Source organism: Melozone crissalis, unplaced genomic scaffold, assembly GCF_028551555.1.
Source record: "Melozone crissalis strain CALT ecotype California unplaced genomic scaffold, PUWL_Pcris_2 ptg000006l_1, whole genome shotgun sequence".
Classification (NCBI taxonomy): domain Eukaryota; kingdom Metazoa; phylum Chordata; class Aves; order Passeriformes; family Passerellidae; genus Melozone; species Melozone crissalis.
This window is the reverse complement of record NW_026535784.1, coordinates 17,337,647-17,445,346: the sequence shown is the minus strand read 5'-3', so window position 1 is coordinate 17,445,346 and position 107,700 is coordinate 17,337,647. Positions and strand designations below refer to the sequence as shown.

The following is a 107,700-nucleotide window of genomic DNA, read 5'->3' as shown; positions in this document are numbered from 1 at the left end:
GAGGAAAATGGGTTTTTAAGGAAGCTGAGAAGTGTCTGGTGGGGTCTGTCATCAGTGATTGCTGTGGAAGCTACGAGCTGCAACAGAATAGAGAAATTGCTGATTAGGAGAGGGCTTCATTGTCTACAGCAAGCAATGGACGCTTGATGGAGATGGACAGTGGAAGATTATGGAAGGATGAAAGAAAAGAGATGTGCTCTTGATGAACTGAAATGATTTTAAGTAGCCCTAAATTATAGAACTGTTGTGAAGTCACCATGAAAGGAACTAAGTGAACAAGAGTTTTGAATTTATCAACACGTGTTCATACGCAAGGTGCAAAAGAGTTTTAGGGGCAGAGCTCCTAAAATAAAATTATTTTTAAAACAAAACAAAAAAAAAAAAAAACAAACCAAAACAACGCCAAACAACGCTCAAGGTGAGAAGATTTTACTGGGAGAACTTTTCTGTAGTTTTTATAGAAGTTCATTGATTTGAAAAATTTCACTGTCACCAAATGGGCTTTAAAATATAGTTGGAAAATTACATATGAAGTTTGCCCATTACTGATGTCTGAGAATAGGACTTCATTACATTGCCATAGGCATCCTCGTCAGCTCTGTCTCCCTGCCTATGCCAGCAATAGGTAATAGGCAGGGTCTCCACTAGTTGGTGCTTGTATATCCAGTTCTGCGGGGATGGATTCCTATGCCCATTGTCTTGAGGTACCTCGCTGCCGCCTGCATGCAGCCGCCTCCCATGAGGGCACAATGCCTCAGGAGGACATTTGCTGGAGGTGTCCCACTGTGATCTCCCCAGGGAACAGAAACAGGACACTCCTGTGAAAGGAGAGAAGCATCTTCCCTCCCAATGGAGTGTCACGACCCACTTGGTAGGGTGCTTGATGCTCTTTAGAACTTCTCATCACGCTGCACAAATACACCAATCCCGGTGTCAGGGAACTTTTATGTCATATTGTATCATCATCTTAACTCCAGCAAGCCAGCTATTTAGTCTCAAAAGTGTTGATTAACAAGCCCTTAACTTTTACAACTTAAGTTCAACAAGCTCCCAACTCACACAACAAAATTCAAGTCTTAGAAGTGTTGGCTAACAAGCTCACAATTTAATATGCTCCCAATACTAGCAACGTTTCAGGTTCCCTAGTGGTCTGGATCAGGGGTAAGAGAGGAGGAAGAGACAGACCAATCCACTTTCTTTTACAGTTTATCTGGTGCACATGTGTTATATAAAACAGATTTTTGCACTCTTTTGTCCATGCATGCTATACTAAGCCCTTTAGAGCCCTCCAGGAAAAGAGGTCTGTGGGGGTCCTGGAGCCCCTTGTAGTGAGGTGCCTTGCAGTGGGGGACTCAACCCCTGCCTTGATGCAGGCACAGTGAGCATGAGTCTCAAGGCAGCAAAGAAAGTTGGCTTCATCCAGCACTGCTCCAGCTCCACAAGACCCTCTTACAGTCACAACTTTCCTGTCCCAACAGTGCTTATGCCTGGTTCTCCGTGAGGGGAGTAAGGTGTCTCCCAAGTGCAGATCGATCCTTCATGGTGTGATTCATCCCATTCAAAGGAAGTGGCATCCCTGAGCCTCATTTGTCCTTTATTTCCCTTCAAACAGGGAAACCTGGAAGATGTGGCCTTCAGAAGACTACTATAGATCTGCTTATTTAGCACCTAATCTTAGATGCTTCACAAGAAAAACCAAGAAGTCACAGCCAGCTTTGTGTCTCATCACAGGTACTCCCACTTCTGGTTCCTTAATGGCCTGCTGGAGAGCCACCTTCTGCCACCACCACCCAACTGTTTCCACTATAGATGTAACTTTTCATTTTAATGCAAATAATGAATAAGTAAGTGCAAAAGATAATATTTGGTTTTAGGGTGAACTATGTACACATGGGTAGCTCAACAAAACTGCAGAAGGCTGCTTGGAGTAATTTGTCTAAAGCTTGTAGGGATCACAATCTCAAAGTGCTGGCTATTTAGTAGCACAACAACAGAGAGGCAAATAAGGTTTTTTATGTAGTATTTCTCAATATATGTATTTCTCAATAAAAGTAATGTAAGAAAATTTGAAATTCATATTCAAAATATTTAATATTTTGGGAAATAAATTGATTTAGGCATTGCTACTTTGCCTGTGACTTTGCCATTTCAGTACTTATCTTGTAGATACATAGCGTGCAATATTTAAATAAACAAGGACAAACATTTACACTTCTAATACAATACATAAAGCCTATGTCATCCAGAGGATGTGCTTGTAAATCTCAAAAGGGCTGTCTCTTGCCATGACTCACAAAAGCAAAATAAATAATTATTCAATATGCTGCCATTGTACGTGTCAAAAAATCTGGAGGAAAATTTGCCTTGATTGGAACTTGTGTGTGTGTGTGTGATGTCAAGTGACAGTTTCATGCATGTCCTGGGAACTGTTTCCTTGCTTCATGTGTTCAGTGTCTGGACAAGTATCAGAAACAAAATCGTTTTTCTTCAAGGGCGTGATGCTGGTAATGTGTTAATCATATGTTTGGAAAAATAGGTCATGTAAATTCCAGTGTAATGACTGTGTCTTTATATTTTTAAGGTTGCCTAAAAAAGAGGGAGAGAGGTTTTCAGTATGCTCTAGTCTGATAGCCTCCATTAAACTGCACTGCTAGAGGGGTGTTGCTGCTGGCACTTGATGCATGAAACTATGTTGTTCTTTGCCAGTTGTACATATTACAGCATTTGACACCATGAAAATACCAGACTAATTTGGGCACTGGCAGATTTCTCACTGTCACAGTTAACACTGTAAATAGGAGGGATTTGATTTAAATAGGAAGGATTTTTGATTAGAAAATTATAATCACGTAATAGAGGCTCTTTCAAGTTTTGTGTCCTTCAAATTTTCACACAACTTTTTCAAACAACACCATAATCACCTATTATATATGCTGTTGGTTTGGGTTGTTTTTTTTTTTTTTTTTCCATTCCTTTGCCTCTCCTTATGTCTGCACTTGGCTTGTTTTTACTTGGAGCGGCTTGAACATACACCATGTAATCTGTGCTGCTTGGCTAAAGTGTTTAGTCTGGTCTTCACTGAATACTTTAGCAACAGATTTCCATTTTAGTTTCTTTAGTGCTGTCTTCTTAAAGTAAAAATACTTTAGTATGTTTTTGCTTTTGTTATAAATCATATTGAAGTAGTAATATTACCAGAGTGGAGCCATAGAACAAGGAAATGTCAGTCCCTTATAATGTTTCTGATTATATACAGTTTACATCTACTCAGCAAATTGTGATTTCCTTTCTTCTACATTCAAAATGTCTTTATACTCAAAAAAAAATTAGGTTTTGATTTGCAAGAACAATTTGCAGCTAAACTTTTGGTTTGAAGAGCATACTGGTGTGGCAAGAAAGACATGTTTAACTTTGCCAGTTTTAAAGACTTGTTATTACTTACAGTAACATGTTAAATATACAATAAAAAATACTGTAGGAAAAGGCCTGAGGAATAAGTGTGCATTAAAAATTAATACCAGCTGCGGTGAATCTGAAATAAGTTATCTTTTCAGGAGCTTAAGGTACAGTTTTTATCATTATTCAGAACTTTGCTTTGGACCATTAATATATCAAAGCCCTGAACTATCATAGGTTTTTCCTTCCTTCAGAAAGAAGACATGAAAAGAGACTTCATCTAGTTCCTGCAGAAACCATTTTCATAAAAGTTGATCCAGTCCCACAATGCTGTAATCCTCTTCCTAAGGAACCTTCCGCATTCCATTGCCAGCTTTAGGTTTCATTTACCATTGCAGAAACTAAAGAGTGTTAAAATTAAAGCTATCCTTTCCTGTTTTTTTAAAAATCAATTTACCTTAATGCTGATTTAAGATGCTTCACTTGGCTTCTTGGAATGTCTCTGTCTCCTGTTAATATTACTTTGTCCATGATCTTAGACTTTGTGTTCCTACAAAAGATAACTCTCCCCATTTGCCAGAGTGTGATTTCCAAAGTAGAAATTTAATTCCTTAAGGACAAAAAAAAAAAAAAAAAAGAGGGAGAAGTTTTATAAAAAGAAATGTGTGCAGAGTACCTCACATACCTGTCTCTTCTTCTCCACCCATCTCTAGATTTAAGTCAAATGCATAGTGAATGTTGCTGTTTTATCTCCATTAAGAAACTCCCTATCTGGCTTCTATACTTGCAGGATATTGATCTTCTGTTCCAAATAGCAATCGATTGCAGAGTTAACTGAAGAAACAGGGAGGTATCACTGCAGTAATGTTAGTTATTTCACACATTCATTTTTTAATTCCAAATAGTGCAGATTTATTATATCTATATTAAATAATGCCTCAATTCCCTCTATACAGGATTCTATTTCAGCATTATTTTAAACAGGAAAAAACAGTATTTAGAAGCAGCAGAAATCTAGATCATTAAGGCAGTTTTTGCCCCACTGAAGACAATAGCAAATATTCTGCTGATATCAATAGAATTGCGTTTTTAAGTAAAGAGGTCACACCTATTCCAGTATTACGACTAATGAATACTAAAGAAATCACTTAACAAATCAGTACTTTGGTTCACCTATCCATCAGTAAATTATCAAAGGAATTTATAACATTACCAGTGAAGGTTAATAATTGCAAATTTTCAAATTCTTGTTTAAACGCATGCTAAAGCAGCATATTACTAGTCTTCATTTCAAGTACCTGCACTTTAATGAGGTACTCCAGATATATTGCAGAACAGAAATAAAAGTTGCTCATTATACCTGTTATGCTAAACATCTCCAGAATATATGAACTATAAAGATGCTTGGATTTTGGGAAAGGAGGTGCAGAGAGACAATGACAATAAAAGCTATTATCCAAGAATTGAAGAATTATACTGAATTGTATCTTCTCTGCAGGCATAGAGAATGAGGTCATGCTTATATAGCTGACAAAATCCTCACTGCTACAAAGACCTTCTGAATTTGGAATAAGCTCACACTACAGATTTGATTTGTGGTGAATCTGATTCCTGTATTGGATGTTCTCTGCTCTGCTGTTTTTATCAATCTGATGTGTCAAATTCAATAGATACCAAAAATCCACCTTAATCTGCTTAAACTGCAGAAATGGAGAACAAACAATCCTTAATATGCCACCTTGGCATATGATAAAAAGTAATAAGCTGACTTTGATTGTCACTGTCATATTTTTATTTGTTGAATACCACTTTATTTTTTAAAACTGCATTGATCCTATCCTATGGTAAATTTAATATCAGATATCTTAGAGATCTGCATATTTAAATGGCTTAAGAACAAGGTAAGCAGTAAAATTGCATTTCTGTGTTATTTTTTTTAAACTGATTTCATGTGTATCACTGCAGGAATTAGACTTAACAGGAAAAAAATGAATAATCATTGATGCTTCTGCAACCTCTACCGTTCCCAAAATGTTTTGTTAAAAAAACAAAACAACAAAACCATGGGATATTCACTTAATACATCTTCATCAAACAAAATGCAGCAGTGCTTAACTATGCCATGCAATAACACAGAGTAGTTGATAGGCAGTTACTATCCATCTGAAATGGTAGGAGCTTTGTCAGCAGGGTGCTGTTATCTAAAGTGGAATTTGACCAGGATTTGAAAGTTTACTTATTGTTTTTTACAAAACAGTTGTTTTCTGCTGATTAAGATAGAGGACACTTCCACGGAACAGTATCGCTAATGGCTCTATTCATTCCTAAAGCCAGAGTTGTGAGAACAAAACTGCCCCAGGACAGGAAATCTCCAGGTTTCCAATCCACAAAGCGTCTGCCTTCAGGCAGTTGTTAAGAGGACAGGCACAGCTGCAGAAGAAATGTCACCGATTTTGAACTGGGCTAAAATATTCTATATTAAGACAGAACTAACATAATTCAAGAATTTGCAGTGACACTTCAGCATTTTATGTTCTTGGGCAGAGGAGCTTCTGGGATATCTTATAAGAGCCAAATCCCTAGCATAAGTGATAGCAACTGAATCCACGCAATTCCATGTTGGACTTTGTCTTCAGTAAGGAAAACTTAGGGTAGAGGCAGAAAGGAAAAGAAACTTGTTTCATTTAGTTAGAACAATATCTCATTATATGGTTAAAATAATCTTATGCTCCTACCTGTTTACCTTCATCAAGACAGCATGTAATAACTACAAACTACCTTGTTCGTATTAGGATTTTATCATTTTAAGGTACTCTATATCTCCTAAACTAAATATTTTCCTTAGAGCAAAAGAGATGCATTTCCTCAAATATATTAATTCCCAAGTTTACTTAATGTACACATCATCCTGAGATGCAGAAATAAACACTTGGAAACAAACAATTTAAAACGTCAAATTGAAAGAAAAGGAGAAAAAAACCCCCTATCTGTTATTATTTTCTTTCAACTATGTAATACTGTAAGTAAAATTTAGTTGATGTATTTTTGTATTTTATGGTTCAAGTTATCAGTCCATTTCAAATTTTGGGAAAAAAGTCATTAAAACTCTTCTAAATAAAAACTAGTACTTTCATTCTCCACTTTCAAAAATGGAAATTTTGAGGTGTCTTGTTTGCTCTGATTCAGAAATTCAAATGTTAACATATTGGACCTTGTTGCAGGATGGAATTTCTAAGTAGATCTAATATTCAGTACAAGCCTGAATCTTAGGCAAGTTCCAATCATTTATTAATGTTACTCTAATGAAAAAATGCTTTTACCTGTCAAGACAGACTGTATTCCATTGCCCATGCAATTCATTTACCAGAAGTTAATTGCTTGCCAATCACATGTGATTTAAGGACCTGTTTTCTTCACAGTGACTGACCTTCAATTAATGTAAAATTAAAACAATATAAAAATTTATTTTATTTCTTTCCCAAAGTAGCTTCATAGAGGCCTTATTCTCAAGTTCAGATATATACAATACATGTCCTATTGAGACATGAATATTTTACAAAATTTTCTGATACCACAACCCAGTGGCTTCAAAATTCTACAATATATAAATATCTTACAGGTATCCTGCTTAGTGTCAGTTTAGCTCACCATTTGTTACACAAAAGCTGCTAGTTAGAGCAATCCTTGTGCTTGACATCTGTTACAAACATCTGTGGATTACTCCAACTGCTTGTAAAAATGAATTAGGGAACTTGTTTTAGTCTAAAACAACTAGCACTTATTTATTAATTAGATTTCAGTAACTAGTTTCTGAACTTGAATAACTTGTATGCCAGATGTCTTATGCTGAAACAAGAAGCCAAGGAGATGGGGGAAGGGCGCAGCAAGTCAGTGATGTGCATTTAAAAACAGCTGTGTAGACTACCATTTTTAAAGAAAATTCTTTCTTTATTATGTGCCTCTTTGTAACTGTCACGTGCTAGAATCTAATTATTTAGCTAGGAAATGAACAGATAGCTATTTGGGTGCTGCTGAATGGGGAAGGCCTTCTTTTGCTTTCCTGTAAATTCTGACCCCATTGGGGTTTTTTTAGTCCCTTTAAAATCCACCTATCACTTCTATTTTTTAACATTTCATACCCTCTCTCACTGGAAACGGGGCCACATTCTTTCCCAGTGAATAACACCAGCAACAAAAGAAACTCAAATTTAGAAAGCCACAGGCCATCTTACAGTTTCAGCAACATAAAAGGACAGTTGCTCCTTCTAACAGGACAGTCTACAGTTTCCAGTTTATTTAAGGACTAGGCAAAAATTAGTTAGCTTGTACCTGTCAAAATCATGACAATTCCAAGTTGAAAGAATGAGGGAATCATATCTTAAGACAAGCTCCACTCCACCCTGCTCTAGCTTATGACATTCAGATTGGTATCTGCAACCTGATACACACAATTCAGGATGGAGCAGAAGTGGTGTCGTTTGGATCTGGGCCCATCTGTAATAGACAACTTATTAAAAACCCAGGCAAACAAACAAACCAACCCCAAACAAAAACAGTTGATACAACCGGCATGAAAACATGGTTAAGCTTTTTTCAAATAGATGATCAAACACCGAACTCTTTCAACTGCTTTATTCCTCTGATTACATTCCCCAAGATCTGGAAGAATGAACAGCTAACTTAAAAGAACATTGAAAGAGGAGTAGTTCATATTTTCTGTGTCGTGCTTCAATTTCTGAGTTGGGCATTTCTTCTTCTGTACAGTGGTGATGGTTAGGAGACAAAAATGTGTACCTTAAAACTTCAATGAGAGTTTTGTCTTTGTTGCAGTCTTTATTATGAACTTGCATATTTTCTATGTACAAAAAATAAATTAAATATACTACACAGTAGAAGAGTAGAAAAGGAAAAGGTGTACTCTATATTACACATTCAGCAGAACAAATTGTTAATTTCCCCCTCATCCATTGTGCTGGGTTTGGGTGGGGTAGAGTTAATTTTCTCTACAGTGGCTGGTATGGGGCTGTGTTCTGGATTTGTGCTGAAAGCAGGGTTGATAATACAACAGAGCTGATTTTGTTACTGCTGAGCAGCCCTTACACAGTGTCAAGATACCTTCTGTGAGGAGGCTGGAGGTGCACAAGATGTTGGGAAAGGACACAGGGGGAGCAGCTGACCCCAACTGGCCAAAGGGATTTTCCAGACCATACAGTGTCATCCTCAGTATTTAAAGCAGGGGGCACATTTTGAGTGATGGTGTTTGTACTTCCCAAATACACGTGGTGAAGCCTTGATTTCCTAGGGATGGCTGAACACCTGCGTGCCCATGGGAAGCAGTAAATGGATTCCTTTTCTTTGCTCGTGTGTGAGGCTTTTGCTTTACCTAGCAAACTGTCTTTATCCCAGCCTGTGAGTTTTCTCACTTTTACCCATCCAATTCTCTTTCCCATTAGCTGTGAGAGAATGATTGAGCAGCTGCCTGGGACTTGTTGCTGGCTGGGGTTAAACCACAACATCCATATACATGTTGGTAATTATTTTCCTCAGCAGCATTATGCAGTCTGTGACTGTCAACTCTTAAAGACACATGTTTTTGGACTTTCCTAGTTATTTCTGATTATACATGTACTTTTCAAATTCAGCAGTTATAAAAGGCACATACAAGTAAATGTATCTAAATTATCTTTAAACCCATTAATGGGATGAAATAGAAAACAAATATTTCCATAATTTAAGATTGTTTAATCTGTTTTTCAAAACTTTACACTGTCAGGTTCATTGTTTTAGTGACTACAGCCACTATCACACATATGTTCTTCCCAGGTCTCAGCAAGAAGACAAACCATGCAGCATCAGAACAGCAAGCAGGACATTTGCATATAGAAATAAAAGCTCCCAATATATTTTGATGTAGCTCTCTAATTGACCTGAAACTCCCCTTCATGTGTAAACAGGGGGCAAAAGAAATCCACAACAATCTTCATTTTAACTTTGAAATTTAATAGTATCCTCTGATTTTTAAAATCTTCTCGCAAGTTTGTTCAGCTAGTTTCCAAAGAGATTATTATAGTGGCTGTTAAATATGGAGAGCCAAAATCAAAATTGAAAGGAGCCTTTATATTAAATAAATAGAACTGTACATGTGACTTGTTTTAAGATATATAACAGAACATTTAATTATATTGTTCTTAGAATTTGGCTTCTCCAGTTCATCTTGAATTTGTCAAAATTGTATTTACAGATAAATAATGATATTTAAAAGATACTTACAATTCACTCAGCGCTACTTATTTCAGCTTCTATCTCTGCATTTTTTGTTTGCTCACATGAAACTCCTAATGCCCAGCCAGCTGCAGATTTTCTACTACATGTGTTCATCTTTGCTCATTCCATTTCTCCTGTTCATTCACACCTTTTCCTGAGTCCCCATTTCGGGCACCCAGCAGCAGGTCAATGGACAAATCTCTTAGAAAGGAACAGAGAGACAAACACCAAAATAAGGCATTGGTAAGACAGAAAAAATATTACTGCAAGTTTGCTTAAATTCGGGAAAATATAGAGGCTTTGGGGGTTTTTTTGCTCATAGATTTTGTCAGCATTTGTGCACTTCTTTTAGTGTTATTTTGTACCTGCTATATGAAGGAGTTTCCTTTAGGGGATTTAAGGATCTATTTCCTTCCTCCCTTAGAAGTAACATTATTCTGTTCTTGCTATATTCAGAATCTGATAGACTTGTCAACATGTTTTTTCATTTAAATCAAAAAATTCATGCTTAACAGTGCATTCAGGCAGCTGAATGACACTGAAAATGGATGAAAAATATGGTTCACTCCAGTTTTCTTCTGGATTAGAGGTGGCTGCTGAGCAGATCTTGAAGGTTTAAAAATTCATTAAACCCAGGTCAATGGCATTTCATAAACAAAACCTAACTACATCTCAAATAGTGACTTAAATGTTCACATGGTGGTTAAAAGTCTTTTTCTGGCTTATTAAAGGATTTCGATAAAGGAAGTTTAAAATTTTAGCAAGTGCTTCCCTGAAAATATAAATGATTAGGTATAAGTATGCAGTGTCTGGAAGATAAAAAGCACAGTACAGAGATATACTTAAGAAAGCAAGTGTTTATGTGCTTGATACAGTGTAGTTATAGGATATTACACAGAGTACACATGAGCTGCCTTGCCAAATTCAGATAGCCTATAAATAGTGGTATTAGATGCTGGTGAAATCCTAGGTGGATACATACCAGTCTACTTTACAAACAGCAATCCCTCTGCTGGCATTAATATCACCTTCATTGATCACTCCATCATCATGGACTTTTTTATATTGCATCATCAAGAATTTTTGGCTGAAAATCTCTGTTGTTAACACAGTTTTTATATTACTAAGCATTTTTGTTAAGACTATACTTTTCTCATTTCTCTATTTACTCGTCCTTTGTCTAGGTTACTTCTGGCTTTGTCTATTCAATACTTGAAATTCTGTGCTGTCTTCAGACACCAATTCAATGTCTGCTTTGTCAAGCAGCCACACAAGTACTGGCTCAAATAACCTTATTTAGCATCTCTGCTGCCACATATCATGAATTTAAGAAAATTTTCTTCCACTGATACTCAGTATTCCCTGCTGCTGGATCCCTATGTTGTCAGTGTGCTGCCACTGTCACGCTGGCTGATGATCTGGATGCAAACATCCAGTGCATTAACTGAAGTAGAATTGTATGGATAAAGTGACTGAAGCAGCACAAACCAAAGAAGTAATTCTATTTCATAAATTCAAATGCAAATTGTTCTGTATGAGGGTTTGAAATTCCAGGTTTCATATTCAGGTTCCAAAATGGCATAGTGGTGTAATGTTTTAATGATTATCCCCTTGAGCCTTTCACAGAACACATTGACTGGATCATCATTAGTTGCTCCCCTAGTGCATAAACCTATATGATCAATATATTTCCTGACTTTGTTCAAAGGCAAACTATAATGATTCTATTGCTCACACAGTCATACACACACATTTTGATGCTTCCCTGTGTTTGACAAATGCAACCCTTTTTTAAGCCTCTGAATACACCACATAACCTATCCATCAACGTGAAATGACCCCGTCATTAGAGCATAGCTCTGAGGCTGCACATCCATTCATCAAATGTCTTTCTTTGACCATAATGGTAAATTCCAAGTTCATATTCATTTGTAAAATTTCATATCATTCTTTGCTGCAAGCAGCAGACATTATCTGTTGGAAGAATTAGAAACAGCAGCTTCATGAAAACAATCAATACTTTTCACAAAAGAGCCTCTTAATCAGAACTTGTTAGTACCACACATGTTCCCTTTTTTTTTAATAGATCATAGGACAGTTCTTATTTAATGGGGCAGGGGGAGAAACTCATTGTTTTACCTCCAGAAAACAGCTGCCATGGGCTAAATATACTGCCAAACTTTCCCAATTTTCCCAGTAGTATTTCCTCTAAGCAGTCCCATTCACTCAGAATTTCCCCAAATCTGCCTTGTTATTTGAAAAATTATGAAGTGAATATAAAGAACCATGTGCTACTATTAAAATGAAGGTAACTGCAAATTTCCTTGTAGCCTGGCTGGGACACAAAAAATACCTTAGAAAGACTTCACAGAATGGAAAAGTTGAGTTTGAAATGGACTTCTTTTAAATGACCTTCAGCTGATGACATAGCACTGTCACAACCACATCTGCTGTCCAAGTATTAGAAAGACAATAAAAGGCTAATGAAAAACACAGGGTATTCTTGAGTATGCCATAAATAAAATAACCTTACTTAATAAAAATAGTGTATTAGCTGGCTTCATTATTAGTGGTCTAGCTATAAGGACTGTTCATAAATTCAGTTTACCTGGGATCAAATTTACCCAATCAGAACCTGTCCAATAGAAACTAGAAAATTTTGAAGAATAGTTGACCCATTCTTGGCTTTGCTTATAAAAGCCTGGAAAAAAATCACCATGGAAGTAGAAACATTTGACTGGTGAAATGCCTAATTTTTTGCTGTAGCAACTTATCAATGTGACTTTTGAGAAATTATTGACTGTGACAAAGAAAATTGAAGCTTTTGTGATATGGTGCAAGCAAAGACATCTTCTGGACAGAAAGGATGATAAATGCACATATTAAATGTATTATTGGAGAAAAGTAGACTTGGTTGTCAGAAATGAATAGGTGTAAATGTATGTGCTTTGGACACATCAGGAGCAGAGATGGAAATAACCTTGAGAATGTAATTATGGAGTGAATGGTGACAAGTCATCATAATTGAAAGCAGCTAGAAAGGAGGTGGATAGATGACATGCAGTAGGCTGCTGTAACTTCAGTTTCTGAATGTTCAAAACTAGCAGTAGATCATGGAGGCTTCTAAAAATTCCCCTGTGAAATCACCAATCTGCAGCTGCCAATAAATTGATTTTACTTTACTTGCAAGCAAATGAAAGAAGCGCGATCATTCTGTCAATAGAGTGGTTTGTAAATTAAAAATGTATTCATAAATATATACTTTTTCACAATGGCTCAAATGTTATATACAGTGGCAATCCTTGCCATTTCTGAATGAATATATAGTCTTGAGATATATATATATCATGTATGATATATATATCAAATATATATGTGAGTGTGTGTGTGTGTGTGTGTGTGTGTGTGTGTTTATATGCTGGGGAACAAACGAATCAAGAGCAGCCCTGTGCAAAAACCGTTTGGTGATGCTGGTGGGTGAGAGGCTGGACATGACCCAGCCATGGGCACTCACAGCCCAGAGAGCCAAAGGTGTCCTGGGCTGCATCCAGAGCCCCGTGGGCAGCAGGGGAGGGAGGGGATTCTGCCCCTCTGCTCTGCTCTGCTCTGGTGAGACCCCACCTGCAGGGCTGCAGCCAGCTCTGGGGGCCCAGCACAGGAAGGACATGGATCTCTTGGAACTGGTCCAGAGAAAGGCCATGATGATGATCAGAGGGCTGGAGCATCTTTCCTGTGAGGAAAGGCTGAGATCTGGGATTATTCAGCCTGAAAGAAGACTCCAGAGTAACCTTGTAACAGCCTTCCAGTACCTACAGGGGACTTAAAAGAATGATGGTGACAGACTTTTTAGCAGAACCTGTTGAGATAAGACAAGGGCTGATGGTTTTAAACCAAAAGAGTGTAGATTTAGTCTAGATATAGGGAAAATATTTTTTACCAGGAGGGTGCTGAAACACTGGAACAGGTTGCTCAGAAAGGTTATGAATGTCTCGTCCGTGGTAACATTCAAGGTCACCCTGGACAGGGCTTGGAGCAACTGGACAGGGCTTGGAGCAACCTGATCTAGTTGGAGTTGTCCCTGCTTACTTCAGGAGGGCTGGACTGACTAGATGACCTTTAAAGTCCCTTTCTACCCTATCTAGTCTATAATTCTATGATAACTGCCCTATTTCCAAGCATGATTCATAATAAAGACATTTTTAGGCAGCACATGGAGAAGCCTTCCTTACCAAAACCAGAGCAAAAATAACATTTAGACAAATCATGGCTAGGGATCAGTTTTAAAAGAGTTTGTCATCCATACAGTATTTGGTCCTTCCCTTTATTCAGAACTGGTACTACTCAATGAAGACTCAGTGAGCTGTGGGATTCTTCCACAGGAGCACTTTGTGTCTCCATTTGATTTGTCTTTATAATATAATACACATAAGTCCTCCTGCCCCCTTTTATAGATTTTTATCATGTGAATGTAGAAAATGGGAGATACACAAGTCCCTGATTTTCTAACAAAGCTCACTTTCTGGGCTATTCTAAGAGTAATTTCACTGTAAATACCCCCTGGAATGGAACACTTTTTGGAGCTTTTCATTACAGCAATGCACATTGTCAAGAAACTCACCTCTGACCCACCTCAATTTACAGCAGATGTAAAATATATCAATAATAAAAATAGGTAGTTATAACAATTAGGTGGTGTTTTCAAAGATATGTTATACTACAATGACAGATATTATTTATTGCAGTTCACAACACAGTGTCATGTCTTAATGTCACTGTTTACTTCTTAGTCATTTTTACTATCCGTGTTTACTTAGATTAATAAAGACATGAGGAGAATCACTAAGCAGTTCCTGGAAACATGTGAGCATAGCTTAATTTAATCAACATGAATTAAAGGATTTTCTGTGCTTGAAGTAATCACCCCGTACTCTCTTCTGTTTCACCCAAAAAGTGTTTTGTTCTGAAAACCCTGTGCTGCATTATTTTCCCTACCAGTAAAAACACATTTTTCCTTTCTTGATCCTTTCCTTGAACCTGTCCTATCACAATACAAAGAAAGAAGCAACTCACAAGGTTGCCCCACAGGTGTTTGGCACCCTTTATTTCAGTTTGTTTATGAATAACACTTGCAAACATAGTCTAAAATACAATCAAAACAAACAAGAGCAGATCGGAGCAAATACATTCCAATAAAAGTAAAGTGAGTGAAGGTAATAAAAATCTGATGCAAACAGTAAAATCTGGAAAGACTAAAGGACTCAGTCATATTATTAGACAGAGCCATTCAGTAAAACCCAAGGGATCATGTGAACCTGGCTCCAGCTGTACAAGCACAGTCCAAGTCAGATCTCAGCTGCTCGCTGAAATTAGAAGGGTGAAGGTCAAACAAGCAAAAGCAACAAACTAGACACTAGCAGCTGTAATTGTATCTGATAAGAGCAGATTTCAGGACTATTCAGATTAAGGAGTACCACAGGTCAGATTATCTGAAGCTTTTATGCTTTTACATTCTGAAAAAGTCATGCATATATTCTAGCTAATTGGCAGTTCAGTGTTCATTCATACGTCCCTTAATTGGGTGTGATACCAGAACTACATGCTCTGTTTCAGCCCTTTAGAATTTCTAACGGTGCAGAAGTACAAATCCCACTGCTTCTCTTTTGAGAAAAGATAGAACCATTGCCTAATCAGCCCATGATTACAGAATTTGCACCTACTCCTCTCAACCACTTTGCTGATATGATTTGTCCAAGACTCACTCAAAACACTACATATCTGGCTAACATACTGCTGACTAATCACTCATTACCTGTAAAAGCAAGAATCTTGTGTGAACTCCTTGATAGTCAACCTTACACTGATGCCTTTCAAGACTTTCTGTGTTATTCTAACTTCACTATTTATCTGAAATCTGCAAGAAGACAGAGAGATTTTGGTCCACAACCAAGAGTACTTCAGTGTGGGGATTCACAAAGAACTTGCATAAATTGAAACAGAATTTTAATTGAATGAGCAAACCTTGCTTGACACACTCAAATCAAATCTTTGAATTGCCTTGTCTAACTACATGCTACCTTCTGTGGAGGGATAGAATGTAAGAAAATAAAGATAGTGCAGAAGGTAATCTCACACCTGAGGAGGTGCAGCTGTACCAATCACCAAAGAGTAGGAACAGGCCTGCCCTTAACAGGCCACAGCTGTGTCCAATAAGACAACAAGTGCTACAAAAGAGTGGGGTAGCTGGGTGAGGAGAGAAATGGAGTTTGTTGGTTGTGTTGAGAAGAAGGGGTCAGTGCTGTGAGGAGCTACCGGTGAGACATCACTGAGAAGGTATGGGAGCTTTACCATGACAACAGACTTCAATGTACGTATTCCTTACAATGCAAGGCTTTATCTTATTCTTTGATGAAAAATAAAAGTGATTAGAAGTGCATCCTAGAGGCTTTGCACTGTGTTTGTCTTTAACTTAGACTAAAAGCAAGCTGTGGGAGAGTAGCCCTTGACCATTATGTTCTTAGGCCTACTTCACAACCCACTGTATAAACAATTCTAAGTAAAGATGGTGTCAGTTTGTGGAAAAAAAAAAATCTTGTGACTACAAGATTACAACAAGTTATGATATTGTAGATCACACTAATGGTATACATAAAACAGTGCTTTTCAATATCAACTAAAGGCTATTTGAAAACAAATATTAAAATCCATGAAGTTCAGAGACCTAGGTGAAATTTCTGGAATGCAAAACCTGTAGTACTTCAATTCTGCCCAAGGAGAAGTCTGCCTAACATCTTTCTAGCTCTATGTTGGGTTCATAAAAAAACCTTAGCAATGGACTCTTTAAATTTATTTCTTCCATTATTTTTACTGACTTAGATTCTGTCTTCTATATAAACTGAAACATACAGGTTTTTGATATATACTTTATTTAGTTACAGAACATTATTCTAGGATTTCTTTCTAATTTATTCTGCTAAAAGAAGTGTATTAAAAATAAGGAACCTACACCAAATGGTTTATATTAGTAATTTGATTGGAGAAGGAAGTACCTTATGTAACAAATTTAAGGATAGAAGACCCAAATATGTTCAATGTATGTAAGTTCTGTCAGTACCTCTTATTTGATTGACAACAAATTAAAGCTGATAGCTAGTCTGAGTCCTTACATGTTAAGGCAAATCTAAATGGCCCCTTTAGTTTAGATTCAGAAAAAAAATTACATGCTTTGGCTTTATTTATTTACTAAAATCAGTACAACCTTAGGATCACCTGTTTATTGTGAATGCCCAAATTCATGGATCCTTAAGCTTGGAGAGAATAATTTCATCTAAGTCTGGATTCACAGCCAGATTTAAATGCCTGGTCTGATGCATCCTTCTAAATTTCAAAATCAGTGTCTGAGATTCTCCAAGTGTTCATTGCAACTCTCAGTCACTTTCACTATAATTGTTCTAAGCTGGTTTCATAGAGGCTGTGGACATTCAATGCTTTAACTCCCCCAGGACAACACTGCAGGGAGACAAGGAACACAAATATAGGAGAACAACTTCCTACCCACATGCTATTACACCTGACGTTCCAAAAAGCTTCTCAGTCTTTGTACATTTTCCACCAGCACCTTGTAAAGCTGGAATTTGGCATACTTCACCATACTCTTACTTACTTACCCCTTTCCCATCCTCTCACCCTCCTGCATCTGTCCTTTGCCACTGCTGTGCCATGCTAGCCCACCGTGCTGTGCCTGGCTAGGCTCCTGTTGTACCTGTGCAACCCCCATGGAGAGAAACACCCCTCCGTGGAGATGGTCCTGACCTCCTACCTTCAATTTGCTCTGAAGTAAATTCATTAGAGATGTCCAAAATAAAGAAAAATAATACTTTTAGCTGGTTTGAATAAAAAAAATAACCAGCTGAAGATCTGAAATTAGTCTTGATCAGCTAGAAGTCATCTTTCAGCTGTCACATACCTTCTCTGAACAGTGCGGGCATCTAGAAAACATTTCATAGCCACCTACGCTTCAGACAGGGTACATACTGTAGATTCAAAACAGACAGATATATCCCACTTTGCTATTGACTTTCCAGACATACCCCATCCCTTGGCAATATGAATATTAAATTACAAAGACATTTTGCATGGAAGGAGTTCCTGAGTTGGCTGGCGAGGGCTCCTTTGGTCTGCATATTCAAGTTTCTCCTTAAGATTTATAACCAAAGTGTGGATACTCTCTTTCCCCTCATCTGCCTGAAGAAGGACTGCTCACTCTCGCCTGCCCCCGCACTCTCCGCGCCACCCCACACGCCGTTCCGCACACTGTCTTCTCCATCGCGATGACCAGGCCCCACACGCCTGAGGGACCGGCCAGCCATGAGCGGCCCGGGCTCCGTAAGGAAGCAGCAAAGTAACTCTCGCCTTCCCGCCCTGCAGCCAAGACCCCGCAGCCTCGCTCGCTGACACCGCCGGCAGCCGGGCATCGCCGCTCGGCGCCAGCCGTGCCCTCGCCGCCCCGGCGGAGCCTGCCCGGCCCGGCCGCTCCGGGGCTTTAGGCGCCAAGCTGAGGCAGCGCCGCGCTGCCCGCGCCCGGCACTGCCCGGCACGCTGCGCGGGGCTCCTCGCGGTGCCAGACTCACTGGGCGGCCTCGCCCTCTGCCCGGGGCGGGAGCCGGGGGCTCCTGGCGGGGCGTCGCCGCCGGCCGCGGGCGGGCAGGGGAAGGGGAAGGGGCGGGGGCGGCGCGGAGGCTCCTCCCGGGCTGCGCTTCCCTGGGCGGGCGGAGAGCGGCGCTGGGTCCCCGCGGCGCACGCTCCGCCCGAGCCTCCCCCTCTCCCGGCCGCCGCCGCCGCCGCTGCTGCCGCCACCGAGCCGCTCCCCCTCCCCCAGCCAGCGCTCCCGAGCAGGAGCTGCCGCGCCGCGGAGCAGGAGGCGGCGGGAGCGCCCAGGGCAGCGGCCGGCGGGGTGGCGGCGGAGCGGCGAGCACCACCCGGCACGGAGGCTGCTCAATGCTGCACCTTCCGGAGCTGCATGAGGTAAAGGCGGCTCCGGGTCCCGCTTCCCCCCGTGCTCGCTCCCCGCTCCCCACGGCCGCGGGGGTGTGTGCGCGGAGCCGGGGCTGCGGGGGGCTCTTTGTGGGCCCGGCCGAATGCGGGGCGGCGGGGCGGGTGGAGGGGGGGTGCGGGGCGAGGGCTGAGGGGACATGAAGTTGCGGGAACAAATGGAAAGTGGCGAGTGGCCGGGCCCCCTCCCCGGGGGGGCTCCTGGAGGCGCGGGAGGGCGGGTGGGGGGCTCTGAGGGAACGGGGGGGTCGCGGGGGGGGGTTTTGTTTGCGCTCGCCGCCGCCTCCCTCTCTTCCTCCCTCCCTCCCCCTCTCCTGTTGGCTTCTCTGCCTCCCGATAGTTTTGAGGCCTAACTGTTTAGGCCTCGTCTCCCGGCTCCGGGGCCGGTGTGCCGGCTCCGAACCACCCCCTGGGGCCGGAACGGCGTCCCCGGCCCACCCCCCGGGCAGTAAGGGGCCCTCGGCCGCGGGGTGTCCCTCGATTGGGCCCCAAATTTCATTGTAAAACCGTCGGCTGCGAACTAACAGTGTTGGGCTGGAGCAGCCTCGCAATGAAAGGAGGCGCCGGAGGGGAGCGGGCAGGCCCGAGCCGCGGGGAGCGGCGGCGGGCCGGGCCGCGCTCCCGCCGGGATGCGGCGGGGGCAGCGCTGGGGGGCGCGGCCGGCGGGGCGATAGCCGGGGCCTTCGGCGAATTGAGGGTGAGGAATGGAAAAAGAGGGTTAGAAAGTCGTTTCTATTCTGCTGAACTTTTGTTTTCTGACCGATAGAGGCCGGTAGAGGACTGTGGAGAAGGAAAGTTTATAACCAGCAGCGCCAGGATGGACTTCCCTGCTACCCAACCAAAACCTGCTGCCGACGGTAAAATCATCTACTATCCTCCTGGAGTGAAGGAGATTACGGACAAAATTACCAACGATGAGGTTGTTAAACGGTTAAAGGTGAGCAATTCTGACCACCACCCCCCTCCCTGAAACTTTTACTTGTTAAGGTAAACATTTTATCACTGGGATGGAGAACTGCCAGAGTTTTCTTGTCCTTCCTGCCTGCAGACCTTTAAGGGAATATGACTTCATTGTTTTTCCTTAAAAGTGGAGGATCCGTTTTCCCCATTTTTCGTATTTCATTACTGTTGTCTTGTGAGTTCTCTCAATGCTGGAATTGATACATAAACTGCTAATTTGTACATGAAACATATCCACAGTTCAGAGGAGAGGTCTGAAGTGGAATCACAAGTAATAATTACAGGATATGCTGTAAAATTTTTTGGCAAGCTAGGTGGTGTTTTGGGTTCCGGCATTTGAAGAAAGTATAGTTGAGTAGAGGAAGCAAGTAGGCCTATGTAAGGGTAATTTTGATTGAAAAGATCACACTGTTTGCCAAAAACAAAGCTTAATTTCTGGAGTTTATGGATGGAATTTTGAAATAGTTTCAAATGTAAAACCTGCCTCAGATTTTTTAACTTAGTGTAATGCATACTGTTTTTTTCCCATTTAGTATAATTGACAAAATTGCTAAATTTTCTTGAGCAAAAGGGATTGTTAGAAAAGCATCTTCTCTGTTTGACAGCATCCTGGGGGAGTGCAAGTCTTGCCTCTTTTTTACTTTATTAATCCCTTCTTCCACTGGGAAAAAATGCTACTGTGCTACAGTAGGATTATTTCTTAAGGCCATGCTGAAAATAGAGAATTAAGTTGAGCATTGATCAAATATTGACACAGCTCGTTTGTTAACACCATGGTCTTTGGACCAAAGGTTTTTGTAACCTAGGATTTGGTCCTATGCCAGGGTGGAGTAATAATTTTTAGAGATTGGAAATACTGTATCATCTGATGATCTGTTTCCTATGACAGCAGTGACTCCACAAAGACTGAAAAATAGAAATCATGGTCTGGGCTGGTCAGTTAGTACATTGAAAAGTTTTCTTAGCTATAAATGTGAGGTGAACATAGGCTTTGTGCTTTGTTTTTTAAGCAGCAAGGCACCTATCAGTGTTCTTTTTTCGAAAATGAGTCTTGTTGTCCATTTACAGTTTTGAAAATTATGGAATGGACAAGTTTGGCCTAGTATTTTCAGAACTGCAGTGGAATAGTGCCAGTTACAGGAGAGGATACTAGAGTTGTGACTGTTTAGGCAGATACCTCAGATTAAAGTCTGTGGAATGTAGAGGAATGCAGTTTTGAGCTGATCCCTGAAACAGGTATTTTATTTTGTCCCAGCTGGTTGACTTGGAATGGTGAACTATATCATTCCTATATAATGGGAATAATAGAACTTCAAAATCATGTATACATGTTTTACTGAATTCACGTGTGTGTGTGTGTGTATTAGACATAATTTCCAGGCTAAGGGCAGACTTTTTCTGTTGTTTTTTAATGAATTATTGTTACAGAATTCCTTAAAAAACAACAGAATTCAGACAGCCAAAAAACTTGAGAGTAACTTCAAATGGAAACAAATACTTTGCTGCTGCACCTACTGACGTTTTTTTCTGTCTGAAATGACAGAGAAAGATTTTTCTTACTGTATTGGTACTCTGTAATCTGAGTTAGAGGAATTTTTTTGTCAGGTATGGGCTTTACTGAAGCATCAAGAAAATGGGAAATACTGTACATTCTTAGACTAAACCAACAAGTATATTTTTCTTTATGCTTCTGTATAATGTGTATGTTTTTTATGAAGTCTGAGCTTCTTTATATTAACTTGATTTATAAAAGCAAATTAATTTTGGTATGTGGAATATTATGATGATGCTGTGCTTGGGATAGAAATGCTTGAAAAAGTTTTGTTAAATCTCTTCAAGTTTTCTTCAAAAGATAACTTTCCAGAACTTTAAATGTGACTTAAAGCTGGCTTTTATCATTAACAGAATGTACAAACTCAGGCATGAATCAGTTCTTGAAACTGTAGGTTTTTTGTTGTCTTGGCCATGCGTCAGCCAAAGATGCTCTTACAGAAAATGTGCAACTCAGAGTTTTGGCCACCAGGATGTGGATCAGTTCCTGCAAATTTTTGTTCTTTTAGCTTGTTGAAGTCATGGTCAACTTAACTGGTTACAAATCTGTGTCCTTATTAGCAAGTTTTCTGGTATTGTATCTGTATTTTTGTGTCCAGACCTCTTCTTCTAATGAAAGCTTTTCTTATTATTGGAACTTGAGACATTCTGGGCACCTGTCCCAGAGTGCCTGAGCAGCAGCTTTTGTGCCAAGGACTTTTAAAAAGAATGTTTTTATATCCATTCCCTCCTTCTGCTTGGGGTTGTGGGTAATAAAATGTAGGCCAGATACTTTCAAAGTGTTTTGATATGTCTGTATGATAACATTATTATTGTCCTGAAAATGAAAATATTGAGAATTTTAAAATGAACATGAATCTTTTGAGGGATGTAGAAAGGAAATGCCTCAGGATTGCATATGTATGGCAAATGAAACACAAGTTCAGGTGCTTAATGAAGTCAAAGGTAGTTTCTGGAGTGTTAGATTGCATTGATGGTTTGGTGCCCTCTTAGAGTGGGGCAGTATGTGATGTGTGGTTTCAGCTGTTGATTTTAACTGGTGTGCTGTGGCTGGGCTCAGGTGTCCATTCAATAGATCCAAGTGAGTTTAACCAAACTAGGCAGCTAGCATGCAGCAGTGTTGAGGTTTACTGTACTTTTGACACAAAATCTTTTTTTTTAGGTCAGTCTTTCTCTTTACAGGACAGATGTTCAAGTTATATAGGGATTGATTTTAGAGCTTGACAGTTTGGGTTAAGGCTTATAAAGGGGGATGGTAACTTTGCCATAACCAAGTAATAGAAGGGGAACACAAACAACTGTAAGGCACCCAAGAAGCCCTCCTTCAGTTCCAAGATCAAACCAGGACCTAAATAAAACTTGAGAGCAATTGTGTTAGCCATATTGTATTTCTTTCCATGAGATAGTTGAGGATTGAAAGAAGTTTTAGAATCTTGGCATCTGCTTTGCTGCAAATTTTCTTTATGGCTATTGAATTTTTTTCAGAATTGACTGTGTTTTAGTGCCATGTTAAACTGCAGAATTGTATATTGTTGTCAGTAAACTATTAAATCTCAGATATAACTTTGATCACAAGAGAATGATAAAATGTCATTGATATAAAGCATTTCTAGTCATTATGAATAAGATTAATAGTAGCGTACTTAATTGTCAGATACATTTCAAATAAATTCAAATACATTTCAATTCAAAATGCATGGAGACTGATTTTCTCAGTGACTGACATAAGCAGCCCTTGTAGGCAAAGCCAGAACTGCCACCAAAATATGTGGTGCTGTCATGTGCTTGTCCCAGCCTCTGTTCTGTACCTTCTTTACAAGCATTTTGTTTTGCTGCACACCAAAATGGAAGGGTTGACTGGGTTAAAACTTAGCAGGGCAAAAAACTCAAACCAACGCACAACAGAACACCTGCTCCTCTCCAACTAAGTTAATTTTAACCTGAACCCTTTCCTCATGTAATTTAGCAGGAAAACTCACAAATACTTGGGCTGGCACAGGGCAAAACCAACTTCTTTTTGTGGCAGTCCTGCCTTAGAGTGTTGAAGGAGCCTCAGAGTCAATTTGAATGTTAAAGTTAGCAAATGTTCTCTTTTGAGACAGGGATGGGGACATTTGTGTTGTTTCTGGAAAACCATCATGCCTGCTAGAGTTTTTAATGTAAAAGAAAGCATGCATGATGGTGAGTTCAGGTAAAGCTTTGTACTAGGAACTGTACAGTTTGGTAAAGTGTAAGACAAGTCTCTAGACAGAAAGAAAATACTTACAGTGCAACATTTGCTTTTACCTTGAGATATCAGTGTAAACACAAATTCATGAAATTTGTAAAATGCACTTTTAATCAGACACTAAATATACACAGGTTAAAAAAAATGTTTCTGAAACTTTTCAAAGGAAAAGAAGCAATAAATTTATTTCAGCATGGAAAATTTAAACACAGGTTTAAGGCAGCGTTTAAATATATTTCTGCGAAATTAAGTTTTATAGGTTAGAATTTAGTGAGAGAGATACAGTTCTTTATCATGGCTGGGTTAGGATTCTGGTTTTTGTTTTATGGGGGTTTGGATTTTTGGGGGGAATGATTGTCCTTTTGTTTTTCAACCAGTCCAGTAGTCTTGTTCTTTTTTCAGTGGTGGCAGTTAGGCAAGGCATTTGCTGTGGAAGTTGCATTTGATTTCAGTGCTCCCCACACCCTTTCATCCTCTTTCTCCCCCTGCCATGCCCACCCCAAGGCCTGGCTTGTGATCATCTGGGGAAGTTACTACTCCAGGTGTGCCTTGAAGTCTTGCCTATCTTGTCCCTTGGCATTTCTTAGTGATTATATTTATTTGTGTGAGAATGGAACAAACACCCACCTCTCCTTTCCATTGTCTTTCTGTGTGTTCCTCTGGTTATCAGGTATTGGCCCCTTTGTAGTTTGGCCTCTTGTGCTTCCTTACCACTAGAAATGGGTAATGCTAACAATTTGTCATATCATGCACAGAGAGTTTTAGGCATCTGTTACATCATGTTAAAATTGAGAAAGGTTGATTGATGCTACTTAAATGTTTTGGAATAGGCTGGAGTTACAGGTGAGGAAAAAAAAGTTTCTTTGAACTAAACCTGATATTTCTGCATAAGCTAATGGCTGCTCTCTGAGGTTGTGTAGTTAGATGGACCTTTGATCTGACCTGGATAGTTTTATTAAACAATACTAAAAAATACAAATTAAAATGTCATTTGGTAGAAGAAAATCTGTTGTGTCACCCATGAGAATTTGTTATATTTGAGAGGAAAAAGTATATACATAGTAAGTGGTTTGGATAGTATATTAACTAATAAATGCTCTTTGCTGGCAAGTCTTGAATGACATGGGTGACTTGCATGTATTTACATGCTTATATTTAAGAATTATAAGTAATTTTGTGGAGGTCATACAGCCAGGTTACAGAAATGATCCACAGTTAATTATTCTAATAGTTTTAAACTTCATTAATTGTATTTAACTGCAGAGTGCAGTTGCAATGTTCTTGAGCTATTGCTAGCCACATAAGCCTAAAGCCAAATTTTCAATTTGATTTTGCTCATAGTTTAATCTTTTTAATTAGTTTGAGTCTTGTAACAATCTTTCATTAACTAGGACAGGCCACTAGTTAGAGAAGAAGAAATTGTGTTCTGATTTTTTTTTTCCAAATGGAATATTAACCAATTGCTTTGTAAATGTCCCAGTTTTGTCAGTCCTTAGAGGAACAGACCATGTGGGCTTAGCAAGTTCACCCAGATGTTACTGAATTTCAAACTGATTGATGATGACACCCTTTGTTTTTGTATCTGACAATTTTCTTTTGTTACAAATGCGTCAGTAATTAATGGCAATTTCACATGTACAATATTATTCTAATGGTTTCCCAGCAACACTAAGATAAATGTATTGTGAAAAGGAAAAAAGCCTCCCATTGAAAGGGGAGGGGAACCCAAAAGGCTGCTGAATTAGAAATGATAACTTCTGATGTCTGACCACTGAAATGGACAGACTAGTTCAGAAGTCTTTATGTCCTTATTTATGCTGTTATAAACTTAAAAGATTTTTAAAATCTTATTCATATGCTGATGCTTGAGGTTTGTAAGGCATGATGTTAATCACAGTTAAAAGATGGGGAACTGAAGAATTACTGAAAAGGAAAAAACCAAACCCTAATATCAGAAAGACAAGCTGGCTTCATATGGCTGATTTGGTATTTCTAAATTGTGACTTTTGAAGTGAAGTGCATTCTGTGGCACTTTATATGTTCAGACTGAAAGTTTCTTTGATTTCAGCTACATTTCTGAGTGCCCAGGGCTTCTGTAAATCAGGCCTTATCTCTCCTAAAAAACCCAGAAAATGACTAATGCTTTCTGTGAAAACTGTTACATGCTGTTTTACAGGCATTATATAGAAACTTTGTAATAGATGGGAGGCTGGCATGCAAATCTTCAGACTTTACCATTTGAAAATCAGTATAGAATATTCATTTTCTTCAAGTATTTTCCTTCAGTTACAGTATTCCATCTATGATGAATAAGAAAGGTGGTCTTGGACCGGTACTTCTCTGCTAAATAACCTTGAGGAACTCCAGAACAAGTTTTTTAATGTGAGTGGAACCAAGTAATCGCTTCAGGATTTTGATTGTGGTATTTCCTTTTGTGTGTGTGTGTTTGTGTAATCACTTAGCAAGTACTATATTAACATTAGTATTACAAAGACTAGAAGTTTGAGAAGTACAGGATTATTTACCTTGGAGAAGAGATGATTAAGGGTTGTTGTGATAATAATAAATTACAAACTTCTGAGTTTGTCCCCCTCTTCTAAAATTGAAAGACTATTGAACGCTAAATATTACTTAGGGGCATACTGGAAGCCTGTGGCAGACCAGAGCTCTACTGATGTTGTCTTCAGTGGAAGTGACATGATTTTGTCATAGAAATCACTTCAGGAGGATATGCAAGTCAGTATGTGTTTTTATGTTACAATGTAGGAGACCTGAGGACTTTGTTTGCCTAAGTTTGCAGAACAGCAGGAGCTTTAGCAGTGGTCAAAGATTCATGAGGGAAGTGTTACTCTCTTACCAGTGATACGAAGTGAAAGAAGAACTACCCTGGGCTGGCAGACAGCTATATGGAGATGTTTGATAGAAAGGGAAATCAGGCATATATATGTGGTTACTTTTTTACCTTGTCTACTTGAATCGATTCATACTGTTTTGTCTGCTTAATGTTAATGTGCATCTTCTGCTATGATAAAGAAAAACAACAGACAAAATAATTAGCAGATAATATACTGTGAACTTTGGTTCACAGTATATACTACAGCCATTTAGCCATTTTGGTAGTTAAAGAAACCAAACTTTTCTGTAGTCCCCGGTCTATGGTAATCATTGTTTGTATCTGAGGGCTTTTTCCCAGACTGCAATATCTTGTTAACCACCATTGTTACCTAGAAATGTAAAACACATGCTTATTATTGGTGTTAGAGCAATGTGTGTTTTGCTGGCTTTGCAGCTGCACTAAACTAATGAACCATGTTCCTGCTGCTGTGCTGACATCAGAATCTGCCTGTTGTAAAGATCTCTTAAGCATGATGAAATACTGCTAAGGAGAAACAAAGATAAAATTGGCACAATGGACTTGCTGCCCAGGAATGAAGATGGAAAACTTTCTGGTACCTGGATAGCTTGGGGATATTCTAAACATACATTTTACTTGTGCGAGACTGAAGGTACATGCTTAGGTGATGGAGGTGTCAAAGCTTCAGTGTTAGGATCAGGTTTGCAGCAGGGAAAAATCCTTTCAAATTTACTGTGAAGGCTGATCAGCCTTGTTAATGCCTTACTGTCAGGTGAGTTCCTGTTCCTTCCTAGTTGTTCAGTTATATTATCTGATCTCAGTGGTACTCTATTATTGTCCATGAGTACAACCTGTCACGTTTGGCTGGAATACAGTTTGGTAGTCATTAGCATTCTAGGCCTCATGTCTTCAGTTTTTAATGCTAGAAATTATGACATCTCTCTCCATGAGATTTATCAAAATTTTCCAAACTATTGAAGCAGAGAAAAGGTTTTGTACTGGCAAAATACATTCATAAGCATTAGACACATGTCTTTTCTATTAACCAATAATATTTGAACAGATATTGAAGATGAAAGAGAAGGAAGAAGAACTTTTTTTTTTAAAAGGATTTTGGAGAAGTCTTATATTTCTGGAGTTTTCTCACACACTATTCTTTGGTGTCTACAACACCTGAAGAATGCACATGCTTAAAAATGAAATAGCTAGATTAGTAGTTAGTAGTATTAGAATTTGCTTGCAGTCATTGAAGAATTCTCCTTCCTCTGCAATTGTTGTCTCTCTTTCTTATGGCTCTCTGTGGAAATAGACTGATTGACCATGAAGAAACAGCTTAACATCTGCAGTTTTACAATATTTTTAAAGTATTACATAACTTACTGATCTTAAAACTGTTTTTATCTGTGCATCTAGTGTGAAAGCCCATCAAAAGACCAGCTCTAAACTTGGGCTTACTATGGAAATCTTATTACTGTTGTTTAAAGTACCCAAAAATCAGTCTCTCAAAAACTGAGGAAAACGTTTGTGTGTCTCAGTTTACTTCGTATATGTGATAGAACTTTGCCTGGGAAAATGTTTTTACCTCACTTTTCTAATGAAATTAGTCTAATTTCTTTGTTACTGATCTTCCCTGAAGTTGCATTAGTTCAAAACTTGCTGGCAGTTGGACAAAGCTTTCGGAGATGGAACACTTGTCTAATTGCTGCTGAGCAGAATAGAGATATCCAACTTCTGTTTACACAAAGGAACATGGACCAGCACTGTTAAACATTTCAAAAGGCAGCATCTCATGTGCTAGCTGGAATAAATTCAACTAATTATTTCATGGGTGTTTCAAATGTTTTAGGGGATCTGCTGCCCCCTCTCCAGCTTTCTGGGCAGGGCACCCAAAGGAAAGTGGGCAGGTGATGCAGGAGGGTGAGGGCAAGGCAAGGGGTGCAGCAGCTCTCTGAGAGGAGAGTGGTGGGGAAGAGATCTGTTGGAAACCAGCCAGTGGCAATTTTGCTGCCTGTGATAAAATCAGTTTCAAATAGCAGCAGTACAGGAGATAAACAAGGAAAATAAAGCACAAAAACTTTTTAATACTCTCTTAATCCACAAACTGGTAGTGGGTGGTTCATGGTATTCAAAAGTATTACTGCTTTTTAAACTTTAAAGTGGTTGTTTTTAACAACTGAATCTGAGACTTGTATTCCATGATCAGCTTGATGAAAATTGCTTATATGATATGGTATTACTGAAGGGGTAAAGTAATAATAAAAAAAGCTAATCTAAAAACCCAACAAAACCCAAATCACTCAGAGGTAGTTTAAAATCTCAAAAGACAAACAGTAAGTCCTTCAATTGATGGTTTGTATAGTGGTTTTTTATGTAATTACCTTTTCCTGGTTTTTTTGGCTGCTTAGAATCAGCGTTGTGGTACAAGTGCTGAAGAAGAATGTGTGCAATGAAAATGTAGTTACACTTAGGAAGTGCTTAGTATAAAGAGTGTTACAAATTATGCCAATAGTGATGTGGTTATGAAAAGAAATTGGTTATAATAAGTTGTTCCTTGAAAAAAAATATGCTGATTGACTTCTGTTACAAGTTCAGTGTAAGGAAGGATGGGGTTGCATATTTCACCTTGAAATTTTTACTCTGTTTTTTGGTCCATAGGGTAGTCAAAGTTTTATAAATCCTGTTATTTTAATATAATTTTGTGTTTTAACTGTACTTTTGTTCTGGTACCATTGGAAAATATATACATGTACTTAATTATCCAAATGCAGTAATGATTCTCTGTAATAAACTCATTACTGAAATTTAATTAAACTATTCATAATTTAGTAGGGAATTGTTTGAAAGTAAATTCGGCAGAATATAAAAATTGTTCTTTTCTTGTGATTTAAGAGAGTAAAACTTGATACTCACTTAACTCTGACTGCAGTGCTTTTCTCTGGGCCTTATTCCTGTCAGTCATAAAGGAAAAAAAATTCTTTTAGAAACTTTGTTTACATAAAATAGTGAAGAAAAATAATTCAGAGATTTTGCTGCTTTGTTTGCACAATAGCAGAATGTATTGTGGAGTACATGAAAGGAAGTTTCATTCTTAAGCTGTTGCACCAATAAAAATAAAGCAGGTAAACTCAGCACTTTGTTATGGTGGTTGAGAACAACTGGGTGATCTGTGAGAGGCAGAAAAGTGGCCCTGTGTGTGTGGGTTTTAACAGGTGTTTCTTTCTCATCAGTGACGTGCTGCAGAGTTAACATTCATTCACCTACAAGGCAAACAAAGAATGCAAGGCAGCTTTAAAGCATTTTTTCTTGAAAATGCATGTTTATTTAAATGCCTAATTCAGTCATCCTTTAAAAATGTAGTTGACATGTGTCATTATTCCTGAAAAATTCTAATCCATCTCAAAAGCTCCTTCCTCTGCTATTGCCAGTAGAATATCAGTGGCAAGAAGTACTGGTTTTGCTCATGTGAAGTCACTAAATGAAGGTCTAGTAGTTGCATTTGTGACCTGTTAGTAACATTTTTTTCTTAGAAAATGTACATAGAATATGAAAGTAGGCATAACTGTAGCTGAAGGGAAATTGGGAAATCTGGAAATAAGATTTCAGCTTTGTCCCTTTTGAAACTGGTAGTCTAGACTGCTGTAAAACCATGAGAATTTTGCTTAAGGAAATGGAGGGTTCACCAAGTACAAAAACTATATCTTTGTAGAATATATACACATTAATAGAACTGGAAGTAGGTCAGTAGAAAACTTAATAAGCTGTTAAAAAAATCACTTTGAAATGGGACTAAAAAGTAAGTTAGTGTCTGTGTTTCTAAATCTCAACTGGGAAAGTGGGGGTGGTGTGTAATGTTTTCCAAAGTTATGGTCTTTCAGTCCTCGCCTGTGTTTCCCTTTAAAGGTTAAATCACCTTCAGTCAGATTACAGATTAAAAAGCTGCTACTTTATTTTGTTTCACTTTGACATGTTTAGATACTGTTCTTAGTTTAGGTTCTTGTGCAAATTGGAGCATTCTGGTCCGAGTTAGATGTGCTGTGTAGATTAAAGAATACTCATCCTGGAATTGGAGCTCTGTGTGTCACTCCATGTTTGATGCTAAAACTGGTTTCTGATTCCTGTGTATGTGTGTGAGGATGGAGTTCACCATTGGATTTTTATCTAGCAGTGGAGCTGGTTTGAGAAACGCCTTGGGGGACTCTCTCTCACAGGCTCTGCCTCCTGAGACTTCACACTGTGGAGCTGTGCCCTAATTCACACTGTCTTGAGACTCCTCAGAGTTACTGACTCCAGTCTGTATGTGTCAGGGCTGTCACACATTTGTTTCTGTACAGAATCTGAACTGATGTCTCTCAGCACTTTGTTAAAAGCCTGGCATCATGCAGCATCCTCAGAAAATCAATTTTAAAACTAACCTCAAAATTTTAGAAATAAGGACAATATTAATTGTTGGTGTTTTTAGAAGATTGAGAGTTTCCCACAATTTTTCATCATCTTTATCAATATTCTGCTCAAAAACAAAGTTGTGGGGGAAAAATTTTGTCAGGAATGTAACAATGTGGAGGAGTAAGTAATGACAGGTTGGTTTTGTAGAGTGTTGCAAGTCAGTTCAGTGATCTCAGCTGACCTGCATAGTGGGTATACTAACATAGTCAGAATCAATTTAGTTTATCTTAAAAATAAATAAATAATTTTAAAAGGCTGGTTCTCTTTATGGTCTGCCAGAATTGTGTTCTAGAAGCTTTCATCCTGGCACTGTAGTATATGAATACTTCTGAGTACTTTTAATGTGATGCTGCTAGTGCAGAAACAGTTGCTCATTTTCACTGCTGCTGCCACTGCTGTTCAGGAAGAATAATGGTTCAAAGTGATTTTCCTTTATTTGAGTCACCAGCACTCCTAAAGTCATAGAAACAAATCAAGTTTGTGAAGAGTAGGAGGAGAAAAAGTAAAAAATAGAGGCACATAGGGACTGTAGGGAAAGAGGGGAAAACTGATGTTGGAAATGGTGGAGTTGCTACACCAGTAGGTGGAGGATTGCCCTGAATCAAGCCTTGGTGTATGGGAGCACAAACACCAAAGGCAGCACTTTGAGCCATACTTGTGGGCCGTACTTTTCCCCATGCCTATCCAGGTGTGGCTTGCAGGGTGCTGGATTGTAGAATTGATCCAATTCCAAAGCAGTTTTCCCAGGTAAGTTTTCATTTGGATCAGTGTGACTTGTGCAGTCACCTGCTACCCCCTCTTCTTTTGCAGAAGCTCTGTGATAATACTGGGGTAAACTAGCAATGACAGCTGAATTTGGGACACTCTGTTCATTGAGTTTAACCTTACTAAATCAACTTCTCAGTCATTAAACTGCACCCTGAGACTGGGTGAAGTAATCTCACCCTCTCCTGTCATTTTTACAGCCATGTAATCAGCTGGTTCAAGAAGCAGATATATCTGAAAAGTAACCTGGGCAGAAAATGGGATTTTTCAGAAGTGTCACTTATCAGCCACTTTCGTGCTGGCATAATGGAGGGACAGATTTGGGCTGACTCACACAGCCATGAAATTGCAGCCTAAGAAGTTCTAGAAACACCCCTCCACCCCCTCTATTTGTGAGGCAGCATCTGTAAACAAAATGAAGTGTGTCCCTTGTTTCAGGGAGCTGCAAATCTCAGTGCAGTGAGTGGTGTACTGGCCTTCCATGTCTGAGAAAAGAAGCTAAGAAACAGAGGGGAATGTTCTCTGGTTACAAACAATTGAGATCAGTGCTGTGTTTATACACAGATGTGTGGATTTTGCTGGCACCTGTAGTTTTGAACAAGCATGAATGTTGGGAAATCCTCAACAAATTTTCTAATGTTTAGCTGAGTAACTGCAGTAATAGATACCATTCGTCCTAATACATAATACATTGCTTTCAAAATTAATTGATTTTATATTTGAATTCAAAATTGATGTAGTAATAGTAAAGAGAAATATTTAGATAACACCTCTTCTTTCTCTAGGATTGTTTGTTTTTCTCTTTTGTTGTCCGTCCTATTTGTACAAAAGAAGGAATTTGAGGTTTCAGTGTTTTTTCAGGCTTCCCTAAGGATGATGGCTCTCAGTTCTGTCCCAGCATTATGATTATGAGATGCAGTCTGTGAGGTTTAGACTGGTTTTCTCCTGTCCTGTAGTCCAAACTACTGAGTCTTGTGCTGTGAGTTGAACTAGAGTAGGTACAGGCCAGTGCTTGCAAACAGGTTTGTCTTCATGCTGGCTCTGATTCTTAATGTTTTTTCCCTTCCTAATGCCTGCTGTAGTTGTTCTTTAAACAAAGACATGTGCTAACTTCCAGGATGTGTCTGTCTGTAGGGGAGTAACTGCATGCATACCTACACATAGACAGAGATGGATCTTTTATTTCCACGTAATCACACATAATGGAAAAAAAAATTGTACTATCCAGCAGATAGGCACCATAAATAGCATTCTCCTCCAAGCATGAACTGATAAAATGTAAGTAGTAGAATCTTCTTTTTGTGTGTGTGTCATATCAAAGCCAGTTATTTACACTCCACTAGGCTTATAGCAGGAATAGACTCCAAGTTTACTCTTGCACGTGAAGCACTTCCTAAATTATTCATGGAAAGTAAGAACTCTTTAACTCACTTAAATAATATTTTTTACACATCAGAGAGTTGTGCAGAACATATTAAGGACTCCTTGATAGGAGTCCCAAAAATCTAGCTGCTGTTGAAATATGTTTCAACTTAATTTTGTTTATTCTTCTTAGAGTCAGTGTTAGCAAGGAGTTTGCAATTTTTTAGTGGTTATATACATCAAAAATCTGTAGTTGCCAAACTTGAACTAGTGTTGGAGCTGAATTTTGCCTGCTTTTCTAGGAGCAATTTGTTTGTATATGGAAACTTCTGTGAAAATAGTGTGGGAATGTTGCCAGGAACTTTTGGATGAAGTTATGTAGATAATTTTGATTATACAAATCCTTACTTTGAAATAATTTGATTTGATTTTATATAGTTTGGTTTGTGGCTTGTTGGATTTAGTTGTTTCATTTTATATTATTATTGAAGTAAGCCCTTACCGGTACTCTTCAATTCAGAAAACTTCAAAATAATGTTTAAGAAATGAATGCATGGACTTGCTGTACATATATTCACATCTGAGTAGTAAATTGGGATTCCTGGAGTTCAGTATTTTTGTTTGTATATAAATTCTGGGGACCTTAAGTGACTCTTGATTCAAAAATCTGTAATTACCTGGCAAGTCTTTGGTAGTATATGAAAAAAATCTGTGAGTAACTGATACCTTTCATGACCAGTAGATTAAATGTTCAAAGGTTTGACCAGCACAAATAAATTTGGGTGCATTTATGAAAAGGTAGATGGAGGCTAATACCTATTTTACTCTAAACTTATTTTGTGCTGTCTTAATCCTGGCCAGAGTGCTTGTAAAACCATCATACTGAAAATGAGGGGAAAAGATGTTCTGAGGTTCCTGGGCTTCTCTAAGACTGCTGACTAGGAGATATGTTTTGTCACCCAAGAGAAGTGATAAACAGGTACAAAATGCTTAAGTTTATACAGCGGTGGAAAACCACTTTTCCTGCTGCTTGGGTTCCCAGTACCTGACTCACACTAGAATCAGCTGTCTTCTGACCACTGAGGGCAGCTCCTAGGCAAATTCAAAACAAATACTGTCAACAGTATGCAGGTGGCCACTGCCTTTGATTTGAGTGTTACCCCATGATTTTACCATTTTGTAACCCTATGTGTGATCAGTCAGAGCTCTGGCAAAAGAAAATGCCTAAAGTTAAAGTAAAACAAGGCAATGGTTTCAAGCAGGCAGCAGGAAGCATTTCCCTCTGTCCTTCAATTTTCTTTGGTGCATTGTTTCCCTTCGATACTTCTTTTTGGTCCTTAGTACAGGCAGTACTTACCTTCAGTGGGGAAACTGCCAATGGTGGAATCTGACAGTAACATCTTTTGGCCTCTCTCCTTGGTTAGGAATTTGAGCCCCATCTGGATTACTGTTAACTCGCTCTTCTCTCAACATCTGGAGCAGAGTTCTGTGATTAATCTCATCATGAATGTATATCACTATTTTGGGACTATGGAATAAAAATACTGAAGCGTTTTCCTTGAGATCAGTTACTTGTTCAGCATCTGCTTGTTTCCACCTCCACCATTCTTCCATAAAATTCATAATGAAATATCAGGTCTCAGCCATTTTCTTGAAGGTGCTTGGCGGCTTCAGTTTAATGTTTGAGTTTTAGGCGCTAAAGATTGTAGTTGACAGATTTTGTTTCCTGACCATAAATCTTAGCCAACAGCATTTTTAGCATGTCCAGTGAATTCTTGCAGCTGTAGAAGATTATTGCAGACCTCTACAGTTTGTAGGCCAAAGTGCATGCTGAAGTTTACTTTCCTCACTATAAAGATGAATTGCGAAATGTGGGCTACTGTTCTGACATCACTGCAGCTGAGCAAGTGAAGTGAAATCTCTGTAATTTTTGAGTCAGAGGAACAAAGATAATTTTTAAATTAGGTGTTATTTTGGTTTCAGGCCACTTCAGTCCAGTACTATTGATGAAGTGGCTGCTTTCTATGTGTTCTGGGCAATCAGAATTTTTTGTGCTGAAGCTTGGTGCAATCTTTGTAAGTTTCTCAAATTTCTCTTTGACACTGTGTCACAGATGCAGATATTTGTGAAGTGACTGAATCCTATGCCACTGGGTGCCAAATTTATGTTCATGGTTGGGGTACAGGTTGAGTTGGGGTACATTGTTTCAGCTGTCTGATCTTAGAAAGGGAATCAGATGAATTTCCCAGCTCTTTCAAATGAAGGCAAAAGTTACTGTTGCAGAGCATGCGCTGTGTTGAGTCACTGCATCTGTTGTGCTGGAATTTACTGAAGGAGTTAAAAAAAACTCAGAAACTGTAAAATTTAGTGGGTAACAAACATTCCTGATGAAGTATTGAACTAGATGTTAAGGTAATTTTAGGGGTATAAACTCAAGAACCCCTCTGAAGTCTCACCTCCTGTGTGGTTTTGTACTTTTGGCAAGGAAATTTCTCAAATTTTGTCATCGTGAGGATAGGTGATTTTTCTGGATGACCATGCCAAATTGTTTTGCAAACACAGAGCTCCTGTGCCTTAAGTTTTTTCAAGTATGCTGGACCTTCAGAAATTTTGTGTGATTCCCGTTTTATGCATTGTTTATGAGGCTGTTGCTGGCAGCTATTTGAATTGTATTTGATATATCAAAAATATTTTATATTTTTGATTCCAGCAATTTAGTTTAGTGAAATATTATTTTCAGCTAAATTCAGCATCATCAATTGTAAGACTGAACTTGAATGATGTATTTAAATACATAAATTAAGCATTAAATACATAAAGTGTATTCTTTAATAAAAAATGTCTTTATCTGAAGTCTCTTACTAGCAGAGCAAGGAAATGGCAGTGCTCTCTGATTCTCAGGACCTCAGTGAGCTTTCCATTTTTCAAAAATGAAGCTTTAGTACAAGACACTTTTTACTGGAACTTCTTAAAAAACGTCAGTCACTTTTTGAAAATGTTCTTTAAAAAAAAGTCTTGTATTAACACTTTGTATCTGATACACTGCCTGCTTCCTACAGTATAAGCAGTAAGAAACAAACTTCACAAAATCAGTAGCCATAAAACTGTGCTTTCACAGGAGGAATGTTGAGGGAGGGGTACAGCAGTTAAGGTCACGGGTACAGCAGTTAAGGTCACGTTCTAGCTATCTACAAGGAAGGAATTTGATGGAACTGATAGGCAAAATAGCTACAGAACTCTTGTGATGGAAACGAGGAGTTAGTGAAGTTCTCAAAATACTAGAGAAGAATTCCAAGTCAAGTCTTTATTAGCCTGACCTTGAAATAACTGCAGAAAATCAGAGCAAAGCCCCCACTGCTCTGAGATGTGTGGCATAATATCCTCTAAAACAATATTGCTAGTCCAGAAAGTATATTAGAGCTCTCTGAAAGCGGGAATTGGATTTTTTCTTCTTCAGTTAAGTAAGAAAAAGTCATGGTTTTATAAACAGAGTACATATTCTGGATTTGGGATAATTTTCAATCAGCTCAAGTTTACTATATTGCTTGAAAATACTAGTAAAATGTTTAACAAAGTTAGAAACAAGTGAAAACAAATAGAACTAGGTATGATACAGAGGCACAAATGGGAAAACCTTTTTTTGTAGTTAGTTTGTTTTTTGGGGCTTTTTTTTGTTGCTCTCCTGTCCTTGCCTTTTCATTTTTTACTTTTTCATTGGACATACAAATGGACATTACTCCTGTGCTCAAAAATGGAAAAGTCTACATATAGTATCATAAAATTATAGTAAATGTTTTTAGTAATGTTTTTAATAAGGTTTTTAATAAAAACATTAAAACTAAAATTTTAAACACTGTCCTATAAAGTCTAGGAAAATGCTTTCTATAAATAATATGATTTGATTTTATTTGAAATATTTCCACACTTTTAATATTATCAATTATGATGATACTATGAATTCCTTGAAGACTTTTCATAATATTCTTTGCCATCTATGTTAGAATCACATACATAGATGTATCATATTGGTTTTGCAGGCTTATTTCTCAGAAATTGAATATCCTACACGTAATCATTATGTCTTTAGCATCATCCTTTTGCTGAGCATTATGGATTTGACTTTTCTGTCCTTATATCAGCAATATCAGTGTCTTTTATTTTTCCTTTGGTCTCCAACTCCATTGTAAGACAATTTTTAAATGGAAAATTTCTTTAAAATACTATTCATTTCACATATATCAGAAGTCAGCCTGTTACTTAAAGGTACTTGATATTAGGCACAGAAAAATTATTTAGGCTTGCTAAATGAATTCTACAAATACAATACTTTCCATGCATTTATTTGAAATAGTTTTCTTCCTCCTTATTGAAAAATTAAGACTTACAGCCAGGAAAGCCATTCTGGATAACTTTTCGGTCCAATTTGTTTGCATCAGTTTTTCCCTGTGCTTTAAGAATTTTCAGAAACTTTGTTTTTGATGGGACTAGTTAAAAATAAAATGAAACCATCGGACACACTCAGAGTAAGAAAATTCTTGCATGTTGCATTCATTCCATTTTGTAATGCCTTAATTTTGAACTTGGTACCTGCCTAAAGACAAAGCTGTGGGGAGCTTTTGTGTTTCTGATACAGGTAATAATGCTCAACAGGTAACAAAATTATCTGGTAAAACAGTGCTTCATTGCAGAAAGATAATTAGTCTGATCAGAAATTCTTTGCAGCAGGGCATCTTGCTTGGTAGGCGTGGTCGCTGGCACGTCACCAGCTGCTGGCAGAGATTCTCCGTGGCAGCCACTGCCTTCTGAGGAGATGGTTTGATGTGCTGGTTTGGAAGGGGTTTGGTTTTGTTGCTACTGTTGTGTAGTATAAGTTTTGATTGTGAAAGATTAAAGATTTTTACAGTTTTACCATTCTGATTTTTGCCCAGCCTTTTGCATTGGGAATGGAAACTCTCAGTTTCTGCATTCTGTATAATTGTCTTTAATGTGACAGTGTTGTACTGTGTATGACTCCAGTAGATGACGAGACAAAATTCTTCAGTGAAGTTTTGTCACTAGATATGGGTCGTGCTAGGTTCTCTCATGATTTGCCCCCTGATTTTCAATTCTAAGGCACAATGGAATCTGGCTCCTAAACAAACCAGAAAATTCATGTCATAACTAAAGAGTATTTTCTTGTTGACCCATGGTACCATTGTTCTGATACTGTGTAAGATGGCATTATGTGCAATTGCTGACCATTCAACCAGTTGCATGAAAGAAATTCTAATTTATTTCTTCTCTTACTGTCACAGATAACAGATTTTTTTTTTCTTTTAAAAGAAATAAACTGTGTAATCAGTTAAAGTTCAACATACAAATAGTTCACATAATTTTCTGCTTTGGGAGATACTCAGCTCACCTAGTTTACAACATTGCTGAAGAAAAAACACTTTTCTTGGAAGAAACTTTTTTTTTTTGTCTCATGTATTGATTATGTTGAAGCATGTATTGGGCTTGTGTGGCCAACCTTTCATAGTGGGGATGGGCTGTAGGGGTGGCTTTGTGAGAAGCTGCCAGAAGCTTCCTCCATGTCTGGCAGAGCCAGTCCCTGGTGGCTCCAAAGATGGATGTGCTGCTGGCCGAGGCTGGGCCAAATAAAAATGGTGGTAATGCCTCTGTGGTAACAGATTTAGGAAAAAGTTATTTGTATTGATGGAAGCCAGAGAAAGAAAGGGGTGAGAATATATGAGAGGAACAACTCTCATATATTCTCAGACACCCAAGTTAGTGAGGAAGGTGGCAGAGGAGGTGCTCCAGGCATTGGAGCTGGGATTCCCCTGCAGCTTATGGTGCAGCCCATGGTGAAGCAGCTATGACTTGCAGCCCTTGGAGGACCACAGAGGTGCAGGGATTCTCCTGCAGCCTGTGTTAAAGACCATGTGAAGCAGCTGTGCCCCTGCAGCCTGCAGAGGACCATGGAGATGCTGAGCTCCACCTGCAGCCTGTGGAGGGGACCCACACTGCAGAGGGGGGATGCCTGAGAGGAGGCTGTGAGCTGTGGGAGGCCTGTCTGAGCAGGGTCCTGGCAGGGATCTGCAGACCCATGGAGAGAGGAGCCCATGCCGGATCAGGTTTGCTGGTAGGGCTTGTGAGCCCTTGGGGACCCACAGTGGAACAACCTGTCCTTGAAGGACTGCAACCCGTGGAAGAGTGATGTTTTGGAGCAGTTTGTGGAGAACTGTTGCCTGTGAGATGGACTCCTGTTGGGAGAGTTCTTGGAGAACTGTCTCCTGTGGGAGAGACCCCAGGTTGGACCAGGGGAACTCTTCCTCCCTTGAGAAGCAACATGTGACAAACTTGACCATAATTCCCATTCCCTGTCTCTCTCTGCTGCTGGGGGAGGAGGTAGAGGTGGGAAGGAGAGAGGGATAGGAAGGAACATGGTTTTAATGTTTTACTTCTCATTATCTTGTTCTGATTTTGTTAGTAATAAATGCAGTATTTCTAATTTGAGCCTGTTTTGCCTGTGGCAGTATTTGGTGAGTGATCTCTCTCTGTCCATATCTCAGCTCATGAACCCTTTGTTATATTTTCTCTCCCCTGTCCACTTGTGGAGGGGAGTAATAGAGACACTTTGGTGGGTGTCTGGCACCCAGCCAGGAACAACCTACTACAAACCACAAGCAGGAAAAAGCTCTTTATATATGTCCTGCTTCTGGTTGGCAGCCAGGAGAGTGTAGGATGTACCATGGGATGCACCTGCACCATAGTGTAGAAACAGATATAGATAGAGTCTTTACAACATCAGTATTGTTGGCAGCATAGCTCTCTATGTGTGTTTATAACACATGACTGGGTTGTAAGAATTGATCTTGAATAATCACTTCAAAGTGAATCCTTAGAGTAAATTCACAGTAGAAATGCAAATGCTGCTGTTTTGTCCAGCACCACCTTCTCTTTGGAGGAGGAAATGAATTAGCACACGGCATTGAGCTGGTTATGAAGAATCCTCTCTCTCACATCTGGAGGCTATTATCAAAGTATTTGTGAAACTTCATATGGAAATGAAACTCCTTGGCCATGGGGAATAAGGTTTGAAGAATTTTTTTGGTTTTGCCCCAGCCATGTATACTTGCCATTATAGCTAGTGGAGGAGGATTTCTTAAGGAAATGCTTCTAACTGATGATGTCCTGAATTATCATTAGGACATTTAAAAAATAGGCTCTTTTTAGTCCCTCTGCAAAATCCTTTTGTTATGTACCAATGTATGTGGAAGCAAAGTTTCTGAGAATGACGGTGACTTTGGGAATCTTCTTAGGGTATTTAAACAATTATTAGTCTTTGGCAGGAAAATTGCAAAGAATACCATTACAAATCTTTCCAGTAATAAAGATTAGGTACTGCTGAGGACTGAATCACTTTAAAAAAATAAAATTAAAATTGGTGCTGTGACGCCACACTAAAGTCATAGATGTGTAAGGGATGGGGAGTAGCGTGATTATGAAAACATAATGTGCTGATAAATATGAGCACTCTTTTCACTATTTGAGAAGAATATACATGCATGGTTAAAATATGTGATTTGACTGTGACTGTAGTTTGTGTCATAGAAAATTGTGTGTATCAGTTTAAAACCGGGATAACAAAATACCTTAGGGATTGCAATATGATACAGACAAACTAATATTTCTTAATGTTTCTTGCATTGAAATAACTTTAAAAGGTCTTGGATTGAGTAGCCAAGTATTGTCACGCATCCAAAGCCGCTTGTAAATAAAAAATACCAAGAAATAATTTTTGTTGGTGACAAACCATACCATGACCTAATGTCAGGTAGTACTTTGCACACTTGAAAACCTTTTAGCTGTTTGGGAAATGTGAAGAGGTGAGTTGGATTTGTTCATCACAGCCAAGGAGAGTGTGTATTAAGTTAGATAATTTGAGTGGAATTGATCCAGTGGGAGCTTTTAGGTTTAATGTTGATTAAAGCATGGTAAGGAATAATGAGAGAAAATAAAACTAAGACTTCATGAAGTTGTAAAGGACTAAATAAGGGAATTCTGATGCACCAGTTGAGGCTGCTCAATGAAATCTTGGACTGAACAGCTTCTGTTGAAAAACCTTATGGATTTTAGTGCTGGGTAAGGAGCCAGACAGTGAATGCTGTCTTGTGCTTCCCTTCTGTGAATCAGATGCCTGTGCTCGTTTGCATACTGTGGGAATGTACTCTGTGCAATTATATATCCAGCTCTGTATGCTGGAGCTGTAGTGAACCTTTGCCTCCAAAGGTGTGAGATGAGGATATGAGGAGAATAATAAGAACCTGGAAGGCAAAGAAAGTGATGGCCTGAAAAAGCAAATTGGAAACCTCTGCTGTCTCAGGTGATGATATAACCCTAGGAAAGAGATTATTAAATTAAAATGAAAAGGTTCATTGATACATTGGATCCAAGTTCTGAAAATTACTGTAGCAACACATTTCTGTGACCTTCAATTTCAAATGATCGGTGATCACATCTTATGTCAGTTTTTACCAGATAGAAGTAAGGGTAAATTTTCGGGGGATCTAGTAGAATTTGGCTATCTATAGCTGCCCATTTCAAGCTTCCTGAGCTTTCCAGTAGTAAGGTTAAGAATTTGTGCCTCTCTTGGGTTGTTTGTTAAGAGTTTATGCACTGGAAAGGCTTAAGTTCTTCCCTTCCTGGTCTTGGCCATTGAAGTCCAACTACCTTCTGTCTACTGGTTCTGGAATGTGAAGATGTGTCTAGAATCTAACTCTGCCTGTCAGAAAACTATCTGGGCCTTTTCCCAAGAGGCTTTTTGGACACATCAGTAAATTAAATTCAGTCATGGAGTTGTTCAGCAAGTGTGCTGGCACTGCAGGGCCAGAAGCTGGGCAGGGTGAGTAATAGGAAAGGGAGAAGGAGATGGTGGCTGCAGGTGGTTAAATGGGATCTCTGTGTCACATGGAGCCAAAACCAGACAGAAATTCAGATCTGTTTGCCAAGACTTAGCAGTACAAAGTTCAAACCTGTCTCCAGATAGCTCTGATTTTGGGTGCATGTGATCACTCAAATAGTCATAATTTCAAAAGAAATTGCAGATTATAAAGATTCCATATTGTTGCAGTAGTGTGAATGCAAATGAGCTTGCAGGTTGTTTTACACAAAGCATAGTGGTACCTGGTTAAACACACACAAAAAAACTTGGGTTTAAAGTGCGTTTACTTGGAGGAAAAAAGCACATTGCTGTTGCATGTAGTTACCTATAACAGTGGTGAAGGAACTGAGGGTCTACAAAAAATGGTTTTGAATCTTCCAAATCCTGCTTTAGTAAAAATTTAAAATCAGTGATATTTTCTAAAATACTCAGTTCTGAGCAAAATGTATTTTGCCAAGGTTGTGGAGGTAAGAAAAGGCATGTAGTATTTTGCACATCATAAATCTGTTTTTTCCAGATTTTTCCCATGGGCTTGTTCATGGCCAAAGAGTAGAGGATTTATTACGTGCAGTGGTAACACATTAGGATTATCTTCTGGGAAGGAAGGACAGAGTTGTACTTGCTTTTGCACCACTGCATTCTTGGGAAGCATACTTTCTTGGAACTTTGCCTTGCAGCAGTCCACATGAATTGCTGTAACCAAGATGTCAATCTGATTGATTATCAATACATGACTGATTTTTGCAGAGCGAAATATTGAAGCACAATTTAAAAAGCATGTTCTAATTTGTGCCATGAAAAGTGTTTTGAATTAAGGCATCTGATTTTTCTCATTTTATTTGACTTGTTTTCCCCCTTCTGTTCCACTCATGTTAATACGAGGAATCTTACAGCTTTACAACAGAACTGGAATTCTGCTGTGTGTTGATTACAGAGATATGTGGGTAATTGTACAGTCCCTCTCCCAATTTGGTTACAGTTCTTGTCCTGTTTATGTGATATTGGAATTCATTTTGTAGTTACTTAAAAATGTGTATCAAGGAAGTTACTTGAAGTAATCCATGAACTGTCTGCTCTGTACACTTTTTATTACAGGCAGTAATCAATCTTTCTGCTTTTTCACATGTCAGATCAATTTAATCGCTAGGATTTTGGAAAATAGTCTGACTTGCTTGATGTAAGTAAAATAATACAAAAGATGCTGTTTCACCAATGAGAAAATAGTGGTAAATTAGCAATTTGTGACTTCTTTGCTTGTGATTGGTCAGTTGACCAGAACTCCAAAGAAAAGCCTGGCACAGGTCAGTCCCCAGGGGAGGAACAGCCAGTTAAACTGTTTGCCCAATCAGGGGGTATCACTGTGGCTACCAGCTATTCCTGCATCAACTTTGCATCTCATATGATACATTTGTCATCACATCTGGAAACTCTGTTCATTGGTTTCTGGTTGTGAGCAGGATATATAAAGAAGAAAGCAAATAGTCTTTGCCTCTCAGAGTGTATATGCTTTATATCATCTTTTGTTGTCGTGGTTTGACCGGAAATAAATGTTAAGGTTTGACACTGGCACAATGCCAGTGCCCCCATGAAAATTCCCCCCTCCCTGGCATCTGCTGTGAGGTGGTACCCGGAAATAAGCAAAGCAGGCTCCTGCTTAAGGAAAAAGGAAAAAAAACAAAACTTTATTAACTAAACTACAAAAACTAAACTACAAAGGGAAGAGAAAAAAAAAAACCCAGGAAAATGAAAACTACACAGAACCACTTCCCCCCTCCTCCTCCTACCAGATCCCCAATACATTTACACTTCCCAGAATTATCCACACTCGGTCTGGCACCACCCTTTAGAAAATCAAATCTTCAGCTCATGAAGAGTAGACGGAGTCCTTCCTTGTACCACGGACTTCTTGTCACAATCAGCAACCGCCTGGAGTCTTGCTATCTCGTGACATCTCCTTTCCATGCCAAGGTGGTCTCACCACCAGGCATGGGATGAGGCAGAGGCCTGCTTTTCTGGTGGACCTTTTTAAGGATGCCTCGTCTCGTTCCAAGCAAGAAGAAAGCAAATAGTCTTTGCCCCTCAGAGTGTATGTGCTTTATATCATCTTTTGTCCAACTTTTCATTTTCTTTTTTCCCTTCCACAGGTTATCCAAAGCCAGTTAAATGTCTTGTCAGAGGGTATAGATTAAAGAATTTGTAGTGAAAATGGGACATTGCCCTTCTCTGGACTTGCTCCAGCACTTTAAAATCTTCCCTGAACTGAGGGGCCCAGAATTGGAAACAGGATTCAGGGTGTGGCTTCCCCAGTGCCAAATATAGCAGGACAGTCACTGCCCTGGTCCTGCTGGCCACACTGTTGCTGACACAGGCCAGGATGCCATTGGCTCCTTGGCCACCTGGGCCCTCACTGGCTCATGGTCAGCTGCCTGTGGACCAGCACTCCCAGCTCCTTTTCCACTGGGCCACATTCCAGCCACTGCCCCAGCCTGGAGCACTGCCTGGGCTTGCTGTGACCCTGCAGGACCTGGCAGGGGCCTTGTTGAACCTCATTAGCCTTGGCCCACCAGTTTGTCCTGTCCAGATCCTTCTGCAGAGCCTCTGTGTCCTCCAGAAGATCAACACTCCCAACCAACTCAGTGTCATCTGAATTTCCTGAGAGTGCACTCAATCCCTTAGTCCAGATCATTGATAAAGATATTAAACAGTACTGGCTCCAAAGAAAGGTTTTCAGCTGTTGTTTTTAATTAGCACAGTCTGGTAAATGTCTCCTTACAAGAAAAAGCATTTGAGACTCCTTTGGCAAATACATTCTGTACCTGTGTCATTTTTAATTTTTTTTTAATTAGTGAGGATAATCAGGACTAAGTAATGTGCTTCCAATCAACATTTAGTATTTTTAGCATTTCATGACTTGTATTGCTGGTTATTTTCCCTTCCTTCTTTTGTCATCCTGCAATTGCATTTGCATTGTTTTTGTGTACATGGCCTGCAGTTGGCTCATAAATTCTTATAACTACTTACTTAATATCCATCTTTCTTTTCTATGTTTACAGCAGATAAGGCAGCTGAATACAATCTTGAATTTAAGCACTAAGCATATGACAATTTACCAATGGTGATTTTTTGGTATTTCTCCTCTTCTCATGTAGTATCCTGTCCTCTGTTACCATTCTGTAACTGTGCCATCACCATCAATTCCTACTTGTCATACCACAGTTATAGTATGGTAATAGGGTCAGTTATAATACCATTCTCCACCAATCAATGCATTTGGTTCCAAAAGATTCTTTCAGTTTATCACTTTAGGAAGGGGCTAAGGAGACAATGGTAGCAAAATTTTCTTCTCTTTTAAGCTTCTCAATTTCTGTGTGTCTCAATGTGATGCTGTTTTTGACACTCAGACTAAGTCTTGTGTAAGGTGTTGATTATCTTTATTAAAGGCATGAACTGTTTGGAGATGAGGGTTATCAAAGTAATGTCTTTTTATGTGTTATCCTGTTTTTCTCAACTTCTGGGTTTATTTACCTGTTCCAGGTTTGGTTTGTATTACAAAATTCTGTTGATGTCAGCCTATTGGATGTATTGGCAAGAAGTCCTTTCTAGATGACTACGTCAATATTTGGTGCTTTCTGCTTAGTTGGTATCTCCCTTATTCCAAAGCCAACAAAACATGTGGTACTACATTTGTGATTTCATTTGTCAGGAATTTAAAGATTTTGAAATAACAATCATCTGGTCCTCCCGATTTGAGTGTTTTTCTTTTATTTTTCTTCACACTTTAGTGTCTCTTTTCTTATTTGTTTGATGCTTCTGGCTGACAGATGGAGCTGCATCTGGGGCTGATGAAGGCTTCTCATCCTAAATCTGCACTGCATAGAAGTATTTTTTTCAGAGACACATGTCTGTGAAACATTTTGCTATGTTTTACTGTGAGATCTGAGATAAAAATATAATTTACTGTTCATGGTTAATGGCAAGAATCACCTATAGTACTGGTTAAATTGTGTGAGGAAAGATGTAAAAACACTCTGATGACAGTTGCATTATTTGAGTCTGCTGTGATTTCAGCCTTTTCTTGGCATCTCTCCTTGAATTGTTCTAGCTCTTGAAGTGTCATCTGGATTCACATCCATTTGGATAAGTTTTACTTTCAAATATCTTTTGTATTTAATCCTAGTACTAAAGTTAATTTACAGTACCATCCCAGTTACAACAAATGGTATCAAATTCTCTAAATGGTTGAATTTCTTCTTTCAGTGATTGCAAAGGGATTTTTTAAATACTGAGTATTTTTCCTTGGTCTTTTTACAAGCCAAGGGTTGTTAAATGTTAGTGCTTTGGAGCCCTGTGAATAAGCTGGTGTAAAAACAGAAAAACAAATGCAACATGTACATGCCTTCCCCCTGCTGTGACTGGCCTGGAGGTTTATGCTTGTCCTGCCAACTGCAGCAAGGCTTTTCTGGATCTGCCTGCTTCTCTGCAGGTGCTGGTTTGAGGCTTTTCAGTTTCTCTACTGATTTGATTACCCTGTCCTCTCTTGGTGTTTATATACCTCTCTCCCCTGTATTGCTGGAATCATCAGTATCTGTCAGCAGTAGAAGGGCTTCCTGATCCAACAAATCATTTTCCTGAATCCTACAGATGGAACAGCAAAAGTTAATATTCCTGTCTGAGGCGTAGCTCTTGCACAAGAGCCCCAGCTGAGTCACATCAGGGCGAGCTACCATGCTGCTTTGGTCTTTGGAAGCAGGCCAGACGCAGGCTGCATGTGAGATGTGGGCAGTGTGTGAGCAGCCCCTGGGCAGCCCTGTGTGTGTTTCAGTGCAGTAGAAAGGCTGACAGTCCCACGAGAAGCTGCAGGTATTGCTCATCTGGCCTCGCTTCAGGCCTCAAGTCGCACAGAGCTGCTTTCATGGCTGCTGCAGGGTTCCAGGGCTAAACTGAGCCAGCATCTGTAGATGTCATCAGACATCTGTGCTTGAACTCAGGGTCTGTGTATTTCTCTCCAGTGGGTGAAAGGATAACCTAGGCTGGCTTGCAGACTGCATGGTTGATAGAATCAGATGAACACCTTCCTGAAAGCTTTAACTTTCCAGTATGTTCCTAACATGCTGAGAGTGACTTTGGCAGTCTTCATTTAGCTGTTCTTGCAAGTTTGAACGAAGACATTTGCATTGTTTCAGTGTTACAATCGTGTCATTTCACTTTCTGGTTTGCAGAGCCTGGAGAGTAAAATTTTGCTCTGATAATTAGAATTTCAGGGTACTGTGGTCAAAGTGGCAATAATGTCAATTTCCAGAGTAGTTCTAATACTTTATTTTTTCAAGCTAACTAAAGTACTAGTATGTGACAAATTAATGGAGATGCATTCAATCAAAAGTGATGCAGAATTAATTTAATCATAAATGTGCATAGCTGTATTCTGTTTACATTTGCTAGAATTAGTGTTTAAATTGACTGCTTAATTGTTTGGAAAGGAATGGATGATGCTACATTATTATTATTATTAAAGAATATTTTTCTGTCTCTTGCTTTTTGCACAGAATACAGTAACAGATTTTTTGTTCTGAAAGCTGCTAAGTCTGTATGCTTTTTATATAAATGAGTATTAGTGTTCAAAATAGTTTCAACTGTATAGCCAGACATCAGACAGCACTACTGTAGTCTGAAAAAGTAGTGAATTCCTGTTACAATTTGATCACATTTTTTGTCTTAGCATGTTAATGAGTGGTTTCCAGTTTGGACATTCAAAACATTAAATTATTTGGACTTTAGCCTTTTGTATCTGTAGAGTTTATTTTAGGTTTTCGGTTTCATTAGCAGATTATTTTAGCAGATCAATTTCTGACTATATCCAGGACTCCAGTGGAGGCTACCCCAGTGCAGAGCAGGACAGTCCCCCCCTTGACCAGCTGGTGATGCTGTGCCTGATGCACCCCAGGACACAGCAACAAAAGGCCCTGTAGCAGGCAGACCTGAGTTGTCAGTACAAGAATGGTTTTGTGCTTTCAGCTAGGACTTTAAAACATAGCTTAAGAATATTTGTAAGGAAACAGACCAATAAGGTAGAATTTGTGCTTTTCTGGGCTGTAGATTTAAGGTTCTCTTTTTTTCTGTTTATTGTTGTGTAGGGTTTTTCTCTTCTCCTATCTTCTCTTTTTAGTCTTTGTGGCAAATTGTGGCAAATTATACTTGTACATTTCTGGAAAGGGAGGAGGATTTTAAAGTGATGTACTGTAGGAGAGATTGCTGTCAAACATTTATTTTAATTTATAAGATCTGAATTTAAAACTGTGTTTCAGAACTCAGGAAGGAGAGAAAGCTGGAATACAGCACTTTCATGTTGGAAGCATGGATGTGCTTAATAATGGGGAAGCAACTCTAGAATCATTTGAATGACACCATAACAAAAAAATTCTGGTTAGAGTAAGGGATGTATTAGCTGTGTGAGCTCAGTCTTCTTTTGTGTTTTACTATTATTGTTTTAGAGGTGAATTTGACCCATCAAGATTTCTCATTCTTTGTTCTCCCTGGTATCTCTTCATTTTGTGCACTGTGTATAGTGTGTCTGTAGTGGGCATACCAAATCCTGTTGGTGTACAGTGTGGCTGTCCTTCAGTTTTAACTCAATGATGCTCAAGTGACATGGAGGAATGGAACACAAAGATTGATTTCACTAAGGTCATTCTTAGAGTCTCTGGCATGTCTGCCTGTTCTGTGCTAACATCCTTGAAGTCATCTTCATGTTTTAACAAATACTATTCTAAAATTAAAATCTGCAACTTTTTATTACTTCAGACTAAATTCTTCCTTTCAGTTTTGCCAAATCATTACGTTGAGAAGTTTCAATTAACCGGGGTTGTATAATAATAAAAAATAAACGAATTTGGTGGCATTTCATAGGAATTAGTAGTTCTTAGCTGTGCTAGAAGAAACAAGGAAACCATGTGGTTAATTTATTACATTATGTTAATAAGTCTAAAGATGCAGCTCTAAATATGCAGAAAGAGAGATCTGCAGTGTTAAGACTTATTTTACACGAGGGATTAAATTATCCAGTATCTAGTTTGTTTAAACTGGATAGAAAGATTGTGCATGTAAAGTATTTTGTGAAGTCTGTGCCTCAGTAGAGGCAGAGTGTTGAGAGTGGCCTCTTAGGCTGCTCTGGTCCTGGCACAGCTCTAAGGCAGCTGCAGTGTACTGTAGCCATGTGTTAGGCCAGATGGTTTACAGCCCCTCACACCATTCATACTGAGGTGAGTCCTCACTTGGAATTGCAATGGAACTGCTTGGGGAGGGGGTGCTGCCATCTCCAACCTCATCTGTGCACAGCAGTTTCTGTGCTGTACCTCAGGCCAACATCGACAAAATAAGCAGAACTGCAACATGGTTAATCTAAACATGTTTTAATCTAAATTATTGAGTTCAATAAACCTCTAAGTATCAGATTAACACTTCCCTTTTTCTGATATTTGTCCTAACAAAAAAATTCAAGTACTAATTGTGATTATTCAGCAGAAGATGTATTGATAGCACTGCATCCTTTTAAAAAGTTTTATTTAGTATAAGAAATAAAAGCAGAAAGAACTCAGTTTTTTTTTCTGGTGTTTTTCAGATGGTGGTGAAAACCTTCATGGATATGGACCAGGACTCAGAAGATGAGAAGCAGCAGTATCTCCCATTAGCCTTGCACCTTGCCTCTGAATTCTTCCTCAGGAATCCCAATAAAGATGTGCGCCTCCTTGTAGCATGTTGCTTGGCTGATATCTTTCGTATCTATGCTCCTGAAGCTCCATATACTTCCCATGACAAACTTAAGGTAAAAATCCCTCATAAGATAAAGGCTTTTCTCCTACCTTATTCTTACTGAAGAAAATATCAACTGCCCCCTTAAAAAAAACCAAACCAAACCCAAACAAACCAAACAGTCTCCCCTCCACCGCCGCCAACAAAAAACCCCAAAAATTAACAGAAAAATGTTTTTATTCCCATGTATACTGATTTTTAGTTTTATTAAAGAGAAGTTGCTTTAATCCTGTAAGTGAGTGCAATACTTAAGGGCCAGAGGTGTGTAAAGGAATGCTAGATGGCCAGTATCTGTGTTGGTGATAGCTTTCTGTCAATGCCTAAAAAAGACAATTTGATGTTCTCACATTATGAATTTGAAAATGTGGATAGATGTCACTACTAAAGGATTGTATTTTCATCTTCTGCTGAGTCAAGCTTGTAAACTTTGTTTTTTGACAGGACATATTCTTGTTTATTACAAGACAATTAAAAGGCTTGGAGGACACGAAGAGCCCTCAATTTAACAGATACTTTTACTTGTTAGAGGTAACACAATACTTATAACTTTCAGTAGATGGTATTAGATCGGTAAACCTAAGAAGTGTAATCAGTTCTCCTCATGTGCCAGTATGCCTGGCAAATTTCTTCTATTCTGTAAATCACACCAGTCTCATTAAAGTTCAGTGAATTGCATATTTTAGTGCTTTTAGTGCTGTTTGTGTTTAATAAGTTTGTTAATCTGTAGTGGAGGACCAATTGTCTAAACAATTGGTATGTATTGAAATTTAGCCTTTATATTACAATTCCACGCATTGGGGGTTTTTTATCAAGAGAGAAAAATCTCAAATGCTGATTAAAATGCCAATGTGCCTATATTGGTGATGGGAGGAGGAATGTAAGATTTTTGCTTTAAAAACATTGCAAAACATTTTACTCTTGACAAGAACAGAGTGGTGGGGTTCAATGTGCTTTTAGAAATAGTATCTCATTTGTAAACAAGATACTTGGTGTTTAAAACATGATGTTTAAAATTGTATTGTTTCATAGCATGAAGAAAAAATAAGGTCTTATTATATTAACAAGTTCTGTCAATTGTCTTTCATACTTAAGAAATCATATCATTCTGTATTTAGAGTTTTCTGGATATATCTTGCTCCCCCTGTGTTAGGAGCTCTTTATATGCAAAGCAAATATCCAGTCTCTTCCCCCAAAGTCCTTACATCTATTGTATATTATTTTTCCTTAAATAGAAAAAAAACCATAGCTAACATGATTATGTTTCTGTTACTTAATGTGAAGTTGTACTAGCCTAAATATCCTCATTTTTGTTTTAGAATTTAGCTTGGGTCAAATCTTACAACATCTGCTTTGAGTTGGAAGATTGCAATGACATTTTTATTCAGCTTTTTAGGACTCTTTTTTCAGTTATCAAGTAAGTTGAATAATTTTCATTATATTAATTGTCAAAATATCATCAGGTTTGGGAGTAGACTGAATCATGGCATAGTCTACAGATAAATATGTCTGAACAGAAGTCTTTATTTCCCTAAATGAGGAGCTACTGGGAAAGCAAATGAGTGTGAACTGCTGGCATTATGGAGGGGTGTGTGTCTGAAAGTAGATGCTTTAAAATTTGCTGTCCATGTTACAGCAGTATATTTCTTTCCTATTAGTTTATCTACATTTTTGTATTGGTTGTTATTGTTCTTTTTTTAATTTTGATTGTCTTAAAGCAGAGCTAGATTGTTCTAGATTTTTTGAACCTTTCTATAAGAGAAGAAAGGCACATGAAATAGTTTTGAGATTTGGAGAGTTTAATGGAGAGGAAACTGAACAACATTTGATGGTGTTTCTTGATCATACTGTTAGTATTTGTCCGAGTCTGCCAATTTAATATTGAAAATATTCTTTATGATCTTAGTAATAGCCACAACCAGAAGGTACAAATGCATATGCTGGATTTGATGAGTTCTATCATCATGGAAGGCGATGGAGTAACTCAGGAGCTGCTGGACTCAATTTTGATTAACCTCATTCCTGCACACAAGGTCTGCCAAGTAAAATGTTATCATAGAATTATTGTTATTATAACAGTATACTTACTGCCTTCTGCATGTTGTTTATCTCTTTTTACACTTTAGCTATTGTGACTGTTTTATTTTCTCACATTCATTTGGGGGTTACCTGGTGCTGTTGATTAGCTGTGTCTAGATTATTTGTTACAGAGAGATTGTGCCACCTCACTGAAACACAAATAAAGTGTTTTCAAGCAAATATAATCGGAAAACATTGTATCTTGAGGATTGTAGGTAGTTGGTTGTTTCACTTTTTGGATATGTTGGGTTTTTTTAATAGAGAAGATATTTAATATTTTTGAATTTAAAAGAAGGACGGCAGGGGAAAGATATTCCCAAGATTTGTGTGGTGTCTTTCTGTTCTCCCCAGAGAACAGTCAGACTTCACTGCACCTTTCTAGTTGTGCTTCCCACCCCTTCCATTGTCTTTCTTCATTTAATTCACTTATAAGGAACACTCCCCTTCCTAGAGGAATTGTATGTTCCTTGAAGAGGGGATCACTGGGACTGCACTTGAACTTTTAAAGTACCTTCACTCTAATGCCTTAATAAAGTTAAAAAGTGAATAAACACAACTCCTTTAGCTGTAAAATAAAGGAAAATGAGATGCAGGCTGATGGTGGTGATGCCTTACACTGACCAAGGAAATTCCCATCCTAAAACACTTGTAAGTACTAGTATGGAGTACTGTTTTTGATAAGTATGGAGCACTATTCCAGTTATTAATAAGAGGAGATGAACTGCGCTCAGATTATCAAGTATATGTTTCTGTTTGCTCATTTGTCGATTTAAAATAATTACAAAAATTAAGGCATGTCCATCCATGACTAGACAATTAAATCAGTATTAGTATGGCCATTGTCATTTACCTGTGAAATCCCATCAAGCTTATAAAAGTATCTATTGCCTGAGATGAGTTTGCATTCCTTCTATCGTAATCATGAGACAGGAATGCCATTCTATCAAATCATTTTTATTGACAGCAATGAGATAATGTCTTGCTGAAACTGCTAACACAGAGAGCCTCTTCTAACAAGAGTCCTTGTGAAAACACACTGTTCTTTCTAAGTTGCTTCTAATAAATTACAGGCAAGTAGATATAAGGAGTGGAAGTACAGGGTGGTGGTCTGAGGTGATGCTGTTAACAATGATGGGCATTGCTCTGAGGGTAAAGGCCCAGTAAAACCTTGTACATCTTAACATTGTGTTGTGACTACTTGATTTAGTAGTCACAATAAAGTAAAGTAAAAGTGAATATGATCCTTTAACATTAATGTTGTTATAGTTTTGCCTAATGAAGAAAGTTGTCAAGTGAGGCTCTGATAGAGAGGGAGACAAACTTGGTGTAAATATTGGGCTGTAATGCATATTTAATGTCACTTAGAGGATTGGTGCCATTCTTACTGGCTCTTGGTCATGACTGAGCAAAAAATGTCCTGTAGGCAGTGCTCAGTATTGTCATTTGGTCAGTATGTCAGTCTGTGTTACTTTCTTTGTTCCCTGTAACAACAGCACTTAAATGACTGCTTTACCATGGTAGTTCAAAAAAAAAAAAAAAGAACAACCAGAAAGTTCTTCTGTCTGAGCTGCCTATGGGAGTTTGACTATTGTAACTGTGTTCTCCTTTCATGAACAGATCTGCAAGAAAATTCTGTGATTATATTGCTTGCCTTTAGATATGTAAATCCGAAGCACTGTAGCCTTAAGAGAACAGTTGATTTTCTTGTAGAATGCATGCAATAGCAATACTTCTGGGTCTGTGCAGAGCATTCAAATTACCAGTCATTCTCTGCTATGACATAAGAAAAATATCAGTCTGGCAAGACTAGATGGAAGTTTGTCCTTGTAAAGAAGCTGAAATAATGTGGTTTGGATAATGCAGTCTGAGGTGGTGTTTTTTTAATCAGACATGATATACAGTGTACCTCTGAATCTAGATTGTATTAATTTATACATCTGTTCTTAGTAAAGTGATGGTGTGGTGTACATTGTTCTCTGTGTGTGCTAATGTGACTCATCTATTAAATTCAGGTTTTCAGTAGCAGTATCACGTCACATTTTGCTCACATTTTGACCTGTGGCCTCAAACTGCAGTTCCTTATATTAACTTTAAAAGTAGTGCTGTTCAGTGAATATTTTTCTTCCCAGTCTTACATAAGTTATTCCTTAAAAACATTTTCATGTGTTAAAAATCTATATTTTCTTCTGTATGTTCTATGGCTTGAGTTATCCAGACAGGGTTTCTTTTCTCCTAATAGTTGAAGTAGTTGATTTGTTTTATTAAGTTACATATTACTTTTCTAGGCTGTTTTGGTGTTTGGTTCTTCGTTATTGTGGTGTTCTGTGTTTGTGTGTTTATTTGGGTTGTTGGTTTGGTTATGTGGAAGAATCCGAATTGAAGTTCCATAGAAAATGTATTTTAAAGTTTGAGATTCACAGTCCTTCAGTTTTATACCTGCATACCAGTCAACAAGGTTTTAATCATGGCTGGGTTTGGGAAGAAAGTCTTGGGATATTCTTTGAGAAGAATTCATACAAATATGTCTGTCTTCTATAACGAGACATCAGTTTAGTGCTTTGGTGACTGAAGAAATATTTGTTTGAGCCTTTGGCCACCTTGTTTCTCTTTACTATCTGTTGATGAACTGTCTTTGTCATCTCATTAATTAAAAGAACACGAGGTAGTTGTTCTCAGTGTAGATTTGCCAAATACCATATTTCCAAGAATCAGTCATCCCTAGGTTTTACCTGCATTTTGTCTGCAGTGATTTGTAGTTTTCAGGGCAATCAGCTCATCCATATCATTTTTCCCATCCAAGCTGCATTAATCCTTAGATGATATGGGACTTGTACAGACTTGGGCAGAAAAATTTTTCAGATATTCTTTTTCTTGCTCAAGAGCAATATATCAGTGTTCACCTTTGTCATGTTACAGTCAAATGCTTACTTGGAAAGTTAACTGCTACCTCTTCCCAAGTGTAGGTGCTTTGTGTAGTCTCATTGTGGGCTATCTCAGAGCATATGATGCAATTTGTGGAGAAGTCAGTGCCCAGTTTTACTCTCCAGACAAGGCTGAACTTGCCACAGAGTGTATCTTTAATGAGTGTGTGAGGGGCAGACAAAACCACATTTAAATATTAATTTAAATTCATTCACTCTTCAGTGCCGGATTTGGTGCACGTTAATTTTCAGAGTATTCAGGAATGATAATGTTTCTTCAAAATCTGCCATTGTGTGTGAAAACTCTGTAAAATTTTGTTATATTTTCTTTATTTCAGAACCTTAACAAACAAGCGTTTGATCTCGCAAAAGTCCTGTTGAAAAGGACGGTCCAGACCATTGAACCATGTATTGCCAATGTATGTAATTTAATCCATGTTACCTGCAAGTAATAAGTGTTCTTGTTACTGTCTTCATTTACTGGAGATTTTATGGGCATTTTTATTCTTTTAAGTATTGTTTATAGAACCTACTGCAGTTTTCCAAATAGGATATTGTTGGCTTGGTTGTAACGTGTGTGGAGTATTTCAAATAAGCGAGGAAATTAATTTTTATCCATCTCATTCTAATATTAAGCCTAAATCTGTGAAAATAGCTGACCACTAAAAATTCTGTTAGAACAAAAGGAATTATGAATAGTTCATATGTCCAGGCAGCCTTATTTCATACCAAGCTTCAAGATGAAGTGTTTCAGCCTACCGGCTCTTTGCTAGATTTTCTTTCCCCTCCTAAACTTGCTATGACTTGTAGTCACGAAGAGTAAAAAGCTATGCTTTTTACAAGGCTTCCTTCAAATTACAGTTCCTTCTTGTTGAATATGTTGTATGTTCTGCACATTAATACAGCTACTGCAGTCTTTGATCAATGTGTTCTGATCCATTCTGTTGCCTTTCCTTGGTGCTGAAGCCAATAGAATTAATAAAATTCAGAGTAATTTAAAAGGGAATTAGGCAGATTCATAAAAGATTATTCAAGAAGTATTTAAAAGCTCAAGGTGTCTGACTAACAGTTACCACATTCTCCTGGTTTTTTAAGCTTTGTAATTAGTCGTATATGAAAACAGGATAGTACATGAAGTAACCTTGAGTTGAGTTAATATTATTCCCCTTACTTTCTTTTTCAAGTGTGTAATAGCTTTTTTTGCTATTACATTTGCACTGCTGAGATAATATTAACACACAATATCTAATAGGAAGTATTAAATTTTAATATACTTTATATAAATCCAAAAATAAATAATTCATAATTTAGGCTACTTTGATTTGTTTCTGTTAGATCACTAATGACCTTGATACATTAGCCATCAAACATTGCAAGACATAATATAAAGACATCTGACATTCTTTAAAACGGATTTGAAGCAGAGGACCTTTATTTTCAGTATTTGATGATCTTCAGTTGGATTGGGCTTCAGTTATAAGATAATTTTTTAAAAGCACTGGGGTTTTTTTGTTCAGTGTTCTACTGGATGAATATGCATTTTAAGTTAACAAGTCTTTTATTACTTGTTAATTTTGCTTGTGAGATAGTTACTGAGATTTGAAATTATCAAATTGTCATGTATTAAACTCCCTTGATAGAGTTAATAAAACTGAACTGGGAAGGATGTTTTTAATTTCCTTGAGCCAAAATTGTAAGGGTGAAATGCTTTGATGTAGTGAAGAAATTGTGCTTTGAATGCCTTCCATAAGTATAAAACCATTAATGATACTACATTAAAAGAATTTTTTAAAATAATGTTTGCATTAATGAACTAAAATATACTACATAATATTGTTTGTATTTTAGTTTTTTAACCAGGTTCTGGTACTGGGAAAGTCTTCAGTAAGTGACTTATCAGAACATGTGTTTGACTTGATACAAGAGCTTTTTGCCATAGATCCTCACTTATTGCTGTCTGTCATGCCACAGCTGGAATTCAAGCTGAAGGTGGGTTACAATGTAGCTTTGGACAGTCAGTAAAATTTTTGTTAAATGTTTTGTTAAAAATTTTTGTTTTATTAAGAGTGCAGAACAGTAGATTTAATAAGTGTTCTACTAGGGAAATAAAAATTCTGTATTTATTGCTTTATTTTGAAGGTAAATATAATATTAAAGAAAGGATATTGGAAATTAGTATGCAATTATGTGCTTATTGTGCTTGCAAACATGTATTATGCACACACAACATATATAATCATTATAATGATAAATTAATGCAGTCTAATGCAAAAGCTTTATGTACTTAATCTTTGGATTGCACCCAAAATTTATAAAGTAATTAGACTGTGGTTGGCTTATCTTATGAAATGCAAATGTGTTAGCTTCAGTATTGATTTACCGAATTTTCTTTTATAAAATAATGCTTTAATAATAGGGGAAGTATTTCCTAATATTTTATCAGATTTGTTGTTGTCAGCTAATAAGTTAGCTGACTGATTTGAATCTTTGAAAACAGTTAATTTGTCCTGATTTGGAAGTCTGTGGGGGTTTTAATTAAAAAGCTGTTTGTCTTTCTTGAGATGGTAAGTGGACAAAAGAAATAATTTTGCATGTGTGGATGTACATGTAGGCTATGGTTGCAACAAACAAAAGTAACCAAGAAATAGGTATTTGGTGAAATTACATGTGGCTTTCATTAGTGCATATGTGTTTATAACATCTTAATTGGTGTCTTTTCCACACACATAAAATAGTCTTAAAAATGTTTTAAAACAAATAATTAATTGTTTGTTTTGTCAGATGTATATTAGAGTACTGTGTATGGGTTTTTATTGCTGAAAAGAAGATTCTTTAAAAGCACAGCCATCTATTCAGTGTCTGTAATGCATTAGCTTAATATGTATATTTGTATATTTTGTCTCATATGAATCCTATAAGGTAATCAAAGAGAGCGAGGATTATCAGAAATACTTTCAAACTCAGTTTTTAATCTAACTGTTAAAAAAAACAGAAATAAAATAATTACTAAGATACTACAGATAATGATTTACTGTTCCTTTTTCATATTTTGATTTTTAGAGCAATGATGGAGAAGAACGTTTGGCTGTTGTTCGACTTCTGGCGAAACTCTTTGGCTCCAAAGATTCTGATCTGGCCACACAAAATCGACCTCTTTGGCAGTGCTTTCTTGGGCGGTAAGAGGAGAGGGATAGAGTTCTGAAGTTCTGTTCTTTTTTGATGTCCTTTTTTCTGTTTTCTTACAGTATTGCATTTTTCATTGTCTTTCTAGAGAATATAACTGTTTATATTTGAACGAGTTCCTTATTAAATCATCAAAGCAGGAAACTGCATACAGTTATATTTCAGAAGGAAGAAGCCTGAAAGACCACGCCTATATTGCTATCAGCTATGGCCATATGAGTTAGACAGACAGCACATTGTATGCATAGCAGAATTTACACAATAGCTATGCCAGCATTGTCTGAAATTTCATACTGTTCTGCTGTATCTGCAGCTCTGTTTTGCTTGGCATTTACCTTTCTGAGTGAAGAGATACTTTCTTTTACATAAATGTAGAAGTTCATAATCTTTTAAAAAGAGAACATTTTCAAATGGTTCCTGGTGATGCCAGTTTACATTTCTGTAATTTCGTGTGTGCGTGTGTGTACATACACACACGCAATCGATGTTGTATGGAGACCTGTGTTCAGAAGTCAGTGGGCAAAATCCATTGGGTCAACATTTTATCTACATACACCATATTCATTCTTTAATTTTAGTCCTGACTGAATTTCACAAGAAATAACAAATATTTGTATGAGGTACATTATTGAGATAAATTCAAAACCTTTATATTCTCTAATTTTGCCATATAAAAGTATTCTAATAGTTAACAGAACGTACTATCAACACATGTTACTACATAGAGAATAGTACTGATTTGCAAAGCTAATTAAAAATTAACATTCATTATCTTCTATCCCTCTAGGTTCAATGATATCCATGTCCCTGTGAGATTAGAGAGTGTGAAATTCGCCAGTCATTGTTTAATGAACCATCCAGACTTGGCAAAAGACCTCACTGGTGAGATGCTCATACAGGGGTTTAGAATAATCTACAAAATGAGCAAGGGACTGTGTAACTATTTTTGTACATAGCAGTCTAGTTCTGAAATGCACCAAGTCCAGTGCTTGATAAGGGGGGATGGAAGAGGTATTTGCTGAGTAATTGATTTCTGTTGAAGAAGAGTGCTAGTATTTAGAAAGAGGAGCAGTGTGTGGCTTTCTGTGGACTTTGTAAGAGTAGTGAAGAAGCTACCCATTGCAGAATGAATTTTGAAGTAATTTCAAGTTCTAAAGGACCTTTGGGTAAGGCAAAGCAAATATTGGTTTGACACCCTGGCTTATTTTCAAAACTAGTCACTGAGTTCCCCACTACTCTGTTCCAGTGACCTCAAAAAAAGCCTTTTTGCTGATCTAAACTATGAAGTTACTTCTTTCTCTACAGTATCACATTAACTATGAGAAGATTTTCAGGCTTAACTGAAAATACTGTTGTTTTTTGATGCAAGCTATTCTACAACAATTGTCAGTATTTCTGATTTATTATTCATATTTTCCACTCTTAGGGAATGAGAGTTTCTTCTTTTTGTTTCTTCTTATTCCCTCACCCCCCCTTTACTTACAGTATATTCTAGTCAACTTTATTTCACTTTATTGCTTCTTGCAAATGATGTTATCATAAAAGCTATCACTCCTATATTCTTCTGATATTTACAGTTACCTAATTGTTTTATAAAACTTTAACATAGAAGACATTGGAACAGATGTTTCCTTTTGGTGGCTCTATATTTAATAAATTACATGGTTGTGATATATGAGACATTTAATTGATTAAACATTAGTAATAAATCAGAATACATCACACCTACATAAAAAAGCCAAGCTTCTCATTGTTTCTGCTCATGACAGAATATTTGAAGGTTAGATCACACGACCCAGAAGAAGCCATTCGCCATGATGTTATTGTTACAATTATCACCGCGGGCAAGAGAGATCTCTCTCTGGTCAATGACCAGCTGCTTGGCTTTGTGAGGGAAAGAACGCTGGACAAACGGGTAAGTGTGTTAATTGTGTGTTTTCAGCAGTGACCCGCTTCTAATATGCGTCACTAAAAGTAAAATAAAAAAAACCTGAAGCCATGGAATCAGAGAATCTTCAGTTGACTATTAACAGGAATACTCATGGGAAAAAAATCATTTTCTTACAAGAACATCTTAATAAAAATTCCATATTACGGTGTCATCAATCAAGTGTTGCCAAGCAAATAGGGTCATTGACTTGTGATAAACACAATTACATTGTAAGAACATAAGAATTGTCACACATGTTTAGGCCAAAGCTCACTATAACCCATTATAATTCTCACAGTCATCAGCTTTGGATTTGTGATTTAAGGCTTAAATCCTTAAATCACAAATCCAACAATTTGTGATTTAAGGATTTCTTAAGTCTGTTGGCCCATGCTCATAATAACTTTCAACAGAACTTTATTCCAGGTATTTATCAAGTTCTTCCTTGAATTTATTTGTACTTTACAAGCCTCCATTGCATATGCATCAGTAAATTAAAGTTTATTGCCTGTTTGGGAAAAATAACTTCACTTGCTTGCTTTTAACTTGTCTGATCATTTGATTTGGTATCTCATAGATCTTGGATTACATAAAACAATGAATATTCTTTGACTCATTTATATTTAATAAATATGAATACCATATCTTCTCTAAGTCTTTCTTTTCTATCTAAAGAATCACCTGATTAACTTCCACACAAAGTGATTGTTGCATACTGCTGATCATTCTTGTCTGGATGTTCTCTGTCTTTTTGGAACTAAGGTGACCAGACTTAGGAGCAACGTGCTACTCACCAGAACATCTGATTTTGAATGGCATTCAGAGTTTGCACCATGTTACATACTTGATGATAATTTTTTTTCTTATTCTGAAACGTTCTGTCTGTCTCTTCTGCTATTTCTGGGCACTGAGCTGACAGATTTGGAAAACATTCATGTTAATGTCAGTGTTTTTCTTTAATAACTTCAGGTGGTATGCTGCCAGACACTGTACATGCAGAGTTAATGCTGGTGGGAAAACCTATCCTTAATCTGAATTTCTTCCATTTCATACTGTAACAATTCAGTAGCATGACATTTTTCTGCAATTCTTAATTATGTTACATATGACTACCTCAGTAAATTTTACACACACTGTTCAATTCATTTCGTAATAAATTTTCATATGGTAAATGTCAGAGATTCCCTTCTGACTTCATCTACAGGTTTATTTTGTTCTCGTCATTGTGAAAACCAGTCATTTATTTCCAGCTATTTCCCCCTATGTTTTAGTTGATAATTAATTCACAACAGAATTTTTATTTTAAGGCCCTCTGGTACGAGGCTTTGTTGGAAATTTTTTGGGATCCTAATGCATTTTACTGATGGACTTCTGCATCTGCTAAAAGTTTTTTTTTCTTAGATAAAACTTGCCATTATGTGAAGTTTATAGACAAATTTCTGTAACTTATTTTTCAGTAGTGTCAGCTCCTTGTTGTCATTACTGTTCTATTTCAACCTGTTTGCCCATTCCAAATCAGATGTTCTTTTGAGAGGCACATTGTTCCTCTTCACACCTTTTGGTTTCTTTCACATTTGCTGTCTTCAATCTGCTTATGGACAGATTGCAATAATAGAATAATTAGTATCTGGTATATAATATCTAAATTCTTGTAAAAGTCATAGATTGGTTACCACCTTTTGTAATTAAGATTACAGAATCTTAATTATTTTCTTCCTGCTTGCTTTATTAATTTTTTTTAAATGTCTCTTAATGATACTTTAAGAAACCTCTTCAGAGGTCTCCTGGAATAAATCTGTTTGTCTCTCAGCCACACAGAAAGGGTCTGGAAGGCTTCCTGCTTCTGCAGTCTTTGGTGAAGATGTTTAGTTAGTATGCTTTTAATAACTTCATTTTGAAACTATTGCCCATGCTTCATCAAGGATTTACTTTCAATTTGCCAGAGTTTATGCTGTTTCCTGTTTACATTTTTTCAGATGTGGCTCCATGCTCTTTGGAGAGTGATGCCTAATAGCAGACTTCTCTTGGCAATGTAGCTGTGTCATTTTTTTTCTCTTATTATTGTTGTTTTTTGATAGGCTATAGAAAGGATACCCCCTATGTCATTCTAGGTGTTTTTTTCTAATTTTACTTTTTTTTGTTCTCCTTTTAAGTGAGAATGTTACTATGATTGATTTTGAAAAGAATGTCATCTTTACATGGAGAAATAATGATTTTGAGTATGTTCACTATTATAAAGCAGCTCTTCAATTAGCTGTACTTGCAGCTTGACATTGCATGTTTCTCAGAAGTGATCAAGATCACCTTCCTTCTTTTTCAGCCACTAAACATGTCCAAAAGTTCATTTATGAGATCTAAAAACTTTTAGTATAGTCACCACTTTGCACTGGGACTTACGACCTAGTGAGAAGGGGATGATTGTTACTGTGTCTTCACCAGTGTCTCTGTTTTCTTTAGCATGCTGCTGTCAGTAAGAGGCAGTCAGCTATTACTGCACAGCTGTAATACTGATTTCTACAAAGCTAGGTCTTTTTTGTGTGGCTTTAAATCAGTGTGGTGGCATGTAATGTTCCTCATACGTTAGACTAAGTCATTTCACACCAGTTGTAGGTTTGATATATTGCATTTCAAGGTTAGGTGCTTTTTCAGGTGATCAGTGAAGAATAACTTTGTCTGTACATGATGTTTCTCTTATAAAAATCTCTGGAGAGAGCTTTAATAAAAGTATATCCTGAGGGGAAAATAAAATTGAGTGCTGACTAGAAATTACTACAACAAATACTTCACATTTGAAGTAGACCTTAGCAATATAGGATGTGTTAGTAAATATAGTTACTACTGTGGAATGAAGATCAAGGACTTGTAAACTTTCATCTGTTTTTTAAAAATTATTTTTAGGATTTCTCTCCTCTCTTAGGGAGAGGAGTGTTGCTAATATCCATGTAACTATCTTTATATTTTCTGTGTAGGATTTTCTCAATTCCAGGCTGAGTGGCCTATACCTATTTTAATCACTCCTTTTCTTTAAAAGACCTCTGTATTTTGCTGGCTGCATTTACCCCTTGTAGCTGGGTTTCTGTTGGATACATCGACTGCAAACTCCTAAATGATGGTTCATCAGTTTGACTTCATCTTCTTAGGTCTGCAGTCATCTGTCAAATGAGTGTTCCTATTACTATGAAAAGAATGCTTGTCCAACAGGCTGAAGTAAAGTGCCAACCTGTCATTTCAGTTCTGCCTCTTATCTTTATAAAGCAGGGAAAAAATTTAAGTCATGCTAACTGGTACACCATTTAAGTGATCTGTTTATTTTTTCTCCTGACCATATTCTAATTGGCACAGTATTGGTAAAGATAGTCTAAATGCTTCCTAGAGTGAAAATTTCTGGCTAAAAGACACCACTTGATTTTTTTTAAAGGAATGTCCTTAGCTGTTTTGATCTGTATAGACATTTGCATGATGATTGTAACTATTTAAAAAACAACAACAATTTTAAAAACAAACTAACAAACCCCACTTCCACCAGTAGTTTTCAAATCCGTTTTTATTGCTCCCCATGGAAAAGTAACTCTGGTAACATGGTCCCCAAAAACTGAAATCTAGTCTTTGGTAATAATTGTTCTTAGGAAAGCTCCTTTGGAACTCTCTTTCAAAGGTCTTTCCAGCATCTTCACTTTTCAGAATAATTAGGAGACATTTTAAAAACAAATAACAAAAATACTCTTGTCCATAATACTGGAATAATCTTAAGAACCTGAGAAGTTAAGAGAGTTTTGACAGCTGACTTTGTTGGCATTTCTCCCAACAGTCCTTATGGAGTAGAGACTCAGGCCCTTCATAAGAACTGACTTGCACATCATCAGCTTGAAGTCAAAAGCTATAGAGTGAGGAGCCATAGAATCATACACCCATTTTTGGTTCCTCTTTATGCATTTTTCTGCACGTGCATTAGTTTTAAGTGTACTGAAAACCATTGTGGCTTTTTTCCAGATAAAGGAGAACTGTTGTAAGGTATTTATTAAAGTTATTCTAATGGGTAAGGGATTGTTTTGAATTTTCAATAGCAGTTTTTTTTCAAAACTCAGCCCCACTGTCATCAGTGGAGGAATTTAATTATGTTGGTCAACGAAGGAAGCTAAGGTTATCAAAATTCTTCTGTTAATTGAATCAGAGTAGTAATTCTGTTAGCTGTGTTTATGTATGCTCTCTTTGAAACTGATTATTATATTCCTCTTTATGTTTATTTACTGTTTCAGCTTTAATTCTCAAAAGTGTTTTACTCTTTTTTCTCCCTACATGTATCTCCTATTCAATGACTTGCTTCCGTGGTGTTCCAAGCATTCTCTAAGTGGTTTGGTCCAGTGTCTCCTACTGTCACTGCAGCTGGCTTTCTGCATGCTCTGAGATCTACTCTACAGCTCTTTCACTAATCAGAATTCTATTTGCAATCCAAATCTCCTTTCTTTTGTAACTCCTTTTTACTCCCTCGTTTTACACTTAAATTTTCTGGAATCATTTATAGAAATAATTTTTTGTTTTCTTCTGACAAGTTTTGCCATCCATCATTCCTGTCTCATATAGGAGATCTGATGGAGCTACCACCTGCATAGGAAGGGTATATCTGAATGCAGAAAAATATTAATACTTTTCTGAAAATGTTTCCCTTTCAGGCCTTTATTTTCTTTAAAATGTGCTTTAGACTGTAACAGGAGTGAACAAATTCCTGCTGAAAAGTTAAATAAAAACATCTGTTTATAGCTAAAGTTTTTCTCTTTCGTGAAAACTGATTACTGTATTATGTTCTAGCAAAGTCATTACTATCTTGACTCATCTGTCACTTAAGAACTACAACAAGTAACAAAACACAAGTTTATTCTTTCCATCTTATTGTTATAACCTACTCCAACAGCTAGTGGTGTCTTGTGGTGACATTGAGCCATATTATCTTGAAGATTTGTTTTGTCTTTGCCCTTCAAGAAAAGGAAATCATTCAGTAAAACTATTAAGAAATTAGATGTGCAGTACCTCAGTGGTATTGACTCAAGCCTTCAGTTTAACAAGATTGAGGAAGTTACAGTATGAATAATAGTATCTACATTTGTGCATCATAGACTGAGCATTGTTAGTCCTCGGGAGTTCAAGGCCAAAAGTGATACCTAGTGTGTTCTGAAAGAAATTATCTCTTTCAGTTCAAATGTCATGCATTTCTTCTAAATGATGTGGGAAAACAAGTGTCTTCTGAGGTTTACTCTGTAAATCATTCAGCATGAGACACTATGCTGCCTAAATTAATCCTGAAGTCAATTTTGGTATGATTCCTCACAGAATCAGCACAGGATGGCTTATGGGTCTTGTCTGTTAAATTGTTTTATAATGGGATATTTGTTATTTATTTGAGTGGATAAAGTATGACCACCAAAAGCAAGGTGGAGAACCCATGAACTCCTGTAACTGTTGTACTCTGGGGTTTTTTTCCTCAATCCCTCCAGTCTTAGAGCAATTGCTTCAAGGCTTCAGCAAAGTGAGCCTCTCCCACTGTCCTGGAAGGTGCCCTAGGAGCTCAAGCCAGGCAGGTTTGGCTTGGCTTAGGCTCCAGATCTCCTGTGTCTAGGCAAGGGTGCTATGAGGTGGTGCAAGGCAGTGGGAAGAAAGAATTCTGCCATTTACCTGGTGCCTTCTCTGAATAGATAAGCCTTCCAAATCCTGACTCAGTAAGACACTTATTCAGGCATACATGTTAAGCTGTACTTAACTTCATTTCTGCTGGCTAGCTCCCAGATTTTTTACACTCAGCACAGAGAAGTACTGAAGTCCTGGGTACTGACAGTATTTAATCTGCACACTACTGGCAAGAAAACTCTTACATAGGCTTTGCAAATTTTCATCTAGAGGCTTCAAACAGCATTTTTCAGCTTTTGAAGTGTCTAAATACAGGAGATCAGAAAGTGGCTATTTTATCTTTCTTGCTTCTACATCTACTGTATTTTGTATCATGTATTTATTTATTTATTTATTTATTCATTCATTCATTTATTCATTTACCAAAACCAATTCCCCAACTTGTTTTAATCTCTTCCCTCTCAAGTGGCGAGTAAGAAAAGAAGCTATGATGGGTCTTGCCCAGCTGTACAAGAAGTACTGTCTTCATGCTGAGGCTGGAAAGGATGCTGCAGAGAAAGTGAGCTGGATAAAGGATAAACTTTTGCACATATATTATCAAAATAGCATTGATGACAAGTGAGTCAATCTAAGTCTTCCTAATTTTAATTGTATAGTGATAAGAGATACTCTGAAAATATGTTCTCATCCTGTGAAAGCTGTTATATTCTGCATTTATGGGTTGATGTATGGTGTATTTAATTAATCATTAAGATATGTATGCACATATTCAAAATTGTTTCATTATCTGTTCATTGATTCAATTTATATACTGATGGAACTAGAGCTATGATTTGCATTAACTAACTACTGTGTAAGAAAAGCATTGTTAAATCTGGCATTTACTATGCCAGCTGTTGTTTGCCTTACTGCTTTCCAGGGGCCAGGCTGGTAAAATCCATCCTCTGTGAGTGTTATGTGTGTCCACACCACAGTGCATGCGCAGATCTCTCCTTTTGGCATATGGACCTTTAGGTAGACCAAAAGCTGAAGAAACATCAGGAAGGCTTTCACATTTGATTTGTCTGTGTTTTGTCATTCAGTCCCTTTGATTTTTTGAAATAGTATTTTGGTGTCGAAAAAAGTATTTTGGCCAAGGTTTTGGAAGATTATCAATAGTTTTTCAGGAAGAGAGAAGCTGTGATTAGCACACAAAGGCAGAATTTCAGCCTAGATTTTTAGTATGGTGGACTGAGAAAATTCTTTACTGTTTCTTAGCACCTTGCTTATGCAGCCTGGTACTTCAGAATGTTTTGTTACCTTGGTGACTGGTCTGAATGGGCCAATAGCCTCCTTCAGTTGCCAGTTATGATACTAAATTTTTAAGCACTGCTGTGCTGAAGGATCTTGCTTTGTTCATCTGGCTGGTGGTAAGTGGGCCATATTTGATTAGTTGGCACCTTTTTTGAAAGTCAGGAAGTCTTCACATGGTTTATACAAAGCTAATTCAGCATATACTTTAGTTTGCATTGAGAGGTTTCTGGTTTTTCTACCATGTTTGCATCTCATTTTCAGTACACAGGTTTGATAGTGGACAGAGAATGAATCAGTTGTATAGTGAATGGGGCAGATGTTTTCTGTATTTCTGCTCAATCAAAAGCAGAACACTGATGGAAATGAGGCAGGGAATTTTAAGGGAAGAGTGTGTCATCAAAACTGAGTTTCTTTCTCTGACGTGATTTCAGAAAGCCTGATTACGCTATTGAAACTAGCTTTTTCATGAGGAGGCCTGGATTGTATCCTGTTTGTTTTCTCTGTCCACACAGAAAGATTGGTGGCTTGATTTTTAATGTTCTTCTAGGTCAGTTTGATCCTCTAAATTTTAATTCAAATGGTAGTAGTCTTCAAGGCTGACAATTAAGTTCTTGCTCAGTGACACCATTGGGTTGGTTTCCTGATCTCAGCGGAGGGATAAATGTGTTTGTGCACTTGTCAGGATTTTAGAGATTTAGCACCTGAAGAGATGTAGAAATGCTATGATCTTTTAAGACATAAAAGATCTGTTCAATCCTTTAAACACATAAGCAAGCATGGGCCAAAATTAGCCAGCTCTGGCCTATTTTCCTTCAGTAATGCAGCAAAGAGGATAAAAAGTAGCAGTGGACAGCTCTGAGCCTTGGAGTATTTCCTTGGGGTGCATGGGATAACACTGTTTCTTTCAGGAGATAATAGTGAAGTATCACATCACTTTTATAATGTTTTTGTTGTTGCTTGGCTGTTGATTTGCATGCCTGCTCAAGACTTAAAACTTCTGACCATAAGAGCTGCCTCTCATTCTCTGAACTTCTTTGTTTTACAATAAATATACAGGGAATGGAGTGAAACAACCACATTTGAAACAGTGCCCTATTACCAGCTATAGTTATGCTAGCCAGTCACTTTATTCACAGGAGAGAGGTGTTGGTCCCATTTTGTAAATCTTGACCCTCACCAGCAGGGACCAGGGAAGGGATGATGCAGTCGTTCCATTTGTACTGAATTCTTTTCTAGAACATGTATCTGTAGAGACATGGACTAGAGCAATGTTCATAAATTGGTGACAACTCTGATGCCTCCAGTCTCCTAGTGTGTTAAACAGATGGAGTCCCTTGAGCTCTGAAGATCCTGTTCCTCAAACAATATAGTTATTGGGGTCATCAGTAGGAAAATGTATATTTAAAGAGACAAAGCCAAGTTTTCTTTAATAATAATGGGCTGTTTTGATATAGTTGTATCCATACTCAAGGTCATCCTTTTATTCCTCTGTCTTGCCATCATGTCTCTTGGAATTTTCTTTCAACAGAAATAAAGCTGTGTGAGCAGAAATAAGGTGTGTTGGATCTGTGCTGCTGTGGTCTCTGTACAAGGCACTCACAGAGTTCTTGCTAGTACCAGTGACTGGTACATAGTGAAAAGGTTTTAAAACTCAAACACACACAGTATTTGTCAATAAGTATCAAATTGTATTGCTGAACATTGTGCACAGCTTTCATTAGTATGAATTGAATTAACATTTGAATGTTCTTTCATTGGGGGGCTATAATTAGATGAACTACTCACTTGTATTTTGTAGTTCAAAGTTGGTATTTAATATAAAACTTCAAATGCATATTTAAAAAAGATAATTGGAGATTGTTTTTGCTGGTTGGTTTGTTCTCAGTTTGCCTTTTGCCCCTTTCTTTGTATATGTTTTGGTGTTCCTTCATCTCCACCTTTTTAGTGTTGATTTTTAGTTTCTGTATTAGAATGAGTAGATTCTCAAGTACTGCAGTTCAATTTTAACCATTCTTTCAAGGATACTTCAGATTTTTGCTTTTCATCCGCTTTGAATTATATTCTTGTGTTCTTTCTCCTTTATTTGAGCTTTTCACTGTCAGTGTTCTTCAATATATTAGAATAAACAAAGGGAGATTCTCAGATCTTAAAGACAAGGAGAATTTGGATGGTGACAGATTGCTCCCTCTTAGAGGTGAAAGTGAAAGAACGTGGAAAAGCTCTCAAGGAACAGTTCTTGCTAATCTGTCTACCAGTGGTGGAAGGAGTCTTTACAGCTGAGAAAAATGCCACTATTTTTTTTGTCTTCTTTCTTTGTTGAAAAATCTGGTTTTAGTGACTTCTGCTATTTCTTGTTTTTTCAGCTTGTCTGGAAGGTATTGTTTGACATGTACAGTAGTGATTTATCTTCTTTTTTTCTTCTTTTCCTGCAGATTACTGGTAGAGAAAATCTTTGCTCAGTATCTTGTTCCACACAATTTGGAAACGGAAGAGCGAATGAAGTGCTTGTACTATTTGTATGCTAGCTTGGATCCAAATGCTGTCAAGTAAGTATAGTTTCTATTCAACAAATACTTACTTTCTTAGGCTTTTCTAACATCTCTGTTATCTTGCTTGTATTATACAATAAAAATACAGCTAATGGGTGCTTAGCAGTGTTTGCAAGTAGTGCAGTATTTGAAAGCATTTCCCTTTTATATACAAACCCGACACATCCATTAGACAAAAGGATCCCATCATATTTGAGGAGAGCGAGTTTATCCATTCACTTTCATGCAGACTTAAAAGTGTGCAAGTGATGACTTTTAGGTTTGCTCTGTATTAGGAACCCTGATGAAGGTGTCTATAATTGAATTCTGGTTGATGGTGGCTTGTTTTTTATTTGAGTGGTTGTAAGAAATACTGCAGATGACCTGCACATGTTAACGTGCTCCTAGAAGAATAAGAGATGATGTTCTGTAAAAAGAGAAAATCAGTTCCATCTTGTTTTCAACACTTATTTTTAATATTTGGTAGGTTTTCATTGTACCTAATAGGTGTTATGTTGCACTTCTAAGATAAATAAATTAACAATCTTGTTTATTAAAACATCCAGCATGTTTTTGTCATAAAGAAGCTTTTCTTTTCTTGTTTCCCATTTTTGCAGAGCACTGAATGAGATGTGGAAGTGCCAGAACATGCTAAGGAGTCATGTACGAGAATTGCTGGATTTGCATAAGCAGCCCACTGTACGGTTTTGAAAATATTTATACTTTATCTAGTGGATCTATGGGACTGATTTACTGGAGGGTTTTAATACTGTATTACTGATTCAATGTAACTTCAGTTGATTTCTGTATGTAGACAACATTCCATTCTCATGAAGTAAAGTTGCTTTTTGTAATGCTTGAAGGTATATGACCTTCTGTTGATCATTTTTTCATTGCTTCATGACTGCTCAACAGCTTTGAAACAAGTTTTAAAAGTTTCAGAGGTTTTTGTTCACTTGCGACAGACCTTTTTTCTTTCTCACTTTCTGAGATTTTGAAAATGGAATGGAATATGTTGTAACATAAAGCAGTGATTTCTTCATTGCTTAGAAAAAAAACAAGTCTTTAAGTATTTGTTCTGGAATTTTACTAGTAGAAATTTGAAATAGAAGGGCATTGCTTTAAGGTTTTGGTGAGAGAGTGGGCTCGTGGGAATTTTCTGTTCTGGGGGTACTGGGGACATTTTCATTATTTTGGCCTGTTACGTGAATTAATGCATTTTTGCAGTTCTTTGATGTTACAAGAAGATTTTTTTCGCCGTTCTTCTGTAGGGAGAGCTGCTAATGATAGTTACACTATTCTAGTATTTGTTCTTAAAACAAAAACATTAAACATACGATTCAGAAGTAGAAAGTAGTGCTGCAGAAGAACTAACAGATCAGCTTAAAGGTGTATTTTATAAAGGAGATATTGCTGATTTGTTTGTCTGTTTTTGCTGTTGTCCTCAGTCAGAAGCAAACAGTGCTGCCATGTTTGGAAAGCTGATGACCATAGCAAGTAAGTGTTAATAGTTTTCTACAAACATTCTGTAAGCTACTACAGCATTCCTGGAAACTGTATTTCTGTGAATCTTGGCCTGCTGAAGTTGCAAATTTATCTCACATTAAACTGTTTTTAACCATACAGAAAACCTTCCAGATCCTGGGAAAGCACAAGATTTTGTGAAGAAATTCAATCAGGTTTTGGGTGATGATGAGAAACTTCGGTCCCAGCTTGAACTGTTAATTAGCCCTACATGTTCTTGTAAACAGGCAGATGTCTGTGTGGTAAGGAAATGGAAAAGCAAACTTTTATACCATAAATATTTGTGCTTAAAAGTGCTGCCTGTAATTAATGTCATCTTAGTTACCTAAACATGGTTTTTACATGTTTCCCATTTTCAAAAAATGCCTTTTTGATTAACCTGTAGAGATTAGGGAAAAGATAATCACAGTCATTATTTTAAGAAAACATTGGCTTTATTCCTTCCTGGGATTATAAGCAGCTAGCATAATGTCTAAAAAAACAGTTTATTTCTTCAAAATATTTTGTTTCAAGTGCTTCTTTTGTGATGGGATTCCCAAACTGTCTTCTCACACTGATTCAGCTTTCAAGTACCAGCAAGTCATCTGTTATCATCTGCATATTATTAATTTATTTTTCATCCTAGAATAGTATTTTGAGATCACTCTTTTATTTTTCTCATTTTATTTAACCTCTTTAAAAACACACACCTTAATATTAAAATGTACTTTTCCAGATTCTGCCATCCACCACAGATTTTTTTGTAATGGTCTAAGGCAAAATAAGCAATTTCATTGACAGGAATTGCAAAAATCACGAAGAGCATCTATGAACAGACATAGCCTTCTTGGGTTTTGTCTAATGGCTCAGAAATTTTACAGGGAAGGGAGCAGGACAATTTTTTCATTGTTATGAAATCTCAAGTACTGCAGGGTTACCCACAGTTTGCTGGGTTACACTTGACAACAGACATATACATTCTGTGTACTGCACTTCACTCTTCTTTAGATCTGTTTTGAATCTGGGCTGCAATTCTTAAGAATCCCTGAAGAACTCTTAACTCGAAACCTATTTAAATAGTTTTGTTAAGTATGTCTGCTTTGAATATAACATGTTCAAGAGAGGTGTGGAGATACCAACAGCCCCTCTCTTAAAAAGATTTCACTAATTATATAGACAATCTCTGTGGGAAAAAAAAGTAACTATATTTAGCTTACTCAACATGTTAAAGAAGTCAGTAAAACGAGTGTAATTCTTGTTTGTATCTAACGTTCTTGTAGAGGGAGATAGCCCGGAAACTTGCAAATCCTAAGCAGCCAACAAATCCTTTTCTGGAAATGGTCAAATTTCTTTTGGAAAGAATTGCCCCTGTACATATTGACTCAGAAGCCATTAGGTAAGTTTGAAAGATCATGAACAATTGACTCATGAATGATTAAAATATGCTAGAAATAGCTAAAGAAAAAATTATTTTCTTGGTGGTTAAATTGGTCTGTCCTAGCACTAAGTGTGTGGGTGAGTTTTAAATCAAAATTATGTAGATGTATTCATTCCTAGCAACCTAGAGGATGCAACTTCTTTTGATGTTGCTTTGCTGTGCTGTCCATAAAATGATTTTTAAAATGTAGCAGTTCATGGTGAAAATTCTATTTGTGGGGCTTCAGGTGAAAACTGTGAACATAATTTTCACATAGTTAACTGCAGCACAGTCTTCCATAGAGCATCTGAATTAATTAGCTTTTGTGGGATTGTGTAAGAGAATGTTTTGATTTCTTTTGAGACTTGTCTGGCAACCTAATTACGTTCTGAAACTTGTGCAAGTATGTGTTGATCTAATGCCACCAGCATGGAGGGGGTTTTTTTGGGTGGATTTTTTTCCCCCCTGAAGAATTGGTTTTGCAGAAAGTGAAATTAGAAGGAAAAAGAATAATGTAATAAATCAAAAATAGCAAAAACCAAACAGCAATGCCAACACCACCCCCAAAGACTGTTACTTTCCCTTTATGTGTTGTGAAAACTAAGTAATCTTGCTTGTATCTCCAGCCTTTAACGTTGTTATACTTTCTTGTTTGTTCCTTTTTTCATCTCTCATTTCAGTGCACTAGTAAAACTAATGAATAAATCCATAGAGGGGACAGCTGATGATGAAGAGGAGGGTGTAAGTCCTGATACTGCTATTCGTGCAGGGCTTGAACTTCTCAAGGTAATGTGCATCAATGCAGCTGTAGTGGAAGGGGCAAAAGGGGAATGAGCAACAATTTCATGTTAGCATGGGTTTAGTAGTTATTACTTAGATAATTACTTTTTTAATGTATGAAACTGCTTATTAATACTCACTTGAAAGAAGAATAACGGAAGAGATTGTTTGTTGGAAGAAGTATATTTTGAAAAGGGTGCCAAGCATTGAAATGTACATGTTAAAGCAGAAATTGGTTTCTGCTTAGGGAATCAGAATTGCTCTACTACTTAGGGAAGTAGTAGAGAAAAAGGTGTAAAGTGAGAGGAAGAGAAACGGGGAAACAGGGAGAGACACCTTCTCTGGGGTGTCTGTGACACTGGAGGGAGAGCAAGCAGTTAGCTCAAGAGCCATGTTATTGAGTGAGAAAAAGGGAACTTGTGTTCAGTGGTGCTGAGAAGTGGAAGGGGGAGGAAGGATTTGAAATATCCTTTCAGTAGCACATGTTTTGTTTGTAGATGTCTTAACCTTCTTGGTTTCTTTTCTGCTCAGGGACTATAGATTCTGGAGAAATTAAAATTATAGTTCAGTTAAATCAGGTTGAAAATAAGTGTTATTAAATAGATTGCAATATAAACAAATACTCTTGAATAAGCATTTGTTTGAAGAAAAGTGTTTTTATTTGAAAATTTCTATATTCTTCTCCACAATGCATTTAATGAATGTAATAGTTTTGTATGGGCATGTAACACTATTTATGATGATGGTAATGCCTATTAACAGCCATAATTTTGTTTTTCTGATTATTCATTTACTATGAATAAATATACCTTTGTTTTAATGTGTGTCTGCAGGTTCTGTCCTTTACACATCCTACCTCGTTCCACTCTGCAGAGACCTATGAGTCTCTACTGCAGTGCCTCAGGATGGAAGATGATAAGGTAGCTGAGGCAGCCATACAGATTTTCAGAAACACGGGTCACAAAATAGAAACAGACTTGCCACAAATAAGATCGTGAGTATTGTTACATTCTGCTTTTCTTATCTGGAATTCTTCCTCTTGATAGTTTATTCAATGTGTTGTCCCTGACTAGTCTTGTTAATATAAACAACTTCTCTTCTGTGATTTTGATTTCTTTTAGCACCTTTCTGTCCCTATCCCTTCATTTTTTAATTCTGTGCTCTCACACTTTTATGTGTTTATTGAATGTGTTAGATACTTCTTCAAAATCTTCTTACAATAAAGACATTAAAACCAATGCATAGCAAATCTTTTAGGTTATAAAATAAGCAACAGCAAAAATACAGCAAAGATATGATTACTTGGCATAATTTCAACTCATTTTTGTCCTTCACACCATTTTTTCTATCTTTGTAAGGAACACAGATGCAATCTCTGATATAGTTAACAGCTCTGTTTGTTATTAAACAAAATGGGAAGCAAAAATCTAAAAGCAAGCATGAATTTCTAGCAAAGAATAATTGTCTATAAGTTGTCATTCAGTTCATGCTGTACTGCTGATTAAAGCTGCATAATCTATTAGGTATTCACTGACTATTAAATACCTTGTGAATAACATGTGAAACCTTAAAATCAACCTGTCAGTAACTAACTTGTCCGAATAATAAATCACAGGTTTCAAGTTCTCATATATCAAAATATCATTTTGGATATTGCCATGCTACAATGCATATCAGTGTACACTTTTAAGTTTGCTGTAAATTAAAGCTGTAACCTCAGTGATTCTTCTGAATGGGGATCAGATTTCAGACAAAAGGAAAATATTACAAATGCAGGTATATGAGATACATTTTAAGACATTTGTAGGGGTAAAAAGAAAGAAAAGCTCAGCAGTCCCCATTGTGAGTACAGTTCCCAGTATAGTCCCAAGTGTCTTTGGTTCCCTACCAGAATTTAATCAATATTCTATTGCTGGGCTATATCATGTTCTCTCAAAGGATCTGGTATTGCTGACATTTTTTTGGCTTCGTGCCTTAGCCAGGTATTGGTGAAGTTTAGTCTGGGAGGTCTCAACTTAAAAATGTAACTGTTAAAGTGGAGGTAGCATCCTTGGCATGGTTTCCAGGCAAGTCAGGCTGGCATTCTGAAAAACCATGTCAGTGTTTGCACTTGACACAAAGAAAAAGACATCTGAGGACAAGGAGATGTTCTAGACTTCATGTATCATAAATGAACGACCTGATACAATCAAGAAGATAATTTTTTTCATTTGTATTTTGCGGTTTTTAAAATGTTTCTGTATGCCATCCTTTGAAGCAGTGTTCACCAGCAGCAGCTCAAGTTCTTATTCCTTGTATAGGAAATTGATAAGGGGTTTTGTACCAGTTAATGGACAAGGACTACCATGTGACTCTGGACCCTGATGAAAGCACTGGCCATGCTCAGACAGAGCCTGTGGACCATGTGTAAACTTGTAGATGTAAACGTGTAAAGGTGCACATCAACATTTCACCTTTTGCAGATTTGTGTGAGTTGGGGTGTGCTGAGGTGTGGTTTGTAACTGCTGCACCAAGGCCTGGCAAAGACACTTTAATGTACTTATACTTAATACCATGAAAATTGTAGGTTAGCCATTGAAAATTACTTTAACTGTAGGTTTTACTGAATTCTGTCCTGTTTTGGCTCTTAATCCAATCTGTGGAATCTTGGCAGGTTTGAGAAGAGATTTTCTACTTCAGGATATTGTTAACATGTTTCTCAGGGTCTTTGGTTTGGTTTTGGTTTTTGTGGGGGTTTTGAGGAAACTGAGGTTTGATTCTTTCAACCCAGCAAGTTGCTTTTTAGCCTCAGTTGCTGATTTTGATTATGTAGAATGTGTCAGCAGGGTGCTGAATAATCCATGTACTGAATACTATCAAAGAGCTTTTCAAGAAAGCAGGGAGATTTTTGAGGATGTTTCTGTGTCCATTTTTTCATGTTAGTTGCTGGGTGAGTTGCAGGGTGAACCTCCTGAGTTAGTGTCTCAGCTGCTGAGCTCTGATGGGACAGGCCTGCCTTCCAGCACTGCCTGGGCAGTGACACTGCACAGTCTGAGCAGCCTGCACCTGGTATTGGGAGTGGCTTCTGCCCTGCACTTTCCTTCTGTGCCTTCTGATCAGCAGATAGATTGCAGGAGATTCAAAATCTCACAGCAAAGCAGTTGTTTGCTTGGGTATACATTATGATTAAAAGTTCTGGTTATAAAAGCCTGTAAGCACACTGATGTTCAGTGGTTATACTTAGCTTTCACAGATTTTCTTCAGCCCTGTCATTCCCAGGCTTGGATAATAAGTCCAGGAATTCATCCTAGCTGAAACTGTCATGTTGCCCCCACCTTACATTTGTGTTCCTAAATAGCTTTATTTTGATCATTATTTTCTATTATGTTTGATTTTTTTTTCCTGTGAGTTGTTTCCTTCTTGTATGTGTACAGTCAGATATTCAAGTATTGCTAAACACAGTTCCATCCTGCTTTTTACTTTATCATTGTGATCTTTCCTGAACAGACTTCAAAGGAATACTTGATTTATAAGACAGTGATGATAGATTTGTGTGTGTGAAGATACTTATTTTTTTGTAGATTGCAAATTGCATTTTGAAGTATTCTATTTAATGTTCACACAGAACACTAATTCCGATTTTGCATCAGAAAGCAAAAAGAGGCACTCCTCATCAGGCAAAACAAGCTGTTCACTGTATACATGCCATATTTTCAAATAAAGAAGTACAACTTGCGCAGATCTTTGAGGTATGTGTTGCCCTTAAGATTTGTTTCTGTTATTAATTGATACTACTAATTAAAATTAATTCCTACTGTTTATTAACAGGTAACGGTTTATGAGATCAGAAAGCCTACAGATGTATGGTAGTTAAGTAATCAATTTTACAATAGCAAGTTATTACTATTTGTTTCTTAAAGTCACAGTTTACTAATATTCTCATGTCTGATAAGTAAAGGGTTTTCTTTTTATCTGCATGGGAGAAGTTTGGGGGAAGTAAGCTAAATATGCTGGCTCTATCCACACAAATCCCATGGGGACACATTTAGCAGATACTAAATGGGAGATAACATTCCCTGCTTTCAAGCTGTATTCAATTACCCAGCTTTAAGGTCTTTACACATACAGCCTTGCCTCACTGAGGCAGTGAGTGCAGAAAACTGTTTGGCTGTAAGCTCAAGCATCAGCTCACTGCTCACTTACTGCATCCTTAGACAAGTTATTAAGCAAAAAGATATTCTATACAGAGCAGTTTATTACTTCTCACTGTAGTCTTTTAAATAATAACATTATTAATCTGCACTTGTAAAATATTTTAGGTTCTTAATCTTGGCTGTCTTTGAGCCTGTGCATAATTTATAAGTGTGAAAAGCTTTGAATTAAGCTTGCAGAGTTCGATTTCTGCTTAGAGTTCTGTGAGAGTGCTTGTTCCCTCCCTAATACCAGAATGTGATGCAGAGGTGTGGGGTGATACAGGAATTGTCCTGGTGACTGTTACCTGGAAGGTAAATACTGATGGCTGGTAGAAATGTCCCTGGTGGTTTCCAAGGTTTTGGCTGCTGTTTTCTACCGTTGGCAGTTGGGATTCAGGTTTTCACAACTTCTGGACAAAGTTTTTTCCCATGTCACTCAGGTTTGAATGTGTTTCACTTTAAAATAAGAGAATATAGAATTTGTTCTGCACTTACCTTATATGGGATTTTTATTTACTCTGTTGGATAGGAAATTGTATTCTTTATACTTCTGATTGCTAATTTTATTAATTCTTTTGGAAAAGCAGTGAAATGCATCAGCAATGCAGCAGTAAAATAAACTGTTTTAAGACATGTTAATTTATTAACTGAAGCTGAAATTTGTATTTCTTTTATTTTTCCTTCTCCAGCCTCTTAGTAGAAGTTTGAATGCTGATGTACCAGAACAGCTTATAACTCCCTTGGTCTCTTTGGGTCATATTTCTATGTTGGCTCCAGACCAGTTTGCTTCTCCAATGAAATCTGTTGTTGCAAATTTCATTGTGAAAGATCTCCTAATGAATGACAGGGTAAGATTGTCTTTTATTTTTTTTTGTAAGTGCTTATTATGCTGTTAGCCTATTATGAGCTCTGTGGGGAATAGAGCTTTTTTTTTGTCAAACGGGTCGGTAAAGTAATGTTCTGTAAGTGGTTAGTACAGTGATAATTGCATTATAAAACGTACTTTTTGGAAAAGAAAGCCTAATCCATTACTTTCTTCTATTTTTACTTCTTCATTTTCTGTATGGATTGAAGCAGTTTGTATACTTACATGAATTTCTATAGTCAACAGGTGAGAAAAATGGAAAATTGTGGTCTCCAGATGAAGAAGTCTCCCCAGAAGTACTAGCAAAGGTGTGTTATCTGCTGACAGCAATAATATGTATATCTGCAATTAAAAATTTACTTTTCTTCAAGCTGTGGGGAATATTAGAAGAAATCCCTTCATGTGTTTTTGTATTAGTCCTATTAGAATATTATTGTATTTGTGGATTATACACAAAACTGATGAAACTGGTAGAAACTATGTGTTCTGTTGTCTTCACTTACTGATATTAATTATTCAGAGCATTGAGAAGATCAAGAAATTCAAAAGTTGTGGTTTTCCTTATAAGAAAAGTGACTTTGACTTTACTGACTTGTAAACAGATTTGACTTTACTGACTGTAAACAGATTTGAAATAAATTGAGGCCCCAATGAATGGGAATCTAATTATGGCCATTTCTAGGAATTTTAATCTAGTTGGTTTTACTTTTAATCATATATCAAGTATCTTTCATCCTTTGCAGGTGCAAATTTGCAAAGACAGTGCGTCATAGTTGTAGTCTCCTGAGGTCAGAAATACTGCTTCTTCTTTTTCACTCTGAGTGTTTACTGCTTCATTCTGTTCCTTTAAAAATGTATCCGCTCTAGTACACAGGAATCTATGGGAATTTCAATTTGACAACAGTAGGTTTTAGTAACTTACCAGCTGTGGCAAGTGAGTTGATTGTTGATTTGTTTGTGTGTGATAGGTGCAGGCAATTAAACTTTTGGTGCGCTGGTTGTTGGGTATGAAGAACAACCAGTCAAAATCCGCCAATTCCACACTCCGGTTGTTGTCAGCTATGCTCGTCAGCGAAGGAGACTTGACAGAACAGAAGCGAATCAGGTCAGAGTTTGTTCCTTGCTGGCTTCCATACATTTTGTTTTAGAATTTCAAAGAATGTTGGTTCTTTTAGAGTGTTTGTGGAATGTTAAGGTCAGCACCATGTTGGCTACAGATTTGATCAGAGTATTAATATTAGGAGTGGAGTGGCAGCATGAAATTATGTTCGATACTCCCTTTCTTGCAATTTGCTATTACCTACAGAGTTCCAAATTAGATGATTTTCCTAGTAAAAGACATTGTAGAGAGTAGAACACCTGCAGAGCTATCTTTGAAAACAATTGAGTGATAACCACCTCCCAGGCATGTTAGATTTTATCTTGGGTGGAGCTTCTTCATTCCAACTGTGAGGTAGCTGCACCTCAACTTCATCTTGAGGGTGAAGGAAGGAAAGAGGAAAACTGGCAAAAGCATTGCTTTAATTTAGACAGTGATAGGAAAACAAGAAACTTGACTCATCTAATTTCACTGTTTTACTCAAAGTAGAGGGTTTTTTGTGGGGAAAGTAACGCACTTTATTTTTTACAAATTTGGTAGGGTTAATTTAGCTCGATCTAGAGCTGTGTTGCTGGGATGTCATTGATCTTGTAAAAAGATGAAATTAGAGACATGCAGATAGTTGTGGTGAGCTGTGATTAATTATTTGGGGTTTTTCTCTGCCATGTTTAGTAAATCAGATATGTCTCGACTGAGATTAGCTGCTGGTAGTGCAATAATGAAGCTTGCACAGGAACCCTGTTACCATGAAATAATTACCCCAGAACAGTTCCAGCTCTGTGCACTCGTCATTAACGTAAGTAACTGCGTTAGAATTGAAGTGACCCTTAATTGAGTTCTGAGTCCTTACGTCTGAGCTTTTGTGGCTGCTACAGAGTATATTCTGTTCCTCACTGCAGCTTTCACAAGTTATTGAAGTTTTAATTTCACATGTTAATAGTGCTGCTTCTGTTCATAGTTTTAGAAAGCCTCCTCGTAATTCCACCTTGAATGCCTCTTTTTTTTTTTTTTTTTAAAAAAAAGACCAGGATTTTGATGGTTGCACTTTTATGGTTTGTGTTGCTATAGGATGAGTGCTACCAAGTGAGGCAGATATTTGCCCAGAAGCTGCATAAGGCACTTGTGAAGTTACTGCTCCCTTTGGAATATATGGCAATCTTTGCTTTGTGTGCCAAAGACCCTGTGAAGGAGAGAAGAGCACATGCCAGACAGTGCTTGCTCAAAAACATCAGTATACGAAGAGAGTATATTAAGCAGAATCCTATGGCTAATGGTTAGTATTTCACTAAAATTGTTAAGAATACAATAATAGTAAACTGGAAGGAATAATTATTAAACCTTAAGCAATTGGTTTTTCTAAAGAAACACTAGGTAAGTTTAATCTGTTTCCTCATCTTTATATTAGACACATTCAAATCTAAATTTATCTAGTTCAGTATTAGCATAAATCATAAAATACTACTCTGTACATTGCTGAGAATTATGGATGTAAAATACAGTGCTCTTATGGTTGTAGTTGTTTTGCTCAAAAATCAAAATTTTGTGTTCTGATATTTTTAGGCTTTATGACCACCTTTCTGAAGCAAGACCAAGTAGTTTTGTAGTAGTAAATGTTGATTTATTTTTAATGATTCAATAAAAGTAAAGTCAGTAGGAAGAAAATGCAAGTCAAAATTTTACATTTCATGTTTGAAAAAGTTGTGCTTTGAAAAAGTTTTTCTTATGATGCATGTGTATGTGTGTAATATAAAAGCAATTTTTTATTGTTGTTACTGTAGAAAAATTGCTGTCCTTGCTGCCTGAATATGTGGTACCATATATGATTCACTTACTGGCACATGATCCAGATTTCACAAAACCTCAGGATGTTGATCAGCTTCGTGATGTCAAAGAGTAAGTGTCAAGTGATTCTAGAATTCTTATGCTGAGAATTGTTCTGCACTTGGAAAGAAACTGATTAGGAAGAGGAAAATACTAATTAGGGAGAAGAAATACTTGTTTTATCAACAGTATCTTTTAAACCAGAAAATGAAAAATGGAAATATGGAACACTTTAACCACGGGAAGAAGGCATCAACAACTGCTTAGCAGTGTATTCTGAAAGCCCAAATGGTAACCTGTAGGTCACACTGAAGTATACCAAATTAGTGAGTTGTGTATGCTTCTTTTAAAGTAAGCAATGATTTTAAAGTCTTGTCTTTGTGCCTAGGAATATTTATAGGATGTCAGGTAATGTTAGTTCAAATATTTTGGAACTTTTAAAATAGGGTGCTTCTCCAAGACTTGAAAACAGTGAGGCTGGGTAGGTCCTGCCTCGCTGGAACCTTATTTTCCCCTTCCTATGCAAGCCTACTAAAATTCATTCTAAGTAATTGCTGCTGATTTACATTTGCACTAGAAATCAGCAGTGCAGGCTTAGTAGTTCTTACTGTATTCAGCATGGATTACTGTATACAATACCATCATACTTGGCAGGAGCTTGTTCTGTACTCTTTCCACATTCAGACCTTCTTGTGTGATTCAAGTAATATTTCACATCTTAATTATAGCTTCTTTTGCTCCTTATGCCTTGCAGTGAATTTTAAAATTTTAGAAAATCATTAACACTTAAAAATTGTTTAAGTATGTTGTCTCTCTCACCACACAGCTCTGGTTTTAATGGTTTTGTTTTTTGTTGTATTGATTTTTGATGAAACTGAGGCATGTATGACCATGTACTACAATATACATCATCCAAAAAGCCCTTCTGTTTTGGCACCAGTAGACTAGTTCAGATCTTAATGCTTTTTGCACCTTCACTTCTCAGAGTCCAAGTCTGATTTTTTCTCTAAGTGAAAAGCTTGGTGTGTTCTGATTTCTGAGTTTCTTGATTCACACCTGGTCAGACCTGAAGTCAGTGAAGATTTTTTTTACCTTACCAACAAGTCTACATTTTGTCCCAGCACTCCCTGTTCCTGGCACCATCTGAAAGCATCCTCCAGTATGTACTTTATCCAGAATGCATGGGAACAAGTTCTGATTGGCAGCCACTGAGTTAATACTTCCTTTGAGAAGGACTTTCTAGTGTGCAGAGCTTTTTTGGACAGTCCTTGTATAGCTTTCCTTTGTTGTCCAATTTCCTCCCTCATGTTTGTCACAGACTGGCTGAACTAGCCAGAAGGGACTGCTCCAAACAAAGAAATACTCTGTAGGGGAATTTTGGCAGGAATACTTCTCTGAAGAGTCTCCTGAGATATGAGAAAAATGTTTTCCATTCAATGTGATACAGTGTTTCTTTTAACAGCTCTGAATGTCTTAGTGTTCACTTTGAAGTGTTAACACAGATGCTTGCAAAGTTGGAAAACAGGCTTTGCAGTGTGTTTTGTAGGTGTCTCCCTAGTTTGTCTTGGTTAAGATGGCCTAGATACACTGATGTACAGTAAATGCCTGCTTAGCAGTTCCTGAACCATTATCTGTGATACTTACTGTTACTGATGTTGTTTTTAAGCTTATCCTGTAGGGTTGTGTTTGGGGTTGGTTGTTTTTTATCTTTATATTGTCTCATGTGTCTTTCTCTTCCTAATTTGTATTATGAAATTACTGAAATGGATACAAAGAATGACTTCATGTGACTGTGTTCCTCTTTGTGAATATTTTTTTACATAAAATCCCACTGGTGTTTTGCAAAGGTCTTGTTCAAAGTTGATAATTATTTATGTAATTTGCTGACTTAGTAGGAAAGTCAAACTATTGAATTTGACATGAGAACTGGGATTACCGGAGTATAATGTGCTCCCAGTAGTAATCTTGGGGTAACACTGGATTTTGCAGAACCTGGGTCAGGGTGGTATGTTACTGCTGCTGTATTCATCCTGTTCTTGAAAACAGTAATGGATGTAAAGTTGTCTTTACATCCATTGTAAAGACATTTACAATGGATGTAAAGACAGATTGATTTACTATAGCTTTTGTAGCTCTTGGATGCAAGTCAGACTAGAGACATCTTAGTTTCTTCAACATCAGATAGCTCTGTAAGTATTTTGATGGAGCATTAGCCTCTGAGCTTTTGAGAGAGATGTTCCTTCATCTCTTTCATTACAGTTTGTATCAGGTAAGAAGATTGGGGCTTTTGTGAGCAAGGAATTTGTATGTCTTTCCCAACCAAGCACTATTTTACCTTACAGTGACTGTTGACCCTCTAACCATATGCAGTGGTGGAGCTTGATAGCATGTGATAGCATGGATGGACCAGTTGGGCTTTATTTCATAATTGAAAAAAATTTAAAACAAACTTTCAGTCAAAATTTAATGTAGTCTCACTATAAGTAAGCAAGATTTAAAGAAAGAAACCTAGGAAGGCTAATTCCATTAAGTTTTACCTGGGAGAATTTTCCTCCCATATGGAACATTAGGAAGAATCTGATCTGATTTTTTGATCTCCTCTCCTCTCTGAACTGCAGTATTTAATCCACCTCATGTGGATAACTGTCTAGCAGCAGCATGATTTGTTCAAGACTGCCTTGAGTGTGCTCATGGTCCACTGTTGATAGGGGCATGGTGCTCAAAGTAGTCATTACGGAATTTCATTTGGGTAAGGATAGCTCCAGAATTCCTGTTTCTGTTCATATGTGGAAGAGGAAAAAGTTGATTGGCTGGGCAGTATTTACAGAGGTAATAATAAGCACACTAATTTGGCAGGTTTACTCAAAGGAGTACAATTAAGACTGTGTGTGGTAAAGGTCTAGATTCTGTTTACTCCATTGTATGAAGTTATCTGTTTATGTCTTCAAATTGATTTTGGTTTCTTAAGAAAAAGCTAGTACAGCTAACAAAATTTTGTGAAGCTTTGCTGCATGTAGGACCTGTAGTATAAAAGCTGGAGTGTAATTGCTTGTGGTTTTATGACTTTTTAGGTGCCTGTGGTTCATGCTTGAAGTTTTAATGACAAAGAATGAAAACAATAGCCATGCCTTCATGAAAAAGATGTCAGAAAACATCAAGCTTACCCGAGATGCTCAGTCTCCTGATGAGCCAAAGGCCAATGAAGTAAGAAATGCAGTTGAGATTAGTTCTGGGTGATGAGCTGAGGGTTTCAAAAGCAGGATTTGCAGGAAGTCTGAAAGAACTAGCTCTGACATTTTTATGGTTTTTTAAAGACACTACTAATTGCAAGCACTGTCTGTATGTTTCCAATCTCATTCTTGCAAAACCTTGCTGACTTCAGCCAGTACATAATACTTGCATTTTTTGAAGGTATTCCTGCTACTGCCTGCCTTATTTTAACAGCTGCCTAGTTTCTTCACATAAGTATCTTCTGCTACTGGGGGAGGAAATACTGCATTATACACTTATTGTTAAACCCATTAGTTCCTAGCAGAGATGAGAAACCATCTAAGGTGATTTGATTGAGCAAGAGTTTCAGTTGTACAGCATAGTCATGTAAAGTATTACTAGGTTTATAAATAGTATTATCTGACCCAGCAGTATGGTTAGTGATATAATTATTAAAAATGTCCTTAGTGGTGGTTATTTAAACACATATTTTAAATTTTTTGAACTACCGCATTCTTTCTACACTGTAAAAACAGTGAGTAATTCCTAAAGCATGCTTTTCTTCTTTTTTCCTCAGAAACTTTACACAGTGTGTGATGTAGCACTATGTGTAATCAACAGCAAAAGTGCTTTGTGCAATGCAGATTCACCGAAGGACCCTGTATTGCCAACCAAATTTTTTACACAACCTGAAAAGGTAAATTTGTTAATTTTATTTCCAAAGTAATGAGGGGAAATAGGGCTTTTTGATGATTGCTAGATGGTTATCTCTGTAAGATAATGAGTGGGAAAATGCATATTTTATTATCAGCAATTATTTTTTTAAAGTCAGCTCTGTGCTGTGCTGTCTGTATTATGAACACATGACAGAAATGTTTGTAACCAAGTGTGAGCCAAGTGGCATGTTGGCATGAGTTGCTGAATCATTTCATTAGTGTTTTTTACAAGTGAATATATGAGAATATATGTATTTTTCTGACTGTATATCTGAATTAGAATGCAAATCAGAAAAAAAGGGAACATTGTTATCTGTGATATGTTACTGTCTCTCAGTAGCTGTTGGGCTATTCTGCTTGCTGTACAAATTGGTCCTCTTATTACTAGCTTTGGCAAGTACAGCTCTGCTGTCAGCTGTGGCACTACTGCTCTCCAAGAGACCTACTTCTGAAAAGTGTTAGGGGACCAGACCTGATGTTTTAGTTGTCCTGGAGAATGTACTGGCTGACATTTTTCAGTGCCGTAGGCTGCTAATTAACTGCCTTTCCAGAGGCTGTTTAAGCAAAATTTATTTCCTATTTAACTGTGAAATGGCAGATGCCATGTAACAGTGGGTTGGTGCCTTTATCCAGTTATGGGATTTTGGTCTGTGTAAACTCTGATACTCAGCGTGACAAAGGTAACAACTTTCAACTTGTTTAGAGAAAATGGCACCTTTTTTCCTCTGTTAGGACTTCCCATTAAAAACGTGCAAGTGAACAAATAGGGAGAGCAGTTTTGTATAATTTCAAAAAATTAATGTCATTTTAGAAGGAAAAATGGTTATCCCAATTTCAGGTATGGCATACTGTCATTCAGTAATGCTCACTGTAAATCTCCACCAAAATACGAGTTTGACCTGTCTTTATTAGATTGATTCTTTAGCCAGCAGGTTGTGAGGTGTGAAATATGTGTAACTCTTGATAATTGCATCTGAGAAGTTAGTTGAGTGTTTATAAAAAAAGAGGTGAGATTGAGACATCAAATACAAACTAATTTTTTTTTTTATGCAGGATTTCTGCAATGACAGGAATTACATTTCAGAAGAGACGAGGGTTCTTCTTTTGACAGGAAAGGTACTGTATTGTGGCAAGTTGCAAGCCTTAGAATATTACTTGTGGTTTTTAAAATGCTTTGGACTGCTGTTTAAATTATATTAAGATTCCATGGACAGTAATTTTGTAACTCTATTTGATGACATATAATTAATTCCTTGAACATACTACCTGATGAGTACTCTACACCAAGATTGTTATCTGTGCACTGGGGTACAGGTTCTTGATTAGTTTCTTCTATTACTGAAGTAAGCTTGGTGTAAAGTTGTGATGCATATAGAGAATTGTGATACCACTAGCATTGGTGATCTTAAATTTTCAGTTGTAATATTTTTAATATAGCTTTTATTGCTGTTAAATTCAGGTGCAAATGTCTATGCACTTTTGAACATCTATTTCAGGGAGTCCCAGCTGTAGATATTCTGATTCTAACATCCTCTATTTGCAAAGGAAAGCACCTCTGGGAGAGGCTTTCCAAAACGTAATGCAGAGTTATAGTAGGAGATATCACAGAATTGTTAAGGTTGGAAAAGACCTCTAAAATCACTGATTCCAGCCGCTGACCAAACACCACCATATCAACTAATCACAGCACTAAATGCCATATTGAGTATTTCTTGAATACTTCCAGTGATGGTGACTCCACCACATCCTTGGCCAGTCTATTCCAATGCCTGACAGTCCTTCCAATGAAGAAATTTTTCCAGATGTTCAACCTCAACCTCTCCTGGCACAGCTTTTAGCCATTGCCTCTTTTCTGTCTTTAGCTGCCTGGGAGTAGAGGCCACTCCCCACCTGGCTACAAGCTTCTTTCAGCCAGTTGTAAAGAGTTTTTAAACATCCCCAGCTCCCTCAGCTGCTCTTCCTAAGACTTTCATTCCATACCCTTCACCAGCTGCATTGCACTTCTCTGGACTCACTCCAGCACCTCAGTGTCCTTGCAGTGAGGGACCTTGGATTGCGAACAGGATTCAAGGTGTGGCATTGCCAGTGCTGACTAGAGAGGGACAGTCACTGCCCTGGTCCTGCTGGCCACACTGTTGCTGACACAGGCCAGGGTGCCATTGGCCTCCTTGGCCACCTGGGCACACACTGGCTCATGCTCAGCAGCTCTCAGCCAGCACTCCCAGCTCCTTTTCCACTGGGCCACATTCCAGCCACTCTGCCCCAGCCTGGAGCACTGCCTGGGCTTGTTGTGACCCAAGTGCAGGACCTGGCAGGGGCCTTGTTGAACTTCATAGTGTTGGCCTTGGCCCATGGATCCAGCCTGTGCAGGTCCTTCTGCAGAGCCTTTGGCCCTCCAGCAGACAGTAGTGCCACTCATTTGGTGTCATCTGTGAGGTGACTGAGGGGACACTCAATCCCTTAGTTCAGATGATCACTAGAGGTACTGAACAGGACTGGCCCTGGCACTGCTCCCTCGGGAACGCCCGTAGAGACCGGGCGCTGCTGCTTGGAGCACCTTCACCAGCACTCTGGGCCTGACCACCCAGCCAGTTCTTAACCCAGTGAGGAGTGCCAGTCCAAAGCATGCACTGCCAGCTCCAAGAGTGTGTTGTGGGACACAGCATTAATGGCTTCAGTGAAGTCCAGGTAGATTACATCCGCAGCCTTTCCTCATCTACTAGGTAGGTCATTTGATCATAAAAGGAGATCAAGTTTCTCAAGCAGGACCCATCTTTCCTAAATCTGTGCTGGCTAGGCCTGATGGCCTGTACACACCATGTGATTGCACTCAAGATAACCAGCAGATCACCCATAACTTTACTGACCACCAAGATCAGGCTGGCAGCCCTGTAGATCTCCCAGATCCTCCCTCTGGCCTTCTTGTAGACTGGCATCACAGTGGCCAACCTCCAGTCATCTGTGACCTCTTCAGTTAACCAGGACTGATGAAAAGTGATGGAGGGGCTTGGTGAACTCTTCCATCATCTCCCTCAGCACCCTCAGGGGATCCCATCCAGCCTCATAGGCTTGTGAGTGTCAGAATGGCTCAGCAGGCCACTAATTCCTTCTGGATTGCAGGGGATCTATTCATCTATTCTGCTCCCTGGCCCTGACTACCAGTTCAGGGGCTGGGTAGCCTGAGAGTAACTCACCTTTCTGTTAAAGAGACAAAGAAGGCATTAAATCCCTCAGCCTTTTCCTTATCCTTGGCTACAATGTTTCCCTCCATGTCCAGTAAAGCATTGAGGTTTTCCTTGGCCCTCCTTTTGTTAATATATTTGTCAAATTTTTATCATCTTCCATTGCAGCAGCCAGCTTGAGTTTTAACTGAAGTATTATATTTATACGTTTGTGTTATATTGTTATATTACTTTTCTGCATATAATGATATAAATATGATTTAGAAGTAAACACTATCTCTTTGGGGTTCTGTGATACAGTTACAATGTTTTAGATCTTGCTGTGGCTGATGACTTGACCCATGTGCTCAGGCTGAGTAGGCAACAGGAAGTTTTGTATTTTGTCCCTGGAGAGCAGTTAAGGAGATTTTCATAACTGGCATGTCACATTCTTCATGTAATTTTACATTTCCTTAGAGGCCAAGTTAATAAATTAAGGTATTCCTGAGAAGAAAATATAATTCCCATGGGTGGAAGTTATGATGGAGCAGGTGGGAGATGGATATTACAGATGCTGGAAAACACTGACTAGCAAAAAAGCAACAATCTCTGTAGAAAAGGCTTGTTACTGGACACATATTCAGTGGCTGCATCATCCTAGTGCTAATTCTGCACAGTATTTACTTAAAGATATTATTTTTTAATATAATAATTTATTTACTCCACTTGCTGAGTGGCTGAGGTTACTGCATGTCCAAAGAAGGAAAACAAAATGAATGAAGTGTCTGGAGCACAAGTCTTACGAGGAGCAGCTGAGGGAGCTGGGGTTGTTTATCATTCCCTCCAGACACAGTGTTGTAACACAGGGCTCTGGGGTCCCAGCCCCCATCATTGGTGTTGAAGACAGGCAAAGATGGGGTTAAATGTTTCTGCTTTGTCACCTCCTGTTTGTGAGGTGACCAGCCTCATCAAGTAATGGCCCAGTGTTATCTCTGATCCTCCTTTTGCTTTTGACATATCTTAAAAAGCCCTTTTTGTGACCTTTATGGTGCTGGCCAGCTTGAACCCTAATCAAGCTTTGGCCACAGGAATTTTCTCCCTGCAGTGGTGAGCAGCATTTCTGTAATCCTGCCATGTTGTCTGTCATTGCTTCCAAATACTGTGTACTTCCAGAAGAAGATCCCTTCTCAGCTAGCTCAGCCAGGCTGAATTTCTGCCTCACTTGCTTGACATCTTACACTTTGCAGTTGCCTGCTCCTGTGCTTTAAGAGATGGTTCCTAAAAAGGGACAAGCATTTATAGATGGCAGTACCTTCAACAGCAGATTCCCAGAGCACCCAAAAGTCTTACAGCACCCAAAGTCTGCTGTCCCCCATATCCAGGGCCAAGGTTGTCCATAAGGCCAAGGGCAGTTGATCCAGAAGGATCCTGTAATTAATTCCTTGTAGGCTGATCATTGGTGGTAGTGTCCTGGCTGGCTGGTCAGTAGTAGACTCCCACAACAATATCAGCTTTATTTGCTTTCCCATTCATCCTTACCCAGAGGCTCTCAACTGTAATATTGCCCAACATTTTGGCTTTTGTTGAGACTTCTCCAGCTGCTATGTCTTCAAAGCATGTGAGAGAGAAGAGCAGTTGATTAAATGCTTTTAAATCACAAGAAGTAAAAGGATAAACAATGTTTTTGAAGTAAAGATAAAGTTAGTAGCTCTAAACTGATGGCATTGTGATCAAGACTGTTATCCCAGGAAAAGTATTTTTAAATACTCAAGCAAATATTTGTAAAATTAAATATGTATCTGAAGTTTGCATTTTTTAATATTTAAACATTTTTTCTAGCCAAAACCAACCGGTGTATTAGGCACAGTAAACAAACCATTATCTGCAACTGGAAGGAGACCATATATTAGGACTACAGGATCAGAGACTGGAAGCAGTGTAAACTCTGAGCTGAGCTCTTCTGCAGGAAACAGATCAAGGTATGGGAGTCCAACATTTCTTTCATCACCTCTTTACTTAATGGTCTCCACTGTGCTTGCAAGTTTTGGACAGCAGATGATCTGGTGTGTGTGTTTACATGTTGGAAGAGTGTCCTTATTTCGTCCAGTTTTAGAAAATGTAGTTCTCAATAGATAAAATCTCCATACTTGCTTTTTGGTTCAGTTTGTGTTATGATGTTTTGATGTATAAATTACAATTAATCCTGATTGGAAACAAGAATCCTTTTTGATATAAATAGAATATTCTCATCTGTGTAAGATAAAGGATGATAAAAAGAGCTTGTTGAAGCAGGTCAGGGTCTCAGTGGAAAGATGCAACATATGATGGCAATACTCAGTGTTTCTTCTAGCAAGCATTATTTTTATATGGATGTGAAGTTTGAAAATTTGTTGTAAATCTGGAGAAACAGTTTGCACTTTCAGATTTTAATACTGTTTAATTTGGTTTGGAATTAATTACCTGACCAAAATAAAGCATTAAAGAAAGCAGAGTAAGTTAAGTAAGTCTTGTTGCTGCTTTTCATAAGGCGAAAGGGAAGTATAACTGCATTCAGAATTCATTCTGTAAAGTGTGCATGATATAAGTTGCAATAATCTTACTTTTTTTTTTTTTATTCTTTTGTTTTCTGTGAAACTGGGGCATTATTGGTGTTTATTATTCTTCACTATATTTTCCTGTATTGGCTCTTTCTATCTGGGAAAATAACACAGCCTGTTTTAGAGCTCTGGTCTTAAGTTTGCAGAAGTCATTATACAGTGGTGTGTCTGTGGTAAGGGATTTGGCTCAATGACCAGCCAATTCCTTTCAGACCTTTCCCAGTTCTGGGAAAGAAAATACATGTGTGGACTTGTGCAAATTCAATTGTTTTTAAACTAATTTAGCCTATTGCGTTGATTCCCCTTCCCCCACCTCCTTTTCCTTACCCCTAATAATTCCGAACATTTTTCTTCTTTTCTGTATATTTTTGTTTATTATGTCTTCCATGATGTTCCCAGGGAACAAAGTTCAGATATATCAGAAACCGGAGTCAGTGAAAATGATGAAAATCCTGTGAGGATTATTTCAGTCACACCAGCAAAGACAGAACCTGTGAAAAACAAGGTATGTCCAGGAATTTTATGGACTGATGTCTGTAGTAAGTTTGACATTGGGAGTTTTTTCAGTGCACCAGTTCTCTGAGGAGCTGGTAACATCCAGTTTCATTTCATATAGTTGTGTCAGTTTCCCAGCCTGACAGAGGACCCCATGTCTTCAGAACAGCTATTTATTTTATCCAGACTAATTTATAGCATTCATTTGAATGGACCTCTCTAAAATTCCAAAATATTCCCACATTTATTCTGCATTTTCCAGTATAACAGTGAGCCTGGGATTCAGAGTGAAAATTCACACCTGTAGTAGCTTCAACTGAATTACTGCCAAGAAAATGTCAAGTGGTCCTACAGCATGAAATACACATCTAACTTTGAAATTTTGTCACAGCTAAAATCTTAATGAAACTATTAAAAGTATATTGTATAGTTCACCCCTCTTTCATTAAAGAGAGAACACCATGTGTAAATCATAAAGATTTTTTAACTTATACAATAGCATGAATTTGAACACAGTTGAGTCCTGCACCTGGGACAGATGAAACTCAAGCAGCTGTACAGCATGCTGGGATCTGCCTGGCTGGAGTGCAGGTTGGCTGGGAAGGGCCTGGGGACCATCCTCAGTGGATAACCAACAGAGCATGAGCTGGCTGTGTGCCTTGGCTGCAGTGAGGACAGCAAACTGTGTCCTGAGTAGTCAGCAATAGAGGGATGTGGTTATTCCACCCCATTTGGCATTCATTAGGCCATACCTGGAATACTGGGCTGCTCCCCCAGTTTGATGCAGATACTTAAAAGCTGGAGGGAGCCTTGCAGGGGGCACCAAGATGATTAAGGCATGGAAAAGTTGTTGTGTGAAGAAAGGTTTGAAGTGTTGAGTTTGTTCAGCTTAGAGAAGAGAAGCCTTGGAGAGGATCAGTCAGTCTTTCAGCATCTACAAGGTATTTATGGAAAAGATGGATGGAAGGAAGTATTCTCAAGGCTGCTTGCTGGAAGGAAAAAAGGCTGCTGGAAGAAGTTGCTTCAGGGGAAATTCTGTCTGGATGCAAGCAGGAAAAGAAAATACAAAAAACCCCCAAAACACTGTGGAGAAATTGAAACACTCGAACAGACTGTCCAGAAAAGTGGTGGATTATCAGTGTTCATGGCTTGACTTGTCAAAGCCCTGGATAACCGCTGAGGCTCCACTGTCAGCAGGTTTGACAAGATGATTTTCGAAGATCACTTCCAACCTAGATGATTCTGTGATTTAAAGTAGATTTTTGTAATAATGTAGGGATACATAGATGATTTAGGCTTTTTAAGAAGTTATATATCTGCTTAATCTCTTTCTATTAGATGAGATCAGAGTAATAAGCAGGTGTTTTGGATTTGTATCATCACACAGAAGAATTAGGCAAAGCACATATAAAGTAAATTTCAAAAATGCTTTCTAGGTTCTTCAAGTTGGAATTTGAGAGAATCTTTAAAGTTCATATGAATAGCAACTGTAAGTGGCTACTCATATGTTGCTGGAACAGTAGTGAAGGTTACAGAGATTGCCTGGAACAGTAGTGAAGGTTACAGAGATTGCCTGACTCATTGAACACATAAGAAACAATAGCAGAATATTTAACAGAAACAGTCCTTGGTTCAGATCCAGCACTTAGAATAGTGGCATTGGTTTGTTGGAAATTGCTGAATCATCCCAGCCATGCTTCTTCAGTATCCTTTTCTCCACCCCTTCTCCCAGCTGCTTTGGAAGTCAGTGTTCACATGAAGGCTTAGCATCCAGTTGCTTCCTCTTTGATTCCACATGAATACTGCTCTCTGTAGAGAAGCACATTGCTCACCCTTTCTGTTCCACGTATACAGACGCCTCTGCATGGTATTCAATCACTGCATTGCCCTGTTCAGGGTGTTGAGAAGAACATGCATGTAGGCCATACACACTCAGACATGATGAAGAATTAACAAACACAGCAAGTTGAATTTTTGGTGCAATCTTACTTCTTTATTCCGTTTTTCTTTACTGGCACTTAGGTCTTCAGTAAACTGCACCTTTACTGAATGTTGGTCTCAAAATTTGCATGTATGGAAGTAAACAGTAAATACTGCTGTATTGAAATAATTCTTTCCTCCTCAGTTTTCTCTTGTCATTTGACAAAGAGACAGTAAAAGGAACTTGTCCAGAGAAATGATCGTGAGAGGAGCTCATAAAGATAATTATTCTTACTGCAATCTCTCCCACTAAAAGATAGATTAGCTGCAGTTAGTAACATTACACAATATGTAGAAAATGTTTTTGCAAGGATAAGGTCCAAAATCTAAGACCATGTGATGTATTTTCATAACAATACAGTTTTAAAAGCTCATGTTTCTGATGGAAGGAGGTAACAGTTTGAGTTTGCCTTTGGGAATCAGTTTTTCTTCACATTCATTGTTTTTATTTTCTAGGAGATGAATTCTGATCAGACAACACAAGGAAATAGCACTGAACGTGGGAAAAAGCGAACAGCAACAGCATCTGGAACGGAGAATATTCATCAAAAAACAGAAGAAAAAAATGTGGAAGAAACAGGCCCATCGCTTGCAGCAAAAACCAGAAGAGGGCGACCAACCAAACCAGAACCTCAGGGCACCACTGCAAAAAACGAGGAAACAAACAAAGCACCTGTCAGGGGAAGGAAGAGGGCAGCAGCCAACCAGGAGGGCCCAGGGAGTTTAGAGGCAGGTAATGCCAAAGCACCAAAACAGCAAGACACAGCAAAAAAGCCAGCAGCAGCACAGAGACAAATTGATCTACAGAGGTAAAAATACATAATTAAATACATGGGGTGGGGGCTGGTCCTTTCCTGTCTCAAGTCAGACTCTGAGTTTAGAATTACAACAGTCCCTAGCATAGTTTAGGGCACAACTAAACCACAGCAGATGTTGCAACCATATGTTGCATTGAGTTCTATTTTTCAAAGTACCTGGGCAGCTGGAATTGGAGAAATTAATTTGTTTGGTCAGAACAGGATAAACTTAACCTGTTTTCACCAAATGCTATTTTAATGCATCCTGGTTCCCCTTGCTAGAATTGCTGTCTAAAGGAACCAAGAGTTGATGGTGTTTAGTGCATTCATTAATGCCAGGCACGCTGGCATTTGGTTACTCTGCTGTGCCTGCCTTCAGTGATAGCAAAGCCTTGGGAGCTGACTGTCTTTAATGCACTGGGAAATTTGTAATGCCAGCTGCAGCTATTTTCTGGTAGTTTGGGTCTGTGCTTGTTTTAATGTTAGCAGTACTGTAATGTCTATTTTAAGTAACTGAAAATTACATTTGGAACTATGTAAACCACAAAACAGCTTTTGGATGATAATTGGGCTACTTTAGTGTTGAAGCATGACTTGGTTTGCAATACAAGCAATTCATAATAAGCATTAACATGAGAAGTTTGTTTTGCTGGACCTGGTACATAATTAATGCAAGTGTCCAAAGGACTGCCAACCAGTGTGCTCTAAGAAATCACAAAAGTGATCTAAAGGAAGAAAGAATCTTTGGAATAGTTTCTTTCTAGAGATTTGTAAGTTGAAGATCTTGCAGAGAACTTTGAACAAAAAACCTTTTCTTCTAAGAGTAAGCTTTATACAGCAGTAAAATGGTCTGTCAAGAGTGTAATATTTGTGTACTGCCTTGCAATGTTTGTTTAATATGTCAAATTCCTTCAAGTCTTCAGAGCAAATTGCACTATCCATAGCCTTTAATAAGCTACTGTATCAGATAACATCTTTAAAATGTGTGATATCTCAGTGTTTCTTGGACAAAATACCAAAACATTGTTAACGTTTTTCAGAAGCCAGGTGCTTGGAAGTGATGGAGATTCACTGTTGGAGATAGACTCAAGTTCAGAATACTCTCAAAATGCAATGGATCTTTTTAAGGCCTGTGGGAGCAGCCAGGAAGATACTGAGGATACAGAGATAGCAGAGGGAGGCTTCCTTAAGGTGTAGCAGGCATCTTATATAGGACAATTCTCTGTTTTTATTTCTTTATTGTAGTTAATACAGTGAGAATTCAAAGAAATTTGTTTGTAAAAAATGCTCTAATAGGTTTTTTGCTTTTAAGTAGACTTGTACAAGTTACTGTAAATACTGGGAAAACATTTGAAGTAGTGCCTATTCTGAAGTAAAACGGGCTATTTTTATAAACCTTGGTAATTGTAGTTAATTAGATCAAGTTACTGTTCTTAATCTCTTATTCCAACGAAAGCAGTGGATAACTGTTTATATTTATGCTGAAAGAAACATTACTTGGTATGGAATTATAAAATGCACAATTCAAGTTTTGTAGTTTCAAGTTTATCAGGAAGTTGTGCTGTACAATGAGGAAGTTCAGTTGTATTCAATTAATTATGTAATTGTTAAGAAGATACAAGATGGAGTTGGAAGAATCACTGTATGAGAAGTGTAAAAGCTAAAATCTAAACAATATTTGGTAGGATTTTGAGACAGAATCACTTGTGATTTCCATGTCCTCACAATTAACTCATTTCCTTTTCTCCTCTCATAAAGGTAAAAAGAAAACTTGCTCGAAAAGGGAGGAAATGAAGGCCAAATAAAGGCATGCTCCAAGCTTCTGCAAAAACTAGGATTCAGAAATTTCCTGTACAGGAACTGAAATTACTTCAAAACACACAGCTTTCAGCTCTGAAACCAGAAGGAAAACTATGCTTCCCTTTCACATGAAATTAATCCTTCTCAATGGAAATGTAAAGCAGAAACTCTTGAGAAAGAGGCTAAAAGCATCTGTACTTATTTCCCCAGAGACTTTTTTTATGAAAAGTCAATAATTAAGCAAATTGCTTAACACTTGGTTCCAGTTCCTGCATTCTGGAGTTTAAAAGTGTATTTACACCATTAACTTTCATGCTGCATTTTTTTTTAAAGGAAGTCAGAGAAGGTCCTTACACTGACATTGAAAATTCATGATCCTAGAGCCAGGTATTCCCATGTTTCACAGAAAAGGTAGAAGTCTACTGAATGGATTTTAAACAAGACTAGAGGAAAAACAAAAAATCACAAAAAGTTTTTTTGCTTTACTTTTGGAGACTGTTTTATGTATAATTCTTTCTGCCTGCCTACTTTTCTGCAAAAATAAGATGTACAGATTTCAATTCCCTGCTATGAAAAGTCATGTGGTGGCAATTTTATAAATGTTGCTTTCTGATTTTTATCAGAGTGGGAAAGTAATCACTTAAAATTGTTATTAATTCGCAAGTAGACATTTCATTTTTTAATTTTCCCTCCATTTTAGTTTAATATAATTTGCAATAAATGTACATATTGATGTTTGTTTTATAAAAACATATATCACTTTTAAGTGTTTTTACTCCTGCGGTTCTGTTGGAATATTCTAAATTTTAAAGGAGTAAAGACAGTCCAGCATTTGATTTTATAATGTTTGTCACCAGATTTTTATTATTGATGTAAAGAAAAAAAAAATCAGTTTTTAAAAATAGTTGGACTTTGGCAGCTTTGTAAGGAAAGTTGGAAATGTTTAGGATTGCTCTCAATTTTAAGCATTGTGCTGATTGGAAGTAAGTCTGTTTTGCATTTTGTCTTCCTGTCCAGGCTCATTTTTTAATGTTTATTTTAGAAGATTGTTGCATCAATATTATGTTTCCTGGCATTGTTCAGCATAGATACAGTGTACACTTTTATGTACACATGATCATATTTAAGTTTGTTGCATAAAATAAACGCTTCTAGGTGTCACATGGCAGTCTTTTTCTAATTTTTTTTTTCTTTCACAGAAAACTTAATTGCTGTGTCTGTACATGGGCTTGGACATTGCCAGAAGTGCTGTGCAGAGCGAAGGAGCTGTAATGCAGACAGTGGTGTAGTTAAACAGTTGCATTTTTGAGGTGAAGTTACAGTGCTTTGTCTTGTGAAGGGGGTTGGGTTGGTGGGCAGAGTGACAGTGAGGAATCTGCTTTGCTTCCCACTGCCTCAGTTCCCCATTTCTCTTCTGCAAATTGTTTGGAAATCCCTGGATTCACATAGAAGAGCTGGGTACTGGTAGCATGAGTTGGGGATTGCTTGTGCCCCTGGAATGGGCAGGGTGCAGCTGTGTGCTCTTCAACATGACTGAGGTCTCTCTGAGCAAGTGTGCACAGCTCGTGTTATTTTTCTTCTGTAACAAAAATGAGGCTTTGTGCATAAAGCAGCTCCCCTTCTAAAGCAACCTGCAGTGCTTTGGCCTGAAGGATTTGGAATGCTTTTGACAGAGAGAAGATTATAAAATTGCTTAATTATACATCTATCAGGGGTTTGATTTCTAAAACTGCAGTAATTTCACAAGGTGGATTGTAATGCAGTTTCTTTTTAGTGCTCTGGTCAAATACTTCAGTTTCAGGAAAGTTCGAGTGAATTGGTTTAAACTAATTTTAAAATGTTTTAGTTCAAAGTTTTCTGGTGCTGCCAGAAAAAAAAAAACTTGCTTTTTTCTTAGAAATGAGTTCTGGTACTTAATGGTGTGCTTTTAACAATCTGAAATCTGGACTTGACAAATCTTGCAAATAGTTCAGATTTATTTCCAAAAGCTTTGTTTTTTATTAAGTGGATAATTACTGGATTTTTTCCTTTTTATCTTCTTTGGTCAGTTTTTAATTAGTTACAATTGTCACATTACTCAATGAGTCATAATAGAATGATATAGGTTAGAAGAGGTTTCTGGAGTTCACTCCATAATCAGAGCATGGTTTTCAGTTGTCTTTCTCCAGATGGAATTCTATTGATTTTTTTTTCTGTTTGTTTTTTGTGGGGTTTTTTTTTTTTTTTTTTTTAGTGTGGACATTTGAGTTATTTTCATATGCTGATTATTAGTAGTCAGTTGGTACATTCATGTAGCAAATTATGCTAGACGTAATAGGCTGAGACAGAGTGCAGCTTACAAGAACTACCAGAGTGGCCCCAGTGGCTGTTTGCAGAGCTTGCCCCAGCCAGGGCTGTGCTCAGAGTGCCCCTGCCTGCCCTGCCTGCCCCATTCCCTCTGCCCCAGCCTTGGGGGGCACTGACAGCACACAGGGGCAGCCTGGAGAGCCGGGGCAGGGAGCACAGCACCACTCTCACACAGATGTAATCGATGCATTGCCAGTGATGCTGAGCCCTTAAAATGAAGAGCTATTAGAGAGTAATGAGTATAAAACTCTGGAACTGAAGGCAAAGTATTTCAAAGGAAAGGGGGGTGGTGTGGCGGGTGTGTGTGTGGCTTGGCCATCCATCAGTTTTCAAATACTGTACATAAGAGTGGGGATTTTCCCATTGTAATAAGGAAACTGATGCTCAGACTTCTTCACTTGTTAATGTGCAATTAATAGGAAGCCTGATAAAACCCATTCTTTATGGCTTTTTACCAGTGCAGTGTTTAAAGGTGCTGAGATTTCACATTCAGTTACATAGTTAGAGCTAAGTTCTTGTCATCTCTTAAGTTCCCATCTTCATAAAAGTTTGGCTGTGTTTCTTAGCAGATACGCATTTATTTCTGTTTTTTTTCTGTCTTCTGATGCACAGCTTTAGTCACAGTAAGACAGGAAAGCTGTTCTGAGGACATGCTTTGTAATGTACTAAATTAAACCCCTTCCACTCAACAAAACTGAGTATTTGTTGTGGATTAAAAAATAATGTTGTCTAGAGCAATCTTAAACAGGAGAAAGAGCATGCACTACAAACCTTTTCTGCACATGCTGATGAACCCTGTAAGTTTTAGAACTGATAAATAACAAAATATTGTCTAAAATGTGCTTCCAGCTGGTAGATACTTAGCTCACAATGTTGGACCAAGTTCAGCATCAGACTGGCTCTTGAATGTCAGGTTAGCTGATGGGGCTGTAACAGCTGAACTGTTTCCTCTAAAGATAAAGAAAGATTTGGGATCACCAAACATTTGCAATACACAGGAAACTTGCTTCTTAAGAAATCATCCATGTGGGTCCTAGTTCTCTTGCCTGTGTGTTTGGTTATTGTCTTTAGCAGCAGTTCTGTTTGTGCCTGAAAATCAAATCTCAAATTGGTGCTCAGGGAAATAGCCCAAACTAAGGAAGCTGGGCTGTGCAGTCTGCTTGCCAGCCTGGCTGCAGGTGCACTGAGCTGATAACCAAGCATTAGTCACAGAGTGGCTGGGCTCAGCCCAGGGCACTGTATCTGGGTACAGAACATTTGCACAGGGAGCAGCAAGGTGTTCAAAAGCAGGGAGAGCAGAGTCCTGTACAGCAGCAGTTTGTGTCCCTTGAAGGCTTCCCCTGCTTGAATTTCTGACAGGAGGGAATCATCATGCTGATGATGAGTACCCTGGGTATTCAGATGGCCAGAAGGAAGCTCAAACAATACTATAAAGTACTCTTAAACTTCAAAGACCAACAGTAGCTTCCATTCCTGAAGAGTTCTTAATCCACACATTCTGTGGGTTGATTTGCCTCAGTTCCTCAAAGAGGGAAAGCAAGACACAACATCCTCAGAAGCAGAACTTAGAAGTGGTTGCTGACAGCCTGTCCCTTCCTACCTGCACAGCCTGAGTCAGGATGTCCTTTAATTTCTAAATGGGAGACCAAAGCAGGTGAATGACCCAGTACTCCATCAGAGATTCCTTAGCACCAAGTCAGTGTGGTGACCCACAGGATGACTGCTGCCACAAATCACACTCCCTAGTATACTTTAGATTCAGAATGGGAACATCTCTGACTTGGGGGAGCTTCCCAGCCCTATTTTTTGCAGTCTGAAAGGAGATGAGCAAGTTTTTTGGCACATGCACCTGCTTGTAAAGAGATGAGTGGAGCACGGCCAAGGGCTTGTTGCAGTTCAGAGCTCCTGCTCCCTCACGGAGAAAGCCACAGACACACGGACCCTGCTGGGAGCAGCTCTGCAGCCCAGCTCTCAGCACCCACGTGCTGGAGGGTGTGTGAGTGTGCTCCTCAGAGCCCAGAGGGCAGTCCTACCCTTGGAGCAAATCCTCCCATTCATCTCTTGGAAGGACCTTTCTGACTTGCAGCAGAGCATCTTCTCTCTGCCTGGGGAAGGTCCTGACACTTTAACCAGGACTCTGCCTGCAGAGGCTGGGCCAGCAGGAGGAAGTCAGCCTCATGGTGACCCCTGCAGCTTGGGCAAGAAGTGACTTAGGAGCCATTCAGCTTTGAACCTGGGGACTCATCACCAACTGTGCAGCTCTATCCATGGTCAGCAAAACCAAGACCTCCATGGGCAGCACAAGTGGATGGTGCAGTTGAGTCTTGTGTTGGTTGGTGAGGAGGGACAGCCATGAGGAGACATCTGCTTTTCAGTGGGAGCACAGAGGTTATCCAAGCCAATTTGTAACTCACTTAGGTCATGTTGGCAGCTGTGTAGTCTCAGCAATGTGCCAGCTCAGGCAAAAAGCCTGACCAAATAACTCTGGAAGACTGAGCATCTCCTGTAGCCCTGCCAGCCTCAAGAGTTCAGACGTGTATTCGTAATGCTGCAAGCTGGGCATGCTCCAGAACAAGAAATACATGTTCTGCTTCTTTGTTCAGGAATTTAATTCTCTCATTGCCCTGGAAGCAGGAATTGATGTGTTGACTGATGCAGCAAAGCTCTTGAAGGATGAGATGGAAGGTGATCATGGCTGTTTCTTTGGTGTTGGGTCCAGTGGCTGTAAGGGAAGTGGGGAGTCACAGCGTGTCCTAGTTTCTGTCTCCAAACCAGAAACAACCTGGGTTTATGCTGATGGCAGAGGTCTGAACCATCAGTCTCCTCTGGACTATTACAAGACATGACAGGTGACCCATACAGAATTTTTTTTATATTTCTGAGTGTATTTTTAATAGTAGTTTCCACACCTGTAGGAAAGCCCAAACCCTCACAGACTGCACACAGAAGATCATAGTGGCATTCACAGCAGTCGTGGTGTGTTTGAGGTAGATGTGGTGGTATCTCTGCTACAGATACCTTCCTGGTGAGATCATCCTTCAGAGTGTATCAATGTGTGTAAATGCCAAATAGGAAACGGAGCCAGAGGTAAATCTCTGGAGAAATGAATGGAAATTGGAAAATTTTCCTGTTTCCAGGCCAAACTTTTTCCCAACCAATTAATACCAACCTGAGATCACATTCCTTGTAGGTGACTGGTCACAGCAAGACACCCATCACTGCATCCACTCCTTGACTCATCACCCCCCAGGTTGGCTCTAGGCTCCTGCTCTCTCGAGCTTTTTCTGTGCCTGTGGAGAGGGAGATGGGCCCTGCCAGTGCTGTGGCACCACTTCTTCCTCGCTCCATCTCCTCACACGCTTCCTCCAACATGCTGTGTCTGACCAGCACTCCATTTTCCCATGGAACAATTGTATGTGGGGCTGCTTGGCCATTTTTGAGGGCACCTCTGTCCCCAGAGCTACAATCAGAGGCATAGGGGCCTTCTGTTAAATTTACTACCACAGATTTGCCAACTTCTTCAGAGCTCAAGAGCTCAAGTCTGTTTTTCATTTGGTCACTCTTCAGCCTTGAAAATGCTAATGAGTTTCTCCTCCAGAAGACCACTTACTCTGCTGTGTCCAAGCCCCTTCCTGCTGCCACAAGGGAGCTGCAGCACCTGCCAGGGTGCTCATTGCCAGGGGAGCAGAGCAGGGTTCCTGCTCTAAGCATTTCCCTTGCACACATTTGTTCATGAGGGTGGGTTTGGAAGCTGCCCCGAGCAGTTGGCCAAGATGAAAGCAGAGTGTCATTTGATTCTGCATCACTGAGCTGCTTTCTTTCCAAAAACACACCTTTAAACCAAAAGAGATTGTTTCTTCTTCTGGGTTGATGGTGGGATTTTTAACCTTTTTGCTATTAATAGGGCTTTGTCATTTCACACTTGCAGGATGTGGCCCCTTTTGTGTCTCTTTGCTTATTTTTCAGCCCCATCTAACAGACCCAGGCCCTCTGTACCCCTGAGTCCGGAGTCTCTTGTGTGGACAGCTGGTTCCCTCCAGCCCATCCCCACAGAGCAGGGCCTGGCATTGCTGCTGGCTGGGGCTGTGCAGAGAGGCAGGATCATCTCCCTCAGCCTGCTGCTGACACTGCCTCCTGCAGCCCAGGATCCTGCCCGGTTTGCTCCCCTTGCCACGAGCACAGGTTGGCTCATGTTCAGCTTGGTCCAGACCCCAAACCCCCAGGTCTTTTCTTGCCAAGCTGCTCTACAATTGTCCCAGCTTGTACTGGTGCCGGGGTTTTTCCTCCCCAAGTTCAGGACTCTGCACCTCCCCTTCCTGAATTCCTCATAGATGAGAACCATTCACAGGTGAAAAGAATGGCACACAGACATTACAAAGAATTACTTTCCCTCTTTGTTTTTTAAGAAATGTTTGGGGTTGGTTTGCGCTTTGTTTTTTCTCCTCCACCTCAGCATTGTCTGACTCAGTGAACTTTTGGTAGCTACTTCGTTCATACATGTTTTCTTCCAAATAGTTCTCTCTCCTGATAAGCATGGCCTGGAGACATTTTATCCCAGTATTTTTGATGTGGTTCAGACCATTAAAGGACTGGAACGTGGAATAAGCTATAGTGGGCAACGCACATGCCAAGCAAAGAGTGAGCAAGCCCCCATTCCACCAGGATGTTCATACACAGGATTCGTTTCTTGCCTCTTTACCAGCAAAAAAAGAAAATCAGATGTTTTCATTCTATTTGCACTGCCAGCTTTGGATAGTTTAAGCCACTTTCTACACAGATAAACCACTTCACACCCAACAGTTTCTTGCAGCAAGGTGAAGATGTGATGGCCACCACTTCCTGGAACCCACTTTGTGTCTGGTGTTTGTTCTCCTGCCCTGTGTTGATGGAAATTTAAAGCTGTGGCAATGACAGGATTTCTGTGCCCACTCTTTGTTATGACTGACTGCAGTGTGAAATGGCACCAGTCAGTTCTGCTTTTGAACCAAAATCTGTCTTGGTGCATAACTGGCTTCTATTTTAGGAGGCTATAACCAGCAAAATGTTGCTCCAAGAAAGGCACCCTCCTCCCCACCTCTGCACCTGGGCAGGAGGCAGAAGTATAAAAATGGGGACAGGCAGCTTTGCCCTGATACAGTAATGTGGCTCAGCTGCAGGGAACTTCCCAAACCTCTCAGGGTCAGCAGGAGCTTTGACTGTTCGCCATCATGATGTTTTTAAATTGCCAATTGTGAGAAGAGCTTTTGGGGAAGACAAAGGGAAGAGACCATGGCACTGTCCCTCTCCCCACCCACTGCAGGTCCATGGGCCACAAGCCTGTGCCCCACACCATTTCAAGCAAGGGCAGCTGTACATGGAGGACTTGGGGTGCTAAAGGGCTCTGGTGGCTCAGGTCTCATCATCACAAAACAGATTCTCTCCCATCTCCCCCTGCCCCCCATATTTTCCTCATCAGCCCAGCTTATTGTCCTTTATTTTATTCCAGGCTGTCATAGCCCACCTAAAGAATTAATGTATTTCAACACAAAGCAGCCACTAAGTGAAGCAATGTAATTTATTTGACATTATATCAGACACGGGTGCTCCAGATCCAGACTTGACCTTAAAAACAATTTAAAATCCTGGATGTGCTGTATTGGAGGTATCAGTTACCCGTCTGAGAGCCAAATGTGTCAGTATTACAGCCACTGAAACAGAAAACTAAGTACAGGACAAGTCAAGCTAGCAAGCACCATCAGTCCATTTCAGCTGTGAACTTGCTTCCAGTCTTGGGGCGCTGGAAGAAACGACAAGGCTGTTGGACAACTTCACAAATATTTCAGTATAAAGCAGCTCTCAGTTACTCATGTCAGTGTCTAACTACACAAACTGGGGAAATTGTACTTGTTTTTAACTCTGAATTAATGTCAGGCTAAGACCTGCAGGAGAGGGACCGGGGAGTGCTCCCTCTCCCTCACCCCTCTTTAAGAATGAGGTACCACAATATGACACAGCTCCTGATGACAGTGAAATGAAACAGAAAACCCAAACAACATCTTACACCATAAAACAGTGCAGCACTATCCCAGCTAGCAGAGCCTGCCCAGGAACCTGCAAACTTTGCCCAGGGACAGACACACACCTGAAGCTGGGATGCAGATCTGAAGCACAGTATTACAGCCAGCTCCACAGCAACCTCTCTGCTTGTTGCTTCAGCAGTGCAGCCGCTGCTTTAAATTGCTTTACTCAATTTAACAAACGTTGCCAAATGCCAAAAAAGTGAAGTTGTACTGGTAGTAAATCCATAGTCATCATCCCTCCTAGATTCTTCTAGAGCTGAGCAGCAGGGCAGTGCCATTGGCCACCAGGCTGTCACCTCCCTGTGCACGAACCAACTGCAGTTTGAGGTACACAGTTTAAAATGTACAAAGATGACACGAATGTAAGCGGTGCGGGGAAATCCAGAGAGAACTTTTCCTCTGTGTTACCGGCTTTGTTTCTTCAGATGCAGCCTTTGAAAGGAGACAAGAGGTGGTGCAGGATGGTCAGGCCATCACGTGAGGCAGTCCTGGTTGAAATAACACACGCTTCCATTACACAACTTCTATTTACACAATTTTCTTCTTCAAAAATTTTTAATGTGCACCATGAAAATGATCATTCTTTTCTCTCTTGTTACTGACATGGAGGAGTAGACCCTGTAATCTTAGAACAATCTGAATTGCCAGAAATAAAATGAAAACTGTTTTCAGGGAAACATGCATTTATTGTTAAGCATTCCCAGTGAAAAATCAACATCTTTTAAAATGTGTGTTTATTTAAAAAATCATTTGTTTACAAAAGTGTTTGTGTAGCTTTTATTTTCAAGACAAAAAAACACTGATGCTGCATTCCAGCCTCCCCACCCCTCTTCCACCTCCACAGGAAGTCTGGCGCTCAGGAACCAACCTCCTGCAGTACTTACAGGTAAATATTTATTTACTAGAAAAGTCAGAATAGAGGATGGAAAAGGTAATGAAAAGCAGGGCTCTTCAGCAGTTGACATCAGCTTTCCTATGATGGCAGCCTTCTTCAGACACTGCACCACAGCAGCAGCAGTCTCACACACCACACAAGCACAGCATTGTCACAGGACCTTTCCTCGGCTGCCGGGATCTGAACTTCCATTATCCATGAAGGGCTCAGCACCACGAGCGATCCCAGAGCCAGTTTGATGCCTACAAAGCAGGAAACAGCACAGCTCCAACATCACAGCACGGTACAGGGCAAATGATTCACAAGGGTTTGTCCAGTGAGAACAAATCCAAAGTCAGGTTGCTGCCAACAGAGCACTGCAGCTGGAATAACCAAGGCAGAAGCCAAACGCGTTGAGGACAGTTGGTCTTGTGAGTCTGATGATGAATCAGCTGATGACACAAACACCACAAGCAGGAAGAGCTGCCTACATCATTCACAGATTGGTTTGGAACAGATAAGAAAACTAGCAAGAAAGAAGTGATTGCCCCTTTGCCTAGCCCTAGGAGAAAGCTGTGCCTGGAAAACAAGGATGGTAACACTGCAAATATCTATTTTGTCTTCCCAGAAGAGGCTTGGCTTTCAAGCATCTTGACTTTCATTCTTCAGTTCCATGATGCAACAGATGCTGAGGAAATGCACTTTTGCTATCTCTTGTTGAGCCAGCTGCTCATCAAAACCATACAACCATCAAAACTAAGCACCTGGTCACAAATCAGTGTCCCCACTCATCAGCTCCATCAACAAAACAGAGCAGGGGAGGACACCTCATCTTCTCATTGCCTCTGCTCATCAGCATTTAAGTAAAACCAATTTATTTGCTAAATAACTTAACGTTTCCCACTGCAGGCAAGCCTCCAAGTCTAAGCCAGCTTTTGGTGATGTTTCAGAAGGGAACAAGGGACATGCACAGTGGACTTCCCCTGCACTAAAAACAGAACTTCTCAACAGAGTGCATGACCAATGCAGTAAACAAGAACTCACTTGAATCTGTGTTTTGATTTCCCCCCACTCCCCTTCTCCCTTCCCAAATGACATAAGCTCTGAAGTGCCTAGTCTGAGTCACAGCTGTTAGGCTTAAATTTGCATAGTTTAAACGTTTCTGTTACCCACACCATCTAATGCAGATTTGGTGTTACAAGGTAAGATTCTTTCTGGCTATTTAATTCCTCCTTTCAGACAACAACAAAAAAAGTTTTTATATTCCTTATGTCAGTGTTCCAATACTAATTTACATGGAAAACAGTTGAATACAGTAATAATTAGAAAAAAACTAAGACATATTCATACACCAGTAGTACCTAATTGGTCATAAATACTACCGAACCAATTATAGTCAAGGCCCCATGTACTCTGTTGCAAGCTTTAAACAAAACAGTAAAAAAAAGTTTGGAGTATGCAGAATGCACTAAATGATGCATCTTTCCAGGATATGTTCCTAAGGTTTTTTTGTCTCCAAAATGCACCAATTTGTCACACTGAGAACACAGTTTGTTCACAGAAGGAATGGGAGGAAGCTGTGAATTTGGCAAGGGGGTGGAATACAGTCAGGGATTTTGGTACTCATGGAAAAATGGAGGCTTTTGGCAACAGGAAAGGGCATTTCTCTACCTCTGAACAAAGCTGTACTTTGCTCTTGGAGGAATTGGGTAAGATAGGATAAACCACTCTGCTGGATGCATGTTAAAATGTTCAGCAGTGAAATCCAATGAATGCTCTGGTAATCTGTGTTATTACCAAGACCTTGTTTAGAAAAATGGGGCCATTTGGACTTCAAAATGACTGTTTCAAGCCATCTTCTGGCACAACAGAGGAAGACAAAGCATGATTTATTTGTACTTAGCCACTGTAGCCATGTTTCATGTTGTTGTTGCAAGGAGTGGTCAATGTGCAGCCCGAGTCCACAGCTGGAGTGGGCTGCACAGCAACAGGGCCCTGAATATAGCGATGTTCAGTGACACACAACAGAACTGCCATGTCATGTACAATGGCTCACAATGATAAGCTGAACACTAACAGCACAATTCCTAGGGCTCAGCCCCAGCTGCAGTTAAACTAACCTTGTACAACATTATCCCTATATTCAACTCTGATAATTACCAAGAATACAAAAACATTCCTTATAAAGGAGTAACATGTCAAAATTCAGAGGGACTTCAGACCAAAGGTGTCTCCTTAATGCTGGGTCGTGTTTCTTTCCCAGCTCACCTCTTGAGTAGCTTCCTGCCAGCACCTGAGCTAGCATTAAGCTACTGAGCACATGGATGGAGAGCAACATCCAGAATCCAACATTTATATATGAGGGGGAAGGGGGAGACAAGTGTTTTGCAGTAGAGAAGAAAATGAGGTAACTTCATGAGAGAAGTAAAACTTAACAGGGCATTCTTTCAGAGGTGACTGTGCTCACCTAAGAACCTCTTTTAATCCTCTCCCCTTTCCCTGGCTTCCTTTATCACTTTACATACTGTTGGAGAAGCCTGCTGTTCTTAGGAGACTGCTCTATGGAAAGACACGTTCAGAAGCCCAGTACTGAGAAGTTTTATGTCCCCGACAGTGATTTCCAAGTTCTTTCTTTTGATAAATAGCAGCGAAGAACAAGGGAAAGTAGTCAGCAATTCATATTTACCACCAGGGTAAAAAAAAAGGTGTTGATGTAATCAAGAAGTTCTTAGCCTGTATAACAGAAAAGACAGCAACTTGAGATTAACACAAGTAGCATTTTGCCAGTTTCCTACCGTCCCTGGTTTTCACTTAGCAAACCAGCTGAACAGTAGCAGCTTCTTGTTAAAAAAATAAATA

At 38.4% G+C, this 107,700-nt stretch overlaps 1 protein-coding gene across 3 annotated transcripts; it reads left to right on the top strand.

The window, feature by feature from the left end:
• The first annotated feature begins 18,546 nt into the window (after positions 1 to 18,546).
• Positions 18,547 to 96,723, top strand: PDS5A (PDS5 cohesin associated factor A). Of its 3 annotated transcripts, none has more exons than XM_054294886.1 (33): positions 18,547 to 18,681; positions 19,475 to 19,645; positions 49,409 to 49,612; positions 50,041 to 50,127; positions 50,916 to 51,013; positions 51,503 to 51,629; positions 54,935 to 55,015; positions 56,445 to 56,585; positions 57,657 to 57,772; positions 58,567 to 58,661; positions 59,549 to 59,694; positions 65,795 to 65,946; positions 69,054 to 69,167; positions 69,767 to 69,848; positions 70,598 to 70,646; positions 70,776 to 70,915; positions 71,933 to 72,048; positions 72,750 to 72,855; positions 73,683 to 73,843; positions 76,454 to 76,577; positions 77,711 to 77,869; positions 78,126 to 78,194; positions 78,855 to 78,991; positions 79,658 to 79,781; positions 80,054 to 80,258; positions 80,764 to 80,878; positions 83,878 to 84,010; positions 84,594 to 84,713; positions 85,786 to 85,848; positions 89,733 to 89,872; positions 90,890 to 90,995; positions 93,422 to 93,698; positions 95,521 to 96,723. In XM_054294886.1, the coding sequence occupies exons 1-33, from the start codon at positions 18,655 to 18,657 to the stop codon at positions 95,565 to 95,567; spliced, it is 4,032 nt and encodes a 1,343-aa protein (XP_054150861.1). In that variant the 5' UTR covers positions 18,547 to 18,654; the 3' UTR covers positions 95,568 to 96,723. The 3 variants fall into 3 exon arrangements, with proteins under 3 accessions (XP_054150861.1, XP_054150868.1, XP_054150853.1); XM_054294893.1 differs by lacking the exon at positions 95,521 to 96,723 and adding an exon at positions 94,803 to 95,288 and having other exon boundaries at positions 93,422 to 93,774; XM_054294878.1 differs by having other exon boundaries at positions 18,548 to 18,681; positions 93,422 to 93,774.
• The last annotated feature ends 10,977 nt before the right edge of the window (positions 96,724 to 107,700 follow it).

Coding starts and splice junctions, on each gene's coding strand:
- PDS5A (XM_054294893.1), top strand. CDS start 18,655: ATGCTGCACCTTCCGGAGCTGCATGAG. Junction 59,695..65,794: donor AAAGAACGCTGGACAAACGG/GTAAGTGTGTTA, acceptor TTCCCTCTCAAG/TGGCGAGTAAGAAAAGAAGC. Junction 77,870..78,125: donor ATCTCCTAATGAATGACAGG/GTAAGATTGTCT, acceptor GAATTTCTATAG/TCAACAGGTGAGAAAAATGG.